Here is a 139,981-nt window from a genome sequence, read left to right as displayed (position 1 = left end):
GGATTCACTTGTTCATTGCGACAATTCTGGTTTCTGGACAGCTCAAAACTTGCTGCTGATGTCTGATGTGAGGAAAGATAATTTTTCGATGAACTGCTTGACATGCTACACTTAGAATATTAGTTTACGACATTGTGGTAGTGAACGAATCACTCGAACAATGAAATGTGAATTGTAGAGTGAAGAAGACTGGGTCCTATCAAAAGCAAGAACGGAAAGGGCCACAAAAAGGTACACCAATGCTACCGCGCGCGAAGTCGCAGCGCGGAACAGTGGACGGACTTTCTGCCCTTCAGGTGACCAGCTGACAGAAATGTGGATTTGTGCAGCTTTTGTTTCCTTGCCAATACATTGATTGGAGCTTCCGATATTTCTATAATACGCCATTGCGCATCTGGTCTTTTGCTACCTTTAGTGCAATTTGTAGTCCCTTAACGAACCAAGGATGTTCAAAAAACCATTTACTGTCAAGAAAAACACTAATCTACGGAATTCAGACACGTAAGTTGTTTTAATTTGATTGTTCTTTCCTAAATCCACAACGACATAACTCTGTGAGTATTTTTTCGACATTCTCACATTTTAGTAAGAAGCTTCTGCAACGCTTATCTTCTGCTTTTGGTGACATATTACCGAAAAAGGCTCAGTACGCTCAGGCAAAGATAGTCACCTCAAATGGGACCACGCTAAATCTATATATTGTGGATAAAGAACCGATGTTCTTCGATTTTGATGCAGCGGGAGTTCTTTTCCCAACGATATATTTCACTTGGATTGGACCCGCTGTATTTCCTATGCTTGTTGTGCACGAGCAGGTTCTTCATTACCTGGAGAACGGAGCGGACCTTATGCTTCAAGGTTTGGTTTTCGCATTATGGTGAAGAAGAATCATTCATTCAGAATGGATCAAGTCGCAAACGTGGCTACGACCACTACGGTAGGATTGAAGCTGGATCCAGAGTCTGAATGAGTACCTGAGCTTTCACAAGGCATCTTCCTTCGCGCTTGTGCTAAAGGCAGCATACCACGAATCTGAAGTGGTGAGGGAATCCGCGGGAATATTTAGCGCTTTTTTGCGACGATTTCAGTTGCAACGCGAAACCTTTGTGCACTCGCCGCTGTCTTCTCACCAGAATACTCAAGTGAGACAAATGATTAGGGTGTTGAGGGGACCGGAGCGTGTACATAGAGGCGCGCTCTAACATACTTCCTAGGAACTGAAGCGGTATCCGCGCCATTTTTTTACGATTAGGGGGAGTGAACGGAACCACCCCGGATTCCGCAATCTACAACATCATCTGTAGCTTTTCCCGGGAATTCTCTCACCACGTCAGATTCGGCGTAGGCTGCCTTCTTCTTCTCTCTGACATTGTTGTCAAAGTTCAACTTAGCGATAAGTAGCGATGAGCTCAGAAGTACTCTCTGTATTTTTGGCAGTCGTTATTTTTGTAGGAGTAATCCGAAAGGAATTGATTCCTTTGTACGAGTTCAATTCTGGTGATGCTGTGACAATTTCGATCCTCACTGATGGCAAAATAATGGGACCCATAGCTGTTGGTATTACACTTATGTCGTCCCGAGAGATGATAGCTAATAAATTTGAGGTGACTTACAGATTCTTTTGCACACTTACCGGTTTATCGAATTAAGTACTGTTTTCGTCTACTTTAGGGTAAAGGCGTTCAAATATTACATATCTTCAGAGATTTACTATGGTAAGTTTCTTTTATCAACAAATTCTTTACACTGATGTGTTTACCTCTGAGATTTACCTAACATGGAACAATGTATGGAAAATAGTGTTTCAATACATTTGTTCTTCGAATAGTTTGGGTGGAACTAATGTTCTTTGTACACTTTATCAACTCACGTAGTAAGTCGGAAGATGCTATAGTCGACTCCAAATCTGTTAAACCAGGCGAAAGCAGCACGACCTCGGCTGAGGTAAGAAAAGGAGAGAAAGATGTGCGTCGAGCAGGAAACACGGTGCGACGCGGTAGGCGCGTCACACCCTCTTGATTGAATGTATTCGTCGACGACTGTATCTATCTAGGCTAATTCTGTGATGAACTAGGGAAAGCAGCTACTTTTTTTGAACTACATACACCAATGTTGTTCTGGCTTTGAATAACCATGATCTAAAACATACCGTACAAGCAGTAGTGAGAGTGAGGAGTATAGTCGGGTCAAAATAACATGAATCATGAGTAGTGCATTTACGTACGCACTCGAAACAGCGTGATGGAGGCAGCGCTTGGAACCGAGGTGTGACCGTCGCAAGCTGCAGCGATGGCTGATGCCAGCAAGTGTTTCACCATGTTCCTAGCCGCTACGCTCCACCGAAGCCTAGAGAGAAGCCGAAGATGCAATTGCGCAAGTGCTTTATGTCGTTTCGACCCTAAAATATAGTAGGGTCAAAACGACATGAAGCATGTACGCAATTGCGTACGCGGCTTCTTTCGAGGCACTCCACTGGAGCGTAGCGCCTAGGAATGTGGTGAAACCCTTGTTGGCACCACCCATCGCTGCAGTTTGCGATGGTCCCAACTCGGTTCCAGCTCCACCGTGCCATTTCGAGCGCGTACGCAAATGCACCGCAACTACACTCGTGTTTCATGTCGTATTGACCCGACTATGTGTATGAAATATACTTGACTTGTTAAACATAGTAGGTTGCACGAGTCTGAATGCGGTCCACTTCTGAAAAATGTTGTGTTCGGTCCCTTCTTAACGTAGCAATCTTTCAAATCTCATAACATTGCAGGGAATTTGGATCGCGAACTGCACCACCAGTACATGAAATTATTACAATCTTCAATACAGAAAAAAAACCTGAGCCAACCTTAGATGAAGAGTTCCCACCTCTGGGTACATTGTGTGTTAGTGAAAAGGATGTCGATCAAACCAGCGCTATTTTGCATGGTGAATTAACCTTATCAGCATGTTCCCGAGAATAATTTCATGAGTATCTAGGGGAAGTCATTTCCTTGTTATATTTCCAGGGATACAGCAGTCTTCTTCTGTCCAGGATACGACTGACATCCAGGTAGCAGATATCACGAAAGAACAACAGCTAGAGGAATCAACGGATGATTTGGTAATCAGTTCCAGTTTTTTTTTCTGATCAACGTTTCAAACATCTGTTATCCTTTCAACACAACACGTTTTCCAGCTATATCGCTGCTTCTTGGCTGCCCTGAAGTTCAGACTAGAAAAGCTGCCGATGGATGTTGGCCAGGTCTGTGCCGTACACATACTCTCATTAGCTTTTCAGTTCAGTAGTAACTTCGAACATAACTCACTTCCAGTTTTATTCGCAATGTCTGTTGAAATGCGTACCCGCAACAAGACGGCTGGATATGAAGAAAACGAAGTACAAGAAATTTGGGGTTTTCTTGGAAGAGGTGTATTGTTAGTAATCTTTGTTCAGCAGCTTCATTCATTATTTTCTGTTGGTGTGCTTCTTTCCTAAATGCAGCTTGCAAACCTTTAGTCTCAGGTAAATAAGATGGAAGACGGACCTATCCTTCGAATCAGGAAGGAGGGGAAGGGAGCAGATACAATAGAAGAGGTCAATTCATCAGTTATTAGGATCCACTATATTTTATATTTATTATTTATTAGGATTCACTTCCTCTTATAACTTGACAGCTGCAGATAATGACAGGTCTACAAATCTCACCCTGCTTTGCGATCATTCACTGTAACTGATGAGATTATCGCGGATGAAGAGGAAGAGACTGGAAAATCCGGACCTAAGATCCATGAATACTACTCTGTAGGTGTTATTTCATGATTCATTAGTGTGCCGCAAGGGTATGAGAGTATGGCTTCTATCATTCGTATCATTTCCCTCAACTTGTTTTTAAGGTGACTGATGCAGTTCTACCGGTATTAAAATGTCGAGGTTTTGCTAAAGGTCAGCTACTGGAAGGCGGAGAGGTCCGAGAAATTGTGACAGACTACGTGAAGAAAGAAGTACGTTTAATATAGTCTAGTCAGCTTTCTTCATAATGATCATCTTAATAGTTATATAGTGCAAAATTTACGCTTGAATATTTCCATCGTTATTCTGTTTTAATTTTAAGCGGATGTCTAATTTGCCCAAGTGCAGATAAATCTCCCGTGTTGGTATAGTCGGGTCAAAACGAAATGAAGCACGGACAGTTGCGCAAGCGGCTGATCTCCGTCCTTCATGTCGTTTTGACCCAACTATAGATGCGCGTTTTTTTCCTAGAGCTCTGAGGCAAATTTTCGATCTTCATTTAATTGAAGTCAGAATTTTGCTCAAACTCAACTTAGGCTGCCCGCAGAGTTCAGAGCTGCGCGGAGTTTGGTGGCTCTGCGGTTTTGATAGTTACTGAGCGCACTGTTGTGAATAGTCAGTAACCACCAAAAGCGCAGAGCCGCCAAACCCCGCGCACGCACGGCTGTGATCTCTGCGGCCAGCCTTATAATCTGGTCAAAAGGATCGCTCGCTTGGCGCAGTTTAGTATGCTGCTGCTTTCGAAGCAGCGCAGTGGAGAAAGCTGTCGAGATGGGACCATTGCTAATCCACTACCAATGCAGGGCCAGCAATAGTCCCTTGACCGCAATCACTTGCTCTATTGTGCCGCTTCGAGCGCAGCAGCATACGCAGCTGCACCAGACTTCTGGTTGTTTTGACCCAAGAAATTCAAGACCTGTTAGGGTTACAATGTATTTCTTTTTGGTCGAGATTTCGTCTCCATTGTTAAAAAAAGAAAATACCTAGCTGGTTAAATCCAAAACGTATAGAGTTCCGCTGTACTCTATAAAAAGAAACCATTTCTTCCTATTTGTATGCCATCTTGTCTTTCATCTGTGGCATCTCAAACACTAGATCCAAAAATAAGAGAAGGTATGTCCTGCCATCATCATGTTTATGTTGGTGACACCATGTTCCACTTTTCATCCTACCGCACCTCAATTTCATCAATTTCCGAGTCATTGGATGCGTTGATGACAGGTCTTGGTTATGCCTCCTCCGTGGTATAGCCAGATCAAAACCATCTGAAGCTCAGTACAGTTGCGTAAGGGACTGCGCTCGAAATTGTGCAGCAGAGTGTAGCGGTTAGTATCGAGAAGGACCCTCGCGAGCACCACTCATCGCTGTAGTCCGAGTGAAACTAACGAAAACATCTCGACACTAATCACTCGCTAGTTGTTTAGACCCGAGTTATAGGTACTGTTGTTTAATACAAACAGTTCTGAATCCTGAAACCTAATTTAAGGAACTGCACAACGGTAAAATAGTCCGACTTAATCCCATTCTTGCTCAAGTTACGAGGATCAGCGATGAATGTACGGATTGGAATACTCTCATACAGAAAGTACAGGTAAGTCATTTTACTCTTAATATACAGTTGTATCCTAAGCATAGTTTGCGAATGATACTATCTTCCGTAAAACTATCTCACACTATCTTTGCATTGCAGAGTAAAATGACAAAGACATTTGTCCTGCGGATGCCAGATGGGCGAGAGCTTATAAGGAAAATCAATATGCCTAAAATAGTTTTCAAGGTGAAGTACGATGAATCAGATCTTATGTTACAGAAATAGGAATGTTATTAACAACTGCTCAGGTGGAAACGAGATCTGGTAACAAGAAGGTGACGCTGATAAACAACCTCGCGGTGTTTGGAATAGAGCCAAAACGTTTTTGCCACCAAATACAGGTTCTTCTTCATTTCTGTCGTTTTTAGTTTCAACATCATATTTCAATGAATTCAAGATTGAAGCGGCTACAAGTGCAACAACAGCTAGCGAAGCAGTGAATTGTGAAGGTCCACAAGTGACAGTGTTAGGAAATCAGGTTTGTGAATCTTTATTTTTCACCTCTCTTCTTGTTTTATCAAGATAACAAATCAAAAAAGTTACACTGGCGAGAATTTCATCTAACTAGAGTAGATTTTCAACTTAAAGCAACTAGAGCAACTTTTTGAGCAAATGTGAAATTGACCACGAAGCTCTCCTTTAACTTTCTTTCTAGGTCACATACCTTGGTGAACTTCTCATGAAGGAATACGGAATCGACAAGAAATACATAGAGGGCCTAGATCTCGGTATAAAGAAGAAACGGAAATAATATCTACATTCATGTCCAGTGTTCGGGTTGCAGGAATTGTGCTAAAGTAGAATATATAGTTACTCCTCTACGTCTATCATAGGGCTTCTCTCTATGATTCCTTCTTTTTGGCACCAGGGAAAGCCTTAGTGTGTAATCCTGTCGCGATGATTTTGTTGGTTGCTTTATGGATGAGATCAGCCTGGAATACATCACTACATGTATTTGTTATACATCTATGAAAAAAGCAAGTAGCAACACAACGTTGCTTACAAAATAAAGTGGAGACCCAAGAATGTCGTTTCTAGGTGGCTTTTGTAGTGAATCAGCTTAACACACCTTCGTGAAGGCCAAGGTATTTCCGGCTCGAATAACTTCAGCATCGACTAGGACCGTCTCACCTTCCTTAGCTGCTGCTAGATATCTTTAATATTACATTATTTTAAGATCTAAGTTTTTCTTTGAAAAACGGTTAAAGAACTTCTTGTGAATGCTTGTTTTTTCTTCGACGAAAAAAGGAAAAAATTGCTTCTAATATAATACAGAAGATTGGTTTCATAAAGCATGACCTACGTCACATGCAGGTCGACGCTAACGCCTGGAAGTCCTTTCGGAGTCGCCATGCATGCCGCTGTAGTAACTATGTCAACAAGTGTGGCAGTGCAACCACCATGGAGAGTTCCAACAGGGTTTAGCATCGCATGCGACACGTCAAACTCCACCTTCACACGACCTTCAGATGCAGAGATCGGCCGCATCTGGAATGGACGGACGTCCCCATAAAAATTCAGTAACGGTAGCAACATTCTCAGTAATGGTTACTCATTTACGCACTTCTAGGCTGTAGTTGTTTCTCCAGTAGAAACAAAGAATGAACAAATCTCACCGCTCCAGCAAAATGCATGAAATTTTTGGACTTGTTGCACATCTCGATGTACTGTTTTAATCCATTTAAGTATTTAGAAGTGCCCATAGCTTACCTGCAACTAGTAGTAAACGCTGAGTTAGAAAAGATCACGAGAAGAATAACAATAGAAGTGAAAATGCACTGAAGCCTTAGTATGATATTGAGACATTCTTAAACAAAATACAGCATCAGCTACTAGTGGACGGAATAGTTGCTTAATGTTGTAGTAGTGAAAAGCGTGCTCAAATCACCATGACACTGCGAAGAACTCACTCAGGGCGTCGCCGCGCGCGGTGAATACATCGTTTGCGAATGCAGCGCATTATATTGTACATTCTGCAAATTGAAACGAGTGCAATATGTGGGGCGGGTTAGTTTAGCTGCCAGTGAGTAAGTGCACGCTGCTTCACTTCATTCTCAATTTACGATTGTAACTCTAGCACTTTGAGACCATGGAGTTCCATCTCTGCAGTAGTATCCGTGATGGAAATCTGCAGTATCCAGTATCATTGATCCAACTGTGTAAACACATTCTGGCGAAAAAAAAGGGATAAAATGTAGCTGGGGGGGGGGGGGGGGGGCACTCTGTACTTCGTGTAATTCGGCGGGAACTTCCACTGTGCCAGTACTGTAATATCGAATATAATATATGTATAGTATGAGCGACTTTGCTCCAATTGTGGAAGTCCCGTTAAAGTCGCGAAGCAGGCGAATGTGCACAGCCTTCATAAAGGTTAAAGGCATCACCCCACGAAGCTGAGGTAGTACGGATTTCGGGTGGATTATTCGTATACGGGATCGTAGATTATGGAGAGAAGGGTGAATCCGTCCATTTCTTCCTAATTGCCGTAAAAAACGGCCCGGAAGATACGGCTTCGGGCGCTCCGGTGCGCTATTTTCTACGACGACTTCGGTTGGAGCGCGCCAGCCTCGTGCACGCACCGCATCTTCCGGACCGTTTTTTACCGCAATTAGGAAGAAATGGACGGAATCATCTCCCTCTCCATAGTCTCCCATCCCGTATACGAATACTCCACCTGAAATCCGCACCACCTCAGATTCTTGGGGTGATGCCTTTAACCCAACGACCCTTTTTAGGGCCACCAACTTGCGAATGCAAATAGAAAGTGTGTGAATAAAGGTTGTTGCACTCATGCTTTGTGATCGTGGATTGCTATGGAATTCATTTTCGGTTCTTTTTTCTTTGGAAGCATTACATGATATGACTTATTTCTCGTAAACTTGTTGGGAGTAAAACGTAGTTGGGGATGGCCACTCAGTGGCGCCCTTGTTTCTGGAAGTAAATAACTAAATCAGTCGGAGACCTAAGCATTAGTCTTAGAGGATCTATGACATGTAAGCTAAAGTTACTAAGAGAAAAAAGTAAGACAGATCATCCAGAAGTAAGGGTGCCACTGAATGGCCCCACAACTACCTTTTCCCCCTTGTTTGGAAGATTTGATAAAGTTAGAACAGTAGTAGCTCCAGCTCTGTCTTTCTTTTTACTTAGTAGCTTTAACCTACATGTCGTGGTACACCAACTCTACGACTAATGCTTAGTTCTTCTCGACTGACTCGGCCACTCAATTGTGCTCCGCGACCTTTTTTGCGCTCCGATGTGCAGGTATTACAGTATTGGCACAGTCGAAGTACTAGCCACGATTGACACTAAATACAGTAGGAAAGCAGTTCGACTTAGGTGCGTCAGAGTAGAGCCTTCGCCTGCCAACTAAACTAATCAACCTAAATGGGGCTGAATTGGAGATATTGCCATTCAATAGGAATATGCAGTTTAAAAAAAAGGATAAATTCACTGGCGTATCAATCCACTTGGGATGCGCCAGCGCGTTTTACTGGAATTCGTAATCGACGAGGTTTTGGAACGCGTGTTGGCCTATACAATGACTTGCGGGGGCCAGCCGATGATCAAGTCAGTGTTTTTATCCTCCCAGACAAGTCTGGTACCAATTTATCGACCCAATTTATCGGGATGAAAGGCTTGGTTTGCACTAGGGCGGTTTCGAACCTTCGACCGTGTGGCTACAACGGACTTCTAAGCGACTACGCCACACCCGCCTCTATGCAGCATCATGCAGTAGTATTTACTGTAGTACTTCTGTATTACACGTAATAATTCAGCGAAGATGCCCTCGAAAAGGTGTAGGGGCTACAATTGTTCTGAAAGTAAGATCCATGAACGAGGCAGCAGAAGTTCATAATGGTCTCGTGCTAAATGTTCGCTCGTTTGCTTTGTAAATGTTGAGAGCGCACATCGATGCATGAGAATCTTTGTAATTTTATCACAGTGTATAGGCTGCAGGAAAAGGTACCATAGAAAAGGGACCTTCTAGTAGTAAGTACCATACCAAGGCTGATTCTCACCGTCACCTACTGTCTGTGGATTCTCGGGTACTCTCGATGCCCATAAAAAAGCTCGTCTAGATCGTACCGCTTGAAATTATAATCCTGCTTAATGTTTTGTAGACGATAATTGCGACAAGCAAACTTTGGGAGATGTTAACAGTTATGTGGTCAAGTCTTCAGCTACGCCACAGAAGTGTTGAGCAGATGCTTCCATTGCAATGTACGAGGACGTCTCTGACTGTAGATGCGTGTGTGTGAATTATGGTCTCAGTCACAATTTTATACATTGCCACAACAGTAGAGCCTGGCTGTTCGGAAGCGGCCCTTACGAGGATTACATATTTCACGTACTCGCTGTCCTCCATTCACCGAGCTGTTGAGGTCCGAACAGCCACCAGTTCCTCAACGTCAGCCAATACACCACCGAAACCTGCCAGTGCCAAGGACGTGCAATACCGACCCCTCCAGGCAGTCCCAACACAAACCAACTTGATGCCTCCAATCAGCCCTAATATTGTATATAGAAGTCTCAAAACGAAATGAAGTTTGCTGAACTGCGCTCAAATGGAGATCAGATGGAGCTAGCGGTTTGAATCCAGCTTCACTCGGATTGGAGCGGTGAGTGATTCTAGCGATGGTTCTTCGGTTCTTCGTCAGTAACAATCGCCAGGTACCACCGCGCTCCTTCAAGTGCAGCCGCGTACGCAACAACACAGAACATTAGATCGCTTTCATCTGACCATATCCCAACAATTCAACGAAACAGAAAGGAAACGAAGGTGCTAAGATAGTTGGGTGGGGCCATTCTGCCGCGCTAGGAATAGACCTGTACTCGCGTAGACGCGCTGTAGTTCTGCGGCGCGCAAAATGACCACACAATAGAAAATCGTTGTTAAAGGCAGCATACCACGAATCTGGGGCGGTACTGATTTCACGTGGAGTATCCATATATGACATGGTCGTAGATTATGGACCATTGTTTACCTATCCTTTAGCATGTGTTCTAATCGCCTTTAGGGATCACTAAATAGTATAGGCATGTGTCACGTAACTTTAGACTTAAAGGCAACGGCACGAATCTGGGGTTTCAGGTGGGTTATGCCTATACGGGAACGTAGATCGTGCGGAACAGGGTGATTCCGCTCATTTCTTCCTGAGTGCCGTAAAAAACGGAAGATGCTGCGCGTGCATAGGGTGGCTCCAATAGAACTCGTTGTATAATAGAAAACAACGACCCGGAACGCTCGACGCTGATCTCAACGTTTTACGGCGGCAAGAAGAAAAAGGAAAAAAAAAAAAATAAGAATAATGATAATAATGATGAATAATAAGAATAAATGAGCGGGATCCCCCGTTTCTGCACCTCGATCTCTCAGTCTTGATCCTCGATTCGTGGGGTATGCCTTTAAGACAACATGTGTTTTAGCGATAACATGACCACGTCCTTCGCTTTTTGACGAACCCTCTTCATTTCGGAAATTACATCGGAATTTGCATAGCTGTGACTAACAGCTGGGCTTTGGACACCTCCATTAAAAACGTCATTTTTGGGGTTCTTTGCGAATTCTCGCTCCACACCTCACGCTTACGACGTCTTTGGTTTTTTTCCAGTGGATTTTGTTTTGTTCCAGAGCCTCATAATATTAAAATCCCTCCTGCCCTAGATTAGTAGGTCGCCATTTTTTGTGTTTGTCTTGGAAAATTCTCTGGTGCTACTTACGATTTCGGTATTGGGCTTACGTTTAAAATCAGACGTTTTTTTTCTTCTAGTTAAAGTTTTGGTTGTGGTTCTTCTGCTCTTCCATAGCGTGTACTATAAAGAGTACTCATTTCTTTCGGACACTTTTGGCCAATCCCCATAATTATGGCCTGCTTCATCATCGCATCTTCTTCTTTTTTTAAATTTGATTTCAACTTATTTGATTCCTTTAGTTAGTTTAGCATTGAGATCCATAACATTCGTATTTTTCGTGGCTTTCGATTGAGAGAGGTATGCATTTAATATTTAGTAATATTAGAAAGTATTACTAGTTAAATCTCTCACATATAGGAACATCCATCCCTATATCCTGGGATACTTAGAGAGTTTTAGATACGCCGCTACTGTTCCTGCGATTGCTTAAGCTTCTTTGGCAATCCGGCTCGGATCGGTTGTGATTTTTTTGCTGTTTTGGTTGATTTTTTTTATGTTTTAAGAATAATCTGCTAAAGGGATCTATTAAGCTATTATAGTTTTTGTTTCGTTGTCCATACATGGTCGTAGATTATGGAGACCGGGGTGGTTCCGCTCATCTCTCCGTGAATCACAGCCAGCAGCCGGCCCCTGAATGCTGTTTTGTACGATGCCTTCTATTGCAGCGTGCCACTCTTGCACGCGTAGCGTCCCTTTCTGCCTATCGGAGCAGTCCGAATTGATTTTCGACGAATCGCAGGGTGGAGGCGGTGCAATGGGTGGAGCGTTTGCAGTGATGCAGGGAGAGATGAGCGGAACTACCTCCGCCTTCTCAATCTACGACTCCTTATACGGATACTCCATCTGAAATCCGCACCACCTCAGATTCGTGGTATGCTGCCTTTAAGTGACAAATGGCTTTCCCGTTTGAAAACCATTTGAAAAGGCGATAGTTCGTCAATCGACAAATTACTGGAAATAGCTGAGTCGGTCGGGGCCCTAAGACCTAAACGTCAATCTTAAAGGACCCACGACATGTAGGCTAAAGCTACTAAGAAAAAAGGTTGACAGAACGGGAAGCTGGAACTACTACTGCTTCAACGTTACCATACCTTCCAAACAAGCCCACCAGAAGTGAATAGCTAAGTCATATCATGTATTACTTTTAAAAAAACCGAAAATAGATTCTTTAGCAGTCCATCACCATGCATCCATGTAACAGTTTTTATACACATATTCTTGATTTGTACTGGTGTCCGTAAAGAAAGCCGTTGGATTACCCCTCATGAAGGCTGTTCATATCCGTCTGATTCGTGACTTTACAGGGATTTCCGCAGTGGAGCAAGCTCACTGCATCCACAGCAATGCAGAAGCCGCTAAGAGTCAGCAAATCCAAAAAAATGCAAACAGGAACCATCATGCGAATCCGCAGAAGTGAAGCGCGTCTACGAGAGCACAGGTAGATCCTAGCGCAGCAGAGTAGCCTCACCCAACTGCCTCAACACCATCTGTATCACTCAGCGATGATTTTTAGCGGTAATCACTGGTATTTGTGAGACCATTTTTTTGGTTGTCAACTGGACTAGGTATTTCTGGTCAACTGTAAAACACCTCGTTCCTCGTTCCGAGGCAGCGAAATCGCAAGAGAGCGCGGTGCAGGTAGAACTGCTAGTTGAACGGAATAACATATAACGCTGAAGTCACCTTAAATTACTTCAGTTCAGATGAAGGAGGAGGAGTGCAGTCCTTGACTGTCTGCTCGAGGCGAACTCGCATGCACGAAACATAGTGGATTGGGTCAAAGTGCACACAGGCGCTGATGAAACTGTGTGAAAATTTGCAGTGGTGCACCCGTACCTCTGACGAAGGACTTGACCTATTTCGATTTCAGTAGCTGGAAATCCCTCTTCAATAGCTTTTCTCAGCTTGAACAATTGCTTTTTGAACTTCCTTTTCCAATATTTTTAAAGGCATCACCCCACGAATCTGAGGTGGTACGGAGTCCTGGTGGAGTATTCGTATACGGGGTGGTAGATTATGGGGAGGAGGGTGATTCTGTTCATTTTTTCCTAATAGCCGCAGAAAACGGCCCGGAAGATACGGCTTCGAGCGTTCCGGCGCACTATTTTCTACAAGGAGTTCGATTGGAACGCGCCAAGCCGCATCTTCCGGGCCGTTTTTTATTGGCAATTAGGAAGGAATGGACGGAATCACACCCCTCTCCATAATCTACGACCCCGTATACGAATACTCCAAATGAAATCCGTATCACCTCAGATTCGTGGGGTGATGCCTTTAAGATAAGTGGAAAGAGACGGGATTCTGTCCCAATGGGTTCTCGTCTCGGTTAAGTAGTGAACAGAACTCACCAGTACGCCGGTCCGGTACCCGCACGAATTGCATCGATTTGTCGGTTTTTCTTGTATTTTCGCTCTCAAACCGATCAGTCGAATTCTATCAATATTCGGTCGATCGAGTCGGTCGAACTCAATTCAATCGGTCTAGCCTTGAGCAGACCCCTATTTTCAGCCGACTATCTCACGATGTCCTGTTGCATCCAAGCAGTCGTGAAGTGTTAAGTTCTAGAATCCAGATGTTGACATTGAGTGCGCAGTAAGTTGAGTTCTATGCTAGAATACCAGCAGAAATTCCTGGACATTTGGGATGCTGGCTGGACTTCCTCATTGTTTGATCCGGAGATGTTTTGTAATTAGGCACTGCCTTTTTCCTCTGCTACTCATCCTGAGTGCAGTCGTTCACGTTGGGAAACATATAAAAGATGTCTGCGATTGAGATTGCTGTAATTCTATTAGGGATCTGGGTCCGTGTGAATTTTGTTCCCTCCTAATGCATGGATTGTTCAGGTGGGCCATCGTCATTGGCCATGCGCCAACCGTCATGCCTTTTTCCAGCACCTTGCTTTCAATGAAGATGAGGTACCTGCGAATATAGGAAACAACTTGTTAAAATGCCGCAAAAGTGTTTCAATTCCCTGCTTACGTTCGAATTGTCAACGTTTGCTCTACTCTTGAGCACCCGTCCGCCGCAGAGAGTGCAACAATCGTTTGCCACTTTTTTCAGAGGTTTTTATGCACTGGTTGATCACTCTTCCCCTTTTGCTTTGTGCACTGTGCACTTGCATTCGCGCTGCAGAAGAAGACACATCCACTCGGCTGCAAAGTGCATTCGGAAAAAAGTTCCCCCGCAAAAAGCCAATTTCATCGCGTGCAACGCGTGGTCACGATCAGCGCGTTTCGTTAACTCCAACAATTCGAAGCACACAGGCCCACGAGTGAATCCTGACAAACTCAGTTCTTTCTTTGACCCCCTGATAAGTTGTTCTTTCGCTCTCCATGTGTAGTTTGTAGTTTCTACGACACCAAATCAGAAAGAGCGCTTAAATGCATGGAAAGTGCAGACAAACCATTAGGGAAAGCAATAATGCAGTTTCCCATGAGCTGAAATTGAAATGAAAGAAGAAGATGAACGCAAGAAATGGAAGGAGGCGAAATTGGAGAAGCACCCACCGACTTATTCTACTGAATAACAAACTTCCATTTTGATACTTTGACTATGAACCTGTCTATAATAATGACTGATCGTACTGTTTTTTTTAAATCCATAACTTAAACATATACGTTTCAACACCTATATAGTAACTCGAAAGTTCTAGCGTGGCTTCGGGAATGTCGGATCAAAACGAGCTGATCGAGGCGGATCATCGATAGCTGCTCTCTGCCTTCAGAAACATCTAAGGATCGGAATCGCTGGCTCCACAGCGCCGCTTTGAACATCCGCTTACGCAACTGCACCAAGCTTCGGATCATTTTGACCCAACTATACTAGTGAATATGTCACTTTTTCGCGCAGATCTTTGCTCCGAAAAAAATTCCAAGAAGAAAATTATAGGCTTACTTCGAAGATGAAGTGAGATTAATTTCCAACGTTCAATCAAATTTCTCCAATAATAAGTCTGTATTATTTACTTTGAAGAACATTGTTGACTGCAACGTTAACGTTTATGTTCCTACCGTACGTATCCTATGCAAAATTTGATGTCATCGAATGCCGCTAATAAATGAACAAAAGACCTTTAACAATCCTCTCGACTGCATTTTCTCCGCTCCGAGTTGAAATAACGTGAGTACAACACATAGCTGGAACTAAAACTGCTATTAAAGCAAGTGTGTAGTCATGTTCCCTGCTAAGTCGTTTCTGCTTAAGAATACTATAATCGACGATTGATTTGAAACTGCTTGCAATTTTCTTTTGTGTGTATGATGGAGTTGGGCGAACACTCTTTTCCTTTGTGGAACGATTCATTTACGGTGGGGGCACCATTCGAAACTCAAGCAGACATCATCGATACGACATCAAATGACGAGGATTGCTTGAACAGCAGCAACCACGATCCCGTTCAAACGATCCTCGCCGCAATGACTAGAGGTGCGCAAGCATTGCAGCTTGGCACGGATTCGCTATGTACATGAAAGACGGTTGTCGGCCATCCTATAGAAGTTGACTGGCTGTCTTCTTCCGGATGGCCTTCGGCAGTGCTTGAGCACATCAGTCCATGACGCGACGGTTGCTGTGAAAACGTTCTCAAAGAATCCAAGGGAAAAGGCGCCACGGAACTGACTTTAAAGGAAGAAAACACATCAAAAAACAAAACATCACTTGAATAAAAAAACGACTAAGGTCTGTACAAATCATCGCGGAGGGCAGTGCTTGAGAACAGTGAATCAACAACAATGAGAAAGAAAAAACATCGAAAGAAAAACACAAATTGAAAGAACTATTAGAAGTCAAAACTTCGACATCGAATCCATCCTTTTATAGCTTTTTGTTAGCAAATAAAACTACTCTGGAAGATTAGAACTTTTTTAGAATCTGGTTTACTAAGCGAAAAGACTACGGCGGGCTTGGTAGAATCTCGGGTCCTGTACAAATCACCGGGGGCATTAGAAGCCGACCGGCCGGGCCGAGACGACGGTGATCCTGAAAGAACTGAAACACGTCCACGAATGACCATCAAGGTGTTTATAAAAAAAAAAAAAACTCCCTGTAATGCATGCGAAAATTTCACCTCTCAATAACAAAGACTACTAGAATCATGGGTTTTCATTTAGTGAAGCGGATAAAGCGGGAAATCCACATAATGAATAATGAATCCAAGTGTATCGGAACTAGGTGCCCGAATTTCGTACAAGTTACGTACAAAATATTTTCCATCGTAAAACATCTCTAAATAGCAAAGTCCAACACTGTTCTTTCTCCCAATTTTTTTTTTGATGATTCTGCCTACACATAACTAAGCATTTTTTAATTACGGTCATTATTCCACAACAGAAATATAACACAAGTGATCCTTCTTCTAACTACAATAAAGCTTCTTTACTTTTAACAAGGATACTACTCGCTGATTTAAAAGGCGGAGTGCAAGCGAATACAAGCACATCGGCGGAATTCTTCGTCGGTCTTCCTCAAGGATCAGTCCTCTCCGCTCCTCTTCCTAGTCCTCATGGATGCCATTACGGGTGATCTTCGAGAGCCTGCGTCACCGACCCTGCTCTACACCCACGATGTTATGATGGCGCCTCGACACAAAGACGAAGTGGACCAGCGAACACGCGTTTGCTTCTATAGGCTGGAAATTTTTCGGCTACAAGAAGGTCAAGAAGGCAGAGTGCATGACGACTAACACAAATTAGAATAGCACTACCAAGGATGATGACATAGATCTTCCGAGTTCCGGTGCCTTCAAACATCGTGATTCGATGGTCCCGTGCGACGAAAACCTTGCACGCAGAGTTAGCACTCGTGTAGACGCTACATGACCTAATTGGCGATCAACTGACGGCATTCTCTGTGAACACTTCAATCCAAAGACATATAAAACCGTCGTTCGACATGCACCGCTCTATAGTGTCGAGTGCTGGCTCGCGACCAAGGAATCCTCGAAGTCATGTGAACGAAAATGCCACGATGGACAGTTGGTGTCATTTGCTCTGACCACCCGAAACAACGGTAAGATCACCTCTTACGCGGGGACAACTGCACTCCCCGTAAACTCCCCATGGACTTAGATGTACTAGGCACGCGACCAACTGGACGGCCGAAACATTGTTGACTTCATGTGATACACACTGACATCCACCTGGCCAAGCATACGATAGAGTGAGATAGTGTCAGCTAACCAGAAAATTGGAACTTTCGAACTTCACCATCGATCTACAATCTCTGGGATTTTTTTTTCTCGAAAAGAAAAGAGTCACTTTTTTCGGTTAGCAATAAATATCGCATGTCTAAAACTCAATTTTCGTGCAATCCAGTTGTGAAATACTTCCGAAAAGCGAACACCCTCGAAGACCGTTCTTTCTCACAAGATTTCTTTCGACAGCGCACCACGTAGGTGCACTTTCGATTTTCTCCTTCAGCTGAGCAGCTTCGGTCCAGCAGAAAAAGAGCTCATTTGCAGTGGCAAGCACGACTTTCCTGCTAGCTGCACTTTTTGCCTTGGATTTTTTCCATCTGTTTTTTGTGGAGTAGCACTCATGAAAAGTGCAGAAGCGCAGGTTGTGCCCTCTTTGCTCTTACAAATTCTGCGTCGAAGAGCAACGAAGTACAACTCTACCTAAGGGTGAATATCTGCCGTAATTAAATTGCACTCAACCTCAATATCAGGGATTTTGCCTCTTCGGACACTAGAAGGAATGAAAAACCGAAAAGTCCATCAAAACTTACCAAGTGTATTTCTTTTGGGCATCAATGTTCTTAAGAAGCCCAAGAGAAAATAGATAGAGAAATTAAGTATGAATTGAGCCGATACTGCCGATACTAATAATCGCGCCCTACTTTTTCAACACTGATCAAGTCGCATTTATTGACAGTGAAGTTGGAAGTTTCTATCTATTTCAGTAAACGTTCCATTCGAATGGTGTAAATTTATCTTTTGCTAGGGACATAACGTCCACAGCTCGACTATGCGGATAAAACGTCGCTCATAATATAGCTTGCGTCAAATGTGTTCAGCTGTGTAAGTTCCGCTTCTGAGGGGTGGGGCAGGAGCAAAAGAGTAAATAGGTGCGTGTGCGTTGCCGCAGACGTACTACCGCCACTTGGTTGAGCCTGAAAAGAAGCTATGAATGGATGACATAGTTTCTTCTCGCCCTCAGAAAACTGCAAAATCTAGTCACGTTGGATTTTCCGCTGGAAAAATCCTTAGCAGCAAGCGGTTCTCTGCTCCTCTTCGGTTACATAATATTTGTCACCACTTGTTGGCCCATATGCTCTCACCGTGCTTGCGCTTCCTCCTACATCGTCGTGAGTTAGATCTGCTACTGAGAGATCGCATTATAAAAATTTACTCAAACAATATCCTTAGGCCACTGTCGCTTGAATGCCGGCGACCTTTCAGGATGCATTCATCCGTGCATACAAACGGATTGCTAGATAGATAACACACCACCGCATCGTTCCTTGCCGACAAGCCGACAAATGGATGCGAAATTTATCTTTTTCTCCACCTTTTCACATGATAGTTTAATGTCGAAACTACATCATCTACTGAGCCTCAAATGATTAGTTTTTCTCGCAGATCTACGAGGGAATGTCCCAGATGGGTGGGCATTACGCGTCCATGAACATAAGCGGATTACTTTATAAGAAACAAAACATCCAATTAGATTTCATAATAAAACCCGTCACTGACTTGGCTCGGTTTCAGTTTTTTTTTGTTCTGGTTTTTTGCATTAATGTTGAGTGTTTTTGGTTTTGCCCGGCGTTGATCTATGTGAACGTTTCTTACCTGTGAAAATTATCACAACAACTAATCAAGGAAAAAGATAAACATTGGCAACGTAATTATAACGGAATAGTAGTTACAAATATCCATTATGTATACAAATAAATCCGTCTCAACCGAAGAACTGGAATTTGCTCATTCGCACTGGGGATTTTTTGGTTTCGAATAGCCCTCCCTAATTATACGCTGAACATACGCGACCATAAAACTCGGCTGTTTTAATGTACAGCGCAGTCAGGAAGAATAGTGCATCCGAGCATCCCCCTGTGCATACTTTGTCGGCTTCGATTTCCCCATAGTTCTGAGAAAGAAGTGGCTAATTGAGTTTTGCAGCGCATGTTCTCTCTTTCACGTACTACAAAATGGAATAGAATACCTCTCCACAACTTTCTGAACATGTTCTTTGGACCTTCCTCTCTGGAGAACCCGAAAAACTAGTGCATTAACTTAGCACCTTGAAAGTTCAACGAAAGTGCGCAATTTTTGTGTCAATCCATGATGTTATTACGAAATACGGTAGCCCTCGATTCTCATTGTTTCGGAGGGCGTTTCCTGAAAATTGCGTAGCTGACCTATGAATGTACCACTTGCAATGGCTAAGGTTCGCGTCAGGGCTACTCCTAAGCCGCACATCAGCGCAGAAGTTTGGTGTTTATAGTCGGGTGAAAACGGCCCAAAGCTAGCTGCGGTCCTGTAAGCGACTGTGTTCGAAGCGGTGAAGTGTGGCGGTTACGATCAGGATCGAGGGAACCCTTGCTGGCATTACTCGTCACTGCAGTTCGCCATGGTTCCACCTCGTCCCCAACCGTTACCTCCACCGCGCCACTTCGAGCGCAGCTGCTTACGCCACTGCACAGAGCCCCACGTCGTTCCGACTAACCGTCATCTTGCTCACCTCATTCTCATAAGCATTTGCCTAAATTCCTCATAGAACGGGGGATAAAGTGCCTATGACTGGGACGAGGACTGGACTTTTCTTAGCTTCCAATTCAGGAATTTTAAAAAAATCGAAGTAAAGGAACAATTACTCACCAATAAATATAACTACGGATGTCGTATCTATGAGCATCTATGGTGAGCCGGAGAATGGTGCCAGGAAGAAAGAAGTCGAAAGCCGGGCGGGGGTGGGCGGAGGTTCGTTGGACGGTGGGACGAAGACCGGGGGGACCAGTCCTGGTCCCGCGTGGAGGACCAGCTGGTCGAAGAGTTTGGGGCACTATTGCATACGGTGGGCTGAAAAGCGTTGAAATCAAGAAACACGTCATCAGACGAATCGAAGAACGCTTATAGACAAATCGAACGACGAAAGGCAAGACGAAAAGGAGAAAAGGAACGAATCGAGATCCTTTCACTCTAAATTAGGATGAGTGCGCGACCGATTGACCTGAACACAGTGCGGCGCGCCAAAGCGAAGGTCACTTTCACTATTTTCTAGGAATCGCTCCCAGAATCACTTTTGAAATGCGGAAAAGTAGAGCATGATGGTGACCTACTCGTGGAGTACTAATCTTACTTCCGCTACTATACAACTGCACCAGGCAGCTGTATACGAGAGAAGAGAGCGGAAAACATCACGACTGCGTAATGGAATCGCTCGTGGCTACGAACACAAACTGTAAACATTTAAAAATAGCGCCAGTCCAATGGAAGCGCAGAGCATCAGAGAACGAACGTCAAGCACTACGAAAACGAGTTGATCGCTTGAGAATAAGGGGCGTTTTTGGATTTTCTAAGGAGAAGGAAGTTCGAAACATCTTAGGAACTAGTTAGGTTAGAAGAAGCTTAAATAAATTTGAAGAGACTGTATAAAGCAAAGGTGTCTACGAGGAAATGGCGATATTTGAAGCAAGGATTTTTTTGGGCCGCAAAGAGGCGGAGACTTTGCCAACAAACCCCGATGATTTGAGAATGCACAGGAATTTTCATGAATTTCAAGTATCTATCAGTTTTAAGCGCATAAGAAGGTAGATATTTCAGAAGATCGTTAAATGAATTTGTCATACGGAAGACAAATAAGTGGATCTTCAAAAAAAACAAGAAAAGCGTGTTTTAAAGCGGATAAGAGGCGAATTTCAGAGCTCAAAAATTGTTAAAGGCATCACCCCACGAATCTGAGGTGGTACGGATTTCAAGTGGAGTATTCTTATACGGGATAGTAGATTATGAAGAAGGGGTGATTCCGTCCATTTCTTTCTAATTGCCTTAAAAAACGGTCCGGAAGATGCACAAGGCTGGCGCGCTCCAATCGAACTCATTGTAGAAAATAGAGCGCCATAACGCTCGAAGCCGTATCTTCCGGGCCTTTTTTTACGGCAGTTAGGAAGAAGTGGACGGAATCAGCCTACCCTCCATATTCTACGATCCCTTGCACGAATACTCCACCTGAAATCCGTACCATCTCAGATTCGTGGGGTGGTGCCTTTAATTGGATCTAAGATGAACCCCAATAGAAATTCCCTGTCAAGGTCTATTTCTTATTTTCTCAGCAATTTGTAATACGAATAGCAATTATCAACTGAGGCAAAACTCACTGATGAATTGCGAATACATTTAAGAGATTAGTGGGGAAGAGGCCAAATGCTTTCATTTTATCATTCCAGGTGGTCTGAAATGTCCCAATAGGTGGGAAAACGTTAGTAATTAAGCATACACACGAACCAACGTCTCTTTCTTAAGATTTCTGGCGGACTTCCTTAGGATTTGACGAAGACCTTCCCTTCTATCACATCCACTCATAGAAATACCCATTCCCTACACATATATCCTTAAAAAGCCTTTTATTCGTCTTGGCTTCCTTTCCTTTTTTTTTCTCTGCAATGATTTTTAAGGAAATCAGAAATAGGGACGGAAAGGATTTTCTATAAAGGTGCTTGGAGAAGCTTCCAAAGGCTTCCCCGTGTACCATATAGGAAAACTATTAAAACCGGGAGAGAGTGTCATATTTTCATCCGTTGCCTTGAAAATGAACAAAATGCAAAATTACGTATGATTTAAATCCGCCTGAAGGTCACGAAGAGAACGTTCCGAACTTTCACACAATACGTTCAGCACGCAGAAGAGAGACTCTTGGTTATTTGACCAAGTTTACAATTGTTGTAATAACATCATCCTCACTTCATCTGTAAAGGTTGCAGTGCTTTCAAATCACTTTTAGAAAGTGGAGGATGTGCTTGAGCATCCGATAAAACGTCGATAAGATAGGAGAATAGTCGATAAGAATAAGATGTCGTTTAAAAATTATGAAATACGGAGAAGAACCATGTCGTTTAAAAATTATGTATGCACACCGAAGAGAACCGAAATTCATGTCGCCAGCAACAATGGTCCGAGGGAACCGCAGTGTGCCTGGGAGTGCGTTTCGAGGGCGTGAGACTATTGCGTAACGGCTGGCGCGAAGCTGCAGCCAGCACAGCGATGAGGGGTCTGGGAGGCCAGTTCGACGAGAGGCGGCGAACGCAGACGTCGCTATCGGCTAGCCACACCCACATGCAGTGTCCACAACCGTGGAGGGCGTAAGACACACAGCCGGTGGTCAGCCAGCCGCGCTCAAACGATTGCGCAAGCACAGCAATGCAATGTTAATGAGAGTGTAATGGCTAAGCAGTGTGTGTGTGCGCTGGCGGGACCAACGGTTTCCACGGCGATCGGATCCCGAAGGATTGACCTGTGTCCGGAATTGAGACATCCTACCTACTCCCATAAGACACTCCTCGAAGGTGGAGACGAGGTAGGACATCGCGAACTGCAGCAATGGACGGAGGTAGCGAGAGTCCCAACCGCTATGCTCCACCGCAGTGCTTTTATATATTTTTACTCTTCTGCGCATTTCCCCAAACCCTCTGCGACTGTGTATTTGATCTCCACCCACTCCTGACATACCTTTTGACTCATGCGTGGCAGCTGGTGGGAAGGAAAGAGATGACATATATTTTGCCGGAAACTGGGCCTCCATGTGGCGCCCTCGCAATGTCTGACTCAGATAAAAAACTATCACTGCCAGGTGTACACACTATTACTATCACAAGTGCAAGTAGTTCCAGGAAACGGCGACTGGTGAGAAAAGACGGAAGAGCAGCATATCATTATGTTGTGTAGCAGGAGCCGAAAAAGCCTTTTCCTGTATGACTGGAGTGAAGGTATGTTAGAGATAATTGTCCGTGGGGAAGAATTTAAAAAAACAACTTTTAAAGAGCGGGATGTGTTTTTCTTGCGGAAATTCGGATCATGTTCATCGAAAGAAGCTGGAAAATGTGGTGTAGAAACTTGGAATATGTCCGAACCTCTCAATCGAGTTACCATAGTGCAGTGCACTTACTATAACTACCATTATTTACGTAGATATTAGAGTCCTGCGTGCATGTTCCCTGATTAGATGCATTGATTCGCTGGACTGGTGGCAAAATTCTGACTGGACCTGCCGCAGTTCAGACAGCACACAATTGACTGTAAACTAATTAAAATCGAATGATTGAATTAAATGAATGGTTCTTGATTAGTGCTAATTCCTCAGATACCAGAAATGCAGTCTATGCGAAGTTATGACTGGAATCACCACCGTGAAACCGAAACATATTACTACCTCGAGGTCAACAGTTCAACCAAACAACACGTAATCTACGGGTTAGGTCTCCGCTATAAACGAGAAAATAAACGAACTGCTGGTCATATCCATGCCCTATCTATAGCAACGGACATACGTAGCATATGAAATGTTCGACGGCTTGCTCAGAAGCTATACAGGTGTTATTGAAAAGTGCGTTCGCCTAGAAAAATAGGGTATTGAATCATAAGAAAAAATGCAACCATTTACAAAAGGATATGAGATTAAAAGAGGGTTCATCAGTATAATTTTTAAGTATTAAACCGAACAAATTATTAATATTGTTTATTCTACTTATTATTATATCTTATTTTGCTCATTTAATAGCTGACAATAACTGTTGATAATTAGATAAGTAAGTCACTTTATGAGCATTGTCATCACTCTCGTTGCGCAACTTCTTCCATAAACCAGATTAGGTTTGCTTTATAAACGTTGTCCAAGAAGGAAAGTGTTTTTTCTCACTGTTTCGGAGGATACACAGTTCAGTGAATGGTTTAGTTTATACGATTTAGGAAGCCTCCACTCTTGTCTCCTATCAAAAAATGTTTGAATTTGTAACTAAAGTGATTTTACCGCACATAAAAGAGAAGAAGGGAAGCGAAAGACAATTAATCTTATAAAATTAAGTAAGAAGTGGAAATAGTCAATTAGAATTAAAATTAAATAAATTCCATGCATCGAAACCAGGAGACGGTCTCAGCGTGTCATTATCGAAATCGGTTGGATACAACTACTGATTGATATCGGAAGCTGCGTTCGCCCGAGGGATGGACAGTTTTCAAATAAATCAGCAAGGCAAAGAGGTCAAGGATTGAAATTTGAACCTCCACAACCAGTGATTTTGGTAATCAGTTATGGATAAGCTCGAAATGTTTTTCGAGGGAAAGACTTTGTTGAAAAACTGCAAAGCGCAGTCCATCAGTACTATGCTTCTATTTTGTCTCTCAAGCACAAATCCATCAAAATGCTTCGACAACGTTCTCCTATATTTTCTTCTTTTTTAGGTTAAATAGTAATGATCTCCTTTTTTGGATAATACACAGACAGTTGACCGTCGATCATCGATTGTATGAAATAAAATTAGTTTTACTCGTGTTGTGGTAGAATGAAGATTCCGAGGAAACTGGGAAAAGATTATCACTGTAAACATACACATCGATTCGATCATCTAGAAAGCCTTTTTCTGTCGGCGCAACAAATTAGTATACTATAAATATTTTCTATTAATTTACGTATGTATGATGTTCGATGGCGAATCTAAAACAAAAATGTGAAACAAAATGTATATTCATAAAGGTCTGCTTAGTCCAAATAATCATCACGTCCTAAAATTGTTACAAGCTCCGCTTACAAGCTGGTTGGACGTGAAGAGTGGTTAGACATCGACAAGATAAACCTATATCGTGGAGTCAGACTTTTTCAGACGAGTTTTCAGGGAAGCAGCCACAATTCCCGAAAAAAAAAACTTTGCACCTTCGTTATGATAAGATTGGACGGCAGAGTCCATGCAACGTCATAATCTAAGAGAACAAAGAACGCATTAGTTGACGTTAGATAAAATATTAGAAATATAGAGAAGTTCTGAAGATTTTCTGCGATGAGAACAGCCAGCTGTTCTAGAAACTCTCAGTGCTTTCATTCAAAATGTGTGATGGACGTAGAAAATACATTCATTAGCCTTTTCAATGAAATGGTTCATGACAAACATCCATCGCAATTAACCGTGATACTGGGGGTGTTTTACAGTTGTATAGAATACAATTACAATCTCGTTCGGGAGAAAGCACTTCTGGAACAGCAGATCTAGTGCCTGAACCCTGCCCGGAAACAGGATTTACTGGAACGGAATAAAAAATTGAAAGTGCTTTAAGAGAACGAATTCGAGCTGGATTTGGATTTAAATGGAGATTTGGAAGCAGAAACAAAACTTGAGGGACGTAATTTGACTTTTTTTATAGAGAACGATAGCCAGAGTGAATACAGTAGTGGTGTCTCTCTGAGTTTCCCCTGAAAATACAAAGCTACTGAACAGAATTAGAACGTGCCGACTCTGTGCTAGTGTCGTGCTGGTTTTTTTCTTTGTGAAGAGAAAAAAGCTGCAGAAACAAAGCACAAAGTGGACACGCATGCACTCTCGTCGCATCCTCATCACAAGTGCAGCTCTAAGGTTGTGCAAATGCACAAAAAGCCACTAGTTATCGACGTGGATGTTGAGGATACGAAAACGCGCAACACTGTGCATGTGGTAGGTGAAAACAGCGACTGTGGTGTGCGATACGATATTCGGACGCGATGTTTTCGTTCCTCCAGCACTACAACACACTGGTTCCCTACACAAGCAACCTGTTTTCCTTTTTTCCCGTAAGTGCACCAAGCACATCGTTGGTTGGTTGGTTGGTTGGTGTGTGTGTGTGTTTGATCGTTGTGCACACAAACAACTACGTGCATAAAAGCACCGTAGTTTGCTGGCGCTTCGTCAAAAACACGCAGCACTGACGCGACATCAGCAGCCCCAGCCGACAGACAGCCAGTCCTTCGCGACTGCAACGATCGAGGGAACGACTCGAATGTTGGAGCGATAATGAGCGCAATTTATGGAAGACAATTTCGAAGTGCTTGCTCGAGGACGTGCTGTCTTTTCAACGGTCGGCACGGTCGCGGGGAAATCCAGTCGGGCGCTAAGTGGGTCATTCAGGTTTGAATGCGAGGGGATTTTTGAGAGCTCTCTTGCAGATGAGGATCTTCTGACCACTATGGGGGAAGGAATTCTATCATTTCTTGGGCGATTCACTCAGGAGGTATCTACAGAGTCTTCCATTAGAAATTTTTAAAATTGCTTCTGTCTGCAACAAAAAAACTGCGCTCAATTTATTGATTTTTTGACGAGAGACATGCCCGCTAATGAATAGTAAATAAGAGACTACATTTTCTAAAGCTAATTTTATTCTTCTTTTGTGTTGATTCAGGTTATGGGGATCGAACATTTCTGATCAGCTTCTGACTGAGGACTTTACATGTGGATGAGTCTCAATTATGGACCGATGACATTATTGCATCTGTTGAGTAGAGATATGAAAAGATTTTAGATTTTAGTACACTTCCGTATTCAGTTGAACGGATCTGTATGTGTAATTTCAAAAATAAAAATAAAAACATTCACGATTCATTTAAAAAGGAAAAAGAACACAGCGGAACGTGGACAATGTAATGCTTTCAAAGGAGAAGGTCTTGCAGAAAATTCAGGATGGGAGTCTAGGAAGAGATCGGAGAGAAACCCGACTAGAAGGCGGTTGATTCTGCGCTGACAACGAGTGCAAGCTGTCCGCCTTCTTTACAGAGCAGTAGGGCCCCCAGATGCATGGAAAAAACTTACAGTAACTGGACTTAGTGCAGTAAAAGAGAAAATTCTAGCCTTGACATGATATGAACCTTTTTCCTCATGATAATATGTGAAATGGCTATCCGTTACGTTAGCGACTTAGTAACGTCTTTGATATTAATAATATTATTAAGATTTAATTGATACTACTTTCTGTAAAAACCAAAATTTCAATGACGATACAACTAGAAAAATCGTACAAAGACGTTTTTTTGCGTAACTCTATGGATGGATGAAGATGTTATCGTTGCAGTCTTCATGAGGCAGAAAAGCACTTCGATCCTTGGAGGTGATAGAAAAAACGGTCTGGTCTTTTCACTGCTCCTTATTGTATGTATATGCACTGTATGTGTTCACCTATGAAAAATTATATTAGAAATTGACGTCGGAGCAATTTTCAGTAAGGTTTTTTGACGAGAGCGGGCAGATCGCCCTATGGCTTAGCAATCCAGGACATGAAGGCTACATTATTCAACGCTGACTCGATCTAGTTATGCTATGTTCTCTTTGTTTAATAATTCTCCAACTTCTTCATGGAAATTAGGCCCAAAAATTGCAGAGATTTCTTACCTGGTGAGGATTACTTCAAACAGAGATAAATTTTTAGTCTTCAGGAGAAAAAATCGACGACTGGTCCGGTCAAGTTTGTGAGGACAAATGATGAACAGGAAATCATTGCTAACGTCTACGTTGATGACTGCCTTTCTGCAGAAGCTTATTTCGAGAAGTTAGTAAAATTCCAACCTCCCTAAAAAATATGTAGCATTGCAGTTTTATAAGCGGCAATTTAACATGTGCGACAATCGATTTGAAAGGTTATTCAAAATTGCTGAACGTGTTTGTTTTTTGAGAACTGCCCCAAATAGAAATGTATAACTGGCAAGGAACTTAGGAAACTCAGGGAAACTTAGTACGAATATCCCAGGACTCCGCAGTTATTCTTAGGACTTATCCTAACTTCCTAACTCCTTAATCAGTCGTGGAATTTTCAGTGTTGAGATAGCCTCGAGACAAAATTCGGGAAAAAATCCCAAAATTTTACAGAAGTATATCCACTGTTATCTTACAGACATTGAAACAAGTTCCAAAGCAATGCATGCTTACTCAACTAATATTGCTATCTGCCAAATTTTGGGACATTTGTAATTGTTATTTTATTTTGTAACTAGTTCACGCAGTAGATTTCGCTAAGCACCATTAACGCGAGGGGAAGGTGTTGGGTGTAGCGAAATCGAGGTTCGGCAAAAGGTTCGGCTGTCAATCCATGATCGATGGTTCGAAATGGCACTAGCGTTAGCCAGGTCTTTCGTCCCTCAGAGGTCGATAAATTAGGGTGAGAGTTGTCTGGGAGGATAGAAACACTGACTTGACACATCGGCTCACTTCCGTGAGCCAAATTTAGTTGCGAGGGTGCGCAGGCGTTCATAACCCTCAAGCGATTCTCAATTGAACTCAAACGCGGAGGGCATCTCCATAGGCTTTAATGAACGTCATGCGCTTTATTCGTTATTTGAATCAGCGTCCCGTAAGATGCGTAACGAAATCTCCCAATTTCCCTGCGAATAAACAGGAACAATGCGAAGAATTAAGGAAACGAAAGTTTGCAAATATAGAAAAGAATGGAATTCGCAAACTGCAGGCGTACTGTAGACATCGTCACATACGCGAAAATAGCAAAGTACAGACATTAGTAAGCGTGAAATGTATGCAGCATATAGCTGACGCATGAACCATGCATGCATCATCGATAGTAACGTGGCTGCTGCCGCCGCTTATGTGCGAGGGGACATCGGAATGCGATATGCATTCGAATTCATGCGCGTCGAACATATAGTGAAATCTCTGCGTCCTCCGGAGATTCCGTGGTCATCCGCTGGTGCCGGCGCTTTCTCGCGTCACCTCCGCTGGCTGACCACTCATTGACGCGCTGACCACTCGGCAACCCTCCAGCCCAGCGTGCTTCTGTCTAGCGCCGTCTACCTGATCTGCCGTCTCCGCGTCGTTGGCGCACTTTTTCATCGCGCACTGAATATGCGCTCCAGCTGACAGGCGTCTTTGTGCTCGTAGTTCCATCACGAAGCGTAATTTATGCAAACTTCACGGCGGCAGGGAATATGCACTGACAAAGCGTTCGCATATCATATTACATGGTAGAGATTTTCAAGAAAAGGAGTGAGTGGAGGTAGGATAACACATTTGTCAAAAAGATGAAGTTTGCGGTGTTACTGTCAAAAAATTGGAGTTCGTGTTGTTGTTTGCTCAGTAAATTTCTTTCATGTGTTTCTTATCAGTGATGCAAAAAGAGGGGAAGGAATAAGAAATAAGGGAGTTTCTAAAACCTAGGTTAAGGTGCAAGAAGGATTAAACTTGATTGAATGAATTTGAAAATTTCAAGTACTGTTAGTTAATCACTAAAAAGGATGTAAGGTTTTCGAACGCTCGAAATCTCCTTTTCTTTTATCTTTTGGATTTTAAGAGCACCTTTCCGAAAACTTTCCAATTGTTGGTCTTCTCCGGAAGGACTCTGGACATAGGATGAATGTGTTACCGCGGAAACCTGAGTACTCCCACTTATTCTGGAGGCTCAGGAGCATCAGATGTTAACCAACGAGGCACCTCACCTGCATGAATGACGAAACCGCGTAACCACTACGCGTGCTTCATGAAGCGGCATGTGTGTGCAAGTAGGGAAATCTGAGGTTTTCTTCAATAACAAGTGTGAGGAGTAGCGACGTAAGGTCAACTGATGTCTCTGGTACTCCCGATCCCTCTGATTCTTGGATATATAGAAATAGTATTTCCGGCGGTTCTCCTGTAAGAGTTACAAACAAAGTGCGTTCCGGCCCTGGCTGCCGCTAGAAAAAACTCAGGGTCGGGGATTTCTCCGAATTCAGTCTCCTGTGAATGACATGGACGTCACCAGGTATCATCGCCAAGTCACTTACACTCTCGTGCGAAGACTTTGGAAACATGTCCAGCATGTGTCGCAATCGCGTCGTTTGGTGGCTTTCCAGATGCTTGTCCGGCACGCTTCGAGACCCCAAGCGAAATTGTGGCATGGGCCCGACTGGAAAGCCACCAAACGACGCGATTGCGACATCATGTGCAGCCATGGTCAGCTCGTACCTCAATGAGCCCACCATCGCATCGCCAGTTGTAGCAGAGAAGAACTCGCATGTATGAAGTCTTTGGTTTGAAGAGATCTTCGTGACTGCCACAAAACCTGATCAAATCTTCGATCTCACTCCATTGGCGACGTGCTCTGGTTGTTTCCAACGTGGAGAAGTTAGTGTTTGATGGCTCCTCAGATGAAAGATCTTGTTTTCTTTTCAAACTGCACTGATTGAAAACGCTTCCACAAATAGATAGTTGTTACGCAGCCAAATCTACTGCTGCACCGTTATCTGACAAGCATTATGGAAACCCTTGTCATCCATAATTGTATCAAGACAGTTTTCCGGTATTTTCGGTAGTTGTTTAACATTTTCCAACACAATCGGACGAAACTGCGGAGGTGGGAACATGTCGAAAAAGTTTTCCAACTGTTCTTCAAGTTTCTTGATTGATTCAGATGAACCATTTTCGCCAAGCGCACGAATTCGAGCGACCACATCGTCAGAAATATCCATCACAGCCTGCTCGTATAAATCGTGGCGTTTAATTTTGTGTAGATCTAGGAGCTGTAATGCTGGCGGCAGCGTATCCCATCTTGATCCCATTTTCATCTTGAAATTTCTTCACACCATTGAGTAATGTATTCAAATTTCGCGCCTTTGCAAATGATTGTCGTAATTTTGCTACTCCCAGTATTGGATGATCTTCGGGCGATTTCGTTGTTCCTGACGCCATGAAGGGAACCCAGGATTCGTACTGCCTCAAACTTGGGTAATTAAATCAATGGGGCGGTGTAGACTAGTAGGTAAGAGGTTCCGCTAGGGCTAGTCGAATCGATCGGAGGTTCGAATCCGCCTTACTGCAAACCAAGCCTTTCATCCCTCTGGGGTCGATAAATCGGTATCGGACTTATCTGAGACAGTAAAAACACTGACTTGGCACATCGGCTATCCCCAGCAAGTCAAGGCTGCACGAGCGTTCATGAACCTCAAACGAAGTCTGAGTTGAAGTCGAACGCGTAAGCACATCCCCATAAGGAGTTTGTAATCATCGCCTCACACCGCTATGTGTGTATTGCAAAATTAACAAAATCAATAAATTAATTTTTAAAAAATAGAAAAACACATTCAAAATTTGCGAAATCGAACGACTGTGATCTTTACATGAACCGCAGCGATAAATGAAAATTTATCAGTGGTAGACACTCAGATATTATGTACCTCTAAGGAAATATTGGATAAAACGATGAAGTGTACGGCGTTGTTCAATGCTTATTGGGATGCGCCAAGGCGTTCACTACATTTCAGGATCGTTCCGAGTTTAGATACACGTGTGTGGCCTATACAGTGACTGGCGAGGGCCAGCCGAAAATCAAATCAGTGTTTCTATCCCTTTAGACAAGTCTGGTACCAGTTTATCGATGCTGAAGGGATGAAAGCCTTGGTTGGGATTGGGGTTCATTCGATCTTCCGACGTCTCAAACATGTTATTGAAAACTGCAAGTTTCACCTCGATAGTATCGAACTCAAAAGGTTCTTTTTTTTCAAACAAAAATCCATGACATCCACGTCTTTTTTTTTATTCCTAACTCCGCAATCGTTGCTAACTGTGCTGCTCAAAATCTCAAATGATTGCTTTGAAGTCCACTTAAATGTTGGTCACGTTATGAAATTCGTTTCATCCGCTTTGCACTTCCGAAAGTGCACTTTCGTGAATATAGAAAATACGTGAAAACGCTGGCACCGTGTGGTGCGGAATGGCACAAATTGGTGGTCAACATCTCAGTTTTCCTCACTTGACACGCTAGACAGAAGGGATACAAGATTCTAAAGCAGAAAGAAGGAATCATTTGATTGGGGAAAAAACCGTTGAGAGATAATGTTTAGAAAATTCAGTGTGACCAAACACGCACATAACTCCTTCATACGTTAGAGAAAGGGGCAATCCCGGTTCCTTCAGGAATTCTTATTTGCAAACTACAAAGATAACATTGTGTCTGTCCTGTTTCAGATGCACAGTCGCGTCAAAACGACCTGAAGCTGGGTGCAGTTGCGTAAGCGGTTGCGCTCGAAGCGGCGCGGTGGAGAGAGCGGTTGGAACCGAGGTGGGACCATCGCAAACTGCAGCAGTGAACGGTGGTAGCAGGGGTTCTCACTCGATCCTAGCCGCTACGCTCCACCGCACTGCTTCGGGTGCAACCGTGACATCATGCAGAATTATTGCTAAGTCGTTACACATACACGCCCTCGATATTTATACAATGTTATACTGTAGACTAGAAGGCCCTGATAGGACACAACCACTTCGCAAAGAAGTATCAACTCCCTCAAATTTTACCATTTAATCTTTGATAGGGCTGACAAACCTTACTTTGCCGCGTCCTCACTTTCCAACGCTGACGTCAACTTGAATATTTTACTTGAAATGTTCGCCATATTTATAATTAGGGTATGCGCGAATATGTGTGCACGAGGTCCTATGAGCCCCAGAATGATGTAAAAGAAAAATCAGCGGATCAATATAATCAAAATTTTCGATAGAATCTGTTCACGAACTAGTGGCCAACGTATGCAAGTGACTTAGCATCAAAGTTTTATCAGCAATCGACAATCAGTTCAGAAAAATCAATCAACTGGGGAAATCAGTAATTTCAGGCTTCATAGTGATAAGTGTCACTACACGCAAAAACCCTAGCTAGCAACGTTGTACTGCGTCCAGAGCTAGAGTACATCCAGCAAAATCGACATGATTACTGGATCGATTCCGATGAACTGAGCCATCCACGCAAAACTTGGAGTGAAACCTGCAGCTTATCCCAAAATACTTGCGTACAAGTTGTAAGTTGTTTTCACGTAATTTCTGTTGTACAAAGTACAGCAAAAATTTGGCCATCCGTACGACATATGGAATATACATGCAAGCATACACATATGCACATAAATTATATTGATTATTTATTTATTTAGGTACAAATAAATACTGTAAAATATGGAACAAACGCATGTAATAGCTGGCGATTTATGGCGAGATTTAGTGTCTGTTCTCAAAAATGTCTCTAAAAATCAGAATTTGATCCTACACGTCTGTCTCTTTCGCGATCTGCTCGTTTGAAAAAAAGATCCTTATACGAGTTCGATACAACCCAGGTGACGGATTTACTTGCCCAGCTTTTTTCCGTCTCTTTCATACATGTTTGAGACGTTGGAAGATTTCGAATGAACCCCGATCCCAACCAAGCCTTCCATCTCAGTGGGGTCGATGATTTGGTAACATACTTGTCTAAAAGGATAGAAAGACTGATTTGGTCTTCGACTGGCCCTCGCTGGTCACTGTACAGGCTGGATACGCGTACCTAAGCTCGAAACGATCCTGAATTGTAGTGAACGCTTTGGCGCATCCCATGCATTGAACAACGCCGTACACTTCATCGTTTTATCCTTACTTTTATTTCACTTAGAGGTACTTGACTATTTCAGTGCCTACGCACTTGATGAAGATTTTCATTTGAATCGCTGCGGTTCATGTAAAGATCACAGTCGTTCGATTTCGCAAATTTTGAATGTGTTTATTCTACTTTTTAAAGCCTCCGAATTACGATTTATTGATTTTGTTAGAGGTTCGCTAGAACCACACATAGCGGTGTGCGGTTCGATGACAATCAATTCGTTGGCTTTGCTTGAATAGGCTGCCGAGGAGACCTCTTCGATCTTTGACCGCTCGCTCTTGGACGCGGCACGTGCACAGTGGACGTTAATGTGGTTCGTAGAACTGAGCTCGTGCAGCCTTTTTGAGAACTGACTGGGAAAAAGGAGTGTAGCCGTACTAAGTTCTAACGTACAATAGCTCTTTATTGTCCCATGGAGACTACAAGTCCGATACTTCGTTTTATGCTGCCTTCCAGTGGCTTTGATGGTAAAAGCTATTGTCAACCGCGCCGCGGTTATACTGTGACATATGATTTCTATCGTGTATATTATTGACCAAATACTTAATGACAGCAAACGAAATTAAAGGTGTTAGGATCTCTTCATGAATAGATTGCGATCACATGGTAGTTAATGGGCGTAATCGCGATGATGCTCAATTCCTTCTAATTGTCGCGAAGAAAGTGCGTGGGTAACGATCTTTTTGCACCGGATCCTCCTACGAATCTAATAACGTGCCAGGTCTACCAGAGCAGGAATGCGCGCCACGTCCGCCAGAAGAAGCAGCATCAGCAGCAGTTAATTGTCCCCTACCGATGCGCTAATATGTCAAACAAATTTTCAGCATTTTTAGCAGCTAGTATTAATCGGCATTATAGTTTGTATACTATTTGCAAACTATGGCGCAGTTTTGCCTTCTTTTCTTCAGATGATTGGCAAAATCGTGGTAGGATTCATTGCTAAAGAACGCAACACATTCTTCAGTGATTGATTTTGTTCACGCTTAGAGAGATGACTACTAGTCACGTCGTCTCGTTTTTCGTTCCTGGAAGGTGCATATTAAAATTTGTCCTACTACATGATTCGCAGCTGTTTTGAGTTCGTTTTCATACATAAAAGATGGTGTGGTCATCTCAACATATCTCAAATTAATCTCGTGTTTGGGTGCAGGGACAACCATAAAAATCAATCAATCGTTCCGAATTCCAGTCATAGTCGAACGTGATAAAACAAAAGTGCCTCTAAAGTTTTTATAGGCTAGCGAGGTATGAACTAGTAGTAGCTATTGTGGTGGGACCTTTACTCATCTCTGCACTTCGACTGCAGCAGGCGACAATTGCACCTGGATCGCGGCAGTCCGCCACCGTATGCACGAGACAATGATAATCATCGAACCTTTCCTGAACTCTTGCCGAGATATTAAAGGCATCACCCCACGAATCTGAGGTGGTACAGATTTCAGGTAGAGTATTCGTATACGGGATCGTAGATTATGGAGAGATGGGTGATTCCGTCCGTTTCTTCCTAATTGCCGTAAAAAAAGGTCCGGACGATACGGCTTCGAGCGTTCCGGCGCGCTATTTCCTACAAGGAGTTCGATTGGAGCGCGCCAGCCTTGTGCACGCCTCGCATCCATTTTTACGGCAATTAGGAAGAAATGTACGGAATCACCCTCCTCTCCTTAATCTACAACCCCGTATAAGAAAACTCCACCTGAAATCCGTACCTCAGATTCGTGTGGTGATGCCTTTAACAGCGAGAGAGAGAGAGGCAGGGAGAGAAAGAGAAAGAGAGAAAAGACTATGAAGTGGTGTCGTCCACGAAATGTACAGCGTTTCACTCACTTAAGAATACATTAAGGATTCCACCCATATATTTTTACGCAAGATATAATCTAAAAAGAATTTAGGTTTATGAGTCGTGCAGAACAAGAGGAGGCTTTGTGTGGAACAAAATTTTAGTCCAAGAAGCTTTGTACTTCATACACACCACATACAGAAATTTTTCAGAAGAACACGCTGGAAAAAAGTGCCAATAGCGTGGCATGAAAGCGATATTTCCTTTTGAAAGCAGAATAATTCTGAGAATGGGTCTGTGTGATCAAAAACAATTTCTATTGAGGTGGTTTAATTATTAGAACTCGCAGGCAGTAACCTTACAAGTTCAACACTGAAGTACTTGTACTACATTCTTGCGCTTGTGAGAGGAATGCAAGTCTGAACACCACTCCTGCGAGTATGGTCAAGGTGCAAAAAATACAAAAATGATTAATTTTTTTTCGTATTACAACGCCTAAAATGTAGAATAGTTTTCTTGTAAACTAGAACTACATCAACAGATTGGAATCCGAATGTGAAAACCTAGAAGGAAATTTTCCTATCGAATGCTTTGCTCAAAAAAACATGAAGGGTTTCTTTGTTTTTAATCATCGATAGGAATAACTCACATTGCTGAAATGACTCACTTTCATTCTCATAAGATTTCCGATATTAAACATTTAAGAGTGTGTGTTCCCTAGAAGACGCTCTCATGCCGGCTGGCTACTCGAAAGTGATTTTTTGGATGGCTTAGCTTGATTGAGTATGTAAATCTGAAAAAAAGACGATTGAGAAGGTTATAAATGATTTGTAATCTGACCTCTTCAAGAATTATGACTAGTTGCGTTCACTCTGATATCTCATCACATACGTCTTCCCTTTCGAAGTTCGACATACCTTCTTATGGGTGAAGAACGACGAAGCTCTCCAAAAGCAGGCTGTCGCTGAATGCAGGATTCCTAAGTAGTGGAAGACCAGCAAGTCCATATTTTTGTACAAGAAAACAGATTCGGATCCCTGACGATGCTCCAACCCTATTTGGTTCGTGTTTTTCACCTACAAGCAGTTCACATGTGTGATCCCGAACACGACTGAAAGGAAGGACACCCATGCACCGGGAACAAAAGCAATTTCTGGGCTTCACCGACTTCAAGGACTGTCCCAGCTCAACTCCCTCGCGAGCAGTCAGTCACTGAGGAAGCTTTCCGAGTCTAAAAGGTTGTCCGGAGTTGCACCAACCCGACACACAAAACTCCTTCGTGGGTTATCGGCGGACCACGTAATCATTGAAGAGAGGTGTTCAGAATTCCGCTTAGAAGTTTCTGAGATTTCTTTATTTTTTAAATGAATTTTGTGGTAGTGATCATGAGCACTCTCCATTCATTTTAAACTTACAATCTCCTACAGCGTGTTGTTCAACATTCCTTAAGAAAACAAAAACAAAATATTTCCGTACAAGTTTGAGAAGACTTTCATGAACCTCATGCGAAAACTAACCATCGAATACACCTTCTAGCATTCCTGTCTTCTCATACTGTTGTCAGTAAAGTGAGCGGAGATTAATAAATTTTGTATGAAAGACTGACGTGCCTGCAGTTACACAGTATCAGGACAACTTTATGTCACAGGAACAGGGGAAGATATCCGTTTATTATACATAATTACAATGATAATAAGTATAATTATTATCATGTCGCCATAGAAAAGTGTTATCTATTGTAATTTGCTTATATGCTACAATTTCAGTCATATAGAGTGATTTAATCCCACTGGAACGAGGAAAAGCCGACGTGAGTTTTCCGAGCCGAATTCGTCCCCGGCTCGTTTGTTTTCACACGAATGCTCTTTACTCACATTCACACGTTCACAGAAACAAGGGTTTCCTTCTCATGCCCCAACAATTAACCTTAGGTAAAACTCTTCCTCCCACCACCTCTTAAGCATTTCGTGATTCACTCATTGAAAGGCAGGATACAATAGGCTGAACGGTCCTACAGTGTGATGTGCTAGTTCACCGTGTGTTTCACCCGGTCGATGATACCTAGAGTCCTACCGTATTCGAAAGTGCCAGGGAAACGCACACTATGAACAGACCGCCGAACAGCAGTGACATCATTCCGTTGTGTTTCTGTGAGTGCAATCAACTTCGCAGCGAAGAAAGGTGCAAAAATTAAAAATGCTTTAAGTGTGTGGCTCTGAAACTTCGCAGAAAATTGTAATGAAGTAACTTTTTTCAAATATTGATCCCGTACATGGCTATAAAATTGTGTTCGAAGGTCCAGTTGTTGAGGGGTAGGTGTGGTTGCGTGTGAGACGTCAGCGCAGCCTTGCACGTGAGATATTACCTAGTAATATTTTGTATGCAGACACAAATGGGCAGTTTTCATCCGCAGAATCTGAAATCGATTATGAAACCTATCTTTGTTCTAAAATTACAGAAATAAAGCGGAAATTTAATACTATGAAAACTTGGATTACGGAAGTGCTTCTTACACCCCATATTAATCCCTTAATTGTAATGTTTCACTCCAAAAGTAGTGCAATATTCTATCCTTTTTTCCTTCCTAAAGCTAAAATACACCACACTTTTCAAGATTTAGGAGACACTCTCCTTCATTTTACACAATCCTCTTCTATCTTTCTGATAGAACTTTAATGTCTCCGCTAAAAACTTTACTTGCCCATGACGAGTAGCTTTTCTTAGGTGCTGCTGAAAAACCACATTATTTATAGGATGACCCTACGAAGTTTAAATCATCTGTCAAATTTCGTCGGTATTTTCTACAGGAATAAAGAAGAAACGATTTCATAATAAAAGCATTGCAGATAGGTACCATAAGTTATGTAACAGCGGCAGTGATCTGGATTGAAAAGCTACGTTTGAAAAAAATAAACCTGACTTTTCAAGAAAAAGAAAATCCATACGATTGCAGACTACTGTAGCGTTACGCTGTACTGAATACTAAGACTAACAAGGTTCAAGTAGGTGTGAATGATAAATCCATGAAGCGGTGACGTATCAACGGAAGCCGCTAACATCAGACAAAGACTTATTCTGAGATGTCATTGTACACATCCAGGTCGCCGCTAGCACCGTTTCCAATCGTTTCACCTCAGATAAAATGAATTGTTCCGGTCAAATCGATCGGTAGAACTAGATTCGAGGAGAACGCTTTATTTTGAACTGCTCTTTGAACCGCTGGAGTGGATGTGGGCATACCTAACTGGGATATGTTACTATTCAACAAAAATCCGTCCGTGAAAAAACGCTTCACGAGGCGGTCATATATCTCCGGCCATTCAGCACTGCCATATGTTCATCCGAGGAGCGATTAGGTCCAGCAAAGTGGCGTCGCTGCACCGACTTGCACCAACAGATCAATCGCGTTATGCTGGATAACACAGCTGCGAAAAGTAGAGTTGGATAGTTTATTTCACGCATCACATTCGTCCATAAATTTAAATTCATTAGAAAAGGAACGAAATAATGCCCTTTTCCAATGATTATACAAAAAAGAAGTTGATTCATTTTGAGTCAAAATAATGGAATAAGGAATATAATTTCAAAAAAAAAACACCAATCCGACAACAGATTATAACAAATAATTTATTCTCCATACAAAAAAGGTTGGAGAAGTTTATACACTACTAGACTTGTGCGATTTCTCTATTATTTATATGTTTTTGTTTATATTTTACATTAGTATCATTTAGACAATTGTGCTTAATCGTGCAATTCGCATGCTGTTTTCATTGTGCCTTAGTAAAATCATTTTTTTTTGCTTCAAAAATTCCATTCGTACGTTTCACTGCACACCTAACTTGCACAGGTCTGCACGAAATTCTGCCATGCAAACACCTATTTCGGATCTTAAGCCTCACAAACAAATCTTACTATCTCAGAAATGCGTACACGAACCTTCCTTTAAACCTTTTTTGTTTGGATTTTTACGTGAATTCTGGAAAAGTTTTGGACTTCTTTTTCTAATTAAAGTAATTCTTTGGAGAAAAAGGCGGTGCCATATTACATTAACATTTAACGAGGTAAATATTCTGAGATAATTGTTGTCACGGCGTCTAATTCCTTGTAACTTCACAATTTCATAAAATTATGCGCTCACACGTGATTTTCATGGGCATCTGCACCCAGACTGCCCTGTGGACGGCAAGCCCAGGATTTTTGAGTGAGCACGTGGAAGAGTCTCGCACTAGTTATTTCACCAACGTGTTTTCATAATGGAACGAGAAGCAACCACTTTTTGATTTACGCCATCTCGTTGCAGCCTCAGTTCTGGAAGAGTTGTCCAATAAAACCGAGATTTTTCCTTGCAAACACGAAAATTCACTCTTTGACAGTTGGTGGATGTGTAAGTTTAACGTATTGATCGACTCTTCAGAATCTAACCTTCTGGTTCATTTACCTGGGACTAAGGAGTAATATTGGAGTCGCTCTTCATGGAACTCCCCTCATAGCACTATCGGAAAGGGATTTTTTTTTAGGAAAGAAGGTAATATTTCGGATGAATAAACCCAAAGTATGCAGTGAGCCCCGCTTCTCCTTCTGCACCGCAACCTTCACTTCATCTCTCCACTAAGATTCTCTCTAAAAACGCGTGAAACGCTAGAAACATGGCCAAAAAAGGTGTCGTCGCATTCACTCTCACAAACTTTTTTCCTGGCATATTATCCTCGGTTGTCTGGCGCCGCACAGTTTCTCATCCTTTCGCTTTTTCAACACGAAATGATGAGAGTGGTCGACGATGTCGATGAGGCGAAATGAGCTGTGTGTGTGCTGGGAACGCACTCCCCTCACCGCAGTAGCACACGGGTTTTTGCCCCGTTTCATTATGGTTTACACGCGCCGCATCCACAATGGCATTCTTAGGCGCTTTTTTGTCAGTCGGCTCGGACGTTTTTCCGTACACCGCCAACGGCCGCTCGAATAGGCTCACAAAGACAAACCGACCTATTTTCTCACGCCGTAAACTTTTGCTCTTCTTCGCTAAGTGCATACGTAACAGCAGACAGCAAGGCTGACACAACAGCAATTCTTTGCGACAAACGACTTCCGTTACGGTTGAATTTGTCTCTTCGAAAAGTAGACTTGACCCTCTACGCTGAACTACGCTGTCGGACGCCCTCGTTCACTCGCAAAATTGCACCAATTTTATATAACTTCATAAATCTTTGGGGAATGGCACTACTCAGTGTGAAATATCAGTTTTAATAGAAATCCCGGATTAACACCATGATGTGTAAGAAGTTGAAACTGTATGTCGTGAAAATCTTTCTTTATCTTGAGTTGTTTACAATTTTCAAGGTGCTTACAAGCGTCCTATAAGTACTGTTTACATTCCACTGACTGACATAAGGGAGGCATTGGTCGGACCAGCTTCTTCATAATCTTTTCTATAATTTTAGGATTCATTCGAAGGTAAATGACGACTAACACTTAAAGGAGGTAGCAAAGATATCTGACGTCCTTGATTTGACGACGGCACTGATAACCAATGCAGAAATTCACCTCACTAGTTACTTACGGAAGTTGTTCTCAGAAATTGTGATGGATGAATGCATTTTGTGCAAAATTAGCCATCTCTTATTTTTTTCCAGGTTTCAAGAGCACAAATTCATATAGCCCCAATCAGACCGTCGGCTTGTAGGTGCTTTAAATTGTTCGCTCGGCCTCAGATTTTTTTTTTAAAATATAGCTACAAAGTGTAACTACTTTTTTATTTCTGTCCATTTTTACCTTCGTGTTTTTTCGTTTTTTTTCAAATTTTCCCACAATAAATTGAATCCCCTCCCTTCCTTGAGTGCTTTGCCCCATTACTGCCCCGACAAAACAAGGTGCGACCGTGTTTCTCATTGTGCAGAAGGTGTGAATATAGTGTCGATCCTGCTTGATATCATCCGGCTGAGAATATGTCATGTTCCACAGGTGGTGAAACCTTGGGTGCAGGAAATACGCCCTTGGTATCATGTTGGAGCCATTTCACATTCGATTACCACAGATTGGACTGGAGAAATAGCCGATTTTGGGTTTTGATCTGTTGTAGACTTTCATCAGAAAAAAAAAGGTGAAAGGAAAATTGGAGACAATACACTGTGGTCGAAAGCATATCTTACTCGCTTTTTTTTTGCGTAACCATGCCATCTTTAGATATTTAGGAGCCAGGAGAATAGCCACTCCTATGAAAACCCTTGCAGATTCATGGGCTTTTCTTATATTAAACTAACTGCTAGGATGTAAATTCTGGTTGATTAATCCTAAATTTCATAATTTGTCTTGGTATTGGCTCTTTGAACACCGTTGGTCGTTCCCCAGAGGTCATTAATGTTCAAAGTTTTCGATCTGAGTAGAGAATCCGCAAAAATCCCTTCGCGATGGTATTCAGGGAAATCTTCAATACTAGATATTCTGTGGTGCTAAGTAAGTCTTGAGACGTAGTTAACAAATGTAGTCACAGCAAGAACGCGAAACATCTTTCACAAATCCAGAAGTCAGATGCATCACGAGCACTAGACCTGTATATTTCTTCGTCGGGTTTCAAACGCTACGCATTCGGATCCCGATGCACAATTTCTGCTGCGAGCTTCTTTTTTTTTCTTGTTTTTATTCCATATTTAGCAGAACTGGTAACCCTTCACCAATTAATATTTCAAACTTTAAAAAATTGAAATATCAACACGCAGTCTGAGGTATAAGCGGGCAAGTGACTTATTAGTTCAACAGACGAAGCACATATTTACACTTATGAAATGAAGACGAGTAGTGTGGATTAGTGGAGAACGCGACAGACATCTCTTTAACTAAAAATTAATGAAGTAAAGTAATTCTCTATGTTTAGAATCTAATTTCGTTTTTATTTTAAGCGTTAGATCTAGAATTTATTTTTATTTATTCATTTATTTTTTATTTTATTTTTTAAAACTTTCTATTTATTCCTTCACTTATTTTATTATCCGATCTTAGAAGGAGTGAATGGAATGCCCCCAATTCTCCAAAATACCAGCTGCCGTTGCAGAAAAAAGACTCACAGGAAAATTGCGGATCCGCGCTTCCGAAAAGAAACTCCTCACTCACCGCGCAAAACGATGAACAACGACACACTTAGCGACACGTTATTTTATCATCTTCACGTGAATGATGAGAAATGCTCTCAACAACATTTGCTATCACAAATTATAACAACAGCACAAATACGTACAGAGAAACCCGCACAGTTACGAAAAATTGCACTTTCAATCCGATAGCGGCTGCTAAGCACAACTAAAGCAATGCTGAACGGGATCTGGATGAGATAGATGGAAGACGTCAAGAAATTGTTCAAGTAGGAAAGTGCCTCTCTCGAAATTAACTGTTAAGCGGCTTGAATTCTAAGCCGAGCCTGAGCTTGCCAGAGTTGTCGAGGACTTGCTCTGAGAACTTGTAACTGTTCTTTTTTGGATAACCCCCCACACGCAGGACGAAACGAGGCCCCGTATACATACAAGTGGTGAATTGATCGTGTCTATTTAACATTTCCTTCGGAAAAAATATTTCATCACCAAAGAGAGCGTGAGTGTAATGAAGTATATAAATACCATAAAACATGAGATAGAAAAGAGGATTGGAGATTCTGTCAACTCAGAAAAAACTTTTGCCTGTTGTACGTAAATTAGCGACTAGTAGCGATTTCGAGTTCGAAAAATTGGAAAAAAAAACAATTCGCAGGTCTTTTCATTTTTTTTCACCCACATTCTTACCTCATCTTTAGCCCTTTTGTTTAGTTCCAGTCAATCGCTCTCATTTCGTTTAGACACATAACTCAGAGCTACCTCTTGCTAACTTGGAGTTCAGCTGAGGTTCAGGTTATGATCAGATCTAGCTGCTCACGTGTTAATCAAAGGATTACATATTTTCCGGGAGTAGTTGGTGTAAACCAGTTGGTTATCTTTTTCTGGATATTATGACCTCTCCATCAAGGGCACGTTTCTTCAAAGAATTAAGAGTGTGCGTGGGTACGAAACGATAACCATGCTGTTCTCTCTCCACTGTTTGATTTCTTTGACCAAGTTCTTTGAGTTGCTTTGAATAAAGTAGTACGATGGAGCTGTTGAGAAACATGAGAAGGCAGCGTGTGCTGGATAACGTCAAGACACTATTCACCGAAGAATCGCTGATGAACCTCCGAAGAGAAATTCACCCAGACCTGGAAGATCCTGGCCTGAAGAAGAATTCACTTACTATGCTAGTTATCATAGTTTTTAGCGGAGATCTTCCTATGATTCTTGATGGACGCACAATTGATGGCAAATAATCCTATCATTTTTTAGAACTGAGATCAAATTCTCGTGCTCGTCACATTAAAAAAAACCGTTCGCAGGACAAAACTTCGTTTTGGAGAGGTAGATGGGAGGTGAAGCTGTTTGTCACTTTCTAAGCATATTTTTTTTATCTCTATTTAACTTTTTCACGTTTGCTCTTTTTTTCATTTTTTAAAATCCCTCACAATGAAATATATTAGAACCAGATGGTGAATATGCTCTTGAGTAATCATTTAAAGGTGTTTTTGTTAAAGTTATTACTGCTTTTGTTGAATAAAATTTGTCTTTAAAAAGCCGCAATACTTTTTTGCCGATACTTTTCGATTCGCCAATACCATTTGATTTACTATTCCACTACTTTTTTGATTACCTAAATCACGTTTTTGTGGGCTCGAAATTTGAAAGGTTCGGAACCAGGTTCTAATGTGTTCCTTTGACTCAGTGCTACATGTTGATTCGGAAAATTCCAAGGTTGACCGCCGATAAAAAGCTTCAGTCTACCGTATCCTCCGAGTGATTCGTCGACTCGTCGTTTCGACGGTTTTTCATGCTGATGTCGTTTCCCTTTAGTGCAATGAACTGGGTGTGTTGCGCATAACGTCGTCGCTGTGGCGGCGTAGCGATGAGCGGCGATAAAAGGTGATTTGTAGAGCAGCACTGTGAATGTTGCGATGTTGGCGACGCGGTGCACCGGCCACATATCACTGCCTTGTCGTTGGACAGAACTGGGCAAGGACAACGTCGTTAATACAACCGAAGATGTCATGATTTCAACAAAAAAGACTCGGAGGTTCGCTGACGTACTCACAGTTTTCACCGGTGCACCTAGCTGTAGCCGTAGTTCTATGTTGTATGCCTAAACAGCTGAGAAAAAATCATACGGAATTATTTTCCGGTTCCTTCCTGTTATGTAGAGGTGAATTCCGAAGGAGCAACAGGATGACTTGCTCACCTATCTGTTAGCAATCTTTATACGATCGATCTTTATGGCTTTGGACCATAAAGTTCGAACAATGAGAGCGTTTATGGTCACTTCTGACTTCCAATTCAATTTAATCGAACTTCCCTATCTTTACGCTTGTCCAATGTTATCACAAATGTTTCAGAATTCTGTACTAGAGGGATCTTTCAGACGTGTACTCTTTTGCGAAGGCAGATTAAAAAAGCCTAAGCTCATGCTGTTTTTTCTTATTTTAAGCCCAACAAATTTTAAGATATTTTATATGTTTCTGCTATTCACTAGATATCCAGTGAAGGCAGCTCATTTTTAGAAGCTCCCCTTCTCTCCCAATTATTCCTACAAACAAGTCAGCTACACTATAACTTCTTTACATTAGATGTCTCACTCCCACATGATTATAATCCTGTAGGTCAAATCACTAGAAGAATAATTCTAGTGACTAGAATTGTGGATACATTTTGAGAATTGGAACATTTTTAATGGTTTCCCAGGAAAATCTCGTACTTTCTTGCTGTTTGAAAAACGGAGGTGAAACGTTTTCGAACAATCCTCTTTTTCATAATATTCTTGCATCAAATGCTGTGATTTAGCAGGGTTTCACTTTGCAAAAAACGCTTAAGTTCGCGGGATAAATCATTCCAAGTGATGTTGGTACTCTTCGCCCAACAAAAAAATGTTTGCATAAAAAATGTGAAGTGTTGCCGTAGGAGACAATTTTCCTTTTTGTTTTCATTTTTTTCAAAAGTTCTCATTTTCCAAATACTTACTAGATCTTACTCAGTATTCTACATGCAAGAATAATAAGTTAAAGGCATCACCCCAGGAATCTGGAGTGGTACGGATTTCCGGTGGAGTATTCGTATACGGGGTCGTAGATTAGGGGGAGGGGTGTAATTCCGTCCATTTCTTCCTAATTGCCGTAGAAAACGGCCCGAAAGATACGGCTTTGAGCGTTCCGGCGCGCTATTTTCTACAAGGAGTTCGATTGGAGCGCGCCAGGCCTGTGCGGCGCCGCATCTTCAGGGCCGTTTTTACGGCAATTAGGAAGAAATGGACGGAACAACACCCCTCTCCGTAATCTACTATTCCGTATACGAATACTCCACCTGAAATCCGCACCACCTCAGATTCGTGGGGTGGTGCCTTTAAGTCGTAATAGTATTTAAAATTCTGCACTTGATAAGATTTTCAAAAATCCTCCAACATCTCTAATTTCTTTTTCGCTTGGGTTGCAGTGCTGCAAGAACTGATATTAACCAAATAACACTATGTTTTTCTAGGTATTTCTCCTGTTAAGCAACGGAATGGAAATCACAGCCTGTGCGCTGTTCCTAACCCTTTCCCCCACGTTCGCAACAGTTTCATGGCCGAGAGCTGGTTTGGTTCCAGTTGAAGATTTATTGGAACATTTAATACCGGGAAAAATTTCGTTGAAGTGGCGGAGTGAAGGTGAAGGGGAATAAATAAAAGTAAGGTGTGACAAGGATTGGAGATACATGGTTACTGTGTGCATTTGGACTTCGTGTACATTGTACAGTCATCTGGTATCCTCTTCACTACGGTAGAAAGATTGCTTCATTGTCTGCACTAAGAGAAAAGTAAAAATTAAAGAAAACAGGTTCTATGCGTTGTTGTTCATTTGTTTGTTATTGATCGGTCGCTACAAAATAGAAATGAACAATCTTCAACAAAAAATAAAATATGGAATCGACACTTCCACTACTTCGCAGGATATTTTAAGTCGAAGTCATACAATAAATTACTGGTAGTCTTCTTTTGAAGTAATATCTGGGTTTGTTTCAAATTCGAGCGAAATGAGTGACTGATAGCAATCAGATATTGAAATAGCTTAGAAGCCAACAATAGAACAACTTTGTTGTGAACATAAAATCCATTTCTTGAAAAAAAGATTAATTCTTTCAAAATTAGGGGCACCGAATTTTCGTACATGAGTCCCCTTTCTTTACAAACAGTGTGGTTTCTGTCGCCAAAACAATAACCATGGGCGCTGCTTCTTCGAGTGTTGCGATTGGCGGCGCGACTGGTTGCGAGCGATGTTTGTGTGCGCGAGCGGGTAACGTCAAAACTGATCGACAATTTATGCTCTTCTCCGGCAGCGATTCCGCCACAGAGAAGGAGACCGAAAGACAGAGAAGCAGATCTATCAATGCTCTTAATTACCGGTTTCATGGAAAATGTTCCGGTTGAGATTCAGTGGAGATTTTGGTCAAAAGAAATGAGGAAAAAAGTGTCAAATCAAAGTATGCGCCTCTCTTTTTTACTGTTACACCAAAATTTGCTGTATTTCGCAGATCCCTAGACTGGTAATGAAATAAATAAAAATAATAGTAGTAGTAACAATGATAATAACAACAAGTACAATGGCAATAATAATTGCACTAGCGAGAATGGAGATAATTGCATTTGTATCAATTTTGAGAACAATAAAGGTAATAATAAAAAACGAAATGATTCGAAAAATAATAGAACAGCAACAAAAGTAGCATAGTAGTATAGTAACATAAATAGAAATACATTAAATTAATATACTTTCATACTTTTTGTAGCATCTTTAGTGCATGTACGAATTAATAAATCTGCCTAAAATATAAATTTCATGCGGACACAGAAAATTTGCTCCATCCCAAAAATCCAGTAGAATTCTTTCTGAGCTCATCACTAAACGAGGCGGTGTTTAGGCAGCCCTACAAGAAACCCATTCGTGCCCTCTTATGTAACCTTGTAGCCGCATGCCGAAGCTCTTTATCAGTGGAGTCGCTCTCAGCCGGTTCCCGGTGGGAAAACCAAACACGCCGTGTGATAAGCTCCACCGATCCTCAACTTTGTTTGCCATCCCTCATAAAAAGGTTATGGCAATCTAATCCACAGAGAACACTATTACCCTCAATTTTATTTGATACATCAAAAATCTAAGCTAACGCTCCGAAGTGAAGCGAATTACAATAGAATACATAGAATAAATAGACAACTCAATAAATTAATTACCAGCTACAAATATAAATAAATTCCACTACAAACACATAAAACAAGAGAAATATGTACAAAATTCATAGCTTGTGAAATTACCGGAGTGTACGATTGGCTACAAGAGAAAATGGAAACTCGTCGATTTTGAGATCTAAGGCGGGAATTCAAATCCAGTTACAATTTCACATTTCGAAAAAAGTGAGCGGATGTGATGCTGAGTGTTGATGATGGTTCACTGCCATGGTTGCCAGACCTTCTTACAGGGAGGTTCGTCGCACGAGTCTTCCCTGACGAGCTGAGGAGGTCGTTCGAAGCGGTTTTCCTTTGTTCTCGACGGTGATCGTGGAGGTTCTGGGGATTCACTTGACGACGTGTCAGAGGCTGGTGGAGTGCCGGGACCCCATTTGGGTGGCTCGGGAACAGGCGGAGGAGCTGCAGGTGGACATGCAGTGGCTGGTGTTGATCGTGATGGCATAGCAGCACTAAAAATATCACCGTAAGTGTTAGAAAGATCCCATAAGGGTCTCTGAAATTCTACGTAACGTACAAAACTACAAACTTTAAATGGTGGACGAGTCCTAAATGGAACTGTTGCGCCTGCGGATTGTAATCGTGGGGCATTGCCATTTGTAGATACGAGAATACCGCCTGAGACGCATGCGCGAATCCTCGAGCAAATCCGTCTTCTCGCCCACTTCTGTACACAGCCGCTGTGTCTGAAACTGTAGAAGCAGCTGTGAAACCTGGGCATTAATCGAGAAGTACGGTAAATTCTAGGATGACATGTTCAGACGGTGGAGATAAAAGGACCCTAATAATCAATGCGGTCCTAACATGCTATAGATTATAGGTTAAAAAACGGCCTGTGAGAACTAAACGCTTCGAAATGCCCACTCTCTAAGTCGACAACTTAACCCTACAGTATTGACCCCCCAGTAACCCGTCATCACACCACGAAGTGTTATACTATTGTGTGAGGTCAGAAGTTGCTCCTTACACCTACAATTATTGATCCTAATTACCTGTCATTGCTCTAAAACGATCGGTACAAATTAATCCAACATCAATCTTAAATAATATTTAGCCAGTACGTTAAAACTTTTTCTCGAAAGATTCCAAGAATACGGTAGTTTTCTTTACTGGAAGCCATCAAGAAAGCAGTGTTTTACCTCCGCTCGATGAAATATTGCCTCTTTGTTCTTCCAGATACCGTACAGTCCATTCAAGAATATCGGCTTTTTCCAGCTTTGAACTGAAAGTTTCCAGTTAATTCAAATAATCCATTCTAATTTTTGATCAAGATTATAAAAAACCCAAGCTTAGCTAACAGAAACAAAATCAAAGCATTGGGATCGTCTATGTTCCGTAAGATCCTGGAGAAGACCCTTAGCTCGTCATGCTTCGAATAATTGCAATTTTTTCAATTTTTCAATGATTCCGGGGCTAATGTCTCACCTCTGCTGTGGAGAAACATTCAGGAGGAACTCTTTGAGATAAAGCAAGGAGTCGTTTATTCTTTTTCGTCGGAGCTTCTCCATCATTGGCTTCTTCATCTGAACAGTTCATTGTCCTCAATCAAAGAGTAGAGCTCTAATCTTACAGCTCATCTGCGCAGAGGAGAAAGTGTTCAGAAAAAGACTTAATATTATATTATGTGGAAGAAACGGTACTATGTTGAAAAGAATTTTCAGTCACAAGTTTACCCACAAGAAGTGTTATCTAATTAAAGTCCTACCTTTCGATCCCCTGCGAAATCAGGGCTAGGTGGCGAGTAGGTGAAGGAAGTCGTCGGTGAGAGATGCATGTGTCTGAAAGAAGGATCCTCATGAGACTGCAAGCCAGTAGAACCATCAAATCCGCGTCACGATGCGATAGAACATTAAACATATTACTACCAAAAGAGCATTCATAATTAATGTTGACGGTCCACCTCCGGGTACCGTAACCCCTCGATGTGGCGCGGCTGAGCCTAAGAGAACGCAACATTGAATGCTGAGACGATGCGTATCTTAATGACACCATTAAGATACGATCGCAAAAATCGCTAAGCGATTCGATTTTCTCCACATGCGCATATACGACTTGTGTGTATGTGTAGCGGAGCAAATGATTACGGGAAAACATCTCGGGCCGCGTCGACGATCATCGTCTTCGCAGTCGCAGCGGACCACGCCCCGCCCCGTTTGCGCACCTGCGACTCTCCGCAGCTTGCGCTGCTCGCGCACGCCAGCACCACGCGTTCTCATGACCCGACGACGGCGTGTTATCAGCACGCGCCGTGTGGCTACTGTAATCCGCACATTGAATGACTTGAGTGCTGGGAAACAAGCGAAACGGCTCGCATGGCTGCAACAAGGGGATTACGGATTGGAACAACTAATGCAGTTGGACGATCACACGGAAGTGGAAGAAATGGAGATGAACAGCTTTTGGTGAGAATAACAGTTTGAGGAAGTTGGAATGTCTGGACGAATCTACGTGGGTAACTGAGAGCTTGTCAATCCGAATGATTTCCTCCAAAGATCTCGCTTCAACGTTTCCGGAGCTTGCATTACGCTGCACTTCATTGGATATTGTATCAAAATTGTAAACGCTTTTGCAGTTTAAAGATAGAAGATAAATAAGGATAGATATTATTACAAAAATGCAATAAGACGGAAAAGAACGTGCCACGAAATCGTTGACGAGGGCTGTGAACAAAGCACAAAAAAACTCTCATTTATATCTTTCGCAGACCTCGAGAAGATTGGCGAACTGGATCAGTGAGAATCGCAGAGTTTTTCCAGATAAAGAAATCGCATTTTTAATCATTTAAATCTTTCTCTTCAGAGATACAAAGTTCAGAGAAATGAAAACAACGAGTAAAAAATTCCTTTGAATTATTTTTGTTTCCTACGCAACCATTGAGTAACTCTTCTATGCGCAGAATTTCAACAGTGCTCGGATACTGATCTCATAATGGCAGTTTACTTTAGAATCAGGTCAAACTGACAGCTTTCATTCATTGTGGCAACGAGAACAACGCCAGAGCAACTGCAAAGCTGAACCCGAAGAGCGGGCAAACAAAGTGTCCTACATGGATCAAAGATCAGTCGAAGTAGCGAAAAGTAGGAGCATGATCCTCAGTAGAAGCAAACCGTGTCACTTATTCCTTTTTTCGAAGCTTCGTTTAAATTCTGTGAAGCCCCACTAATGCAATGAATTTTCTAACCAATCCTCTATATGATATCGTGCGAAAATATGCACCTGTTTGAAAATGTTTTAGGACAAAGGAGGAAGAATTTAAGGCAGTCCAGACATCATTTATCGAATTATATGCATAGAATAATCAAGGTGCCTGTTAAGGAACAATTGACCCTCGTGCCCGCTAATGTCTGTTTAATCATTAAAATTCTCAGACCTCTTGAGGAGTGGAGCCAGCTTGGGTGGAAGTCTTGGATTTATTGACTGCAACGAATAAAACCCAATAACCACTTGTATTCCGCAAGAAAAACAAGATTAAGTGGTTCTATGTTTTTGCCATGACCTCACGTGCACTCCGAGATCCATAGTAAGGGGAACAACTAGTAACGGATATTAGTTTTGAAAAAGTTTGTGTAGTGAATAAAAGGGCCGGCGGAGGGTTGAAGAAAAAGTCCTTTCGGGGAGAAGGTTCTGTGCTTTTTAGGGGGGGGGATTTTCCCTTTCATACTTCAAAATAGAGAGGTAGGATAATTTAGTATTTCTCGGAAGTAGGTCAGGAGTTTTTCACCATAGTCCCCCCGCTGTGGCGAAAACGTTGCTCTAGAACGAAAGAAATGCTAACCCATAAGTTCTTTTAATGTAAGTTTTTGAAAGTCGCAAAATTGGTGGATGGAAACCCCAGTTAGAAACAAAACGCGGTTGAAGATTAAGTCTATTCGGAACACTATGTTTTAGTAAATACCACTTTTAGTATAACTACTATTCTCTGCATTACTTGGTCTTAACAACTTGGTGGAACAGAAGATTTTGATAATCCCGCAATACCACACGACGACTAAAAATTAACGCAAACGACCGAGTAAAAACACGAAAAGAAGATAGGAAATGGAACCATAACATAAAGAAGCCGAGAGGATCTCATCTAATAACGACATGTGACTCATAACCGTGATGATGCCTCAAAATCGATGTGCCGAAAGACCGACGAAGACGACCGAAAATGCCGGATAGATGTCCGGATGGCCATCAGAAAAAGTGCGACCCTCTTCGCTGAGTGCCGCATAGTTTCAAGTGGGGACACAGTGCAATACAGTGAACGCGTCCGAAATACGACGACGTACGTTCCCTGACCCATGGTCCGCAGCCGGGGGAAACGTAGCGAACACATGAATGAGGAGGTATAAAGAGGTGAGGAAGCCCTCTGAGCGGCTGGTTGTAATGGCGGCACGCATCAAAGGGACACGCTCGCTATCAACACACGACCACGAGCCGTTGACAAATGGCGGTGGGAAAAGCGCGTCGCGCGGCGGCGGAGGAGAAGGAGCGGGAGGAGGATGAAGTGACCGGAGGGAACTGCCTGGAATGCATGTTCTTTTCGTCGAGACCGAATCGGGAACAAAGCGCGTGAACGACTTGGCGAAATGACTTTGACGGTAGGTTTTTCCATAATTGAACACGCGCGCCATTCTTTGTTGAAGAATAGCTCTAAGGTTTTTCTCGGGGCCTATTTTTGCAGGATACTCAGCAGTTTTCAAGTGCTTCCTTCAATCACGACTAAGTCGAAAATGTGTGTTCATCCTTCGAAAAACTTCTTCAGTTGGTGATGCCATAATAGTATAATACTAAAATATATGATATTTCGCTATAGCGTGAATGAAAATTTGAGAAACGACACGTCCAACTAGTTGGAATGATGAATATCGAATGGAGGAGGTACAGATAGTTGAAGAGTAAGTTTCTTCACTTAAGTAGACAAATAATACCGTTGCATTCAATTTTTTCTAAAATTTAGCTCCAAAACACTGCTTAAATATACCTTCACCTTTGAAGACACCTTTAAATTTTGTTCTAAATAACTCACAAACCAAATTAAGGAGCCCCTCTAGTGTTTTCTGTCCTAGAACGAAGCAGAAGTTGGAAAAGAGCACAAACGGCTGTAGTGCCGAGATTTTTCTATAGATTCTATTATCAGCTCTACAATTATTGCTTCTGATAGTATCATTGTCTTCAAATTGTCACTTAAATGTAACCAATTCACTTCAAAAGACTTTTCAGTACTGGTAGCGAAGAGAAGATACGTGTGAACTTCGATACTTCCACACTTCCTAAAAAAGGGACTTACTATCAAATTGGGACGGAACCGCTATAAGGTAAAACTACAGAAGAAAACAGCCGCTCCCAACAATCGAATAACAAAATCGAAGACAAAACTCGTAGAAAACGGTAACGAACAGCACAGGAAGCAATTCCGCACCAGAGATGATCGTAAGTCGACGAATCCCGGAGGCGTGGTCTGACAAAGGGGCGTGACTCTGCTCTCGATTACCTGGGGACCTCTTCTGTACAAGGCCATATGAATACCCTAGAGACACAGAGTGAGTTTTCGGGATGGTGTGATCCCCTTTGATCCCTTCAAGTCAACCTAACACGCCATAAATGCCCTAAAAATTGTGACTATGGTAGTTCGTTAATTAGAAATGCACTCGATTCTCGTTGACGTCAGTGCGACTATAAACTCTCCAAGAGAAAGCTAAGAGGCGATTTCCATGTTCTCTGGTTTTGAAGCTGAACATTTTTTGAGCCTCAATTATTATATGGTAATTGGGACAACTATTTCAAAGTTTTCAGGACTCCATAAAAGACCTAGGCATCGAAATCCGTCGGGTCTCAGAGCGAGAAAAACGTCTGTCTTACAACCTATGAGGCACAATTTATTACAGATTCCGAAAAGTAATGTAGTTCCTTTCGGAATAGAAAAAGCTGTGATGTATTTCTATTTTCAGCTAGTGGTGTGACGATCTTCTTTGTCAATGACTGCCACAGACAAATTTTTAGAAGATGGTTTTTTCTGATAGAAAAACCAAGAAATCTCAAAAAAAATTAGTGGAAATTTCTGAAATAAAACACAAGAAAAATTATCTTAGAAGAGACTACGATAAGTTTTTGAATTGCGAACACTCTAAACAAGAAAGTTCCAACCTATCTGCATATTTTATATCTACATCTATATTTTATTATAATTTAAGAAAAAATTTAAAATTGACAAGTACTACTACTACTTTTAGGCGCCCATACTATTTGAATTAAATACAAAGGGTCTGGAGGTTCACTTGGGAAGAACTTCACGTGTGGGCGAACCACCACCACCACACGGCACTACGTGCGTAGGTAGGTAGGGTCGGGCGGTGAGCCAATAAAACGCTGCTATCAGGCGCGTTTATGACAACTTCTGGCGCGTGCTAATGATATTACGGCTCAATGATAGCGGCCAGGGGAAGCGATCGTTATTGAGGTGAGAGTCGGAACTTGCTTCTGATAGCACGTTACGACGACGAGACGCTCCGGGAGTTTGCACTTTCAAAATGAGCATAATTGGGATAGGAATAGAGATGGGAAGTTGGAGATCAACATATTGGCGCATGAGGGGATATACACGTGAAGAGGTAAACGCGATAGGAATACTGTCCACTCCACAACTCCTTTTCGTGTCCTCCAATGAGTTGATCGATTTTCTGCAGTAAATTCGGCGAAGGGGTTCTTCTGCGAGACTTACCCGAACAAGCACATCCACCAGTTTTCAAACGGTTGGATGAACTTCCTCTCCGGAGCGCTAAAGCAATGAAATAGATAGGACCGCTCCCCTTATTCCAGCATTGATTTTATTGATCTCATACAGCAAACCCGTAATGCTGAGATAACTGGCAACCGTTCCTCGAAAAAAAAATATTTCCAGTACGGGAGCAGTTGGACGTAGCCATCGCTACATCCACGCCCAAACTCTTGTTGAATAGCAACACATCCAGATTTCAACTCACATAGTCTATGCCGAACTGTTTATCGATCAGGATAAGTGATATTCGATGCAGAACCAAAATCAGCTGCAGATGTGCATTTCAGAAGGATTAAATGTGCAATTTTTGTCCTTACCACACATTTTTGCACTTTCCTTTATTCTGTCCATTAAAGGATAAGGGATAAAATGCCCGAGTGTTAATCAATCCGCTCGGGATGCACCCCCACGTTCACTTCAATTCAGAATCGTTTGAGGTTTACGAACGGGTAACTGGCCTATACAATAACTTCCGCTGGCTAGCCGATGTGTCAAATCTTTTTTCCCCAGAGGGATGAAGGGCTTGGTGAGAGCTAGGGCGGATTCGAACTTCCGATCGATCGTGCAGGAAGGGGAACCTCTAACCGCTACACTACACCCGCCCATTCTATCCATTAAATCGTGTAAATCCTCATGATCCACATCTATGAGGGCTTATCTGCCCTTCAACAAATCCTTAATATCTTTTCTGGGAACGATTAGATGGGCATTTGTAGGAAGCGAATACCGAGTAGTACACAATAAACAAAAAAGAATGAAAATAGAACAGCATGCCATCGTAAAATCATAAGTACAGGGAATATAAGAACCGCACGGTGGCCAGCTGCCGATCCCCACAGGCATAGGTCGCCGGATTCAAGTGGATTTTATGGGCCAGGAATGTTCTGAGGGCGAACCCCTCAAGAAAATTGTCAGCCAGGCGATACGAGAAGGCTTTGATAAGGACTTGGGTCAGATCTGAGGGAGCCGGCGATGTCACCTGGTCATCATGTGGGTGATACGAAAAATTATTGGCTCTCACAGCGTTAACACCGAACTGTTCATTACATGTAAAGATCTAATTTACAACCTACAAGTGCCCGTAAATCCCCTCCCAGGTTCAGAAAAAAATGTGCCACCCGTAAACATCTCGTACCTCCAACCCAACATCAACATTTCAGCAACATAAAATCTGGAAACGAAAAGGAACTTTTGTAAAAAGTCAACTGTTTTCCGGAGAAGTTCTAGGCCAAAAATTTCCCAAAGACCACTTTTATAGTTGCTATTCAGACGATTGGTGTAACATGCTGTTAAATTTCCGCAAAGTTCCAACAAAAAAAGTGGACAGAACTAGTCGAGAGATATGAATGAGTACAAAGAAATACGCGAGGAAACGTTTTGAAAGAAATTCCAGAGCAAAGGTTGGAGGATCAAAGAGCGGAACTAAGAATAGCAAAGAGAAATAAAGGAAATTGGTCTTTCTGAGACAACGGAGATCCATTGGTTGTAACCGTTAACATTTTAAGGAGTGATTTTGGAAAATTCAAAATTAGCTTGTAAGACTGTGATTCCAATTGTTATTAGTTCATAGAATTATATCCAAAACAAAATAGCAAGAAAACTGCACTAGGACTTTTCCCTATTTCCTGCATGCTTATTCCTGAGCGGATTGTGATAAATCAGCAAATTTAAAAGGGATTGAAAATCCTCTACAGAAAAATTCTTCATTCATACGCACCTGTAGTCAATTTGCTGCCACTTCTCGCACGTGTGCCGCTTGGGAAAACGACTTGAGAGCCTCTTCCCACAGGATCAGTGATAACTGCGTGGAAATACGGCGTTTCCCACCTATCCGCAAACTCTCGCACCTCTCAACCGTTGGGAATTCAACTACGAGTGCCATGGTGCGAACAAGTGTTCCCAAGCCGGAAATCGCCGGTGGACATACGGTCACTGGCTGGCGAAAGCCCGTTTCACAGCATGCTACTGTCATTTTCTTTTAATTGGACGGGAATGGGAAATCTGCGGTGGATATGTTCCTTGTAAACAAACGCACGGAGAATATCCCACTGGGAAGTACTGGACGATTCGTGAAAATCGGGGCCAAAGGCGTTCACGCAGTCCAATAGTTAAAAGTTAAATAGTTAATCGCACAAAAGTTAAACAATGCACTTTTTCTTTACCGTACAATTTCCATGGCAATTCCAATTGTAAAAAGTACAGTAATAACCTTATGTTTAACCGCTATTTTTCTCCAAATCCAAACAGGAAAGAGTATTCTTATTTATAACTTTCTTTCCTGTTCTCTTCTTCTCTAACATAATCCAGAAACCCAAAGAAGTTGATGACAAAATTATCAATTATTACGTAACTAGGTGAAAACGCAGCTCTTCAATTCTGGACGATACCTCTCGACACTAGTGATTCTTCCATTTCAGGATCACGAAAACTGCGCTAGTAGTTTTATTAGGAGTTCAGTGCCGGACAGCGACTACGAAATCACAACCACACGATCACAGAGATCATTTTAATAGTTTCGCTGCATAAATGAGTGTTACGGGTTATTAGAACTGTAAAATTAGGCTGACAAACAAATACCGAGCCGAAAAAACCACATTAGACCATCATTTTAAAATTCTGAACTGTTCACATTCAAAAGATGCATTGTATCAACTTTTACTGATCATTCTGTTCTTCCGTAGGCAAAAAATGCATGGCGCTTGTTACTGAAAAGAGGGCTTAAAAAATCAACAGGAGCCAAACCTGCAAATAAGAATAATTTGTGAACCGCAGCTATTGAACGAGATTCATCCAAAAATCGACAAATTTTGAAACAGTGATGTTAGCTTGTGGGAAACATCGCCATTACTTCTCAGACCGAAAAGTACCGAGTATCGATCTCTCAATGATTTTCAGTTTTCTTTTTCCTTCTCTTCGAGTCTCTCTATGTAGGAAAATAAAGATTCAGAAAATTCTCGATTTCGACTGATCAACTTTGACATCCATCAGTAGTGGTAGGAGTACTTGATGTTAATAAGCACACAACTTTATAGCTAAAATCACTTCTCACTATTAGGACACAAAAATATTCACAAAAATAAGGAAAAATCTATGAATTTACGGCTCCGTTCTCCACAGTTTTCTCTGAGGCACCTGTGAAATATGATGGAGAAGACAGAAAAGAAGAATAGCGAAAAAAAGTGTCATGAGAAGGAATGCAGAGCAAGATTCGAAATATTTATCGAAGAAGCCTGGAAAGTGATCTCATCTTATCGGCCGTCATCCTAGTTGAGAGGTCACGAACCGCGATCGGCTGAGGTCAAGACCCCATAGGCGTCGACCTTGCGACTCCTGGTAATGATAACTGCCTCTGGGAAGCTAAGCACAGCTTGTATTTATTCACTCAACGAAGTACATAGGAGTACTAGTACATAGCATAATATATGCAAGTTTACAGTAGACCTGTAGACCGATCCAAAGGATAACATAGAGCAGGTATCCACGAAAAGAATTTTTTTACAACTACATTATTCTAAAACTAGGTACTGCCAACAAAACATAGAAATCGATCAGGAACTTATTAGAATTTTTGTGAATCAAACATGCAGAACGGCGAGTAATTAAAGTGAGTCTTCATAAGACAAGAACAAGAAGCTTGTCCTGACAAGAAGTAGGACAGCTGCATTTCCTGGATTCCGGCCAAACAGTTTTTAAGACTCTGCTCTTGTCCTCTACCATTTCTAGCCGTGAATTTTCAAGAGATGCAGCAAAAAACGAGAAACTTACCCCTTGCTTAGAGAAGACCTATAATTAAAAAAGGTTACAAAGCCAGATAGACTTGTTGGTAAGTTCCGAACTTTAAATTATACTCCCAGCCAAAAAGGTCATACACAAACAATTTTGGGAATGAAAGCAGGTCCAATAGTTCGAGTTTCCAGTCTAATAGTTTAGGAATTCAAAGATTTTCAAAAATGTGCCTGTATTTTTCACATAAACAAGAATACCGGCCAGTAAAAAAATTCTATGCGAGTTAAAAATGATAAACAGTAGCTCGCACTGGACGGAAATTAAGGACTCAGAAATATTTTGCAGTGAGATGCATTGTGATCGAGTGCATCCGACTATGATTTGGGGTCTGAAGAAGAAGGAAAAGTGATTCTATTTCTAAGATGAAAGATATAAGTGATTCTTGTTTCTATGAAACAAGAAATCGCTTATATCTTTCATCTTAGAAAAAAAAACCTTAACCCCCCTACTCTAACCTTAGTGGTTGGAAGCAATGATGACAAAAGGAACAAAGAAAAGAATAAAATCAAAAGAATAATCTGCGGTGTACAAAAGAAAAACTCGCGTTAATCGATAAAAGTTATCAACTGTGACTCCCTTCCTCAGCTCAGTTTGTCGATCAAAACTTCGGATATCGATCAGGACTACAGTAAGCTTAGTGATTGGAAGCGATGATGACTTTTGCTGATGAGCATTCGCCGTCTAATATTGTGAAGATTACTCATTAGAATTGCTCACTGTTTTGTGTCAATTTGCGCAACGAAATATTGCGACATTTGTAGATAGAGCATACTTTATATGTATTTGACTGAGACGAGCAAAAGTAGAGCATAAAGGCGTCTGATCATGATGATCTGTCTATGCTAGTGGAAATTCAGAAGCTGAAGTTTCACAGGAAAGAGGCTCACTCAAGGGTTAGCATAAAAAATGTATTGATGTATTGATTAGAAAGTCTTCAGAAAAATTGAGCTGTAAGAAGTTTAGCCGAATGTGAGGTTTAAAGGCATCAACCCACGAATCTGAGGTGGTATGAATTTCCTGTGGCTAAAGACTACACGGGCTCGTAGATTGCAGAAACGGGTGGGATAACGTTTATTTCTTCCTAAAAACGGCCCGGAAGGTGCGGCGCGTGCACAAGGGAGGCGCGCTCCTATAGAACTCATCGTAGAAAACACCGTCCCGGAACGCTCGAAGTTCTATTGGACACCATTGTGCACGCGCCGGATCTTCCGGGCCCCGTTTTTTACGGCGATTAGGAAGAAATGAGCGGGATCCCACTTGTTTCTGCAATCTACGACCCCGTATAGTCTTTAGCCATCGGAAAACCATACCACCCCAGATTCCTTCATGATGCCTTTACATTTTCAAGAGTAGAACGACAGAACAGGGAAGAAGACAAGAAACTGAACCAAATTGTCCCAGACGATGACACAACACATGGCGCCAGCACAACATTTTGTAAGGATTTCACTGATTATTTGACCTAGCTTATGCAAGTAACACTATGTCCCTACAAAAGAACATAGGGCCAAAATTCAAGGTAGAGAATCACCAGAAATTGGAAATGGGTCTTTAAATGATTAGAAATCATTCAAATTTTGGTTGCCCAGAGGCTTATTTGTCCAGACTTCTTTGAGTTCTCTTTATGCTTCAGTTTCTCTACCATTCTTTGCTGAAACGAAATTTTACGGAGTCATTCGTAATATCCTTTCAACATTAAAAATATGATAAATTATGTTAGCCCAGCTCGTCTTCGTGGAGTACCAACTCTAACCATTCGCACAAGTTGCAAAAAATTGTGCATCAATATGTAATGATTTCGCAGGGATTTCGGAACGAACTGAATAACTTTTCTTTTATTCGAATAAGAATTCATACGCTATAAACAAGATGTAGAAAGTTCGAGCAATTCCACTCGAGATTTTGTTCAATTAAGTTTTTAAGGTGATATAAGGACGGCGAAGAAGCACAGCAAAGTAAGCACAGCTAGGGCTTGATAGGTCATCAGCAGCCACATTCCACAAAGGTTAAAGATCAACACAGTTCATCATCATCCGCAAACGTCGAAACGATTTATACTTTCGTTGTGTTTGAAACCAACACCAGCCTGATATGTTGTGACATTTAAGCAGTGAAGCTCAATTGAACTTATTCGCTTTCGTACGTTTTCATTCAACAAACTTATTTATCCTTACTTTAGTGGAATTCCTTCCAGGAACACCGTTACTCACTTTCTTATCATTCTCTCACCTTGAACATGTTGCTTCTCACAGAAAGTACTGTAACACTTGTAAGTGTTGTCGTCGACCTTGTCTAACAACCATAGGAATAATGGAAGAAATGAAGCGAGACAAGTGCCTCCGTGGCACGTACGTAAAATGGCAACGTTTGGCCACTGGCGTCACAAGTATTTACGAGCCGAATTGTTCTCGGCCGGAAAAGGTCATCGCTGCAAGAGAAGACAGCAGCGATAGGGACGTTGAAATAATGATCACGGGAGAATGAGGAGTGTTCCGGATTCCCCCAAAACTGTGAGTTTGATGAAATTTGTGGGTGCCTATTTGGATGCGATGGCGGTACATGAACGCTTGGGAACGTGGTGATTTGTCGGTAGATGGTCGTTCAAGATACCGCATCGCGTATACGGTGCTTTGCGAATTACTAGGCGATCCCATCCGAATCGGAATAATTACAACCGACCGTACCTGAACGCGTGCGCGACCGACAAGGACACTGGCGGGGAGGTAATGCAAAATCCGGCACGGCTGCTGATTACATAGGTGAGTGGAGAAAAAAAACGAGGTGGCGCTGGAGCAGCTTATCGAAAACAAATATTGTCGCAAAAGTAAACAACAATCAAAACAAGCGCGCTGCTCTTCAACTGATTAGATATGATGGAGGAAACGTTATTTTGGTGGTGACAGTAGTTACCGGTTACCAGGTGGTAGCTAGAACGAATGAGCATTGTAATTTTTTCACTGCGCACTGTTAGCTCAACTCCCATTTCAAATAACATACCGTACACCCCTGTGATTTGCTGGTGGAGACAATTTTGACTTGATACGAATGATAAGGGCCCTAAACCTTTAACTGGAATTATGTCTCTCCGTCACAAAAGATCCGGATATCAGACTTTTCTCCTCGAAAGATCAGCGTTGTAGCTTTAGGTATACACATATCCCAACATATTTAATTCACACATTCTATATTTGTAGATCAAACAGTTGAAAACAGTAAATTTCTCCAAAAAAAAAAACCAATACAGTAAAAGTGAATAGAGCATTCGACCAACTTATCTTGATAAATTTACTCCACTTCTCTTAGACCTGAGATACATTTTCTGCTTGTAAAAACAACAAAGTGTTGGGAAACGAAAATACTTCTTTGGTTTGTCCAATCATAAATATTATTCTGAGCATATTGTGAGCTCTGCACAATCAAAAATGTGCTCCAATGAAAGTAACTGTCACTCTAAAAAATTATTAGATGTCACAAAATTTCTAAATTAACCAGCTTTGTGAAAACTTTCGCTGTCTTCACACTTCTTATGCTGCCGCCAATTTTTCTTACATATTTTTTATTATCAAAGTCGACAAAAATTTTGAAAATGACCGCGTGTGCAATCAATTTCCTCCATTTTATGATCAGTTGTCTTCAGTTAGCTGCAACTTACTTATCTAAGCCACTTAAAGGCATCACTCCACGAATCTGAGGTGGTACGGATTTCAGGTGGAGTATTCGTATACGGGATGGGAGACTATGCAGAGGGGGAGATTCCGTCCATTTCTTCCTAATTGCCGTAAAAAACGGCCCGGAAGATACGGCTTCAGGCGTAGTGGCGCAATATTTTCTACAGGGAGTTCGACTGGAGCGCGCCAGCCTTGTGCGGCGCCGCATCATCCGGGCCGTTTTTTACGGCAATTAGGAAGAAATAGACAGAATCACCCCTCTCTCTATAGTCTCCCACCCCGTATACTCTACTTGAAATCTGCACCACTTCAGATTCGTGGGGTGATGTCTTTAATCTGGTCCACGTGTGGATTTCGTGTCATGTGTCTGTGTAATATTTCTCTCCAAAATTCCCTTATTCTGTTAGTCTTCCGAAAAAAAAATAGTCAAACGCTGTAAAGTGAAACATGTCCAATCTTTGTAATAAAATATGTGTCATAGAATGTCGGCAATAATTTTGGCTAACCTGATGTTCGCCGAATTTGGAAAGAATATGCGAAGCTGCCCTTTGGAAGTGAATTAATAACTAGACGGACTAAAAAAGTGGAAAAAAAATTGAAAAAGATAAAAAATGATTATCGCCGTTTCTAACTGGATGAGGACCAAAATTGTCATTTCTCTGTCAGTTCCAGGACACTTAGGTATGCTTGTCCACTTCTTCGAACTGTGATGAAACGACGTTTTCAATTTTATTGGGATCCCAATGAACTCGTCTTAGCAAACGTGTTCGACGAGCGGTGGAAATGGGCAATACGCTGTTGTTTCCGACCAGAAAAAAACGATTTCCTCTAATTTTATGTTGTTCGACATGGTCGAATCGACCTTGCACGCACTGATTTCACATCAAATTCGATCCGTCGAACGATTGCCGAAAAGCCGCGACCGCAAATGGGCACACGACAGCTAACTGGCTGGCTGGGGTGTGGTGGAAGAAAGATAGAAGATGAACAGAGAGAAGAGTAGGAGGAACTTGCCAGAGGAATGAAAACACGGGCAGCCGTGCCGAAAAGAGGATGATTCTGAAAGAACGCCGACAGATCAATCATCTCAGCCTAGTTAGAGATCGAGCAGCGCTTTGTTCGTAAATTGACAAAGATGCATCGAGTTGTCGTTGTCATCATTCTCTAAATGCCAAATTTCAATTCCTTTAACATATGCAGTCATTATTTGTCACAGTTAGTCAAGGATTCTGACTGCTACGTGTTTCCTGCAGAATGCAACAGATATTTAGATTTAAGCACTGTTGTGTACACATATAATTTACCTAAAGATCTGTCCTTGAGCGTAGAAACGCTCAATAAGATGAGGTCCGTAGAAGTCTTCTACGATAATTTTGCGAATGAAAGAACAAATTATTATATGACTTGAAACCATCAAAAAAAGGTTCATTGCGAAATAAACAGGAATAATCTAACTCGCACGACGCAATTATGTATTTCAGGGTATGTACTGCCCGTTGATTCCCCGCTCCTATAGTAACCCTTAGTCCTATAGTTCCAAATCCTCCAAATTGAAGCTGTTAGCATGGAACACATAGATAAAATGATTGGTTTGCCTTCGTTAAACGCAGCCTATTAAAAAATTCTTGAAAAGGAAAAAGAAAAAAAAATTAGGTATCCCGCAGATGTAGATAGTGATACGGGTGTGGTTCACGAGTATGCGAAGGACTAGGCTGAAATCCTCCAACAAATCCTTAAAAAAACGCATATGTAGTAGTTCTGAGAGTTTTCGTTTCCTCAACGATGCTGCTTGTTACGAATTGTAGAATGCGCGTTTCTGTTGCTTCGCTGAGTTGTTCAGTTGGACCGCAGGCGTTTTTTGACGGATCCCCCTCCCCCTATTCCATCGCGTAATAAGTTGCGACGCTGAAAAGACACAAACACAAAACACTACTGCACAAGCGTTTTTCTGGATTTATACAGTGAAATGAACGTGATATCTTCCGTGGTAGTGAACTACACCCCAACCCTATCCACTGGAGTGAAAAGAGCATCGTGAATTTCGCGGTGCGCTCTCTTTGACGACCTTCTAGCAAAAGTCTTCATTAATGAAAGAGTCGATTTGACAATTCGAAAATCGAGTTTTTTCGAAATTCGAGTTTGACTTGAACACAGCTTCTCTGCATGCGCAGAATTACTTGGGAGAGCGAGTTCGGTGGGTCCTGTTAGAACTGCAACGGTTATCCGAAACGTAGCGAGCTAATAGTAACGCAAAAACTGCTGTGAGAATATAATTCCTTGGGAGCCTGAGCAGTCGTAATATCACTCTTGATGTCCACCGTTTTACGTCTATCAGTACACGTATGGTCACATTTTTTCTTCTCTTCTTTTAAGGCAGCAATTATAGAGGTTATAGTTTGAAAACTGAAGGGTCATTCTGCATAAAATGTTGAAGGAAGTATGGCTACGGGATTTGCGAATGTTACATGATGCGTACTTTTTTTGAAGTGAATGTGAGGGACTAATATCCTTTAAAAAAAGGTTGCAATATCAACTCCTTTCCCGAAACCGAAAAGGATTTTAGTGTGACGAGAAAATGAGGAAGATCTAACTGTTACAGATTCTTGAAACTGTATCAGTTTTTCTTAATCCCCTTAACGCTCAGACTGAATAGTCGGGTCAAAACGACATGAAACACGGACATTTGCGCAAGCGGCTGTGCTCGAAGCGGAGCGGTGGAGCGTAGCGGTTGGGATCGTGTAAGGATCCACGCTACCGCCTCACACCTCTGCAGTTCGCCATGGTCCCACCTCGATTCCAACCGCTGTCTCCAGCGCACCGCTTCCGTGCGCGGCCGCTTGCGCAACGGTCCGTGCTTCATGTCGTTTTGACCCAAATATATATATATATATATATATATATATATATATATATATATATATATATATATATATATATATATATACGTCATTAAGTGCAATTTTTGTACCGGTGCGCGCTACTTAAAGGCATCACCCCACGAGTCTGAGGTGGTACGGATGTCAAGTGGAGTATCAGTATACGGGGTAGTAGATTATGGAGAGAGGGTGATTCCGTCCATTTCTTCCTAATTGCCGTAAAAAACGGCCCGGAAGATGCGGCGCCGCACAGAGCTGGCGCGCTCCAGTCGAACTCCTTGTAGAAAATAGTGCGTCGAAGCCGTATCTTCCGGGCCGTTTTCTACGTCATTTAGGAAGAAATGAACGGAATCACCCTCCTCCCCATAGTCTACGAACCCGTATTCGAGTACTCCACCGGAAATCCGTTCCACTCCAGATTCGTGGAATGATGCCTTTAAGAAGTTGGCTGTCTCTAATAAATAAAACACTCGGTTATATGTAACTGTTCTCATAATTTTGTCACATATGATGCAAAAATTTCCCATATTTCACCCATAAGAACATGGTACTATGACAGCACTAAATAAAGTGTAGATAGAGGGCTAACTGATTCAGTTGCTTCTTTACTCTCAGCAAGTCCGTAACAGCAAAACATGCTAACGATGCATGCAGCAGAGCAAGAGCCTCCATTATGCTACCGGAATCGAACTGGAGTTCTTTTTCTAAATTTAAGCACATGAAAACTAGTACGCATTCATCAAAATCCGCGTGTGCATATCTCATGTCCAAGTTTCCAGCCTCATTTAGAGCAGATGCTTGAATCTCTCGGTTCAGATAACAGATGAATTATATATATCATTAGGCTGGCAAGTGATTTTTGTTACGCTCTGCAATATTTCATTCGCAAACTGTTTATTGTAACACGTTTAGTTTTGAATCACTGACGTAGCCCCCATCGGTATCGTCGACCTGCTGCCAACGTCCAGGCAGTCTGTAGATTCGTTCCAGAATTCCGAGATTAACAAAGTGGTGTCCTTCCATATGATGGACCAGAAGTAGGAACAGGTGGTAGTCGGACGGAGCAATGTGCCGACTGTATGGCGGATGGCGAAAGATCGTCCAGTCAAGACTGCGCAATTTCACCCGAATCAAGTTTGCGACGTGTAGGTCCGCGCTGCCATGCAAAAAGAAAGCTTTCTCTCAAGTTTGCAGCCAACTGTTCCGGCTGGTGGCAGTACTTCTCAGTACCAATGGTAGAATCACTTGGCGGAAGAGGCCAATTAAAGACCTTCTTGATATTCCACCAGCAGCACACAATGATCTTCTTGGACCTAAGTGGAGGCATTGGGACTCCCTTTACGACTTATAGGAAGAGCGCTGCCAGAATCAGGATCAAGGAGCACTGATGATAGGATGTGGAGTACTTAAGGGCAGCATACCACGAATATAACGTGATATGGAATTCCCCATGGAAAGGTTCTCCACAGAGTTGTAGATCGCGAAAAACCAGGTGGTTCCGCTCATTTCTCCGTAGTCGCTGTAAAAACGGCCCGGACGCCGCCGTTTTTCATGACGGCTTGCGTTGCAACGCGCCACCCTCGTGCACGCGCCGCATCAACGAGCGACTCTTCGAAGGTTAAGGTCTCTTCACCAGCCTATCCAATTTAAACAAATGAACAGACTGCTGAGGGGAACGGAACGTGTACATAGATGCGGATTCTAACGCGTAGGAACTAAAGCGATGCCCATGTCGTTTCCTAGGAGGGATGAGCGGAACCACGTGGTTTCCTGCAATCTATGACCCTATATAGAAGCTTTCCATGGGATAACCAACCCACGTCAGATGCATAGTATGCTGCCTTTAAGGTAGATTAATAATCCATAGAATTGGGCTAACAAATCTACTAAGTAAATTCCTAGAGCGAAATCTCTGAGGTGTAACAGAAATTTGATAGCCCAGTAAGTTATTGTGATAAAACTTATATATATATATATATATATATATATATATATATATATATATATATATATATAAAATTTATCTATCAAATTTCTGTATATATATATATATATATATATATATATATATATACCAGTAATAACAATACTATTATAACATGTATCGTAAGTTCCTTTGTTTGTTTAAAAAGATGACCGTTAAAGACAGCATACAACGAATTTGACGATGTTAATTTTTGTAGATTACGAGTACGGGTGCAACCACGTTCAATTTCTCCTAGTCCTTGAAAAAAGGCGTGGGAAACTACATTTTTGTACAATTTTTTCTGCGAGGCACTTCATAAAACGCCACACTTGTACACGTTCTGCGTCCACTTCCTAATAGCTGTAAAACACGACCCGAAGGATGCGGCGCGTGCACAAGGATGGCGCGCTCCAATAGAGCTCGTCGTAGAAAACAGCGTCCCGAAGCGCTCGAAGTTCTACTGGAGCGCGCCACAATTGTGCACGCGTCGGATCTTCCGGGCGGGAGGGAATGAGGTGGATCCCACCTGTTTCCGCAATTTACGACTTTATATACGACTCTATATAGTCATTAGCAATTGGAAATTCATACCAGCCTAGGCTGCGGAGGGAAACGAGTCGTTTTCAAAGATGGCATTACCTGGTGCCTCATGCGACAAATCGTACATAATATATCGTATTGGCCGTGATCACACCCACAACTTGTCATTCGTGGTACGCAGTCTCCAAATGAAAAAGTGAAGAAAATATTTGAAAAGCAAAAAAAAAAAGGGGAAAAAATGACACATTGAACTACTACTCAACACTTCACTTCACTTTCAATTCTTTCTTACTTTCTTTTCTTGCTTTGATGAGACCTAAATAATTGTTTTTCTGTCGCTGCACCCGACTGCATTCCGAGAGCCAGTATTCCCGCTCGTCGAAGCCTGACACCGAAGCGAAAGAGGACATTCTGCGAACAGTTCGCCCATTAACGTTTTATGTTTAAGAACTTGCACAGCTCCTAAACATCTCGGTTTTCTTTGTTGATTTGAATAATGCTAAGCTGAATGCTGAGCTCCAGAGCCGGGACTCGCACTGAGATAATCCCTGCTGTTTGCCTTTTTTATCTGTTAATTACTTAATAGATTTCTAGTTATTTCATTTGTTTATGTCTGCTCTTGCCATATTTCTCCGACATTTTCAGGACAGAAGTATTTCGTAGTTTTGTACGAGATTGAGTGCAACAAACACATATGAAAACGCTCCAATCAGTGCAGTGACAAGGCCTTTTGTCTGGCCTAAAAAATAAAATAGTTACCTTACGTCCCGCCAACTCATAACTTCCCCTCGGCAACTTCCCCTCCTTTTCGAGAATCGTCTACAAGAAACGTGTAGGTTCGCGATGAGCGAGCAGCTTTTGTGTTTTCGTCGCTTGCACGGCTGCCTCCGCTCTCTTCATCTGGAGTGCTGCATGCACTGCAGCTTGATCCGGAGGCTCTGCTCATAGCACGCTTCCTCGCTTTGTGTAATCTCATGGCTCTGAAGATTTCCGCGATGAAGTTGTCCACGTTGCGCAATGCGACTGACAATTTCTCTCCGGACAGAGTTTGATAGATGGATTTTTGTGCTTTTTTGGGCCAAAGTTGAACGATTATTGAACGAATGGAACTTTAGCTTTGACTAATTCTTTACATCTTCCTTTACTTTTCTTCTCATTCTTGTTTTTTTTTTTTGCAAATTGTGTAAAGCGCCAAGATTAGTTAATACCTCTGCCATAATATTTATCTTTCTTCGCTGAGTTGGAAATCAAATAAAATTTAGCGTGACCTTCTCAAACTTCACTTGCTCTGGTTATCATAAATACGGATGTAAGACAGTTTTGGCCAACCACTCACTGCTATTTCAAAGTGCAACGTGTATTTTTTTTTCAGGAGATATCTGGCTATGTACTTTATGTTATCTACACTATGTACCTTTTTTAAAATTGTTTATTGTGTGGCCAGTACTTGAAGTTTTTCTTTGTTACAACAATGTACTGATTTTGCAGACGCAACTAATACTTTTTTTTGCATTTTACAATTGACGTTTCCTCTTACCGTTGTGGTTCATACTTAGTTTAGAGACGAGTGACTTATGAAATAGCCGCTATTCTCTCACTTTGCTACTTTTTCGGGCAAAAAAGTTGCTATGTGTTATTTTCTCAACTTTTGTTGAGTTAACAGGAAAATCTAGGATTTTATTTCATAGTTTCGACCACAATTTCGTTCACTTTTTGCGCCCCTTTTAATTTGTTTCGATAATCCTTTGAAGTCTTCAGACCTCATGATGTGCTTGCTGTGAAGTAGGCTCAACTATTTTATTTAATTCTCAGGATTAGCACCACTCAGTGAAAACAATTGAATTCCCTTTCTGCTCAGAAATTTCTCGTTTTTCCTTCTGTCCACAGTTATCGTGATGATGATAAAGGTAAAGCAGTGTAGTCAGCCGTGGTGCACCGCTGGCGCAGATTTCTTTCGTGTGCACGTCCGCCGAACTTCTTTTTTTTTTGGGCTCTCCCGATGCCGCCTGTTCTCAGAACTCGAAAATTGCAAAACTTGTTTAAACTATGATCTTTAATATTCTTGCCGCAACACAGAAACCTTTAAGACCGCGATAAAGCTATGATAACAGTATTAAAAATGTCAATTTCAATATTCAGAACGCACATCGATCATGCAAGAAATGATTGTTGATGTCACGAATTGCGAAGCGCGGCATACCTGAAGGCAAAAGGGAGCCAAAACTTCATTTCTCATGCGAAATTACATTTTCAAATTAAAGACTGAAAAAATTAAAAATTCAAAACTTCCAAAATGCAGCTCTCTGAAATCTGTTTGAATTTTTTTTTATTATAGCTGTAACTCCTCCACAACGGTTTACCGCCTCATAGTGGCGTGGAGGTGACACTGGGCGTCGAACTGCGATGCACAGCGGAGGTTCGTCCTCCGGCAGGTCTCCCAAGCTGAGAAGGAGTTCGACACATCCGACATTCCGACTTCTCGGAATCGGAAGCCTAGCTAAGAGTAAACCACTGCTAAGATTCACCACCGTCTTGGCAAAATGTCGCAAGGTGGTTCCCTGATCCATATAGGTTGGGCGACGACCTGTGGTGAAAGCTAAGCTCGCCGTGGCATGGCTGCTTAGTTTGGGGAAAAGTCTCTTTGCCACTCCAGCATATTCACTGCCTCAGTACCCTGCACACTGGGCCCTGCCGTCTCAGACGTCGGACGGTATGGCGACCGGTGAGAGGCGATCAAATCTCGGGTTGCTCAGGACGTCATTGATTCTGGACCAAGGCGACACACGCACGACTCGCCATGGAGACTGTCTCAGACTGTGTACTTACAACGCGAGAACAGTTTCCAAAGACGCCGACCTGCATTCCCTTCTCGGAGCTGCAGAGCGTATCAAATTTCACGTGATTGCTCTGCAGGAGACCAAGTGCAGAAGGAGCGACGTACGACAGATGAATGACGGTACACTCGTCATTCGTGGAGAGAAGGTTCCGTCGCGAAATGTAGGCGGTGTTGGTTTCGTTGTGCACCCATCTGTCGTCCATCTCGTCGATTCTCACGAGATCCTGTCACCTCGTCTGGCCATTCTTCGCCTCCGCCCTCTGCGCCAAAAATCCATCAGTATCATCAACTGCTATTCACCAACATCAGCAGCTGATGATTCCGAATTGGACGCGTTTTACGAGGAGCTGGAGGAAGTAGTCCACAACGAGAAGTCCTTTTACAAGTTCGTTGTCGGAGACTTCAACGCAAAACTAGGAAAGGCCACAGAAGAGGAATACAGGATTGGAAGATTTGGACTGGGGGACCGGAATGAAAATGGCAATCGTCTCGCCGGGCTGTTGTCCGCCGCTCGCCTCTTTCATGGGAACTCTCTTTTCATGAAAAAGATCATCGTCGGTGGACATGGGAATCGCCCAATGGCGCGACTCGTGCGGAGATCGACCACATACTCACCAACCGGAGGTGGTGTCTATTTGACGTCTCAGTAGTACCATCCTTTTGTAGTGGTTCTGATCACCGTCTCCTTCGTGCGAAAATACGACTTAGCCACACGATGGAAAAGAACTGCTATCGGCAACGAAGGAGAAAAGAAGTCGTCTACGACGATTGCGTACTCGAGGACTCCCTGTCCCAAGGTGACTGGCACATCGAGGAGGACCCAAACGTGGACTACGAGATGCTGCTCAGAGGATTACGAGCCTGTGCTGAACGTGCCTCGAAGTCGCGCACGACAAACTTGGATCGAATTTCGAAGACCACCAAGGAATTGTTAGGAAGAAGAAGGGCTTTGAGGCTTGATCCGAATGCATCGCACATTGAGCGGTTAGTAGCAAACACTAGCTGCAGAAAAGCGTTGCAGGAGGATCTTTTGAAGTACAGGCAGAAGAAGATTCTAGAAGCAGCACAAAGAAGAACGAGTCTAAAGAAGTGCCGCAGGGATCTCCGCGAATATAATATTCCGCTAGCAACCTTGCTGAGCGAAGACGGGACTCGCACGTCTTCTCGTCGTGAGATGGAAATCATTACGGAGAGGTTCTACTCGAACCTTTTCCGTTCATCAACTCCTGTGTCAAGCCCAATCATCCCCACTGGCGAAGCTCCACCACGGATTCTCCTTCGGAAGTACGAGTCGCTATCAAGAGCATGAAACCTGGCACAGCCCCGGACCTGATTTTATATCAGCAGACTTTCTTCGGGCTGGTGGCCATCCGCTTCATGTAATCTTAGCAGCGCACATGACATCCTATCTTCAGAAAGAAAGGATCCCAGACCAGTGGAAGACCTCGCGAACCGTTCTTATCCATAAGAAAGGTGACCGAGAGGACCTTCGGAACTACCGTCCGATATGCTTGCTGAGCGTGTTATACAAAGTATTCACCAAGATCATCCTCACACGCATATCTAGGACGCTGGATGAAGCCCAGCCTCAAGAACAAGCTGGATTCCGCCAAGGGTTCAGCTGCTTGGACCACATCCAGACCGTGTCGAGGGTCATAGAGGTTTGCCGGGAATACCGCCTGCCCCTAGTTCTAACCTTCGTCGACTATGAGAAAGCCTTTGACAGTGTAGAAACGAATGCAATACTGTCAGCGCTGGTCGATCAAGGTGTGGACGCGTCGTATGTGAGGACATTAGCCAATTGCTACGAACGATGCACGACTAGGATACAGCTTTTCCACCGCCCTCTCACCATACCCATTGGAAAGGGGTACGACAAGGCGATACTATATCGCCGAAGCTGTTCACGGCTGCATTGCAATGGATAATGAAATCACTATCCTGGGAAGAAAGGGGCATACGTGTTGATGGAAGATTTCTTTCGAACCTTCGTTTCGCGGACGACATCGTTCTCTTTTCGAGCAGTAATGAAGCAGAAACGATGCTCAACGAATTGAACGAAGCAGGGAAGAGAATAGGACTACGAATAAACAGAAGAAGACACAGTTCATGAAGAACGCGCACTGCGAGGACGGAGGAGTACAACTTGAAGGCTCCCAAATCGTGGAAACTCCGTCATACGTATACCTTGGACGTTCTATGAACATGGAAAACGACTTGAAGGAAGAACTGAATAGAAGAATGAGAGCAGCATGGGCAGCATTCGCAGCCGTGGGGAAGCTACGGACCAACTGACGGACCATGATCTTCGTGCCCATTGTTCGACTCGACAGTCCTTCCAGCGCTCTGTTACGCAGCGGAGACGTGGGCAGACACCGTGGCCACGTCTAGGAAGCTACTTACTACCCACAGAGCCCTTGAGAGATGTCTCCTGAAGTTTAACCGGCGCACCTTGCCGGTCTTCGTAGCTCCGACTTAAGAGGAATGTCCCGTCTTCGCGACCCAGTGGAATATGTATCGAAAGCAAAACATAGATGGGCCGGTCACATCATGAGAAGAATCGACGATAGATGGACTAAAATACGCTAGAGTGGATCCCAAGGGACGCTAAACGCCCCCGAGGGAGACCGCCAACGAGATGGGGTGACGTGTTTGCTGCACGAATGGACCAGCTGGGCTCAGCTGGATCGGCTCAGGCCTCGTTCGTCTCGAGCTTGGAACATCTTGGATGACAATGGCGAGGGCGAACGGTGGAGAGTGCTGGGGCCGCCGTCGGTGAAGCGGGCCATTAGTATCTAAGTATAGCTGTAATTTTCATATTTCTAATATTTCTTAAGAAACAAGCTTGAAACTAAATCTCATTGAAAGTTTGAAATAAGATTTTCCTTCCACAACTTAAAATTTTCAGAAATCTGTGGTATTGGAAGTATGTATAGAGAAGGTGCAAAATAAAAATCTCCACTTTCTTGAGTAAGACACACTTTTTTTTACGATATTCACAGGTAGTACTACCCTTTCAGTCTACTTTACAAGGAACACTTCCCGATTTCCCAAACCTTTGTTTGATTTGTTTTTAATTTGCAAACTTTTATGCATTTGTCCCTATAATGTTTTGGCACACTCGTACGCAAATTTTTGGCTAAACAACAAATACGATATGAGTTACTTTGATTTAAACGACAGGAGGATGCTTTGATTTAAAGGCATCACCCCACGAATCTGAGGTGGTGCGGGTTTCAGATGGGTTATGCCTGTACGGAGTCGTAGATAATGAAAAGAAGGGTGACTCCGTCTACAATTTCTTCCTAAATACCGTAAAAAACGGCGATTGGAGCGCGCGAGCCTTGGGCACGAGCCGCATCTTCCGGGCCGTTTTTTTACGGCAATTTAGTAGAAATGGACGGAATCTCCATAATCTAATACATAATACGACCTCGTATAGTAACTCTCCACCTGAAATTCGCACCCACCCCAGATTCGTGGGGTGATGCCTTTAACGCGTCTTATTTGCACTCGAGCCGTCCCTGAATACATATATCCGAGCCCACACTGTTCTTCTTCAGCTGGAGCTCGCAAGGAAGAATCTATCCCTTTGTCGCTGTATTCTGCGAAAGGTTATGACTCGTTCGAACTTTCTGTCTATGCTAAGTTTCTTCACAACTTCTTTCACCACCACCGTCCAAAACTATCTTTCACGTCCAGGTGACGTGTTCTAGTTTGAGTCTGGGAGCATCCTCAGGGCAACTCAGACAAGGCGACCTGAACTGGTCTCTTCATAATGTGACTAACAAAGCGTAGACGGTTTTCTACGACTACTTTAGAGGGAGGAGCAAAATGATGATGTTCTCCTGGCGTCATCCTACCAAGATCCAGTTCTGAGTAGAGCTCTTCGTTTTGGCACACCATTGACCGAAAGTAGCCAGACATTCCTCAGAATAGCTTCCTTCCCATGAACTCGAACTTATTGAACTTAACCGATGGCGCTGCCTACGTCTCCGATCCGTACATATGATGGGCGAATTGAGATAGACGTGCAGCTTGATTTCCTTGATGATGGGTGTCAACCACAGGCAGTCCGTTAAGAAATTGAATGCAGTGCTGGCCTCAGCACATCTTTGCTGAATATCTCTCTCATAGCTGCCATCGTACTTCAGCATACAACCCAAAGAAAAGAACTCCACGAGTTCAATTGTTTGTCCGTTCACCCTAATTCTTTCTGAGGATCTCGAAGATACCCAGATGTGCTCATATTTAGCAAAGAAGGGTTGTAGAACGCAGAATAAAACCAATTTTGATACAATGGCGACATATTGCAGCTTTGCGCTGCAAATAGTACTATGTCTTCGGCGTACTTGAGGTAGACCAAGGGAAGGCCAAATGCTTCAAGAACCACATCAACGGGACACTGGTCAATTGTTCTTCGCATGATATCATCGATGGTGAAATTAAACTAAAAATATTCCTAAAATAGCCCATTTCTCTTTCTCTTGCTCCAGTTTCCACTTCGAAAGTTAAAGTAGATCCGGCTGGTGTTCGAACACCAACAATTGCTCTTTCTGCTCATATCCTCGAAACAAACTTTCCTGGAACATTATCGACACAGAGCGCGTTGAAAAAGCGGTTTTGGTGAAGGGAATCGAAAGCGGATTCAAACTCTAAGAAGAATAAATGCATAGACTTCGAGTAGCGCTGCCACATTTCGATCACTCTTCTGACGATCACCTGGTCAGTCCTAAATCGACCACGACGAAAGACGGCTTATTCATCACGGGTGGTTTCTTTGCGATGTTTAATAAACAAATTTTACACTCAGCAATGATATTCCTCGGTACTTCTTGGGTTCCGTAATGGAGAACTTCTCGTAGAGGGAATTATGACAGGAAGAGTGACTCTACAAATTACGTTTCGCCATTTCATATTGAACGAATGATATCTCGAATTCCAAGTGGAATGGGGATTTCAGCATTTTCGCGTCAATTCCACCGCTTTCGCAAGACTTTCCATTCTTCATTTTCTAGACACAGACCAGAATCTCCGATAGGTAGTTCCTCCCTAACCGCTGTGTACAGTGGTCGTTGGACATCCTCGAGTTGAGGGATTAAGTGGCACGTTTCGGTTCAGCAAGATGTTAAAACTCTAGTGTTGCGAATAAGTGGACATTTCTACATTTTGCCGTTGTGCTGTGTCAGCAAACCACAGGCTTTACTCCGTTAAATTAAATTGAAATCGGTAGCGTTTTCTTTGCAGCATACAATAATACAATACAAATAATAATATGAAAATAAGTAATGATCGAGTCGGCGCCATTAAGCTTCTTCTTAGTCCACACTCCAATATTTGTCGATACCTATAGGCAGAATTTCTTTCTGCATTCTTCGATCCTCTGAACAGCTGTGGCAATGTTCGGGGGAGGTTGAACTCTTAAACTTCTTTTCTGACAACGTACTTCCGAACTCAGAAGAATTGGGCGGTAGATCGAATCGAATGCGACGTCCCACACTACTCTAGAATCTCGGACCTTCGACAAAGATATGTTCCTTCAAAACATGGTCGAGCTGATATTTCGAAATCGTTCTCTTCCGCTGACTCTGCTCTTCAGACGTCAAAAGGGGTCACCCTTTTGACTAACGTGATGGCGTCGACGATTCCTCTTAAAATGGAATCAATGATGAAATCTGGATACTCGCAAAGGTCTACAATACGATTACCGTTGTTCGACGTTTGCTTCGATAACACCATTTCCAAGGACATAGGATTGTTTTTGGATTCCTATGTTAGTGTTCCCGCCAATTCCGACAACAAACTAGTGCTGGCTGAGCACAGTTGAGTTTATCATCAAAGGTGTAGTGTGATAATCTTCAGCAGACTCTATAGGTCCGTGAGCACTTCCGATCCGGATTTTGAGTCCTTTGCAGTCATGAGAATGCACTCCTAGATGTCCTCCACCGTTGTAGTAGTCGTCTTTCACAGCCACTTATTATAACTATTCACTTGTTTATATTTATTGGCAGAAAAAAAAGCCTCCTACTTTTTTCTCATCAGCACCCTCGCTGCATATGGTGTAATTTGGTGCTGATGACGGCACGTCCTCTGATGTGTGTTTCCCGCAGCAAACAGCGTCGCAGAATGTTTGAGAAGCGTGTGCCATCTAACAATGCAAGCTATATAGTATTTACGCTCCAAAGGCGTATGCTGAGATGTTTGATTGCTTTTAGTGAAAGCAGGGCCATCACGTGTAGATAACAATCGGAGTTATTTACGCGGCCCTATCAAATATTACGTAAGGGAGTTAAATGTTGCTATACTTCACGTTTATACTAAATATCGTTTCTCATCAAGCAACAGATGAATGCGGATGTTAATACGTTCAATTTTGCGATGCCGGTGGAGCCTAACATTAGCCCTGTGGTTTTTCTCACTTATGAACACAAACTTTCAATTTTTCACGCAATTTTAGATATTTATGAACCTATATGCGGTGCTTGCGATAACTTGCAGAGGTCAGTCGGTGTATATCTTCAGTGTTCTTACCATCGGAGAAAAGTCTGGTACAAAATCATGTCAATCAAAAAGTCAAGGATATGATATTTTGGTTCGCTTTGAAAAGTTTCGATCTCTAGACAGTAAAACCATGGTCGCAGGTACTTACCGCTGCGCCGCCTCTGTCTTGTGAACTCAAAAAGAAACCAGAAGCCGATGCTCGTCATGCACTCAGAAGTACTTCCGTACTTTGTTGTGACCTTCATATTTCGCAACAGAGTTTATGAATAAAGATATTGTCTATTCAGCTGTTGACGACTAGTATGTAATAGCTCTTCAAGCGTAGCCAAGGTTCTCCGGCACCAAACTACGGCAACTTGTTGCTGATGAACAAGTAATGAGCAGATGTCTATATTTGACGGCTGCGACCTGCCTGCGTTCAGTCTAAATACGGCCAAACAAAATGTAACTATTGAGGAGTGGTTCGATGTTGGTTTTGCGTCGAATTTTGATTTTCGTCCCGTAGAATAGAATCGTGTTATCTATCCCTGCGACACAAAGTTCTGGGTGGTTGTTGAAACTCTGGCGACAACTGTTCCTCATGTCCAAGGGATCATGTTTCTCCCTCTGTTCGACTTCTTATGAGGGAATAAAAAGTAACAATTCGTTTGATATATTCTGTGTCTGCCGCCCTAGTCATTCCAATGCAGTTCTGCACTATACATAAATACTTCTACAAAGAATTAAACGCGGCGTTGAATGGAGGAGGAGTGGTTCGATGTTGGTTTTCTCTACTGGTAAATAGAACTCGGACGCCGTGTACAGATACCACAGTGAAGATGCGAAATAAAATTCATTTCAAATCAATATGATCAAATTCTTAATATTTTTCTCGTTTCGCGAGTTTTATCTAACACTGAGTTATCTACTACTATCTACTAGATAGAAACCCCTGAACGCTACGTTGACATCGACAACCCCCTGAACAGTACGTTCAAATCCAGAATGAAAGGTTTAATGAAAAATGATAGACCCATGTAAATTTAGGCTAAGCAAACATGCGCATATCATGCTGGGTTTTTGACTTCCATCTCATTTTTCTCAATCTCTCCAGAAGATAAGCAGGAAGTGTCGTGAACCATCACAAATCATCCTGATCTGTTCCGTGTGACTTCCACACACTCATCCAGAACAATCACGGGACATCTTGGTCTCGAAAACCGCCGCTGTCAATAAGTACCTCCTCCCAAAACAAAAACACCGGGTCGTGTCGCGTTAAAAACACGGTTTTCGCCCATTTCGTTAGCTCTCAAAGCCATCCTCGTCGAGAAAAATTGTGCTTTCTAATAAAAGCTCTTCCCCGCTTTTATTATATTATACTAGTGCCAGCTGTTACTACAACATTTAGAAAATATTTCTGGTGATTCGTATCATTTTTAAAGTTTTTTTTCTGCAAAGCTAGATTACGGTATTTGTTGATTCGCTCACTCCTCATTCATTGTAGAGTGTAATAACTAGGGTTATTACACTCTACAATGAATAAGGAGCGAGTAAGCGGGGTTTATTTCCTAGTCAGGAACAAAGCTTTTTGATCTACGTATAGGCTTCACTAGTTTCTGCACATGTAGGTGGAGTTACCAGTTACGAATCACTGGTCAAGAATATGTGGCATATTCACGTGATTCTGTGTGCGTCAAGCAACTTTATACAGTAATCGAATTATTGTTTGTATGAAGTAGTGAAATCAGTAACTATGTCCAGCGTATATCTCAATTATTCGAAAAGAATAGAAGAAGGGTATATCCTGCATACTTCTTTTGTTGCAGAAGATTGCAGCCACAAATTCACTTCTGCCCTCTGAACTAGAAATTTTGTCTTGCTCCGTTTCAGGAAAACACTCGACTTATGCTTTGGAAAGTATTTTTTTAAATAAGCACTCCGTTCTCGTTGTTGTTTGAATATTAATGTTTTCTTTCGTATTCTGTCGTCTTTCTCTCTTTTTTTGTCCTCGTCTCCTCTTTGCACTGTTTATCACCTCTTCGTCTCATCGCTGCCTCCGCGCTATAAGAAAAGCTTAAGAAAGGTGCTTATTTGATCTTGAAAAAAGCACAAATGCGCTTGAATATTACGTTAAACCATTCTAATGGTGTTCATGGAATTTAGGGAGAGCGAAGAACTTTTCGATGATCAAATATCTCAGATGACCAACGACGATATTGACGAGCTGCATTCTGTTCTTCACAGTTGCCATTGTTTTTCGTTCTCCTCTCATTAGTCGTTGCGCATATAGCTATTGTCAAAAGATTGAAAAATTGTCTTAATTCTCCCTGTATCAATGCATATCCGGTAACCTTGGAAAAATAAAAATTGGAATGCAAAGCAAGAAATCGGGCCGTGTTCTTTCCAGTTTAGGGACCGTGTTCTTTCCGGTCACATTTCAATAACATTTTGCTATCGTTATTTTACGTTTTCTTTTTTTTTGCATTTCTGCTAGTGGTGCTACTAATTTGGCAAAAAAAGCAAGTCTACGAACTCATTTTGTGCAGTTCCTAAAACAAAAAGTTTCCAAGACTTAGAAAAATTTGAATTCCGCTCTTTTAGGTGAGGAAAACCTGGAAAGGCTGCAGCGCGGTGATAACAAGTCATCTTAGGCCTGTATCAAAACTTTGATATGGAACAGAGGCAAGTAAGTCTTACGTCAGTAAGTCAAGTATTAATCTGCCGCGGTCGATAAATGGTATAACACTTGTTTGGATGGATAAAGACAGTAATTTAATGCATAAGTTGGTCATCTCGAGTCATTGTGTGGGCTGCATACATTCCGAAAAACCTTAAATTCTGAATTAAGGCCGAACGTTCTGGTGCATGCTTGATCAAGACAATTACATTATCCTTTTCTTTCAACGAAACCTGGATGTCGTGCGAGCTCCGTTCTCAATGTGTCGGCAAATTTTGTTTCCATGCAACAATCGTCCTGTAAATCCTTTGATGCTGCCGTCCCTCATTTTTCTTTCATACGTACATCTCGAATACCTTACCGCATTCTTTGTGGAGAAAAATGATTAGTCAAGAACTGTACCTTAGTTCTTCCACAGGAAATGAGTCATGCACTATGAATATATGAAAATCCAGTACTAGTGATTGCGTAATATTCTAGGGAACTGAAGGATTTCTGCGTTTGCAAAACTTGCGTTTTCTAGAAGAAGTCCCCAGCGACTGGGATCTCTGTCGCTGTCGGCTTTTGGGAAGACACCGTCATGAACAACATCGACGACGAACATGAACGGCTTGTAGAACAATTTCGCGACTGTATGAGGAAAGCGAAGAGTTTCAAAACCACCAAGAGAACCCTGTCTCCGAAAGTTCTAGAACTGATATGTCAGCATGGAGCTGCAAGAGCTGCAACCAAGAACTCACGTCCGAGCTCGCAATTCTTTGCAGAGAGGCGATAAAGGAAGACCTCAAAGAGATAAGAGCAGAAGTGTTGGCTGAAGCTGCAGAAGCGGGTAAGAGGACTCGCTACTCTTGTCGCAACTTTGCCGGTCGTAAAACAAAAATGAATGCTCTCCGGAACCCAGATGGAAAAACCTAAAGCATCGAGAAAGGGACTGAGAAAGTCATTCACAGTTTCTACTCTGATCTTTTCGACAGCCACGTCCGCTTGCCTCATTACTATCTCAGAACTGAATCTAGGGAATGTTATTCCAGAGCTTTTCCATTCCAACGTCCGACATGCCATCATGTTGGAGAAGAATCGTACTTCACACGGTCCCGACAGAATCAATTCTGAACATCTGAAGAACCTACCACCAGTCCACAGTTCAATATACTAGCGAGACTCACCACTCTTTATCTGTCGAATTTCAAGGCTCCTAAGCATTGGAAACAAGCAAGACCGTGCTGTTGTATAAAAAGAAGACCGACATGGCAACAGCAACTATCGCCTAATCTGCTTACTGTCTCTCATCTGCAATCTTTTCACAAGAATAATACTAAACAAGATAGAGAGAACATTAGATGAAGGGCAGCCGTGTGAGCATCTTAGCGGGGTTTCAAAAAAGATTTAGTACGAATGACAACGTACAGTGACAACATACTACATACGTTCTAAAAGTCATAGAAGTATCGTGAGAGTACAAGATGCCGTTATGTCTCACTTTAATCGAAATGAAGAAGCCCTTCGATTCAGTTGAGACTGAAGCGGTTGAGGCATTGGACTACCAGGTGCCCACTCCATACATAAAGATACTTCACGACCAAAATTTCCTCATTATATTTTCTATTCTATTCTCAATAATGTCACAATCGACATGAGGGGAGGGCTTTGTCATGATGACGCACTCTCACCCAAAATATTTAGAGCCACACTCAAGAGCGCAACGCAAGGATTGGAATAGGATAACATGGGAGTGAAAGTTGACGGCAGACATTTACACTGCCTTCGATTTCCAGATGGCATCATTCTGACAACATCAAGTACAATCAAGCGGAACGAATTCTGGTCGAATTTAATTAAACATGTAAAAAGATCGGTCTACAGCTGAAACTGCACAAGACGATGCTCATGAGGGTCGGATAGGTTTCTGATTGACAAACTGGACAAGACGATGTTCTAAATGCTCCAGCTATGTATGTCAATGTCGGAAAATGAACATGATGAACAACCTGACCTCAGAGCTGAGCAGGAGAAAACGAACGTCTTGGGGAGCATATAAGACCATCGAGGATGTAGTGAAGAGGGCTAAGAACATCTGGCTCCGTGCTCACAACTCCAGCGTTCTTCTGCTTTGACCTACGCTTCAGAAATTTGAGCGTGTCGCAAGCACGAAGAAAACGCTATCTATGTCATACAAGACGCAACTGAAAAGGTGATGTTAGGAGTATCCCGCATTACGCAAGTCAAGAAGGGATTGGAAGTTCACTCCGTCACCGATCGAAGATCAAAGACGCTGCCGCATATGCCAAGGAAAGCCTCTCAAGAAGAGAAGCCACTGGACAACACTTGCGCGCGATCGAAACAAATGGAAGTATTACTGGTGCCCGCTCGAGCAAATCGATGAACGAAGGGAGCACAGGTGATACAGGTGATGGGATCGTTATTGTTAGTTTTTACACGTAAGAGTAATCATGCAGTAAATAAATATAAACCAATCGTATGATTTCTTTAAGTTATATCATTTCACTCTCCTAACATTTCATTATAATATGTGATAACTGTATGGACGACAATTAAGCTAATTTCCAATCCAGAAAGTGAAGATTTTGAGGTAACATCTGCGCATTTTTTTCACGATAATAAAATACGAATTTAAATTATAGTCTCTTCTAGTTTATTTTTACAAAATCTGGATAAGTAAAGCTAAGAAATTTTATCTTTCTCATCTTTAACGATCATGTAGTTTTGGCTTGTAGCCTTGTAGTTTTATTAGTAGTGTTTTTCCCACGTACATCTCATAGCTGAATCTTTCTTAATTGTACGTATTTGCTTTTCGCTTTTTTCTTTTCTACACCAGCGTACAAGAAACGTTCGTGGAAATTTTCTGAACATTTTGTTGACAAGAAGCCGACTAGCATCATCAATTTCAAGAAGTCCGTAAGTGCAAATCCTGCAACGTGACTTTCAGATTCTGTCTGCGCTCCTGTTGATCACATGAGGCGCTCTGTGCTGCTGAAGGAGGGTTGAGCAAAAACTGTCATTGCGTTTCATACGTTCTTCCCGTGCATTGCTCTTCTTAATGTGTTAACTGCAAGCACTTCTGGAAATCCTTGATGTGTTTTCTCTGAGCAGATCATAAGTGTTTGCTTTCTTGAACTCGTCTCCATTCACAGATTCACCTTTCCGGATATGTTCGAACTCTTTTTCAGGTACTCACTTTGTAATGTCGGTCTGACCCGAGCGCCCATTGGCTGGTATTCATAATTTCCCCCAATAATCCTCGTTTCTGCTCTATATCCACCTTTTCTAAGCAATGGTAAAGTCTTTATTCAACATCTGTTTATCGGCTGTCTGCCAACACCAACTAAACGAGCATCTGGCACTGATTCCGATCGAATGCAAACAAAAATTGCTTGAATTCTTCACCAATCATGATCAGGTTAGTTTCGCTTTCTTCAGCTGACCCATCAAAACTAAGAATTAATCCCCTTTTTTTAGTTATCCACACAGGATTGTGATCGACTAGTGTCTTCACCGTCTTTCGCGGATAACCTCACCGAGTTGAAGTTCTACCTCAGTGAGGATCTCTCCGATTCAATGCTAGCCGCTCTCACTGCCAACAATAAACGCCTCGAAAGAATCACCTTAGTGGAATGTCCAAGGGTTACTGACAAGGTTGGTGATGGTTACGTAATGTTCAACTCTCTTTTCAATAACCGCTGACAGATGTGCGGCTGGCCAGCTGCTCGCCGCATCGAAATGTCGTACTGATCAGCTGTGCGGAATAGTTGGGAAATCAATTGCTGGATTTATCTAGAAATGCCGAAACTTCATCTAGAAGCCAATAATATGAGCTTTTCAGAGGCATTGAAAGGCTAGCACGCAGAGAAAGCAATTCCTCTTCTACTAGAAAACTAAACGCTATTTTTGGGTTTCCTCTAAAAAGCGATTGGAAAGTCTGTATTTCCGCAATTTTCAGACCACATCTTTCATTGTTTTTTTTTCAAAAATGAACGCTTGTTTCTCCGCTTCTTCTAAGAAAAATAAGAAAAACGGCTATTAAACTACTATGTTATTGCTATGCTTTCTTGTTTCAAATTTCCCAAGTTGTCCCAAGCTTAACTGTATGTTGATCCAACGAAAGCCACATATATTTTCCTGCAGCGGTAGACCTCTCGGTACGAAGTGTGTGATTATGAGGGACTGGAAGAAGAGTAGGAAGTGGGAGTTATTATCGGCTCAGAAAGCTCTATTCTTTAAAACTAAAAACAAGCATACAGCAGCATGGATTTCGTATGTGACTCGTAGCCACAGTAGTTAAGCTCCAGCAATCTAACTTACGCCATAAATCCAATGTCCCAAGATTCCGAGAAATTCGAATATGGGCACTAAAACAGACTTCTTTTACACTTTCCAACGCTTCGCAGTCAGTTCTAAGACAAAGCGACGGATCCAGCAAAGGGATTAACCTCGGAGGAACCCCTTTACATTCTATAGCCTCTAAGTCACACATTGGTGATCATCCGTCGATGTATTCACAGTGAGTGCCTATCACAATGTTCCATCATTCTGGGACGATCATAATTCCAATGTCGCTTCGGACACTCGCTGCCAACTTCAGGCCCTGGTTGGTTGGGTTGGCCCCCGACCTTCTTATTTCCTTCAGACCACCACTTGTTCCGTACCCTTGAGCATTCTCTTAACCAAAAACTGTTCAACTGAGCATAAATCCGCTGTTGAGTTGTTCTTTCATTCCTAGCAAATTTTCTTCCCTTCCGGTCTCCAGGAATTGTATCGTTTACAGAAGGATTTAGCACTACGATAGGCACTCATGGCGAGTACATCAACGGAGGATTGTCAAAGTGTGATTAAGAAACTGTGAAGTTGCGAATGGTATGAGTGTGTTAACAAATAAGTGCCCAACCTAATACCATTAATGCTAAGTATTAGTTACACTATACAGCTGTCCTATTCCAGGGAGTACGGACGGTGACATCAGGTCAGAAGAACCTGCTACAGCTCGAATTACGTGCGATGTATCAGCTGACCGATGCTGGACTTACGGACGTCCATTGTCCGCATCTACACACTGTGGACATTAGCGGGTGTGCCAGGGTAAGAAACAGTTCTATCTATTTTCTGTTAAGTTCAGCAATTTAAGCCGGGACCTTTGTGACGCCAGCTTAGCTTTCTTGTGAAAAACATCTATTGTTTCTCCGCTTCTTCTAAGACAAATAAGAAAAACGGCTATTAAACTACTATGTTATTGCTATTGGTTACAAATTTACTATTATTAAGGTATTCAAAGTGTTTGAGAATGCACTGCTATTCTCATTGAAATCAGCGCATTTTTCAGGTAACGAGTCTCGGAATTCGCTTCCTCGTTCAAAGGAACCCCAACATTCATTGCCTTTACCTCAATCACTGCAGATCACTAGACGACCAGGCCCTTTATGACATCGCCTACTACGTTGGAGAACGGTTACGAGTATGTAAAAGTATCAATATAAAAATATGCAATTATTAAGAATTATTCAAGCAGGAAAAAGAACTTTTTTTCGAGAATAATGTAGTCATTCCTCATGCACAGCAGATATCATCTGCTGTCGTTCTCCATGCCACAAATCTAATCCAGTAAATTCCATACCATATACCTCAGCTTTTTTAAAGCAGCATATCACAAAATTGACGATGTTGGGATCTGAGACAACATAGAGCTCTGCCAGTAGACTATTCTGACCACACTCGATTCCCTCTATTCCGTCCTGAAAAAAAAAGACGTGGGAAACGGCGCTTACTCCTATACAAGTTAGAACGGATCACCTTTGCGCATGAGTTGCGTCCAGGAGCGGGCAGCTTAGAATCAATGAGGTCTCCTCAGCAACCTATTTAAGTAAAACCAACGAATAGGCTTCGAGAACTAGGGCTTGCATGAGAATGACCCGTTCTAACGTACCTTGTAGGAACTAAAGCGGTTCCCACGCCGTTTTTCTGGACGATTAAGGGTAATAGAACGTTGCCACACTCATACTCGTAATCTACATAAAGAACTCTGATATTGTCCCACAGATACCTCAACATCGTCAATTTTGTCATATGCTGCTTCTAATGTGTTCTTTTAAAGTCATCTTCTGACCGTTACAGATAGCCTGACTTGTCGTTCAGTTGCGCTGGCTGTTATGCCCGCGATGGGAATCTTGCAAGCTCTGAGAGCTGGGCGAAGGTGCCAAAGCGCTATTTAAACTTGTCGAATACATTCAACAAAAGATAGGATCCGTGTCATGCAAGGGAGGGGAGTGCGTTGAGTTGCACGCGTAACATTCGGAGCCAATCCTTCGTCACTGCGATTTTTCCCATCTTACTCGGAAATATTACAAATATGAATACAAATCCTTCCATACTACAGAAAGAAATAGGATTCGCATATCGTCAAAATTCCCATTCTAGAATCATATCTATCTAGGATAATACACAAACATTTTTGTCGAAGTAGCTGTTTTAGGTACTAGAACTGGATTTTTTACCTTCGTTAGCCGATCCTGCAGCAGCGCTTCAACATCTCTCCACACAATGTCCGAACGTGTGTCAACTCTCACTAGCGCGATTTTTCAATGAGGTGAACAATTGTCGTCTATCATATGGCGGTCACGTTGAGACGAAATTCCCTTGCCTCACTCCACTGAGTCACGGGAATTGAATGAAATCATAGATTGTTGAGGGGATGGGGGAATCACAGCTTGTCAGAACTCCAGCCACAGTTGTTTTAATGAGTGCACGGAGATTAGACTTATCCTAACAGACTTTATAACTTGGCAATATTTCCGTTGTAGAATTTTCTATGCTTTTTCAGAGCTATGACGACTTTCCACCGGCTATGCAGTTCAGAATCGACGGCTTCAACTTACGCGACATTGATCTATACGGTATGTGCAGCAATCATCGAACGCTTTCAGGAGTCCGTTGCGATGCGCCGGCGCGACTGGTACCCTGCTCTTTGAACGAACGTTGACGAATCGCCGTTCAACGGCACAGTTCCTCCATCACGCATCGCGTCAGTCTGGTCGAATGTGTTCGTAGTCATCTGTGAATGTTGTGCTACATTCAAATGCTGTATTAATATTTGGAAAAAAATTCTAGTACAGTTTCTTAATTTTGTAAAGTGCAGCACATTTGATCACTGACTTCCAGGGAACTACTTCATAATCCTGCCAGAACTCCCACCAACGGTGCATTCGCTTCGCATCTCTGTAAATGGTGACGAGAACCCTTTTGAGTTAGTACGCAGCCTTGAAGCGCAGCCATTTCTCAAGAGCATCAACCTACAGCTGACGATTCGCGAGGCTAGCATTGTAAGTGATGGATATATGTGATATTTTATATAGTCATATAGTTTTATGTGGTAGGGTTGCACCATAGTCAGGCCAAAGCGAGATTAAGCCTGAGAGGCTTGCGTAAGCGACGGCGCTCATAGCGGTGCCACGGACCGCAGCTGCATCGGGCTTCAGATCGTTTTGACCCGAGTATATCAAGGCACCCGTAATCCCACTCCTTACTGATTAGTTCCTCTTGGTGTCTTTTATTTCACAACTTTCGTAACAACCTCATTCCATCAATGCTTCTATCAGGGCTCATATAAATTGAAAAAGAAGGGAAACGATGGATTGAGGTCCCGTTATGATTTCGCAAAGGCAACCGGATCCGAGTCATATTACAGGCAGCCATCGACAATGCGAACACGCTGCTTAGCACGATTCTACCGTACATTGGCAACAAGATTACAATACTTACAGTATGTTCATTTTATTTCACTGTTTCAAACCGGAGAAGCGTGCACGTGATGAAAAACATCCACAACAGCCTTCCCTCTTTGATCGACTAGCTTTACCAGCTTCTCCTATGCATCCATATATTTATTTGGTTATTTGTTCACGTTTGTATTCATGTGGTTGTTGCACAGCGTGCTCTATCGACGATGTGACGGCGGTGGTAACGAACAACGGTTTCGTCGCGACTAGAACGGCGAATTATTAGGTTGTCGGAAAAGTCATGACCCATTTCTCTTATCAGAGATCATTTATTCATATAAAAAAAAACAAAAATCGATCGATTACATATTGTCCTTTTTGCTCGATCACCTTTTGCCATCATTAAGTGAGTTTCAAGGTTCCTTTCATAGAAGAGTCTGTTTTCATCGGACAAAAGCTTTGTAAGGTGCTGACCTAAAGCCTCATCTGAATTCAATGTTATACCACGCAAGGAGTTTTGAAAAAGGCGAAACAAGTGGGAATCTGATGGCGCAAGTTCAGGCGAGTATGGTGGGCGTGGCAATACACAGTGGTCCTTATTTCTCGACGCCCTAACTTACCTTTTTTCTCTTAACAACTTTAGCTTCCATGTCATAGATCTCTCTAAGACTAATGCTTAGGTCTTAGGGCCTCTACTGATTTAGTTATTTACTTCCAGAGGACGCCTCTGAGTGCCTCCTCCGCGTACTACATTTTATACATTTTACACGAGTTCCGTTCCATCACAACAACACGAGACCACACATGATCACCCGTCAAAATTTCTTGGAGCTCACTTAAAAGCATCACCTTTTGGGGTTGTACGGGTTTTGGGTAAAATATAGTTGGGGAGCCACTCTGACGCACCCAAATCGAACTGCTTTTCTTCTGTACTTAGTGTCATTCGTCGTTGTGGCGGGAATTTCCACTGTGCCACTACTGTAATATCTGCGTTCAGAGCGCGAAAAAGGTCATGGAGCACAACAGGCGCAAAGACGTCCATAGAACACGTTAACCGTTCTCGTCGTTAGACCAATTCATTTGCATAATGGGTGTCTTTAACTTCTTGACTCTTCGTGACTTTACTCAAATTACTGATTGCCACTTGGCCGGAGCTTGCACCGAAGTCGAGGGAGGAGTTCGGCGAATGGCTCGCTGATCGTGGATTGCTGTGGAAGGAGCAATTTTGCCCCAATTTTGTGGAAGTCCCGTTAAACTCGCGCAGCAGGCAAATGTGAACAGCATTCATAAAGGCTAACCCAACGGCCCTCCTGATACCTAAGCATTAATCTCAGAGGATCTATGACATGTACGCTAAAGTTACTAAGAGAAAAAAAGTAAGACAGATCGTCCAGAAGTAAGGGTGCCACTGAGTGGCTCCACAACTACATTTTCCCCTTGTTTGGAAGACTCGGTGAAGTTAAAACAGTAGTAGTTCAAGCTCTGTCTTCCTTTTTCTTAGTAGATTCAATCTACATCCGTGGATCCTCTAAGACTGATACTTAGGTTTTAGGGCCCCGACTGACTCTGCTACTCAATTGTGCTCTATTACTTTTTCGCGCTCTGAGTGCAGGAACAGTACCGGCACAGTAGAGTTCCCGCCACGAATCACCTCAAATAATCTCACTAAGTACAGTAGGAAAGCAATCCGATTTGGGTGCGTCAGAGTGCTTCCCCCCCCCCCCCCTCCAACTACATTTTACCCCGGTTTTCAGGTGGGTTATGCCTATATGGGGTCGTAAATTGTGGGGAAGAGGGTGATTCCGTTCATTTCTCCCTGTATCAGTGTAAACGGACGACCCCAGAACTGTTTCTTACGACGGCGGGGCGCAACGGTTGCGCATTGCACCACCCCAGATTGCCTTTAAAGATGGGCAAAGGTCATGGAACAAAACGGGCAATGTATCATTGATTGATCTTTGTTCTTTGTATAAATAACCTCCGAAAAACAAAAGAAAAGTACGTCACGGCTTTTTCAACAACCTAGTAATTCAAATCGTTGACAATTATACAAAGTCTTTGTACAACAACGAGGTCGTCGGCGCTACCGTTCCATCGATCGATAGATTAAGAGCCAAAGGAAATGTCGACGCAGTTGCATAGATGCGTGGTTCCTGCGGGAGAGACGGAGCGAAGGAGTCGATCTGATGGCTCTGTGTTGAACCACTGATTACTGTTGAATTTTGATCCGAGCATAGCAGTGCTCGCCTCCGACAAGGGCGTATTGGAGCCAAAATGGAAATAACTGCACAATGTCAAACATGGAGAACTTGGTTTCGAGGATGATGTAGAAGAACATGTTTTGTACTTTCTTTCAACTGAACCGATGGATCTCAGAAAATCAATGTTGTAATTAGCCTCACAAGATGGAAGGTAGTGAAATCATCCAGAAATAATTTCCAAATTTCGAAAAATCATTGTGCTATCCCCATAATAAACTCTTCAGTGGTCACCATGCCGTGGTCGGGTGAGCATCAAGGCTTTGTGGTGAAGGCTTTATTCAAAAAGGGGAAATCATTGACTGCCACACAGAGGGTGTTTCGCACGAGGTTCAGATTAATAATCTAATATTATTAATATTTCGCACGAGGTTTTTTTTACGTGGTGCTGAAAAAACATTTTCTGGTCTGAAAGTATTCCAGACCAGAAAATGCTTTTGTTATGGGTGGATCTGCGCTTAATAGAAAACCACAGTAGATTATGGAGGCGGGGGTACTTCCGCTCATCTCTCACTGCATCACTGCAAACAGCCGCCTCCAGAATGCTGTTTTGTACGACGCCACCTATTGCAACGTCGAAAATTAATTCGGGCTGCCCCGATAAGCAGTAAGGGATGCTGCGCGTGCATGGGTGGCGCGCTGCAATAGAAATCATCGTACAAAACAGCATTCAGATGGGCCGGATGCTTGCAGTGATTCAAGAAGAGATGAGCGGAACCACCCCGGTCTCCAGAGTCTACGACACCTTATACTGATACTCCACCTGAAATCCGTACCACCCCAGACTCGTGGTATGCTGCCTTTAAGCAGTTCCGTGACCACCGCCCTCATCTGATTGTAAAGTCGCGCCAAAACGACATGAATCACGAGTGCATGTAGTCTTACGGTGCATTTGCGTACGCACTCGAAACGGCGCGGTGGACGCACCAGTTGGATCCGAGACAGGACCGTCGCAAATTGCAGCGATGGGTGGTGCCAGCAAGGGTTTCAACACGCTCCTAACCGCTACGCTCCACCGAAGCGCCTCGAGAGAAGCCGCGTACGCAATTGCGTACGTGCTTCATGTCGTTTTGACCCTACTACAGTCCCTGTGACTTTTTTGTGGAGGTGTTCAAACGTCGTCTTTGGTATTTAGACCAACGAGAAGAGTTCATTCAAAAAGAAGTCTAGGGAATATCGTGTGGCTACTTTGAAATGTGAGAATTATTTCTGCCGTACCACGTACCTTGAAAACTAGAAATTTATTCTATCGATTTCACTTAGATTTAGAACTCCATATTGATGCTTTATTCCCGAGCCCCGTACAAAGATAATCGTTCTAACACTCCAGTCCTCACATTTTAGGTAGCTACTCCCCGCCTATTTGATGACTCTCTACGGTTGATCACTGAATGTACGCCGAACCTGACGCACCTCGCTCTCGATGTCAACCATCTGAGCACACATATTTTACAGCGATACTTTGCAGGTTATACATATATTCTTCCGTATTCTCTTCATATCCTTTTCCAAAAAAAAAAAACTCCAAAATACAGGTGGCGCCAAATCCCAAGGATCCCGTCTTCGTTCGTTGAAGATCTGTCGCATGAGGATCACCTACCGAGTGTTATTCGCTATTGCACGTGGGGCGCGAAATTTACTTGTAAATATTTGAGACTTCTAATTCATTTAAAGACAGTATACAACGAAATTGACAATGCCAGGATCTCTCCAGAAAAAGGCTGTTAGAGCTTAGACTACAAGTATGACCGTGGCCACCCTCAATTACCCTTAAACGTCTTGAAAATTGGGGTGGGAAACGTCTTTCAGTTACCCTCAGCAGCCTATTCATTGATTTTACCTGAAAAATCTACTGAGGACACCTCATTGATTTCCGTCCGCTCGCTCCCGAAAGCGACGGATCTGCTTTATAAGGTGCCTCGTAAGGAAAATCATGACGGAAGGTCGTTTCCCACGCCTTGTTTCAAGACGTTCAGGGGAAATAAGCTCCGTCATACTCATTCTCGTAATCCACATATCTTATCTCTTTTCTCTCAAAAGCTGAACGTCGTCAATTTCTTGGTATGCTGGTTTCAAGAGAAAGTCCCTAGAATATCTTTGTAGGATCTCGAAACATCGCAAATGCTTTCTGTCGATGATCGGTTCCTCTCGATTCTTGGCGATAACTGCAGACAGTTGAGATGTATCAATTTGAATGGATGTCGGTGGGTCAGTGACAAGGGCATGGCTGCTCTTGCAAGGTTAGCGTTTCTCTGACCGGATAGTGAAGTAGCCTCTTCCACAGATTTCACTTCTCTCTGTGGTTCCCGAAAAGTCGATCTTTTAAGGCGCTGTCCACTACGGGAAGTTCGGATTCGCGGCACCGCCTGCACCGATAAATCTATCTACATGCTCGCTCAGTTCTGCCCCGATCTCGAGTGGATCTCGTACGCTGACTACTCAGGTGAGCTTGAACCGAGATGAGGCGTGAGAAGAAGAAGTGTTCACGTCATCTCATGAAATTCTTTATCATTCTGTACATTATCTTCATTCCACCCCTGCAGTAATCATCCACCACTTTGCAAATTGGTCTGTTCAAGAGCAGAAACTAACTAGTAATTTTATACTGGAGCATAAACTACATCTCGGGATCATAACTTCGATTTAATTGCTAATCCGTGGTCATGGGGACCGCTCCATTGTCCTAACCCTCCAATTTTAGGCGACAATTTTATATCTTTAGAAAAGATAAACCAGGAGAACTGGAAATTGTAAAAACTCAACTATTCGTTGAAGAAGTTGCTTCAGAATTTACTAGTTACCATTAAAAATTCAAGAACAAAGAGTATAGAGTTGGTACGTCACTTTGAGATGCACATATGACACCACGCCAGACTTCAATTCAGAATCGTTTGAAGTATCTGAACGCCTATGCAGCTTATACAATGACCTGCGGGAGCTAGGCGATGCATCAAATCGATACTTTTCTACCCCTAGACGAGTTTAGTACTCATTTAGAGACCATTTGTTATATGGGGTTTGGTTGGCTCTACGTCTGCTTCGAATCACCGATTGTGTAATCGCAGCCGACCCACTTTACCTACTGTGCTACAAACGCCTCTTGAAGGTTATGACTACCTGACCGAACTCTATGTAGTAGTCTTACTTGTCTTATTTCCAGAATAGTTGTTTCCTGATGATTCAACAATGAAGGAGAATGAGGCGGTTTGTAGAGTTTTTGGAAGAGGACTGAATGGCATTGCCCGCATTTCTTGCTTTATAACGTTTGCCTGATAGTCGTCAAATTCTTCTCGAGACTAAAAAACGCATAAGGGCGCCGCACACTCAGCTGACAAATTTCTGTCTTACAATCACTTATTTCTAGTTTTCAACCACCTATTTGCAAGCTCTACCCATTCTATTACATTTCAGGTCGGCCGAAATTCACCGACAAAGCACTCCAATTCCTCAGGGATTCATGTATACAAAAAGTCATCTGTTAAATTACGGGACACCTCTACACACTTGTGAAAATTATCCACTTAGTCTGCTCTCCACTCTTAATCAGTTTCGAGCTGTGATACTTTGTAGTAACATGAAAATCAAATGGGTCGTGTCCTTTCTTCGATATTACTGTAACAGATTCTGTTATTTATTTGTTCAGGATGTCATTACTTTTTGTGACAAATGAATAAAAATTGACGTAAATTTCTTTTATCACAATCCTAAGGACTCACTTATTAAGCGCACAAACGGCATCAAGCTCCGATGTCAACAGATGAGGAGAACAACAAGAAACAGAAGTAGATATTGAGTTAAAAAGATTCCCCGAAAAGGAAAAATGGAATCAGAAACAGTGTCCTGAATATTTCTCATTGTTGGTTTTGATCCGGCTGGTTGTTCTCGCCACCTTCTTCGTTCTCATTATCTTAAAATTGAACTTTAGGGAAGTTCAGTTCAAAAACGAATAGAGCTCACTTCGGCCATGACCTTCGAATTGTCGTCTGAGTTGTTCAACAAACTCTGGGTTCGTCTGCTGCATTTGTTGGGCGAGCTAAACACGTTTTTTTTGCCAAGCTCTTGCTGCTAACGCGTTGGAAAAGAGAGAAATAACGAATTATAACAAAAATTAAAAATTATTCTAAAGAAATCAGGAGGCAGTATAATATGGGAACGGCGCCACGGGAATTCAAAATACTTCGTGATATTATCACAAGCTCAAGTGTGACCCATTATGTGGCGAAAGAGAATTTATCACACGGAAGCATAGGTGCGATAAGGAGGAGCCGGCCCCTCCCGGGTGAGTGAAGGGGGTCAAAGAGACATATATTTGTCGCATTGTCACCTTAACGAGCAAATTTCGCCCTTAATAACCTAGTTATTTGAAAACCTAGAAATAGAACGAAAGGTACATAACTGCCCTAACTTTCGTTGTTCTATACAGAAATTCTGACTGGATTGAGAAAATGTGCCCCGAGCTCAAAAAAGTCGCTGTTATTTTGTACCTGAAAAAACAGTTGTTTTCTAAATAACTTGTTTATTTGAAAACCTATCAATAGAGTGAAAGGTACATATTTGCTCTAGAATTTCTCAATCTATACAAAGGTAACTCGGTTCACCTGCAGAAATGCGTAGTTTTCTCAAAGAGAGGGGGAGCACGCTATCGCTGGCGTGCACGGAAGTAGCTTTTGTTCCTATGGCCAATAAAAGTCCCAAGCATTAGAAAAAAACTTGATAGGAATTAAAAATAAAAGACAAGCTATAGATGAATAATGTGGAACTATAAATAGTAGCAATCAATGGGCATATTGAGTAGCAACATCCATTTTAATTAGAAGCACGTTGCGCAGAATATATTATGGCGCTTTTGATTCCGCCAAAAGAACTTGGCCACTCAGCCCGTTTTGGACTTTTATCTCCGTCTAGAAAGTGAGACGAAGCTATATTTGGGTCAAACCGACACGAAAGCACGGCACAGTTGCTTAAAGCATCACCCCACGAATCTGGCGTGGTTCGTTGGAGTATACCTATATCGGGTCGTAGATTATGAATGCAGGGGTGGTTCCGCACATCTCTTCCTGCATCACTGTAAACAGACGACTTGGGAGTGCGGTTCCTTACGACGTCCTCCATTGTAACGCGCCACCCTTGCGCCTCGCCCCACCTGCGATTTGTTGGAAATCCATTTCGACGCCCCTATCGGCAATTCATTTCATTCGACGAATCGCAATTCCGGATCCGTCTGTTTACAGTGATGCAGGGAAAGATGAGCGGAACCACACCTGTATTCATAATCTACAACCTAATACAGGTATACTCCAAGGAAAATCACCAAAAACGAAAAATACCACGCCAGATTCGTGGGGGCACACCTTCAAGCGAGTGAGTTGGAAGCGATGCGGTGACGACGGCAGTTGGTATCGACGCGATACCATCGCGAAATTCAGCTATGGATGGTGCTAGCCCTCGATCCTAACCGCTACGGTCTACGACGCCTCTTCGAGCTCAGCCGCTTACGCAACTGCACCGTGCTTCATGTCGTTTCAAACTTACTATATTTACTCGAGAGTAATATGCTATCATGAAGTGCAAAGAGCAAAATAACACCTGGTCATACAACACACCAAAATGTTCTTCCTTGCACATGAGCAGATACAATAGTATTCTCTCAATACAAAACATATTATAAAGCTGCTAGTATGGGTAGGCAAAAAAAAAAAACATTAAAAGATCCGATTTCATCATGTATACCACGGGCACCTCTACAAACTAGGATATCAATGAAGTTGCGCAAATTTTCTATACTTGTATTTATAAATCTTCTATGAAAAAGAAAAGGAGAGATGCGGAAAGGAAAAAAACCCGAGAGAAATGTAAGATAACGTTTGTGATTGAAAAAGAGCTTCCTGCTTCTTATCCAAAGACACTTATTCGAACAATTCAATTTTACTTTAACAGAAAACCTCACTACTCATATGTATGTAGAGATGAACCTACTACCTGTTGGCCAGCTTGGAAAATATTTCCGAATCCAGCGCCACCTGACATAAGTTGGCCCATCATGTTCTGGATGTTGGGGTCGTTCATTAAAGTCTGAATCAAATATCAAAAATTGTTCATCATCGGTAGCTGAAGAATTTTTATGCCCTTTTTCATATCACTAACATAAGAGCCTCGAAAAGTTAGATCAAAGCAAAAAAAAACCTACAACAGTGCGAATGACATATACAAAAATGTTATCTATTTATATTGGGTATAGAAAAGTTAGCAACAGCAAAAAAACTTCGAAAGACAAGTTGATGTCCCATATTCCTGCATACGAGTACACAGTTAACAACATTTAATTCATGTTCCAGACGCAGTTTGCCATTATCGCATCAAAAACGCAAAACGTCCACCACAACTACAGAAAGCTGATGAACGGAAATACCATATTCCTCAGTCAACTTGTCGAACCAATTCTCACACCATTACAAGTAGTGAAATCAGAGTGCGCAAAGGGATTAACACCGATATTAATAGTAATAACGATGAAATTTAGTTCAATTTACACTCTTAAGTTCCACTTCTGGAAAAGTGAGCGTTTCTCGACTGACTAAACTCCTGATCCATCTAGTTTCTAAATTTGTAGGGGGTGCTTAGTATTTTTCACTGTTTTCCCTGCAAACTAAGGAATCAATCAAGTACTGAAAAGAACTCATCAAAAATCTCCACCAGCGCTGCCTTTAAAAACAAAAAGAAACCAGAAAAAAACGAAGAATAATTCTGCAGTGGACAAAGCTCTATCCTTTCATTTTTCTGTTTGGAACAACTGGTGACCGCTGTCGATACTATGTAATGTTTAATAAAAGCACTAACAAAAAGAAAAAAGCACTTTGTAGTAGCAAAACGAACGGTTTTACTTTTAATTTGGTTTAAAAAACTGGGTAGAGCAACCAGGAATTAGTTAAACTTTGGGAAGGCGAAGAGGATCTTCACACCTGAGCCATATTCAGCATTTGTGGATTGTTGAAGAGTGAAGCGAGGTCCACACCAGGCGGTAATCCTGCTCCACCAGCACCACCAGCACCACCAGGTCCGAACATAGCAGCGAAAGGATTCTAATATAAGAGTAGTTTACACTTATGAAAAATGCTAAATACACGTGATAAACAAATGCCTGACTGTCCGACTCACTGGTGGTACTCCACTCGCTTGTGCCGCCGCTTCCAGCTCCTTAACTTTCTCCTCAGCAATTTTCAAATTGTTTTTGAAGCTTTCCTGGTTTGGATCAAGCTCAAGCGCCTTTTTGTAGGCTTCGACAGCTTGCTCGTAACGGTTTTGACATGATAGGGCAAGTCTTAAATAGTGATTTTAAAATGTGCCCCGACATTTCTTCTTTGTTTTGAAAATGACTTTTTTTTCGCATAAATAAAGTATCTAGGTCAATAGTCAAAAAATCTCACTTCCTACGGGAAATTATTTTTTTTTCTTTCTTTCTTCTTCTGTTACAAATTTCGCAACAATAAATTGCTTAGTGACAAAATAAGGTGCTTTATGGTACAAATCGGTGTCCCCTAAAAGCAACTCCTCGATAAAACTCCCTGCTAAGTATTCTTGGAAAAGTTGGTGTAATCATTAATAACAGTTAGAGGTTTCAACCAAATAATCACGCTTATCATAGAATCATATTACACGATTGTTCTAACCGATAAATGACCGACGAGTGAAAAGATCAACAGCATTTGTAATCACTTATGATAAACATCGCATTACATATATTAACACATCAATTATTGAGCGTTCATTTTGAGAACGAATTCAAATGAGAAACTGAGCCAACCCCATCCGTCCATAGGCTTTGCTATATTTAGGATCGAGAGCGAGAGCTGTTCGGCAATCTTGGATCGCGAGATCATACTGTTCCAGACGGCAGTAAGCAGCAGCCCTAAAGCACTAGACAGTGTTTCCGAATGCAGTGACTTTCTTAGTGGTGGGTCTTACCTGTTACAGAAATAAACAGGATCTCTGTTCAGTTTGATGGCTTCATTGTATTTATTTACGGCGGCATCAAATTGGGACGCTTTCATGAGGTCGTTACCCTAAGCAACGAACAAAAGACTGAGCTTTCGCCAGAAATTAGGTTCAATGATAAACAACAAACTACCTCTTCTTTCAGCTTGTTAGCCTCGGCAATTTCAGCTTCTGTTGGTTCTGGTAGTTTGTCTTCGCCCTAAATCTCAATTAAAGTACTGCTCAGCAATGTCCACAGTATATTTCTGGAGCAAAAAAAAAACTGACAGAGGGAAGTCCTTCTGCAGCAATGAATACATCTAGAAGGGGCTTCGAGGGCTGGAAGGCATAATTTGCGTCAGTGAGACCAAATGCTGACTCCATACATTGTACAGCTACTGAAATAATTTATTTTAATCAAATAGACATGCATCTACCCAGTGAATCGGGGAGTTGAATAAAAGATCCGAACATGAAAAAAAGAAAATTCGAGAGGTTGGTGTAAATATATGTAAAACTACATATATTAAATAAAATGCTAAATGGTTCCACAACAGAAGAAACAAAACTATTTCTTCGAATTGTTAGGGCCAATTTTGTCTAAATTATGCTTAATTTCTATAGCAATGAGCAAGAAGCGGGAATTTAAAACCAAGACACAAAATGTCCGATAAAAATACAAGCAAAGAGTCTACAAGAGAGCTTAGATGATTCTTAAAAGCAGACCTTCTAACGCCTCGACTTGATCTTCTGTACATTGATTCGCCGAAACTTTATGTCTAATGAACTGGATGAAAGAAACGACAAAATTCTTCTCGTCGCTAGAAGCCACTGTGGTTGTCGTTGTCGGAGCCGATTCTTCCGCCATTCTTCTAACTCTTCAATAAACGAATGATCAAAGAACAACAGAAACTTTACGACACGCTCCAACGGCGAAGCGACCGTAATTATTTCACGAGCCGAGGGTACATTCATTTCTAGACTTCGAAAACCAGATAAAACACGACTTAGAATGGCACCGAGGGGCGAAACGATTTCAAAACGAAAGAAGAAAACGTCATCACACATAATTTCACGAGATATTGCAGAAAATCCGAACTTGCTACTTTGACGCATTCATACAGACTTTCAATTCGGGTGTTGCATTGGTCTAGTTTCTGTTCTGCATGGGTGACCCCTCAATTCGACTATGTTAGGACTTCGGGGTTTTTCTGGGCTTGCTTTGTTTTTTTTTCGACTTATTGTAATCAGCATGAGAAGTTCAACGGTAGTACAGTAGCAACTTGATCACCAACTGTGAGAACTGACCGGGTATTGTAGATTGTATGGTTCTTTTTGTGCAGATGGTCTTTTGTTTTTCTGTGATTTTGTTGTCGTCATTTGATTTCTAGCACAATTTAGTAGATGAGTGCGGCCGGCTATGTAGGAGTCAATTAATCACTTGTTTTCGTGTACACTTCAAGATCCCTGTTTGTTTCTTTTAGGGTACTTGAACTGAATTCCCCGTAAATATGAGTATGTCCGTGGAGTAAGCGCTATGACAGTTACTACACATATTGCCGAGATCCTTCGCCAAGGGATTTGGGCCTCCTTGACCGGTGGATGGTGAGTTTGCAATGTCGTTTCCTTTTTGTATATTAATTCTAATTCTGGACGTGTAGCGCACTGATAAGAGTTTCCACAGTGTCTGCACGGAAGACAGTTCGAAACCGCCCTAGGCTGACAAAACTCCTGAGTAATGAATTGGTAGCAGAATACTCTGGAGAAGTATGGATGCCGACTTGATAAATTGGCTGAATAGCTAGGGCCATTGGTGTACTTCACGATTACAGGCGCGCCCAATTCCCCATAGTTGTCTAGAAAAAGAGCGTAGGAAAAACCTTTGTCGCACCGGACTCAGTAGATATATGCCTGGCGTTTGCCTGCAAAGATCATCATCGGCATCAGCTGCCTCATGATTGTCCGCTCGTTCGCAGAAGCGGCGCGTACGCCTGCTTTCCCTGACGTAGAAGGTTATGAGGTAGTAGGTTTGAGTGTGGCAAGCCCATTTATAACCTGGTTTCCATGGACAGTCAGGGGGAATCGAGCGTGGTTGTGTTCGTACTCGTGAAAACTGCACCCTTGTGCCTATTCTTTTAGAGGTCTCAAAAACTCTCAGTCTCGCGATATGCTTATTTTAATTTCTATGGTTCTCAGTTTAAATCGGACGCGTTGGCGCGCAGCGCAGAAGAGATTGGGCAACGAGATTGAGCCTCTTTGTTCCACAGTCTTCATTAGTAGTCCATGTCTTTATTTTATTATGTCCCAATAATTTCCCATTAGCATAATTTTGTTGCAGGTACTATGAGCCAACGCACTCGATTTTCTGCAACACTGTCCATTTATATCTCTGGTTGGTGTTACTGGTAGTTCCATTAGTTGTGGGCCTTGTAACATCTGGAGCTCTTTCTCTTTCGCTTCTCGCAGGATACACTTGCTTCATTGGCGTTCTTTTCGCCATCCTAAAGGTACACTGATTGTAATTGCATAGTTCATGGTGAAGTTCATAACTTCTTCCCGTTTTTTTTTTGTCCTCTTACATCATTCTTTAAGACTGTTGTTTCTCACTTGCACATTGTCTTCGATACTTCTGAGCCCATTATTACCACCAAGGTGGTTTCAGAAGCAGATAATCCTACACGGGGAGATCCTGACATCATAGGTTGGTGATCAGGGAATGACTGTCTCGAGAATGTTATTGTCGCTTTCTTCAGAGCAAGAAGAAGAAGATGGTCTTGAAATGGTTGAGCTACGAGAAATTCGGCGGCGGATCACTGACAGCGAACTAGTGATTGACCCTCCTCTTAGATCAAGGGTGCTTTTTAGTCGCTTGGATCTTTTTAGAATTTCCCATCAGAATCCTTATTTGGTGTGAAGTTAATTACAGTTAGCCACTACTTTAAAGACATCACCCCACGAATCGGGGGTGGTGCGGGTTTCAGGTTATGCTTATACGGGGTCGCAGATTGTGGGGAAGAGGGTGATTCCGTCTATTTCTTATTAATTGCTGTAAAAAACGGCCCGAAACATGCGGTGCGTGCACGAGACTGCCGCGCTCCAATACAACTCGTTGTAGAAAGCAGCGCCCTGGAACGCTCGAAGCCGCATCTTACGGCGATTAGGAAGAAGTGAGCAGGATCCCACCCGTTTCTGCAATCTATGATCCCGTGTAGTCTTTGACCATCGGGAATCCCTATCACGTCACATTCGTGGGGTGATGCCTTTAAATTGTCTGTTGACGTAGTTATTACATTTCTCTCCCCCGTTCTGTTTTCTGTTCTGTGATATCAATATTCAGGGTGATCGACGCCGAGTACGTATTGAGAACAATTTCCAAGAATTACCTAATGTTAATAAAACAATTGCTGTCGTACAAAAAAGGATTGGGCTGGAGGTTCGCTATTTCGTTTTCTGTATTTATATTTCACGCTCCTCATCATATAATTTCTTTTGTTTTTTAGGATGACAGTGACGAAGAAACAAAGGACAAGGTAGTTGAGGTGCAGGACATAGCTATTGTTGAGGAGGCACCACACAACGATAGTGATCTGGAACTATCTGCGTAAGTTTCCGGCGTTGTTTTACGAAAGCTAGATATCACACAAATATTTAGAGACGGAAGTAACCCAGGTGCTGCTTCAAATCAAAGAAAGCTTTCTTCCGCAATGTCTAGGAAGATGTCCGAGCCTGTAATGTCATCAGAGGGACGTCGTAGTGGTGAGTTGTGTAAACTCCTAGGTTTCTCAATGTAGTTTAGTGAGCAGTTGTCTCTTTCTCTTCGAAACTCCTCTCCTCTCTCCTCCAAAGCAACAACAGAAAAAAACTTTGTTACAGTAAGGTCAAAACTACATGAATTTTGGTGCAGTTGCGCCGCTTGTGCAGTGTTGATGTCGTTTTGACCCGACTATACTTCGGTTATCTCTATGTGATGAAATATTCGGCAACTTGCCAGGTCCCGTTTTGCATATTGTACAAGTTTTTGATTGGGGATGTTCCAAGGACAAACTTACTTATGTAACCTTGCGTCTCCTACCTGTCGTGCGTTGAGTGAGGATCCTTAAGCTGTGTTCACTTGTAGCGTTGTTATCACCTCCAATGAAGCAAACTCGCCGAAACCTGAACGTTTCAGAAGGCATAATTAGACAGAAGACGTAGAAAAATACTTGATTGCTCTAAATGGTTCAGAGGAACATGACATCTCCCTGAACAATTTTACTTATTAATCTTTAACATAATTGATTTTTCCCCAATCATCTATATATGTCGGATGTTTCCAGGATCTCAGCATGGTTCAGATGTTGCCTTGAATTCCAGAGTTCGCCGAGCGAACTCATCGCTTGAATCATCAACTAGTTATAACGATAAAGGAATGCTCAGCCAGTCAAGCTTGGATCAGGCTAGACAAGTACGTGCTACACATGTAGTTAGATTTGCTTTTATTTCTAAAGATTACCGATAATTCGTTGTGCTTCTGTTTCCAGAGCACACATAAATCGTATCCTTCGAAGATGAGCAGTGCCGAAGAGTTCCAAACTGGTGGCTTAAAAGCAAGAATCTCGAAAAAGGTTGATGTAGCTGGTCCGTTGGCAGAAGTTGTAGTTTCCAGTAAGATGATTTTCTTATTCTCAAGTTTTGATTGTCGGGAGCAATTTATATTTTGTTATATTAATTATGTTCACGCATAGACACTCATCTCGTTTTTCTTTTCCTTCATTTTTTTCACAGTCCACTTCTTTAACTAGTTAAGCAGTTCAAAAACTGTCATTTTCTTTTTAATGTTCATACCAAAGCTTTCGTATGTATTTCTTTCTTATTTTCTTATCTAGTTTGATTCACTTGATTAATATTCGCTTTTCTCCACTTCGAGCTTTTTTTTTTGAGATGCAGAAACTTGCTCATCATCATCTTCTTCGAAATCTCTCGACTCACAAAACACTCCCGAATCAGATGGTGCTGAGGTGTGCCTGAATAACCATTTCTGTGGTTTCACTTGCAACAAAGTAGTTTTTGTATTCATGCAAACTGTTCTAGGTGGACGAAAAGGAAGGTGATGAGGCTCACTGCGAGCAGACAGACCAACCATCTACAAGCAAAAACATCCGAGAGCTAGAAAAGCCTTATGTAGTTGTTTCTACCGAAAATAATATGCCAAAACGCAGACGTCCGAAAATCACGGTGAGCTATTTTCGTTTCAGTGAGATTCGCACACCCAAACGTTGCTTTTGTTTGTGTGGTTGTCTTGGAGTAGGTGACCGGTTCCGGCGGCTAAGTCTCCTATCGTTTTTCCTGATATTTTTATATAAGCATTTGTTTTTTTTACATATTTATAGCTCTATTGCGACATACGTTCCTGGACTTCGTCTCGAATTCAAGTTGGAAGAACTTGATTAGGAAATTTAGTTACGTAATGCGCAGGCTCAAGTGAACGTAGAGATTTTCCCAACAGGGTAGTCATGGGGAAGGGGTGGGAACGAGAGGGGCGTTGTGTGCAGTCATATCCGTTACGTGCCCTTGAAATGAAATCGTCTAATATTAAAATATTAGTTCGCTCCTTGAGTCAATATTAAAAACGGATGACTTAGCATTTTCCTGCTGCTGTAAACTATGTTTCGTGACGTCGGGGTCGCTTCGTCTCGTGCAAAATTGTACTCGGTGATTACAATCAGCTTTCAGTGTAATGAAAAGCCATAAAATATTTGAACAGTTATGATAAGGCCTGCCTGAACGTCCTGCTAAAACCGGACTTCAGGATTTTTTTGGTGTTCGCTTCGCTTGCCTTCACCGATCAATAAGAAATAACAGTAGCGACATGTTTTGTTAAATTAGAATTGTTTTTTTCCTATCAACGCTCTCTTCAATTTTTTTTACCCGAAAATTTAAGCATAGATGTAAGATTTTATGGTTTTTCCCTAAGCGCGTCAGTTCTATATTTGGAGAACAATCAAACTTGATTTCACATCTATGTTTCTCTCAAATCTCCGCAATTTGGAAACACTACTCAAAGTATGAGTTTCCTTTGTTCGCAACCATTAGCAAAGAATGATGTGCTAACATGGAATTACGTGAATATCACGATCATAGTGATAAAAATAACGTTCTACGTCAGATCGCGTAATGTGGGACCACTATGTATTGTGTTTGATCAGCCGTTCGCACGTGTGTTCCCCCTTTTTGAAGAAAGGATGTCAGCACCATCAGGAGACATGCTGGAAAATATACCAAACTGACGCCATGGTTTCCGCCTCCCTCTCTTTTGGAATTTATTGACTGAGACACACACACATACACTGACGCACACACGTGACAGAATAAGCTCGTTATTATATAGCATGATAGTTTGGGAATTTTGAAGTATTCGTTCACATAAAAGTTTGCTTACTCTCACTAATATATGACAGAAACAAACTTGCCTTATCAAGGTCAACATACATACCCGCACTGCTTTGGACAGTGGTGAAAAGGTAGAGAACTTGCCTATATGGTGCATGGCGATGGTTCGGCACCTCACCGGTGCAGAGTTTTGCATCATTATGTGAGTGACCCACAGACAAGCACACACACACGGACTAAGCGCGTTATTATATAACATAATTAAGATGCGATAAAAGACGTGATAAAACTTGTGTAAGTAGTGACGTGTGAGTGAAATCGTTTGAAATGCACGTAGCTACTTGAAGATTTTTATTTTTTAAAATTAATTTACTATCCCAATTATCAAGTCATATAGAAACATTACAAATGTGTCTGTAAATATAGATATATATGTTGTATAGGAGAATTAGAATTATTCAGAGGTGACTTTGTGTTGAGTGCTAAGAAACTGCAGCAAACAAACTCCATTTGCTTCATTGCTTGCTCATTGCTTCTACATATCTCCGTCACGGCCAATTGAATATGTTGAAGATACTCTTATTTATAAAGACAGCTGGTGCGTTCTTTGATGAGAGGCTCAGTGGTGGGAGGAGGTGGGTAACGTGGTATTGGTGGGCGCCGCAGCAAGCAACAGTCTACAACCCACAACTTGAATTGGAATATTTTAATACTTAGAATTTGCTTTTGCCACTGTGAAACTTCAAATGTTGTCTATTTAGAAAGAAGTGGATGAGTCTGCTCCCTCTACATCAGGATGGTATCCTGTTGTCGTGTCACTTGGTGACACAGACAGCCCCAGATCAACTGCAATCACTAAAGCGCCCGATGACAGAAGTTAGTACGTTGGATCACGGATGATTTCTATTGCACCAATCTATTGGGTTTAGGTGGAGGCGCCGACATCAAAGTGGAAATCACAAAATTCCTTGAAGAGTTGATCGAAAAACACCCGGAAACCCTTGATGTTATTGAAAATGTGCGCCAAAGTCGGCTTGGTCGAAGCTCTGCTTCCCACAGAGTACCGCAAATGTTCAGGTTAATACGTTATCGTGGAAGAAATATTAATCATTATTATATGATATAAAGACTCTTAAAGTTTCCGTTCCAGAACCCTGCTCTTTACTTACGTACGCAGTCTTTTCCTTTACTATCTGTATATGCTACATACTTTACTATCTCTGTCCCTCTCCAAGTTTGAAAAATGAATTTCTCTAAAAAAAAAGAATTGTCATGGTTTACGATAAAAAAGGTTATACTCGTGGTTGGTTCACACTTAAGAATTTCAGAGGACTTGGAACCCTTTTGTCACTTTTGAATAAATTCTCCTTTGGGTCGAAAAATGTTGTCTAGTAAAAGGACCGCCACCTCCAGTAGCGATTCCACATAAATTACAAGACAATATTTCTTTCGACTTTAGGGCAGTTTTTGATGTCACTGAACGACACTCTATTGGAAATAGTATGGTAACACCTTTTTATTTAGTTAGTGTTTAGAGTACCAACGAGACGACGTTCTTCGTCCTCCTCCGTGGTTGCATTGTCGGACATGGCTTTAAGAGATGGTACCCATGTTGCGGCAGGGCATGAAGACACATCTCAGGGTGCGGTTCATTCGTTTCAGGATGCTGATGGGATGTGGTGGACTTATGCTTTTGACGAACACGGTAAATTTATATTTACTTTAATGGACGAATAAAGAAGGACTACACTTGTCTGCAATGATAATAGCGACTTATTCTCCTAACTCGAAAAATTTTCAACCCTCTTTCTCTATGTAGGATGTTTCCCTTGGTTTTGTTTGTTTTATTCCAGGTAGGAGCATCAATTTTTTGCTTACACTAGTACATTTTTCTATGTTTAGGTGTGGGAACAGCACAACCTCTTGGTTCTGGACGTGCTCTTATGGAACTCCTGCAAAGCACACAAGATCCTCCGCTGGGAAGAAATCGTTTAGATGTTCGTGATTTACTGTGTTCTCGTTGAGGACGGATTGCCAGAGAATTCAATCGATAACTTCATATTTTGCAGGTTCTTCCGGAATCCGCATATGTAAGCAGTGAAGAGGAGAATGAACCATGTACGTCTCAAGCGGTGACAAACATGCCTGGATTAAATATTGGAAGCACTAGGTAGTCCATATCGCCGTATAAAATGGAAAATGGAACTGTTTCGAAATAGTTTTTGTTTATTAAGGAGTACATGTGTTAGATATTCAAAAGTTAAAAATCCCCATAAGAGCAGTGCTTCTGCTTCGACGTGTAGCTCTTTAGGCGCGACCGCGCTTTGTCTTCATCGAGTAACGAGAGTTACACCTACATTCCTCAGCTACCAACCACAGTGTTCCATGCTCCTACGGGAACAGGAGCTAGTAGAGCAAGGTATTTTTTAATGTTTTCCTTGATTTCCTTCACTGCGGCATCGCGCCTGTATTTTCATTTGATTGGATGTTCGTTTTTGCAGCGCAAGACATCAAATGGTGTCATTTGCTAATGTGGCTTCGCGATTGCGGGCTGCTGTACGTCAGAATGATACCTTAGCCATAGGAGGACCTGATGGATCGGATACAGCTGCAAGTCAATTCGCACGAAGCATTCTGGAACGTAGAGAAGGAAGATCGAGGGACGATAGTGCACCACCTACTTACCAGGTTTTTTTTATATGAAATAGTTTGTGGATATTAATTCTCTAGTAATAAGAGGAAGACAGACATCAGTTGTATTCGCTACTTTAAATCTTCTCTTAACATGATCATGGTAGATTCCATATTCATCATATTTTCTATCAAATAACAATAGAATCTGTAAAGTCTTTGATCTCTAATGCGTGGCTACTGCGAAAAGGTCGTCTTTAATATGTGTGGCGAATCGGGTGAAGCAGCCTTGCGCAAGGAAATTATGGTATTGTAAAGATTTGAATAGGATCGAAGGTATATGTCTAATGTCGTTAGAGTGATTCCTGTAATTGATACAAATATAGTCTTTCTTCATACTCTTGAGAAAGACGTTCAACAACTGTTTATCGCTTAATCTAATACCATGTTTTATTTATACTTGTTCTTTGACTTTTGTAAGCCTTTAACAATTACAACTAGTAATACCATGCTATGCTTTCAGAGTTTTGTAACTTTTAGGTTTCTGTATGATTTTTCTTTTTGTTCTTATTCTTTTTTGGAACGAACGAATTTTCTGACTTATGATAGATCTTGTCCACACGTTCAAGCTTGGTCCCAAAGTTCGTATCCTTCCTGTATTTTCTCTATTTTAAATTCATTTAGGAGAGTTTTCTGACACGTTTGGATTCGGGTTCTTCAGCAGGAGGCGGGATGACATCTCGATTTCGGTTTCTTTCTGAATTAGGACTGGCTGTGCTCCCAACTGGTGGCACAAACACAGGTAGGACGTGAATTTGTTAAAGTTTTTGTTTTCTGTTATTCTTACTCTAGTCCCAACAAATGACCCAGAAACCACGCTTGTACAGATAGATCTTCTAAAACGGTCTTTTTTCCCAACTGCATATATAAACGCATTTATATATGCATATATATGTCTTTCATTGGATTCATGAATTTTCAGCTGCTGTTTCTACGGATTATTCTGCACCACCTACTCGTCGCACTTCAACTGTAAAGAAGAGCTACTATTATAAGATGAAAATGTTCCCGAAAACGAACAAAAGTTTTAAGCTAAAGGTGACGGACTGTATGAGATGTCATGAGTCAATTCCAAATGAATCATTTCTCATTATTGCCCTGAGTCCATTTTTAGCTTGACCGACTATCTGTATCAGCTCTTTTTGATCGAAATCGGTCTGCCTGGTCCTGTGCGTTTGATGTGCTTCTGGCGTGTACTGTATCCTTCCTCGCTGGTCTCGTTTTAGCTACTGGCATTTATTTCGATATTTGGTTATTCCTGTTTGCTTTCACGGTGGCGGGGGCTCATGTGAGTTAATTGATTAACGAAAGCAGAGTTTTGTTGAGAAGACTGATCAATTTTTTTCCAGTGACTGTATTCTCTTGCTAGTCAGCTTATTCTTACATTGTTCTCTTTTCAGTTTTCCTTGCTCAAAAGTGTTCAACCGGATGCATCATCACCAATCCATGGTTTCAACTGGCTTGTGGCCTACAGTCGTCCTGTTTACTTCTGTATTGGAGCTATCATTGTCTTGGTTCTACATCATTTTGCTGACGATCCTAATTATGACAAAATACCATGGAATTGGAATCCATATCGGTATGCTCGTGTACACTCGATGAATTTAATGTTTGAGACAGATCATATTTTAAAAATAAGGAGACTGTTAAGCAAAAGTGTCAAATATTCGTGAAATAAGAACCAAATGCATTGTGCAGGTTGTACGAGACATCCGGAGAAATGATACTGTTGGCATTTCGTGATCTCTTTGCAACGTTTCTGGTAATGTTGCCATTCGCATTTACAATGGGATGGCTACCACAGGTTTGTATACAGGCCTTTCAAAAAGTTTGTTCTTTTTTCTGCAGCACTCAGTGTGCTTTGTGATGAACCATGACTTACGTTAAGTTTTATGGACCTTGCGTTTGTTAACAGTTCGGTATAAATGTGACTTTCCAAGGTACAACATCTCGCTTGTCGAATATCTTCAAATATATTATACTATCACTCGTTAGTGGAATGTCGTTTATAACAAGGAGTGTAAAAGTAGTACGCGCTCGCTTTTCTTTCGGATTCAATTTGGTCGTATTAGTCCGAAGTCCTCTTGAAGAAAACAAAAAAAGAAGGGGGAGATTTCACAAAACAAAGTTATTTTCTCGAAAATGTTTCCATCACCTATTCTTTCTCTACATATATCACTATTATATTTTAAATTGCTTCTGACTTTTTTATTCTTCCTCGTTTTCCTTCCTACAAAAAAAAAGTTTGAAGTTATAAATCCAACATCTTTCGTCTGCTCATTTTTAGGTGAATACCCTTACACACCACGTGTTGGAACAACTGGAAATGCACGTTTTTGGTGGAACAGCGTCATTAGGGGTTGTGAGCGCCCTTATCCAAATTCTGAAAAGTCTTGCAGGATGGGCAATTCTAGGATCTTTGTAAGCTTTTTGTTTCTTTTATCAAGTTGTAGCTCACCGTAGACGTATGAACTACCAGATGGTTATAGTAAGATCAAAACAACCTGAACCTCTAGCGCACTTGCCTAAACGGCTAGGTTTGAAGTGATGGTTCAAATCTAGCGGCTGCTATTGAGGTGGAACCACTACTCATCCTTTCAGTCCGAGTGGAGATAGCAGTAGTCTCATCCTGATCGCAACCGTTGTCTCCACCGCGCCGCTTCGAGCGCACTGCAAAAGGCTTCATGTTGTTGACCCAACTATAAATTATGATAGTCCAGTGACAAATTTGTAATTTTCCTGCACCGGAATTCATGTCCCCTCACCTGCAAGCATTTCTAGTGTTGTTGTTTTTTTTTAAAATTGTTTGGAACATCAATTTGAGTTCTTTCTTAGGTGTCATCTAGCGTATTCGGTCGATCCTACGACTACACAAACACCTGCATTTTCGGCCTTTCTGGCTGCAGCTGTAGCGATCTCGTATTTGCTAAGCAGGTTACTCATTATAATTTTGAAGTTACTGACGTTATACATAAGCAGGTTGTTGACGGAAACTCCTTCAGGTTTTCTTCGAATCCTCAACTGTTCGTGATCCTCTGCCGTGCTATGTGTTCTTCTGTTGGTAACTCTAGTCAGCCGGAGAGCGGCAGCCGTTTATGCTGTGGTGCAGCACCAGAACAAGAAGAAGATGAGCGCGTGAAGGACTCTGGTATCCGATATTTGTATTCTTCAACTCAGTGTCTTTGAAATATCACCTTTCAGATGAATTGGATGTGTCGGATCCGTTACCAGGGCGTCTTCGGAGCGCCGTTGTTTTGCGTGCGCGCCATGATGTACTCTTTTCTGCATTCTTGTCTCTTCTCGTGTTTGCCCTTCATTCCACGTCGTTGTTCACGGCTACACAGCCCTATTTTACGGTGAGCATCAACTGATATAACTGATATTTATCGTCATATCATTCTTTGATCGGAGATTTGTGCGTAATCTGCGCCCTCACGGCTATAAAGTTCAGTGGTTTGCTTTCTATGTTACTTTTTTTTACAACTGTTATTAAAAAAAAAAAAAACATTGCCCTTAGAAATTTTGTCAAGACTGGTTACCCCTTTCTACGTTGCAACGTCTTCCCAGCTTACTTATGTTAGAGAACACCCTACATTTGCTTCTCATCTCATCCAACTCTATAAGCAAGATAAAGTAAGGTGCTCTTTTCTACATTACTCTCTGTTGGAAAAGTTGTGGATTTGTGAGTCTACAACTCAATCACTACTGATATGCATACTATTACTTTGTGTTTGGATTTGGTGCGTTTGGTGGGCTTGCACATTTAAAAAAAAGTGGTAACAGTTCCCACTCACTGTGAGAACTAGCACTTCACCAACGCCCTGCCCCTTTTTGCTCATAAAACTTAGTGGTTCTTTGTGAGAATAATTAATTTTACTTTTCGAACCATTTCCCATGGAGACTTCCAGTACAAATTCATTTTTATTACAGGTAATTGTCATTCCCATTTGTGTTTCCTTCGGCGTCATGAATCACTACCTCTACGAGCAGCTTAGAACTCATACGCCGTGGAAGTTGGTCAGTTCTTAAAAGTATTGTTGAGTTTTTGGTGCCATGCCATAGGGCAGCGCTGTTTTAAAATGTCTTCTGGCGCTCACTTTGAACTGATTTTTTCTTCATTCGCTCTACCAAACTGCGAGTTAAACTCTGAGACAGTGGAGAATCCTGGGAAGAATCCATATTTTTCTGCATTCCCAAAATTGATTTTATTGTCCCAACTGGTTACACTGTCTATGTATCCTTATTCATTACCAATATATAATTATGCCCAGCAATCAGGACAACTCCCCTACCGAAGTTTTGTACAGATATACCGTAACTACAGCAGTGCAGAGAGATCTTGGTAAAATGAAAGATAGATGACATCTCTGTGATCATGTGAAAATACTTCTTTCTTGAAGTGATGGAAAATTCTGAAAAAAAAGTGTCGAAGAACTCTTAGAAATGATTAGATCCATGCTAGATTATGTGGTTTCAATGCGTTATTTATTTTTTGTTTGAAAAGCAGGAGAATGTTTCTTCCACATATCAGATGCTTCTTACACATTCATCTTTAGAGAGGGTATTTAAAATGTAGAGGAAATACCGATTTTCTAATACCTCTCATGTCCTTACTTAAGTGTTTTTTTTCGATTGCTTCTTTTCCAGATTGCAAAACCTATCCTTCATTCGCGAGAGTACACACAGTACGAAAGTCCTGATGAAGCCAAGCTTATGAATTTCGAAATCATTCACGTATGGATGTTAGTGATCGAAAAAAATCTGGTGCGGATTTAGTTTTTAAGGTTCCTGTCGCCCTAGTTTTTTTTTTAAACCGTTCATCTTCAAATTTCTGCAGCTTTATCCGCTAGTGGCAATGGCAGTTTTAACTGAATGTGGCTGGCACTTGCCTTGGGCAAGAGTGATTGCTCCTCTTATCATCCTTCGCTTTCTTCGTGGTGGATTCTCCCACCCGCAGTTAATTTACGTGCCGTTGGCGCTGGCATTCACTGTGACTCGTTTCGACTGGAAAACTGGGTTGCCGTTTGGACTTTCTGTGGAGGTATGATCAAAATCTCGTGGATGCTGAAGAATCTATGTGTTCATTTCAGCAATAAGGCTTCGTTTTGTTCAAAAAAAGTTTTCTAGTCAGATATTTTAGATGTCGCCTTCTACAGTGTTCCCATTGGTGCTCTACATCTTAATCGTATTCTATCCGAAATGGCTGGAACTCTACCTCAAGATGAGCTTTGTCATGGCGTACGTAGCTCCTTGGCAGATCAGTTGGGGATCAGCATTTCACGCTTTCGCTCAGGTAACCAACTGAGCAACTGCGAACTGTGTTTTGAGTTCAGAGATTTTTACGTTTTAGCCTTTTTCAATTCCTCATTCGGCCCTCATTTGGACTCAGACGGTGATTTCAAGCCTTATTAGTGCTCCGCTAAATCCATTTTTGGGTAACCGTTCTTTCTTTGTTGTCTTATCCACGTATATTACAAGTGGTGTCCTTTTTGAGGGTCTTCGTTTTTCACCACTTCCTATGTACGGCCTGTAAAGTTCTGGGAACGAGATTATAACACGAAGCGCAGCGATGCATCAAATACAACCTTAGGTAACAGATGATTACATTAATAATGTGTTTCTTACCAAAACATTTATATCTGCAGCCTCCCAAATTGACCGTGGGCCGATGTTGGACGACAGCAACTTGAACGCTGTGTTTTACGAACACTTAACAAGGTATCGATATATTTCACGCAATGTGTGCTTTCTAAATCATTCTGCTTTTCAGAAGCCTTCAAAAAAGCTTGGCTGGTGATTTGCAAATGGGCAGATGGGCGACTAGCGTGCAGCCGGGTGACTGCTTCATCCTTGCGAGGTGAGATTCATTTTCTTATTTTGATTGGTCGTTTCTAGTATGGTATAGGAATGTATATTTGTTTGATAATAATTCATTTTAGTTTCTACCTTAACTGCCTTGTTCATATTATTGAAGTAGGCAATGGCTTTGTCACTTTCCAACTTCGGGGACTTGAATTCCGTGGCACATATTGCCATCAAAGAGAGGTAATACTCCTTGAGTGTGTTTGCCAGTAATGAAAGTTCTCAGCCATTCATTGAACTCAAAAAATGAAAATGTGCAGAAGTCAGCAGCCACCCTAATTTTCCTCTTTCGTCTTTTCTCTTTTTTTTTTGCAACTTTGATCGCCTTATTTTTTTTTTGAATAACTAAATCATTACAATTTTCATGTAGATTATAAGCTGTTGCAGCTTTGAGATATTAGGATGAATCAGCCGATTTTTAGTTCACCAAAAAGGAAACTGTGCGTGAATATGATGAATATATCTAGAACACCGCTTGTAGAAAGTTATTGTGAACTGAATAGACATCTTGAGGAGATCTAACCGTTCCGTTAATCCACTAAAATAACACAGAAATGGCTATTGTAGGTGACTTATTTGAAAGCTTTACTTTTATCGAAGTTATCCTGCAGGAACCCTACTGAACAAATTTGGTGAAGTGAACAATTTACATACTCTTTACTTTAGGTGGAGGCAATTTCTGATGATCAAACGCAAGGGACTGGGTGTTGTTGTTGTGCACCAGGATCACTGCCGGGTTTTCTCTCGCTGAATACAGCATGGAGTCTGCGCTGGCTAGCTTGGGAGGTTGTCAATTTCTCATACCACTTCTTCTTTTACTTTGCCATTATATGATTAATTCTCATGGATTAGTCAGTACAAAGTTTGTTATGTTCAGGTAGTGACAGGAAAGTACATCATTGATGGTTACTCTATCACCGACAATTCGGCTGTGAACCTTCTACAAGTTCATGAACTGAGACGTCTACTTGTGACTCTTTATGTAAAATGCATAGTTTATTACGCTCTGTCTTCCAACAAATTACAAAGTTGGCTTGCGAATGAAACTGTGGTTAGTTCCAGTTGTGCAAAGCGCATTGTGCAAATACTTGGAATCTCGAAATTACCACATCTTTTTCCAGCGTGCCACTCTTGATCCTATTGTGGCGAATCCTCGTTATGCCGACGTCGATCATCTGTTCTGCTCAACAAATGATGAGGACTTTGATATGAGTGAAATGGTTCGATAACTGGTTTTCAAATCATTTAGTTGCTTATTACTTACTTGTGACTTAAAATCGCTACTTTAGGGCATATCTCGTAACAGTTTCTCAGAATGGTATTCGATGTGGATTTCCCATTGCATACACAAACGCACAGAGCGCAACCCTGATGAGGAATTGTGAGTTTTTTTTAGGAATATTTCACTATTTGTCATCTTTCGCAATGTTTATTTTCATAGGTTCGATGGCATTACATTTGTAAAGGACAGTCCTACCAAAACCATTAAAAATTAGTGCTTTGTTTCGAACAACAAGAAAATTACTAGCGTCTTTTTGGCAAACTAGAGGCATCGTGTGTAAAGGACAGTATACAGTATATAGTCGAACGTATTGCACTGGAATGTCGCGTTGCATCCTCCATGCGGGTGAGCGTGGGAACGTCTCCACCGAACACCACGACATTCTCTACGGAGCTGGCTTTTCTAGTTTTCTACCTCTTCCATCTTACTCAGATTTCTCGTTTCCTTCTCTATATACATATCATCGAACGTGATATAAGAAACACAATTCCGTTCAAGAAATGTTAAAGTTGCAGCATGAAACTGTGGAGTCTCAGATTTTTTTTTGCAATAGTGCAGACAAAAGTTTGGCTTTGTTTTATTTCTTGTATTGTTTGCATTACATTTGCCCTTTCTTGTTGTTCTTTTGTCATACTCTATTCCTCCTAAACATGTTTTCTGCTTTAGATATGTTTAGAAACAAAGAAGTTACTTTAAACACAATGCATCACGAATTTAATGTAGTTTGGAAACCTGATGAAAACACAGCGTTCGGGTGTTATTACGATTATGGGCGAGGTCCACCCAATTCCCTAATCGTCCTGAAATTGTTCCTACGAGGTAAGCCCCCCTTACACACGCTCCGGTCCCCTTAGTAGCCTATTTATTGGCTTTACTTGAATGGGCTGTTGATTAAGCCTCATTCACTGCACAAAGGTGCCGCGTTCTAGCGTACCTCGTGGGAACAAACGACGGGAATTGAGTGGGACCACTGTCATATTCTTAATCTACACCCTGAACTCTACTTTTTTTGTATATTATTAGAAACCCCAACATTGTCACTTTGTGACGCGCCGCCTTTAGCCCCTTTAGCGCTTATACCGTATATAAACGTCATGGAGTGCGCTTTTTGTACAGACGCGTGCCACTTAAGAGGTTGAGTGTATGAGAGCTAGTTATCAAAGCCGCTTTATTTGCAAAGAAAAAGTTGTTGTACATTACAATGCTAAGATTTTCTACCAAACAATCCGCTTGCACGTGAACGGCGTTGGGCGATCCCAGAAGACGCACGGAAATCTTCGAAAATTCAGTTTCAAACTTTTTAAACATTGACTGGATTAACGCGGCTAGCAATAAGCGTCTTTCAGAGCCTTGATATCAATTTCTGCTGTAGTTTCCTTTAATAGGCCACCTCTAACAATCTTCACGACATCTTTCTGCTTCTCGAAACCTTTTTCTAGAAACGGTACTTGGATGAATATTATAGCGGACAACAACTTTTTTTCTTTATTTCACCAGAAGAAGCGATTCTGATAATTACCTATTGCATATTAAGAGCAACTTCTTGTTCTTGCTTTTTGCTTATGTATAACAAAGAAATTTATAAAGCATAGATCATCACAAAAAGCAACAACAGAATTGAAAAGTAACGCGCACAGTACAAGAACTGAGAAGTTGCTAAGCTTCTGCCGGCGCTATTTCAATTTAATCTAAAATAGCAGATTTTCTTTCTGCACTTTTCGCCTTTTTTTAAGCGGAACTGCAGTTTCTACATCTTTTTCTATAACATGTTCTAGATTTAACCAAAAAAATCGGAGCAACAGCTGAAAGAGAAAAAGGTTGCTAAACATTTGTCCGTCACGGTCTGCAGTCTTTTCAAAGTCCTTTTCCCTTTGTTTTGTCCTTTGTTTGGCTCTCAGGTTTCTCATTTAAGTTTGTAGAGCTTGGATTTCTGTCTTTTGATGTATCTGTACACGATTTGTGGTCGGATTTTGAGATCTTCCTACGGACTACAATTACATAAAATCTAATCATGCACGATTGCAGTAGGAAATTGGGTGCTGATGTAATCTTTTCAGGTTGAAACTTCAGAGGCACCCTAGCAGCAAAACAAACGATAAAATCAATTTAAAAGATTTCTTGAGATTACATAATGCTACTTATGCTCTATTATGCGGAAAAGAAACAAAGAAGTATTAAAAATCAGAAAAGAGAGCCCAGAAGAGTTCGCCGTGCTCAGTGAAGAAGAGCTGGTGCACAATGGTGTTGACTGTGGTGGCTCTACAATAACAGGTCAACGCATGATTTCTTCTCTTTCTCAGTAGATGATAACATGAGCTCATTTCACGTGTGAGGTTCCAGTGCAGCACGTCCGACGAATGCCCTCAACGGTCTTATTCTTCAAAAGAAGCTTCTCTCATTTTTCTTAGTCATATTTTAATTATGAGATCCTAACACTTGCATCTCCATAGTTCAAATTGCCATCATTAAGATCGATCTTCATCCCTAAAGACGATTCGGTATGCAGAAGAGGATATATAGATAATCTTTTGGAAACGATTTGATAATGTCCCATTTAGAAGTAGCACTACTCTTTCATTGAGGTTTTTGCAGCATCAGGTTCTAAAACATCTGTTCCTTTGGTGCGTCATTTTTGGAAGTAAACGGTAACTCCTCACTTCACTTGCTAGCTAATGCAAACTGCCAATAAATGGACGAAGGATAAAGTGCACGGCGTTGATCAATCTCTTTGGGGATGGGCCCATGCGTTCACTTCCTTGAGAACAGTTTGAGGTTCGCAAATGCGCGTGCAGCTGAAGAATCAAGTCAATGTTTTTATCCTTGCGGACAAGTCTAGTACAAGTTCACTCGTTTGGGCCGGGTTTAGTGCAGTCGGTAAAAGGTCCGCTGTGGTTGCATGATCGATTGGAGGTTTAATTCCGTTTCAGTGCCAACCAAGCTTTTCATCCCTCTGTGGTCGATAAATCGGTACCAAACGTGTGTGTGAGGATAAAACATTCACTTGATACAGAACAAGGCTTCCTCCTCTCGCGTTCAGAAAGCACAAACGATTTTTAAGAGAAGCGAACGTGGTGGCGCGTCCCAGCCGGGTTGATTAACACCAGACACTTTATCCTTCAAACTTTCAATATTCCGCGAGAATCTACTTAATAGTACTTTGTCGGGCAAGCTCATGGGCTTTGATTTCAGGAATTCTGATTACATAACTTGTCTTTGCTTTGTGCTCTCTCTCCTCGGAAGACGAGCCTTAGGTGCTGCATCGTATAACCGCCACTCAAATGCTGCTGAGTCTTTTCTCTGTGGACTACATGCACTGTTCAAAGGAGATTTCAGGTGATTTTCACTTGTGAAACGTAAGCGTTTTCAGAACGAATTCTGACTAGTGTGAATATTTATAGAATTACCTGTCAAAGAGATGAATGGGTGTTCGCTGACATGGACCTATTAAGATGTGTCATTTCTCCAGCTGTAAAAATGGCTCTAAAGTTACATCAAGTAAGTAAAGTCATCTAGTGTGAATAATAATCAATCAGTAATCAAAATTTCTTCACTCTTAAGACCTTCTATATTGCACGTTTCGGTACCAGTTGAGAAACGTCTTACAGTGGGAGACAAAGTTTTCTACGTGAGAATGCGAATTCTGCTGTCAGTTGGTCGAGAACAGAAAAATGAAAATAGATGTTTGTTTCACCGGACTTCATTACAAATGTTTCTTGTAGTGTTTGTGTTGAACAGTAAGATATGATTTAGTTTGAGTGAAAGGTACATTTTTGCATCGTACCAACCTCGTCAAATTTCATTTCTAAGTAGCAAACTACAAATTTAGAGAATTTTCAAAGAAATTTCCATGAATTCTCGGATGTAGTTAATCACATAAAACTACACATTGCTGTAATTAACCAATTCGCTTATGGAGAGAAGAAATGCAATGTTTGCTGTTAGAATGTTAGAAACGTGCAATACACAGAGTTAATTACTTCGTAGGCTTTCATTATTAGTACAATTAATTACTATTTTTGGTCAGCTTGTATAATTGTAGGATCTTTCAGGATTTTTCATTCCTAAATCATGTTTTCTACATTTATTAAGTATTTGTGGGATTTCCTTTGGTTGTTAAGCAATTTTGGTTTTAATTTTTGTGGTAATTTGTAACAGTACGGTATTTGTGGTTTCCCTAATATTTTAGGATCATTTCGCAGCGCCTGATGACTTCGACGATCCGGAGTCACTCTATGACCTTATTGCTGAACACCAAACTAAACTGTTCATTTCACATGAACACGATCCGGCTTGGCGTCGTGCGATCATTGCGAACACTCCATCGTTGTTAGCTCTCCGACACATGTATGATGAAGGCCAAGATGACTACAAGATCATTATGCTCAATAGGATGCACTTAAACATGAGGTCTATTCTGGAAGCTGTCGTAATGATGAATAGTTCCCGTGATAGACTGGTTCAGGGTGATCAAACTGAATCGTGAATGCGTGAGAGCTTTCTGGGCAGGTCAACAGCAGGAACTGATCTTTTTAAGGAACAGAAATCCTGAAAGGGGAAGTATCCAAAATGCTAGACAAGTGCTTAGGTTGGTTTCACGGCTGAAAAAACTTTTTCGTCTGAGGTTTTTATGGTGGTTTTTATTTGCAGAAATATGATCAACAGTTCTGCTGATCAACCTGTTGGTTACCCTATTTATGTCTCGCCGCTAACAACTTCATTTGCTGAAACTCACTCTCAGACAGAAAATATTATTGGGCCACCTATTACTGTTGAGGTACGCAAACTTTGCAGTGTTTTATTTTGTGATATTATGAATTTCTCTTTATTTCAGGGTATTGGTTCAACCATCCGAAGAGCTTGGACAGCTCTTCGTGCCCATTTTGGACCTTCTGGGAGCTCGTCGCTTGGTCTTCAAGGAGGATGTGGTGGTGCGAACGTACCTCCGATAGCATTGCAACAGCTAACGGCAATGCAACCGCAGCAGAAGCAGACCGCTACATCGGAGATGGATGATCGGGCAAGCACGACTTCGGCTCATGTGGGTGTGGTTTTAAATTGTCAAGAACTCGCTTTGTTTTTTTTTTCTACTGTTTAAATAAGTAGAAGATAACTGTGTTGCTTTTATAGTGATATTGAGTCTTCGCACATCTTCTTTCCTGCTAAAAAGCAAAAATTTCCATTTTGTTATTACAAATGAAGGATTAACAATATAATTATCATCGTTATCAGCAACTTGTAGTCGTTTAATGGGCAAAATTTTAGGGGCTGCGACGATAAAAAGTGTTGTTTTTGAGTTTTTGAGGTTACCTAGGTATTTGTAAGAAGCTATTACAATTGGAGCAGGCCAGGATGTTTGCAAGGTCCGAACTATAGAAAGGGTGGAGCGCGGTCGCCCAGCCCTGGTCCTTCAGAAATTCTGGATTTCAAAAGTTGCCGCGTCACCTTCTCCGCGGGCGGTGTCTGAAGGCCTTTTCAGAGCCTGAAACAGGCGATTCAATTCAAAACAAAGAAGCGATCAAATCTCTTCACATTTATACAGACATCTCTAAGCCTACTTTTTCAATTAGTAAGGTAGCGACGATTGGAAGTTTTACTCGCTCAAGCGAATCGACCAACAACGAGAGTCAAAGTGATCAAAGTGAACGTAGCGACTGCAATAAATGCTCGCCTTGGATTGGAAAAGCCTAGTAGTGACCGCTGACTGATCAATCACGAGAGCGATCGATTCGGATGTCTCATTAGAACGTTAGACAATGAAATCAATCAATGACCTCATGTGCAGCTCATCAAAAATGAATATCTATTATGCCGAGATTCATCGAGAGTCGAACATTCCGATACATACGCATAAACAGTGAATAAACATGCTAAAGACACAGTGGATGGAATCACACATATTTACTAACCCCTACTTGTTTTTCACTGCCCAGAACAGGAGAAGTTCTACCGAAACCATATTAGTTAAGTTATATACATATATATATATATATATATATATATATATATATATTATATATATATATATATATATATATATATATATATATATATATATATATATATTTGATAACTTTCGCAGCGTTGCTGCAGAGGCCCTAAGTTCTGCTGCTATAATTTTCTTCTTAAGAAGGCAGCAACATTAGTGTCAACCAAGAAGTATCTGAAAGCGAAGAAAAAGTATGCGCTTTTAAGCTCCAAAAAGAAAAACAAGAGTTTCAGAAATTATTTGCTTTGCACAGACCATCGTTCACTATTGCTTACATGTTTCTTCGAATAAATCTACTTGTTCCCTTGGAGGAAAATGTGCTGGATCATCTTCACAATGCTAATGAACAAAATTAGATGTGCGAAACCGTTTTCTCCTATTTTTCTTCCTAGGTGGAAAATTCAATAGTGCACATGACTCCCGACGGAAGCGCTCGTGTGACGTTAGCAAGAAGAGTTCCTGGCAGCGGTGATACTCCACCAGGAGTCAGCAAATATTCTTCGACTGATTCTGTGCCACAGGGTATTGCCAAGAGAATTAGCGCCGATCGGAAGACGGAAGAAAAAGAAAGTGTGGAAGAAGAAGAGGTGGAAGAAACGAAAGATACTGGATTGTGGGTCCGCATCACTGATCCGGAACAGGTATGGCTGCCACTCCTTTCGTTCATGGAAAGAAAAAAGCAGTTATTCACAGATTGTTTAGGTTTTCCGGTATCTCAATGAACCTTTGAAATCCACAGGAGAGCCGCTGGTTGTTTGGCCGAGTGAGGAGATTCGGCAGGTGAGAACTGCGGCAAAAGTAAAAACTGCAGCAGACACTAATTGCACAAATGTAGATCAGCGGACGGAATTCGTGGTATTGTCAGCCAATGGAAGGTCTTATGGGGCGCGTCATGTTCACATGGCATCCAAATCATCCTAACAGAAAACTGCGTAGCCATATAGGAGATGCTATACATTTGGTGAGCCCTGAAAAATTGAAAGTTCCCAACTATGGAAGGATTGTCTGTTTAGGTTGCAATTCCTGAAATGATGTGTGCACTTGTGCCGGTCAGTGAAAAAGGTTGTACCGTACTGCCACCTGAAAAAGTTGCCGAGTTGCAAAACGGCGAGAATAGAAAGGTCAGTGGATTGTTTTGAGGTTAAAATACTTTAGTGGGACAAAAATAGCTTGTACCTCTGACTGGGAGTAGTTGTAGATTGCAGGATCCAGAGTGGTTCCGTTCATCTCTCCGTAATCGTCGTAAAAACAGCGTTGGAACAGCTCTAGTTCCTAAGCTTAGAACGCGAACCCTTGCACACTCTCCGGTGCCCTCTGCAGCTTCTTCATTAGTTTTACTTGAGTAGGCTGGTGAGGAGTCATCATAAATCTTTGGCAGCTCGCTCAGGGACGCGGCGCGTGTACAAGTGTGGTGCATTTTTTTGCGACGATTAGGGAAAGATAAGCGAAAGCATCTCGGATCCCACAATCTACAACATCTCTAACTTCTTCCACAAGTTCCCTTTCGTCAGACTTGTGTTATTCTTCCTTCAAAATCCCACATGATTTCTTTGTTTTCATCAATTTTTGGGAGTTTTTGCTCCAAAAAATTGCTAAGTTTTTTAAACCGTACCATAGAAGCTATTCGAAGGCTCGCGAACCACCAAGGATCTCCGATCAAGTATCGTTAGTGGTTAATAATCTGTTGTTTTCTGTCAAGATTTAGGTTTCTAAGGCCATCGACCAGAGGAGGGCTAATCGAAGATCTTATCGTTCTAGGATTTTTTGATCACTTGACAAGTTAGAAGAGTGCATCGAAATAAAAAATGTTCTTAATTGCTTCTATAATAATCACTAATGACCCTCTTGACGTATGTACATGTTAGCTGGGCAAGGTTCAAATTGCGATATGTAGACCGGAACCGATTTTTCAAGCGTAACCGCTGGACTTAGAGAAGTGTGACCGCAACGACTGAAAAGTGCTAAATGTGGATGTGTAAACCTGTTTCGTGAAGGTTGTAGCTGAATCCACGTTTATGTTTTTGTGGGACCGTGGCACAAAAGTTTTCGCCAGGAAAGGTCACCATGGTCATCAAGTTTCGACTGTTTGGACTAATTTACCACACCAAAATGTAGTTGTGCGTAGGAAATAAAAAATAGCGTAACGGTCTATGCTTTTTGCGGATTGGATAAGGATCAGGATCTAATTCTATGACAAAGGCATAAAAGCCAATGTTTGGGGCCTCTGATTAGAACAGCTCATATTTCGTTTTGTTCCAGGAATACTTGCTGTTCATTAAAAAGATCCAAAGCGATCTCGAGCTCCTTTAAGTGAGCCGCTGCCATGCATCGTCCTCGTGGTGCGTCATCTTCATTATAGCATAAGTGTAGAATTATTGTGTATTGGTTTATAAGGCTTTTTTTTTCTAATTTCCCAAGCACATTGGTTGTCGAGGTTAATGTATAGTGTGTATTTTTTTATAGTTTTGTACATATTTATTTATTTCACCAATAACACTTCTGTACTCTTTAGTATTTGAAAGCATAAATCATTATATCGTGATTCATACATATACATTTGCATTTGCTTGTGTCCCAAAGGGGTTCGAACGGGGTCTTTTGAAGTTTGTGATTTTTGGACGTTTTGAAGTCTGAATGTAATCCTCTTTAATCTGTTGAAGTGAGTTGAAAAGCTTCTGAAAGGCTCTAATCCAAAAAAGTTCCAAAGTTTTAGGTGATCCGACATTTCCAGTGGCTACCACGCCACAACATCGAAAAATAAATTCTCGACGCTTCATCCAAGGATCTCGTCTTCATTCAATTAAATGTCTGGATCAGCTTTGCATAATTTCCTAATAATTTTTAACCCCTTCCTTCTACGAATTCGCACTTCCGTAGTGTGTTCTCCATAAGTCACCGATCAAATACTTTCTAGAGTAAACGAGGAACATCCATCATCTTACCGATGACAGCGGTCGCGTAATTTATAATCGAACTGTTTTCGATCTGTCGCCGTTTGCGAATCATCTGGCGATTTTTTGAGACTCATCCTTTGCTCGTTACACTGCAGTCGTGACAGGTTTCTCCATCTCAGTCCTCTACGTGCGCGACCTGTTCGCCGTCGTTTCAAAAGTCAGTAAATCAAAACTGAATGAAATCATTGACCATTCAGGAAGCGCACGAATGGAACTGACAGTAAAGTGATTAGCGCGAATCTCTCTCATTTTTTTATTTGTTCTGGATTTTTTTGGGGAGCGAAATAGAGGTGAATCAAAGAATAGTACTTCTGGAAACGAACTTTCTGAAAAATTTTAACTATATTTTGTATCTTGTTGTAAGGAGGAGAAGGAATAAGGCCAGGTCAATGTACACTTAAGAGATCTCAGATTGAATTTTTGATTTGTACACCTGCAAAAATTTGCGCATCATGTTTTCCAAGGAGGAGAACAACAACAACAAATACAGGCGTAACTATGTGTGTCGAAGTAGGCATTTCTCACTGTAAATGCTTCCCCTTCTCCAACTACTACTCAGACCATGTGGTGAATCAAAGAATAGTACTTCTAGAAACGTATTTTCTTGACACCCGTACCATACAACTCAACTCTTTAGATGAAATTGGTTCTAGTCAGGTGAAGACGACTTGAACCTCGGTGCAGCTGCGTTCGAAGCGGTGACATTCCGGCGGCCGTGATCTTGCTAGCTCCACTTGTTTCTGCTGCGCGATGTCACTCGATCGCCTGCTGTTTCGAGCGAGGCCGCTTTGTCAGCTCCATCCAGCTTAAGGTCGTTTTGACGCAACTTTAATTTTATTTTTCTTAGTGCATAGAGTGCTTGTCTTTAAGTCCTCAGGAATTACTGAATAAAAACCAGACGAAGACTTTTTCGTGTCATTCTCCTTCCTAACATATCTGAGCACCATTAATTAGAAGTTGAAGTACGGTATGTTTTTTTTTTTTTGTTCATTGTCATGTTTGTTTGTTTTCTTCGTATTTTTGTGTGGTATTTGAAAGCTGTTCAAGTTTTAGGAAACGACGTTCTTTTTGCTTGGCTTGCACGCAACCGTCGTTGGACGACGAAATCGTTTTGTTCGTTCTTTGCTGATTTTCGAATATGATGTCAGGTGTGCTTTGTGACAAAGTTTCCTTTTTATCGTAGGCGGGTAATGTACCCGTTAAAGGCATTCTCTTAACGATTTCATACTCGCACAAACCTTTTTTTTATTGAACGAGTACAGGTAGCCGAGAAAATGAGCAACGTTGATTAACTTGCGTAGTTCTTGAAGGAAAATAAAAATGTTGTAAAAATTTAAACATAAGCCCCTGATTTCAAGCATTTGTAATGTCCACTTTGGGCTGCTTAAAAACATTTTTATACAGGTTTTGTGGAAAAAAGTGTGAAAATAGTATATTTTTGTAATCTTTGGAGAGAAAATGAAATATCTACGCTTTCACTGTGACTTATATTACGGGTATTTCACCTTTTGATAAGCACACACTTCTCGACGGTTACGTTTCATGAATTCTTTTTTCTTTCAGGAGTTATTTACGATTGTCATTAATTCCTTGTGCAAACTTAGCTCATGAACATGGATTACGGCAGTGTCGCCAATGACTTAAATAACATGTACCTTCTATTCGGTGTATGGTGGCAAAATGTGAAAATTTAACTGATCTATCCCAAGAATTATCCTGGAATTCAAATAAAATCCTCTTTACCTTTTCTTTGTATTGTAGAACACAGCCAAAATCACAGCACGTGTGTGTGTGCATTCCATGTCTAACATTACTCTAGTATCATTCTCGTCTTCTGTTAGCGTAACGGGTAGACTTTGAAAACTGAGAGTCGTTCTAGCAAGGTGCACGAGGCATAGCAAGATTCTTCCTCACTTAGGAAGCCGAACTTCCGTCTATATGACCTCTGATAGTTTTTTTAATGAAAGGAGGATTCATGGCCAAATCTATGTTGCGATATTCGCTTTTAGCTTTCACGAGCAGCGGAGAACAATAACTTGATATTCCCCTTCGTAAGTGTGACGTATTGATAAATGAACATTTTCGGAGTATATCAAAAGATGTGGTTGCTTTTGGGAGGTCAGATCTTGCTTCTTCTTCTTCCTTGGTTGAACCTATTAGTGCCTTGTTAAAAAAAAGCAGCACAAGCACAATGTTCTGCTCGTTCGCATCTTTTCCGAACTCGCTGGCTTGCCTCTTTTAGCAGCGCTGCTACGAATACCGCTTTGTTTGCCAGGAGCTCGCCTTTTGAGAGTATTAATTAATTAATTAGAGGAAGTTTAAAACAGTGGACACCTTGTACGGCGGAGTTCAACAATCTCGTACCGTGTAGTCGGCAGCTTAACTCACATCAGGTTTGTTGAAGGTAACGAAGGAAATTGTCAACTACAGTGTTCTAGCACCGAAAGTTTTTTTTTAGCCATCGAACAATTTTGCACTTTGCCTGTGCCCTAGAACGTCTTGATGCGAGATTCTTGAAATGACTCAACATTAACCAAACCCCGCCTCTAAACTTAACTATCGTAAGTTCTGGGGGACACAAGGATTTAAAATGTTTAAGTGAGTGAGTTAAGTGAGATTGCTGTTGGGCGTACTGTAGTTAAATTGTTGTCCATAAAACCGAACATTACACCTTTTGTTTTTGGAACTATTGGTTCTTCCCATAATTAGGGCGGTTTTTTTAATTGCTTAAAGTGAAGGGGAATTTCAGAAGAAGGTCACTGAAAGCCTACCAGAAAAATGAAAGATGATTGTAAGAAATAAACGATAGTGCATATATTTTCGAATGGATTGAAAGAGTTGTATATTTAATAAGGAAGGAAGTAAAAAATACCGCAGTGATTATGGGATGAACCAATACACTGCAAGTATTTGACCACGTATATTTCCCCTACAATCTCGACGAGTCTAAAACCATTACTGGTATAATCCTGCTTTAGCTCTACAAAATTTTTATTCATTTAACACATGCGAGTGCCTAATAATAATAGTAAATTACAAATAGTAAGAGATTACTCGCTTTTATAGTACTCCATTTACTAGTTTTATGGACTATGATGCTCCATTCACTAAAGCAAACAAAATTTATTAGAGCATACAGAATCTTGAAGCTAAGCAAAGCAATATCAAAGTAAAAGGAGTCGAAATAATATCAAAATTAAAGGCGTCACCCCACGAATTTGGGGTGGTGCGGGTTTCAGTGGGTTATGAGGCGCGTGCACAAGGCTCGGAATCGCCCTCCTCCCCATAATCGACGACTCCGTGTAGGCATAACCCACCTGAGACCCGCACCAGCCAAGATTTGGGAAGTGATGCCTTTAAAGGATGGAGCAGCATTGGTCATTGATGGATTAGCATTGATCCGTCGCTTTGGGATACGGGATTTCAAAGTCGACATTAATTCAAAAACCTTCGGAACTGTAGAGGATTTATGAACTCGCGTTTGATCTACCCAGGGAGTTGAGGAGTCGAATGATCAAATCACTGTTGTTGTCTTTCCAAACCAAATCACAATCGAATTAATCGATTTCAGAGATGTGAGAAGTTCGGTTGGCCGTAGGCTGCTTCGAACCATCCACCGTCCAGGCTCCGTGTCTACACCTTAACCGCTATATTCGCTCACCGAAATTGTCTGATACAAAATGAATAGAAAAAGGAGGATATGTTGCGTCGTTTGATAAACAGTGCATTTTTTAAATTTTTTCAGTTGCATAAATTTTAGTGCACCAATACCTGAGCTTTTTTCCTTAGAAGAGTGAGAAAATTTGTCTCTCTTTTCTTTGAAAGCAGAAAACCAAATCACTTTTTTTAAGAGCACAACAATGACTATGATCATGCCTATTTTTCTCGTGCAGGACTGTTTAATTTCTAGAAATCTGTAAATTAAACAAATTTGTGTACAAATGTTGCAGTAATCCATGTATGTTTTAAATATGAAAGGGAGAAATATTTGGTCGCATTGTTTTTTTCTGCTGTTTTTTACATGTTGGAGCAGCAGCTGTTTTTAGTTGAAAATTATGTTCACCTGCGTTTTTCAATGTTTTTCTTCTCATTCTGCTTGTATTAATGCCCTTCAATTTAATAACTTTCCCCTTTTTGATTATTTTCTGCCATTGAGCACTTATTGTAGCAAAACCATCTCATTTGATTGTTTCTTATAATGAATTCCTCAGAGATGGCGGCATGTTGAGAAAAACAAAAGCGAATTGCTTTTAAAAGGTCACCGTTCGTCATTGTCCAGCCTATTATGCGTGTCTTATTCAGCCATTTCGAATACGTCAGCATTTAACAGAACACACGTGTGGAACCGTACGATTATTAAACACGAGGCAATCCCGATATTCGTCATCAACTGTTTGAGTAGAGCTAGTAAAGCCTGTAACTTACACGTTCCATGAATGAGCAAATACATTTTTGTCACCAACTCTAAAAGGTTAAAATATCTCCCAGCGATCGAAGAATCCCGGGCGTTGATCAGTCTTTCAGGGATACCCCAATGTATTTGACTTCAATTCGGAATCGAGAAGCTAAAGAATGCGTATGCGAGCTGTGCAGTGACTTACACATATCTCCCTAGATGAGCCTGGTGCCAGTTTATCGACGCTTAAAAGAGAAAAGCTTGGTTGGTTCATTGTGGTTTCGAACCATCGACGGTGCAGCCGCAGTGGAACCGTTTATCGAGGAGGTGCGTCTGGCAAAAATGAATTTTGTAAACACTGTTCATTACAGGTGCCAAACCCCTTTACCAGTGTTATTCAGGGTAAAGTGGATGGCGAACAGTCCCGTATATCCTAATGCCCCAGTGCAAGTGCCACCGAAAGCTGCGTTCTCACTTTTTGGACGTTCCGCGAACTCCGTTTCCCGGATCCAGTGGCTACGCCCAGCATCACAAACCTTCACTCTAACACGAATCTTAAAGCATGATCATAATTCGCGCGTTCGCATGAAAAACTGTTCCCATGTCGTCTCCGCTTTCCAAGCGCTGTCACGCATTACTGGACGAGTCTCTCGACTCCGCGCCGGGGCGCTGTCTCTGGAAGATCACGCGGTCTCTACCTGGACTACGTCAGCAACATCATTCTCTCGCAGTAAAGTCATCTTCTCCACTCATCATCACATGCAACTCTGAAATGTTCGCTTTAACTCATCACGATATGGTATGATGATGTGAAGATGTTTCCTGTAGGGTAAGGAGCATTATGTAGCGGACTTCCTGGATTTCTTTCTTTTCTTCTAATTAATAAAAAAATAACAAAGAGGGGTGACGATGGTGGATTAAGAGCATTATTAGTAGATTAAGAGGTTTAATATTATTTTCTTCACTGTGTGAGAATCAAAGGCTGTTCTCCAACGGCACTGCAGTGTAGTTTTTGTTCAATATTTAATTTGCACCAGTTCAGTCGCTGTTTTTTTTTTCGTCTCAGTTTTTGAGTGACCTTCTCGCAACGACGACATTTTAATGGAGGAATATTATGGTAAATGAGACTATCTTAAAAGCGGAGTTGCTCTCTTTTTCTCAATTTGATTTCCCCGCAGCCTCAGATAATAGGTACATACTTGGGACGTATTTACACTATTCTATACAGTTTATATGTTCCAAATATGTTTCAGGACATTAGTGAGAACTTTAGCGTCCTCTTATTGAATTTACCCTCAGATCTGGAAGGGACTGAATTCGATGATATATATGATGATTGTAGAGCTTCAGTCGGATAGAAGTGCTTCATTTTCTCGGACATCTTCCACGAAGCTTTTTCTCCCAGCAGGAAGATACGAAGGACATAAATGAGCTTCTGACATCATTACAAAGGAAAAATTCTCCTTAATATTCCACTGAGCGTTGTTCGTTGTCCAAAGCAGGCGTTCGCTGCAGTTACTTTGACGAACAACCTGACCTTACTGTTTACACCGGTGGTTTTGAACTTTTTTTCAAAAAAAAAAAAGAGATAACGATCGCACTCGGGCAAGCAACTTTGCGTGTTCGATACTCGGTAAATTCTTATTGAAAAAATATCGCAATCAGAAATAATCGAAAAAAAAAACAATGGACAAGCTAGCAAAGCGGATATCTACAGACACGAAAGCGAATGTAAAACCGTATTCGGGGCGTAGCACTAGTCATCATAAGAAAATGACAGAGGAAGATAATTCGGCCAACGGTCGAAACGTCTACTGGAGGAGATCAAGCGGTAAACTCGTACAACGTTCAGAAAACAAAGACTATGATGAGCAAATGAAGACATGCGCTTATACAATAGAATGTACGTTCGGCGTCACAGTTGAAGAGCACCCGTGGTCGGAATGAGAGAATCGCTGTAGGCGGTCATCACCAACAGTCTTCAAACCATTTGAGCGGACGAGGCTTCAGGATTCGAGGCCTGGAGTGCTTTTGTCTGACTCTCCAAGGTTGTCACGTTTAGGACAACCGGCGTATTTAATCGTTCAATAGCTTGGGCGTAGGATGGAGGTGGGGCTTCATCGGCGATCACCTGGAAAGAGCATTTGAATATTCGCTGAGATTAGCCGAGCTGTGCTCGGAAGAAAATCATGAAGGGAATACAGTGGCGTTAAAGGCAGTATTTTCCGAACAAGGGGTGAAGAGATGAAAAAAGTTGCAAAAGGACAAAAATCCATTTCTGTGAGGAAACACTGAGCTAATCTATGTCTGAGTTCGTAATGTAATGAGTTCAGAGCGGTAATTTTCATGCGTACCTGATTATAACTCGGTGGCGGTTTACTATAAGCTCGTAACTTCATCTCCTTCATCACTCCGAAGGTTGCGCTAAACATTGCGTGGATCTCCCAAATGAAAAGACAGACAGAGATTAGCAGCCAGAGGAAGTGGAACACAGACGCGGAGTCGTTTGACTCGGCTTCCTGTAGTCCGTGGAAAAGTGCAGCTGACGAAAGTGAAACCTGAAAGGTACTGGTGTGGTTCTCGACATAACCGGCTTTTGTAGGATTCTAACCGGGAAATGCTTTTATTTTCTTGTTTTAGGAGTTTTTCAGAGTCCATCAAAACGACATGTCTCATATAATGATCAGCGTGACTAGATTTGTTCCAGATATAAGAGCTGAGTAATCTCTCAGCCTGGACTGGTTCTGCGTTTAAGTAAATTAAGTGGTACGACTTTAAACCCCGCGGCATGATTTCAGCGCAGCACGACCCGCCATAGTCGTATTTTCTCCAATAGTTGTACTTTCTCGTCTTTATGCTAATCGTTGTGCACTTCCGGAATGCGACGCTTATGTAACACTGCTCGGGGGCTGTTGCCAGCCGGCTTCCTCGAGCACACGCTCCGATTGCACCTGTCAGAGGCCAAAGACAACGCTTTTTGTGTATCAGTGATCGTTACCGAACACTTTTTAAATAACTGCTGTTCACCCTGCCATCAACCAAACAAACTAAAACGAATAGACAAGTTTGACGGTTTCGGCCACCATACTATGGCACAAGGAGCTAATTTGGGTAATTGAACCGACTCATAGCATCGGTGCGCCTGGCTGCAGCTTACGGGGACTCCAATTTATTAAATCTTATTTTTCTTCACGTTTCGAAACGTAGCTTGCTATCTAATCGAAACGATAACGCATAGAGTGGTAATGGTGGCAAAAAGGCTGAGATCTCCGCACGCGATGAGTCTTAAGTTCATCCTATGGGATTACACCACTCTAATACACCACTATAATACATCGTATTATATATATTTTATTTCTTTTTTTAGCAGGTAGATGCGTTCAGAATAGTGAGCTTTCAGAATATCCGCACCTTCCACTCAGAACAGAGATAAAATAACAGGTACGGTAAGAACTTTAAAAAAGGAACAAAATTGCTGTAGATGTGGACAGCTTTTAAATAAGAACTCATGTACTAATGAATCTCTGCTTCAAGAAGAATTACAGTCTCTAAGAAATGGTTCAGAGTGTTTTCTCAAGAGAGAGAGACAAAATTTGAGCAATTTCACGAGAAGGAGGTGAGCGGAGGAAGAGATTTGTTAGTGGAGGTGTCGGTGCTGTATGGTTCCTCTTTGTGCCCGCGGCGTGCCATGTAAATAGGAGTTCGTTTCCCAGGAAACCGGAATTCTTTACTATTTGCATACTTTAAGCGGTTAGCAGTGCGTTGTTTGCCGGAAAGTGCAGAAAGAGCAGGAACCGAAAGCATTTCAAGAACATCACACTAGAGTCACGCAGTAGGCGCAGTTTCAAAGCACCTTCAAACATCGTCACAGACCATTTGCGACTAACATAAGCAATTAGACATTCTGTAGAAAAAAGGATAATCTACGGATCATGGACGATCCACAAGGCGAAGAACTCACTTTGGCAATGACATTGGGCGTGAGGAAGATCGGCTTGAAGGCGAAAATCCCGTACATAGCCAGCGCGACGATCATGGTGTTCAGAACGAAAATCGTGAACGAAATCACAGAATCTGGTCCGAACGCTTCTAGTGAAAGAATAATTGAGTTTCCAAAGTTGATCATGATCAACACACCAGTTACCATTCGACTCTGAAATTGAATTATTTGAGAAAACTCGTCCGGAACATCGTTGATCTAAAGGTGTGTTTTTCGTAAGGAAAACGATGGAGGCGTGGAACCCGTCCACGCTTTTTTCTGTTGAAGCCTTCACCCTCGAGGAGTAAAAAGAGGAGAACCTATCGAGCGTAATAGCACCCAGCGCTTCCGGTTCTTTGGGTTGTCACGCTGCTCTCAAAGAATTCTACGAATTCCCATATAATCGACGTGAAAAAGTACACCAGCACGTTGGCGACGGCGATCGCTTGGGCGGAACGTGTGTTCACAGTTTGGAAACTTGGCGAATTTGTTTAGTTCGGCAAATAACGATGTAAAAAGTTTATTCGAGAAGGTCACCTCACTTGAAAAGGTGTTCAAATCTGTCCTTCCCTTTAAACGATTCCAAAAAACTTTTTTTCTTCTTTTGAGGCAAATCTTAGTGTTTTGATCTGGTTTAAATAGACCTCAGATTTTGGAATCCTCAGGCCCTTAATGGATAGAACTATTGAATGAATCCCTCAAATATTTCACAGCGATTAGCAACGTTTGGATCTTCCGTTCAATGACAATTTAGCATCCTTCATTGATGTAGGCGAACTCAAGAGGAGTTCCAGAGGAATTTGCATCAATTTCTTGTCATCTGCGGGGGTCCCATGTTCGACTTGTGATGTGAATCTACATGATTGAGATGAAACTAAGTGATTCTTAAAATCAAGTCTCAGCCTTCCTTTGCACGAAAAATTGCTTGGTAAACTTTTCACTTTCTAATTCTTTTCTAAGGATTAAAACGAAATTCTCTGGGAATTTAATTATTCACTTTCAATTACCTCCAGCTAGTAATATCATATATTCACAGATGAAAACAAAAATAGTTATTGTTAAGGCTTTCAGGACTTGGAGACGAAAAAAACAAGCTCATCTACACTGAGCAAAGATTTTTCTTCAATTTTTACGATACCTTTTATCGCAGATTGCATACAAATTCCTAAACAACTTAAGGAAAATGAAAAGCTTTTCGTAATCCTGAGAGAATTAGACTGAGCTAAGCCTAAACCTGTAGATTTCCAGCAGACGCTAATCCTTCAAATGTTACAAATCTCTGAGAACTGGAAGTGTCAATAAGAAAATCGCCTGCAAACTGGTATATGCGCATTTATTAGTATAATTAGTAATTAATGGTAATTATTTGCTCCGATAAACGTCCCTAAATCATGTGGTTTCTTTTTGTTTAAAAATCGAGGCTATAAAGAATTACTGTTTCTTTCCCGTCTGATCTTTGTTGTCAAGTTGTGAAAAAGGCGGGGCAGTCGATTTATCATGTTCACTCTTCAAAAAACAGGTGAAATTAAACTTCTCTATTTTTCAACATAGTAATAACGTTTACTGAAAAACCACAAAAGGTTTTTCACCAGTGATTTGAGAACTTTCACACTTTAAAACCGTTTTCAGAGAAGTGATACTAAATTTTAGAGTTTTTCGCATAGCCTTTCTAAAGTGGCTTTATTTCCAGAAAGAAAAGATAATTTCTCGGAATTTTTTTGCATCAACTACAGTCCCTCTTCCACATGCATATGACGTTATTTACGCAGAAGGTAACAGTTGGGAGGTTTTTAAAAAGTAATTCTGGTAGAAGTCCACATTTAAAAATATCTAAGTTGTCGATTTGTGAATTCTACGGTTCAATAACTGCCCAGAGGCTGGTTTCTGCCCTTTTCCCAGGTTTTTTCAAACTTTGCGATGCGTACTTCTGGATCTTCGGCAGAAAGTCTGATGGAAAAGCTCTTAACCTTTATGGGTAAAAAATCGACACACTCGGTCGCACGTGACACTAACACTCGTAAACTGTATTCACCTGGAACATCTTCTTCTTCGAACGTAGCCAGTTCGACAAAGTGAACATCGTTGAATGATCCATAATAAGTTTTTAGCGGATCTGTAAAATTTTGTTGTTTGGATTAAGGCGATGATACAGAAGGCACGACAATCGCTTCGACGGCAACTGCGATAACGATGAATGAAATGACACAGATGTGCGGGACGAAAAAGTTGTTCACAAGGAACCGGAGACGGCCCTCGGTCGATGCCCTTTCTTTTCGTCGTCCGCTGCTTTCACTGCGGTCGACGATCACGCATCTGGGAATTATGTGAGAATGCTGGAATTTATGAGATGAAGTGATGGACGTCTGTGAGGAATGTGGTCGGAGCAGTGAGTGTTGATTTTTATGAGGTAAAGTATTTGGGCTACGAAGATAAATACTCTTGATAGATCTTCATAAAACATTCGCTGAATCTGCCCCTCGTCCGACCTTTCCCAAAACTAGCTAATAGTAAAATTTCAAGAAGTTAGTTATTTCGAATTTTCTGTGGATAGAACTATCAAAACAGGAACAATACCAGCGATTCGTACGCTCAGATCCTTCTTTATGAGATCCTCCCTTCTTTTCTGTCATGTCGTAGGAAAGATACACCGTCCAAACAAAGAGACTTTTGTGGGGAGAACTTTTAAAGATGAAAAATTGTTTCAAATCAATCATGTGAGCGGTGTCGCAACGGCAAGAGAGAGATGAGAGAAAAGAAAGGACAAAAATTGCACAAATTTGGGCCACAGAGGGAAAAGACCGGCAGCTGCAGCTTAAAAATCCTTCAAAAATCTTATCCTACAGCTAATCTGAACAAATCTTCCGTCAGTTTACACTACGTTCATGCATCTTTACTTACAAACTTTTCCTCTGGTGGAAATCAACCTTAAATTGCTTGCCCTAATGTATGCAATGTTTCTGTAGATGCTACTTCTCTTCGTGTTTGTTGAGAGACGTGATTGAAAAACGAACAAGGCTGTTAAAGAAATTACTAACCTTGTCAGAAACTGTGAACTCCTGGAAGATGATTACACAAACTCCTGCTTCTGGTTCTATCTATTTTACTTCTACTCCTCTTTTTTTTCACCTAACCTCTTTCGAAACTCACATGCAATGCTAGGTCTTAAAATCATCTTAGGGATTTGACCAAAATGAAGCAGATCTTTCAGAGAGGAGAAAATTACTAAAAGTGAAAGGAACAAATCATTTAAGAACAAAAAAGCGCGGAAGGCTGTTGTCTTGATTAGGAAAACTAAAGGCACTAGAAAAAGGGAAGAATTAGTTATTCACTGCATGAAAATTTAAAAAAAAAACTCTAGAAAGGAAAGAATGTAAGAGGAAGAGGTTATTCAGGGTCAGATCGACGAATTTCTTACATTGGGAAGCTACTAAGCTATTAGGTGTAGACCAGACACTGAAGGCGGTGCGCGTACGAAAGTGGGCGGAGCAAGCGAGACCAGGAGGAAAGGCGAATGTGTTGGAATGGAGAAGTCCATCCGGCGAAGCCGGCTTAGCCCTGGGCACTGTTCTTGCGATTCCACCACGAAAATTACCAAATTGAAGGGAGTATCTCGAGGCGAACAACAAAGGGTTCCGAGAAAAACAAACGACGACGAGAGTAGACGAAAAGCGCCAGAATCTGTTTGCTTTTCAGCGATTAAATGAAATCGTTGTCCTCTCGGTTTCATTAAAATTGGATGAACAAAAATCATTTTCTAAGCAAACAAGTTAATTGTTTAGCAACACCATGTTGATGAAACCATGAAGAGCGAATCGTGAACGCCCACCAGCACATTTTCACTGATGCTGTTTAGAGGAATCGGAAATCTTCCATGCAACAACCGATTTATGGGTATGAACAGCTCGAAACGGGGCGATAGAAAGCTGCGAAGCCAATCACAAAGTGTCTTTTATGAGGCACGTAACGTTGGAAAAGATCTAACGATTACCTCTATTGCATTAGTGTTATTTCTAAGGAAAATAAAAATTACTGGAGTAAAAACTAGGAGTGGGAGAGTTTTTCTACCACTAGAAATTCAAAATTGTTTTGAGCATGAAAAATCAAAGTTTTATTTCTAAAGAGAATAAAACATCTGTAGACGAATCCTTATTCTTTTGCGACCAGTATTCGGAAGTAGTTAGCTATACCAGAATGTTCAGGATTATGAGACTGGAGGAGCAGAAATCGCTAGAACGTTAAAGATTTGAATTGTGATGGAAAACGGTAATTTCCAATCTCAACTCGTTTCAATTTTGATTTCACAGGTGGTCGATATCAAATTTTTGAGTAAAATGCATTTGCCAAAATTTAAGCACATGTGAAAAGTTGGAATTCGTATTTAGAGAGTATTTTTCGATCAATAAAATACTTTGATTAATTTTACTGAAGATTTTTTATTGTTCAGTGAAGTAGCTAAGAGCTTGCCATTATATCTACGCAGTTTCTGATTATTTGGCAGGGATCTGATCGAAATAGTAGTGTCTAAATAGAACACCTATGAAATACAGCGGTTCTTAGATATGTCGTATGTGTTAGATCTAAAAATTATGAAAAACAAAACGGAACCGTGTACCATCTGCCCATGAAGTACACACATATTTTGCACTAACCACCTCACTGGTTTCCATTCGAAACGTGTATGGTAGGCTCATTATTTTTTTCTTGTACTCTTATGCGACACACAGACGCCAGAAAATGCGAGAAGTGGAGGAAGTGCAACAGAACCGAAAACATGGAAATCAAGGATGATAATGACGAGAAACGAGTCTTTCATGTTTGTTCTTTGAGGTGAACAGCGCGGAAAACATAGGATTCATGAAGTTGTCAAAAACGTAGAGAAAAAACAAGCTGTGCCGCAACAATTTGCAACAGAAGCGTTCACAACGATGACGAAAAAACTGGTAGTTTAAACAATTATAGATATGTGTTTTGACACTAAGACTGCTCTGACATCACTGTCAAATGTCTTTCGGATCAACAAACAAAGTGAAGACAGTAAATTTTGAAAAACAAAGAATAAGGTGGAGAAAGAATAGACTCAGTACAATTAAGTAGTGATATCATTCGCGGTTCGAATGAGCTAAATTTTGGTAATTACGGCAAAAAAGTGGGAACAGCTGTTGCAGCGACCACAGAGACCACACTGACACCACGTAACGCTCTTCGAACTGACGCGAGTCACCCCTCCCTACCAGTCGGGAGCCGCGCCACGGCAGAATTTTGGCCGAGAGGACTTCGAGCGGGTGAATTTGGTTCGGAAATGAATGAGCAAAGGTAAATTCCTTTCTGAAGATTATTTGTTAAATCAAATTGCGATCCATGAGCTTTCGTCTGGGACTTTTTAGGAAGTTGGTAATGATAATGTCACGAAAAATCAAGCGATCCGCGTGACTTAGGGCTTGATCCTGGATCCAAGAGGAAAACAAATGTCCGTAGATCCATCTTCTGTTTTTGCCTTGAACTAGGATGCTCATTTTAAACAGATCTCTTAAACAGTTTATATTGTTCGCTTGAAGAGTATCATTCATAGAAATGCTAGAAATGCAATACTCTGAATATCTCTGGAAATAATCGAATCACTACCTGACATGAAATTCCCCGAAAGAGGGTCGTCAAAATAAATCGAAAAACCCTAATCTGCTGAGAGACGTCGGACCGCCTCAGAATTCAATTTGCGCAATTCGAAGATAGCCGCGACAAGATGCTTTCCTTAAATTCAGATCCTTATTGTAAAGAGGAAGTTAGCGTTCTGGAGCACGATTGACTTCATTTGTTTGAACTTATGCGATCCACGAAGAGATTCAGCAGCCATCAGGATGTGCCATAGGCAGTGTTTTTTTAATGAGATGTCAACGTGAAGAAAATGTGTAAAAACTAAAACGGTTGGAAGAAGAGAAACGTGAAGTCGTAGCTTGGCCCTCGAGTGATGCTCTTTTCATCATTTTTGTTTTTTTTTCCTCACTCATTTGTTTGTTTTCACTCTTTTACTTCTATACTGACGCGTGTTGGTCTACAAACTCCGAAGACCAGCCGAAGCATCCAGTCAAATCCTTCCAAAAAATCTACTACCAACTTATCTACCACTGAAATATTAAATCTTGGTTGGCGCAGGGGCGGTTTCGAATTACGGATCGTGCAGTCACAGTGGAACCTCTTACCCACTGCGCAACACCCGATCATTTACTCAACAAAATACGACAAATTATTTCAACAACGAACTTTTGCACGCGCTGCTAGATGAAAATTAATAGCATTAAAGCAATCTTTGCTGCTGTTACGTCAAGCGCAAGTTGGTCGTAAATGTTTGCAGAATTTACTGCTTTGGAGCTTTACTTTGCTTGAGGAAGCATTGCTGGATAAATAAGAACACGGAATTACACATGATGATTGTAATGAATTACTGGTAAAGATCTAGACGGTGATCGGCGCAAATTAAAAGTCTATTGAAATAAGTTGACCTTAATGAGGTTAGTGAGCTAAAAGCCGTTGAAACCGATCGGTAAATAATTAAAAGGTGATAGGTTGAGGTAATTTTGTAAACGTCAGATCAAATATTGAACTTTTGATTTCATAGGCGAAGAACTTCGTATGGATAGCAATGTCGATCGCAAATGGCCCATCAAATGGCAGAAAAACTGGGTGAATGCGAAAAAGAAATTAAAAGGGAATTGAATGAACGCTTCTCTATACAGGCCCGCATTTTATCATCCAAAAAATTTTACTTTTAATTTTATAATTTAATTAATTTAATTTTATCATCCAGAAATCATGTGCAGAAAAAATGAGCTGTTTATCTGCATAATGTGGCTTGCATATGAATCCAAATAAACCATATTTACAGTGAATATGGAGTAATTATTTTGTATTTACTGCATACAGACATATTTACTCATTCATTCATTGATCCGTACTTCCTGGAAAAAGAAATTTTGATGCACGAAGGCACAGTAGTTTTAAAGTCAGGTGTTGGCACTGCCAGATATTTTTTTCAAATTCTTTAGAAGTTTACAGTTTGAACTCGAGAAAAGTTTAAATTCAAGGAAGTTTTTTTCTTTCTGTCATGGTGCTCTTTTTTGTTTTCGCTGTCTTTACGATAGTTGTACAGCAATATAACAAAGACATAGAGGAAAGCCTTTAGGCCTAAAATATGGAGAATTCGTTCATAACAGGAAAAACAGAAGAAAAACGTAGGAGAGGAGCGATGAGATGAGAGGAGTACGAGCGTATGCATATATAGGTCTCATTGATGATTTATTGATGAACGTAAGCTTCTCGAAGAGAAGTGACCAAAAAAGTCCTTTAATTAGATGCACGTAGATTTAAGGGAGTGACCCATGAGATAGGAAAATGAGATGATAACGTCTAGTGAGAGCAACAAACGAATCGTGAAATGATCAAAATTGACCGCCAAAAGTGGATCTTCTCTCTGGAATCAGGGGAATCCGTTCAGCTGACGTAAGGAAAAGATAGTTTGAATGGATAATATAATGGAAAATTAGGTAGTAAGCATTTGATTGGAAGAAGATCTTTGAAGAATTAGTGTACATAGTTTTTTTAAAGCTTATCGCAGTGATCTCAATGACTCGTGATAGAGCACAAAAAGTGACATTCACGGTGTTTACTGCTCTCGAATAAGACCCACCAACTGTGCTACTAAACATTGAATTCATTTGCATAGATATTTTAATTTAATTGTTTGATGTTTTGTGATAGTGTGCCTGAATTGTTTGATATGTGAATAAGAAAGGTTATGATCAAAATGGTAATAATCAGAATATATTGTATCGAAAAGTAAGAAACCAATTAGGCAGGCGCTGCATATATATGTAATCACAGCTTAATAAAATATCTTTGCACAATTTCAACTATTTTTTAACTTTTCTTTTTCAACTATTTTTGTGTGAAATAGAATGAAATTGTAAGGCAAAAATAAATAAATAGTTGTACACGTACATATTTACATACACAAAAAATATTAATAAAAGCACGTAAATATGTAGTGAACAGCCGTATCCAGTCGATCGCTTACGGGCATGGGATAGGTTTTTTGCCGGAAACGTGCTAATTGTTGCCGTCACATGGGTGTCTGTTGATTCCGTTGCTCATGAGTTAGCTATTAGCCGAACGGAAATGAAATAGACTAACGCTGAGATTCCAGACATAGAAAAGAGCGTCTAAATTTCTCGTAATCACCGTATGCTCACATCAATTATTTCATCGAGATCCTCTTGAAGACATTGATGACCAAACGGTCCTTTTCATAAATTCATGAATATCAAATCACGGCAATTGAATTTTTCCATCTAAAAAAATAAGCGGAGCACAACTACTGCAACAGAACTGAGAGTGCCAAAAATAGATACTTCCATAATATCACAAATTGCTTTTGTTTAGCGGAAAATTAATTTCATCTGAAATTGGCTTCGCGTTTCTTCCCTTAGTGCGCATGTTACTTTCTATGTTTTTGACGAAAAATAAACTTATAAAAAATTATACCATGAAAATACGGTTAAAATAGCCAGAAATAATAAAATGGAATACATAGAGAGCGCTACTTGCATCAGTTCTCATCTATTTGGCATCACCTTGTACTCTTACTAACCCTTATGAATTTATTTATATCAGCGAATTCTTACGAGAGAAGAGATCAGACTCAGAAAAATAACAGAAATACAGGATCGATCGATATTGAGTGTGAAGAGTCTTTATGCTGAAGTTAGTATTCGTACAAGTTCTTGTTGGATTAGAAACGAGTTTTCTAGCGCTACAGCGCGCTGTTCGATGTCTTCAACTGGCGCTTCGGGACCACTAGCCTAAATTGCACTTTAGGAAGGAAAAGCTTTGATGACACATACAGACCATAGAACAAAGAAAATCTTTCACTCTCTGAAATTTCAAAAACAAAATTTCCCCAGCTTCTTTAAACTCTTTAAGGAACGAGAAGAAAAAAGAAAACATGAAGAATTTTGAGAAAACAAACATTTTTCTGTTTCATAAATGTTTTGATTGAGAAAGGGGAGACCCAGTACGGTACCTGTCGTAACGACTTAATCAGAAGTTGGTGGTTCTGACTGGATGTCAACTAAGAGTTCTCTTTTTTAGACGGGCGTTTACTGGTACGTAGTATTACTGTAGGATGTGTAATGTCATTTCCAGGATTATTGCGGGTACGGAACCGGAATATAGCTGCCATTATCGTATGTCTTTTTTTATGTGAAAGTGGAAAATGCCAGAATTTCATGTCCTAATCACAAATCACATGAAAAATCCGTTTGAATATTTAAACTACCTTTGACCAGAAAGAGCAAAACATCAGAGAAAGGAGTGAGAATGCGTAGGGGAGGCTAGAAAATCTGAAAATCTTAGATAGAATAATCTTGTCGGTGTCAGCTGTAATGTTGAGCGAGAATTGTTGTC

At 41.5% G+C, this 139,981-nt stretch overlaps 18 protein-coding genes across 22 annotated transcripts; 10 read left to right on the top strand and 8 right to left on the bottom strand.

The window, feature by feature from the left end:
• Positions 1–445: 445 nt before the first annotated feature.
• RB195_017953 (uncharacterized protein) lies at positions 446–6,108 on the top strand (the record flags this gene model as incomplete). Its single annotated transcript, XM_064185162.1, has 16 exons — positions 446–501; positions 587–858; positions 1,453–1,604; positions 1,672–1,715; positions 2,765–2,922; positions 3,003–3,097; positions 3,173–3,238; positions 3,309–3,404; positions 3,500–3,571; positions 3,668–3,778; positions 3,871–3,978; positions 5,253–5,357; positions 5,457–5,543; positions 5,606–5,698; positions 5,755–5,835; positions 6,013–6,108. The coding sequence occupies 16 exons, from the start codon at positions 446–448 to the stop codon at positions 6,106–6,108; spliced, it is 1,692 nt and encodes a 563-aa protein (XP_064041043.1).
• A 91-nt stretch (positions 6,109–6,199) lies between these two features.
• Positions 6,200–7,060, bottom strand: RB195_017952 (uncharacterized protein; the record flags this gene model as incomplete). Its single annotated transcript, XM_013448473.2, has 4 exons — positions 6,200–6,289; positions 6,427–6,511; positions 6,661–6,845; positions 6,974–7,060. The coding sequence occupies 4 exons, from the start codon at positions 7,058–7,060 to the stop codon at positions 6,200–6,202; spliced, it is 447 nt and encodes a 148-aa protein (XP_013303927.2).
• An 8,931-nt stretch (positions 7,061–15,991) lies between these two features.
• On the bottom strand, positions 15,992–21,582 carry RB195_017951 (uncharacterized protein; the record flags this gene model as incomplete). Its single annotated transcript, XM_064185161.1, has 4 exons — positions 15,992–16,028; positions 19,867–20,067; positions 21,366–21,439; positions 21,493–21,582. 4 exons carry the CDS (start codon positions 21,580–21,582, stop codon positions 15,992–15,994), a joined length of 402 nt encoding a protein of 133 aa, XP_064041042.1.
• Positions 21,583–29,720: 8,138 nt separating this feature from the next.
• RB195_017950 (uncharacterized protein) lies at positions 29,721–29,999 on the top strand (the record flags this gene model as incomplete). The annotated part of the gene is made up of 1 exon (XM_064185160.1): positions 29,721–29,999. The coding sequence occupies one exon, from the start codon at positions 29,721–29,723 to the stop codon at positions 29,997–29,999; it is 279 nt and encodes a 92-aa protein (XP_064041041.1).
• Positions 30,000–30,202: 203 nt separating this feature from the next.
• On the bottom strand, positions 30,203–30,541 carry RB195_017949 (uncharacterized protein; the record flags this gene model as incomplete). 2 transcript variants are annotated; one of them, XM_013448471.2, is made up of 1 exon in its annotated part: positions 30,203–30,541. In XM_013448471.2, one exon carries the CDS (start codon positions 30,539–30,541, stop codon positions 30,203–30,205), a length of 339 nt encoding a protein of 112 aa, XP_013303925.2. The 2 variants fall into 2 exon arrangements, with proteins under 2 accessions (XP_013303925.2, XP_064041040.1); XM_064185159.1 differs by having other exon boundaries at positions 30,203–30,535.
• Positions 30,542–43,852: 13,311 nt separating this feature from the next.
• On the bottom strand, positions 43,853–44,248 carry RB195_017948 (uncharacterized protein; the record flags this gene model as incomplete). Its single annotated transcript, XM_064185158.1, has 1 exon — positions 43,853–44,248. One exon carries the CDS (start codon positions 44,246–44,248, stop codon positions 43,853–43,855), a length of 396 nt encoding a protein of 131 aa, XP_064041039.1.
• A 3,415-nt stretch (positions 44,249–47,663) lies between these two features.
• RB195_017947 (uncharacterized protein) lies at positions 47,664–49,235 on the bottom strand (the record flags this gene model as incomplete). Of its 2 annotated transcripts, none has more annotated exons than XM_064185157.1 (5): positions 47,664–47,913; positions 47,991–48,153; positions 48,601–48,683; positions 48,887–48,984; positions 49,167–49,235. In XM_064185157.1, 5 exons carry the CDS (start codon positions 49,233–49,235, stop codon positions 47,664–47,666), a joined length of 663 nt encoding a protein of 220 aa, XP_064041038.1. The 2 variants fall into 2 exon arrangements, with proteins under 2 accessions (XP_064041038.1, XP_013303923.1); XM_013448469.2 differs by having other exon boundaries at positions 47,991–48,147.
• Positions 49,236–49,498: 263 nt separating this feature from the next.
• On the top strand, positions 49,499–49,867 carry RB195_017946 (uncharacterized protein; the record flags this gene model as incomplete). The annotated part of the gene is made up of 1 exon (XM_064185156.1): positions 49,499–49,867. The coding sequence occupies one exon, from the start codon at positions 49,499–49,501 to the stop codon at positions 49,865–49,867; it is 369 nt and encodes a 122-aa protein (XP_064041037.1).
• Positions 49,868–67,835: 17,968 nt separating this feature from the next.
• Positions 67,836–68,036, bottom strand: RB195_017945 (uncharacterized protein; the record flags this gene model as incomplete). Its single annotated transcript, XM_064185155.1, has 1 exon — positions 67,836–68,036. The coding sequence occupies one exon, from the start codon at positions 68,034–68,036 to the stop codon at positions 67,836–67,838; it is 201 nt and encodes a 66-aa protein (XP_064041036.1).
• A 1,736-nt stretch (positions 68,037–69,772) lies between these two features.
• Positions 69,773–70,546, top strand: RB195_017944 (uncharacterized protein; the record flags this gene model as incomplete). Its single annotated transcript, XM_064185154.1, has 1 exon — positions 69,773–70,546. One exon carries the CDS (start codon positions 69,773–69,775, stop codon positions 70,544–70,546), a length of 774 nt encoding a protein of 257 aa, XP_064041035.1.
• Positions 70,547–70,611: 65 nt separating this feature from the next.
• RB195_017943 (uncharacterized protein) lies at positions 70,612–71,205 on the top strand (the record flags this gene model as incomplete). Its single annotated transcript, XM_064185153.1, has 1 exon — positions 70,612–71,205. One exon carries the CDS (start codon positions 70,612–70,614, stop codon positions 71,203–71,205), a length of 594 nt encoding a protein of 197 aa, XP_064041034.1.
• Positions 71,206–71,293: 88 nt separating this feature from the next.
• Positions 71,294–72,191, top strand: RB195_017942 (uncharacterized protein; the record flags this gene model as incomplete). The annotated part of the gene is made up of 2 exons (XM_064185152.1): positions 71,294–71,766; positions 71,930–72,191. 2 exons carry the CDS (start codon positions 71,294–71,296, stop codon positions 72,189–72,191), a joined length of 735 nt encoding a protein of 244 aa, XP_064041033.1.
• Positions 72,192–82,345: 10,154 nt separating this feature from the next.
• On the top strand, positions 82,346–92,821 carry RB195_017941 (uncharacterized protein; the record flags this gene model as incomplete). 2 transcript variants are annotated; one of them, XM_064185151.1, is made up of 13 exons in its annotated part: positions 82,346–82,471; positions 82,531–82,707; positions 84,010–84,147; positions 84,389–84,520; positions 85,535–85,648; positions 85,883–85,955; positions 86,221–86,381; positions 86,747–86,821; positions 90,380–90,503; positions 90,571–90,677; positions 91,139–91,275; positions 91,363–91,478; positions 92,447–92,517. In XM_064185151.1, 13 exons carry the CDS (start codon positions 82,346–82,348, stop codon positions 92,515–92,517), a joined length of 1,551 nt encoding a protein of 516 aa, XP_064041032.1. The 2 variants fall into 2 exon arrangements, with proteins under 2 accessions (XP_064041032.1, XP_064041031.1); XM_064185150.1 differs by lacking the exons at positions 90,380–90,503; positions 90,571–90,677; positions 92,447–92,517 and adding an exon at positions 92,760–92,821.
• Positions 92,822–92,886: 65 nt separating this feature from the next.
• RB195_017940 (uncharacterized protein) lies at positions 92,887–97,874 on the bottom strand (the record flags this gene model as incomplete). Its single annotated transcript, XM_013448466.2, has 10 exons — positions 92,887–92,942; positions 92,993–93,068; positions 95,015–95,107; positions 95,995–96,114; positions 96,191–96,353; positions 96,837–96,941; positions 96,998–97,095; positions 97,161–97,226; positions 97,295–97,404; positions 97,733–97,874. 10 exons carry the CDS (start codon positions 97,872–97,874, stop codon positions 92,887–92,889), a joined length of 1,029 nt encoding a protein of 342 aa, XP_013303920.1.
• Positions 97,875–98,543: 669 nt separating this feature from the next.
• Positions 98,544–121,506, top strand: RB195_017939 (uncharacterized protein; the record flags this gene model as incomplete). The annotated part of the gene is made up of 51 exons (XM_064185149.1): positions 98,544–98,611; positions 99,345–99,513; positions 99,599–99,707; positions 99,760–99,860; positions 100,344–100,439; positions 100,507–100,607; positions 100,659–100,762; positions 101,323–101,450; positions 101,527–101,650; positions 101,927–102,003; positions 102,077–102,220; positions 104,137–104,251; positions 104,305–104,452; positions 104,911–105,080; positions 105,278–105,372; positions 105,445–105,545; positions 105,687–105,794; positions 105,877–106,063; positions 106,691–106,808; positions 106,989–107,104; positions 107,181–107,354; positions 107,467–107,645; positions 107,765–107,870; positions 108,354–108,487; positions 108,902–109,000; positions 109,069–109,214; positions 109,268–109,422; positions 109,997–110,083; positions 110,714–110,830; positions 110,904–111,107; positions 111,207–111,359; positions 111,417–111,501; positions 111,561–111,656; positions 111,712–111,784; positions 111,837–111,923; positions 112,006–112,111; positions 112,595–112,714; positions 112,806–112,979; positions 113,050–113,148; positions 113,218–113,309; positions 116,400–116,543; positions 116,609–116,705; positions 117,397–117,617; positions 117,673–117,795; positions 117,858–117,984; positions 118,042–118,248; positions 119,589–119,837; positions 119,899–119,976; positions 120,032–120,157; positions 120,210–120,317; positions 121,456–121,506. 51 exons carry the CDS (start codon positions 98,544–98,546, stop codon positions 121,504–121,506), a joined length of 6,396 nt encoding a protein of 2,131 aa, XP_064041030.1.
• Positions 121,507–123,145: 1,639 nt separating this feature from the next.
• RB195_017938 (uncharacterized protein) lies at positions 123,146–124,653 on the top strand (the record flags this gene model as incomplete). The annotated part of the gene is made up of 4 exons (XM_064185148.1): positions 123,146–123,151; positions 123,204–123,298; positions 124,462–124,543; positions 124,609–124,653. 4 exons carry the CDS (start codon positions 123,146–123,148, stop codon positions 124,651–124,653), a joined length of 228 nt encoding a protein of 75 aa, XP_064041029.1.
• Positions 124,654–128,232: 3,579 nt separating this feature from the next.
• On the top strand, positions 128,233–128,493 carry RB195_017937 (uncharacterized protein; the record flags this gene model as incomplete). The annotated part of the gene is made up of 1 exon (XM_064185147.1): positions 128,233–128,493. The coding sequence occupies one exon, from the start codon at positions 128,233–128,235 to the stop codon at positions 128,491–128,493; it is 261 nt and encodes an 86-aa protein (XP_064041028.1).
• A 34-nt stretch (positions 128,494–128,527) lies between these two features.
• On the bottom strand, positions 128,528–133,697 carry RB195_017936 (uncharacterized protein; the record flags this gene model as incomplete). 2 transcript variants are annotated; one of them, XM_064185146.1, is made up of 6 exons in its annotated part: positions 128,528–128,677; positions 128,901–129,104; positions 130,508–130,635; positions 130,691–130,699; positions 132,558–132,638; positions 133,673–133,697. In XM_064185146.1, the coding sequence occupies 6 exons, from the start codon at positions 133,695–133,697 to the stop codon at positions 128,528–128,530; spliced, it is 597 nt and encodes a 198-aa protein (XP_064041027.1). The 2 variants fall into 2 exon arrangements, with proteins under 2 accessions (XP_064041027.1, XP_013303917.2); XM_013448463.2 differs by lacking the exon at positions 133,673–133,697 and having other exon boundaries at positions 130,508–130,699; positions 132,558–132,620.
• Between the last annotated feature and the right edge of the window lie 6,284 nt (positions 133,698–139,981).

Source organism: Necator americanus, chromosome II, assembly GCF_031761385.1.
Source record: "Necator americanus strain Aroian chromosome II, whole genome shotgun sequence".
Lineage (NCBI taxonomy): Eukaryota > Metazoa > Nematoda > Chromadorea > Rhabditida > Ancylostomatidae > Necator > Necator americanus.
This window is presented reverse-complemented; position numbering and strand designations above follow the sequence as displayed.